Here is a 121,896-nt window from a genome sequence, read left to right on the forward strand (position 1 = left end):
TGGACCCACTCCCTTGTCCAAGTCCCCTGAACAGCGGCCAACTACCTGTGATTTAATAGTTTTCTACCTAACCCATCTCACTAGGAGACCGAGGACAAGTCTACAAACCTCTCTCATTCAAATTTGACCAATTCGTGATTGGTCAAGTAATTGTTCAAGTCCCTTCTCCAGCTTTTAACCCCACAGGGATAGTTGTGAATAGAAATTCATTCACTTGGCAAATATTAGCAAGGGCTACCATGTGAATGGCACCAAGCAATGTTCTGTATAAAGGCAGGTACGAAGAAGCAGATGACCACAGTGCCTGCTCAAGAAGATTACAATCTAGATTGAAAGATAATAGATAAAGCAGGCCGGGCGCGGTGGCTCACGCCTATAATCCCAGCACTTCGGGAGGCAGAGGCGGGCGGATCACGAGGTCAGGAGATCGAGACCACGGTGAAACCCCGTCTCTACTAAAAATACAAAAAATTAGCTGGGCGCAGTGGTGGGCGCCTGTAGTCCCAGCTACTCGGGAGGCTGAGGCAGGAGAATGGCGTGAACCCGGAAGGCGGAGCTTGCAGTGAGCCGAGATCATGCCACTGCACTCCAGCCTGGGCGACAGAGCGAGACTCCGTCAACACAACAGAGCATTGGCAAGGGAGACATGTGATGGGCACCTCTGGTCACTGTTGACAGGTATGTAATTCACACGACCTTTCAGAAAGGCAAAAGTTGGCAATATGTACCTGAATCCTTTAATGTGCTTTCTTTGACCCAGTATTTCTATTCCTAAGAATTTCTCTTAGCAAAATAATCAAAGATACTTATGATATTCATATACAAAGCTATTTGATGCAGCATTATTTAGAATAGCTAAAACCTAAAGAAAACCTCAATATTCAACAATGGGGTCATGGTTAAATAAGTTATGTTTAGATTGTTTAGATGTACATGGGATGCTATATGGCCCATCAAAACCATCACTTTGAAAAATATTAAATGAGATGGGGAAATGTCTATGTAAAGTAAAGCAGACTGCAAAATTGGTATATAATCGGATTCCTTTCTTTTCTAAATATGCGTGTCTGCTTGAGTGCATGCCTGCAAAGACACACACACACAGAGAGAGAGAGAGAGAGAGCAAGAGTGAGAGCAAGAGCGAGTGAGCGAGAGAGAGAGAGAGAAACTAAAGGGAATACACCCAGCTGTGTTTAGTTTCCAGAGTAGGAGTTACTGGCTGGGGAAATTGTTGCTCCAGAAAGATGTTTATGAGACTATTGTAATTTTCTTTATATACAGTGCTATATTATCTTAATTTTCTATGCAATTCTTTCCTAGCCCACCTACATGCACTTGCACTTTCACAATCCGTAAAATTTTAAATAACATATTTTGAAAGAGCCTGTGTATTTATTGAGGGTCTACCATGAGTCAGGACCTGTATGAGATACTTTTTAAGCATTTATCTTACTTGGACCTCACAATAACCCTTTGAAGGTATTATAACATCCATTTTACAGATGACAAAACTGAGACTTAAGTAACTCCCTCAAAGTCCCACAGCACTTATTGTTTCAAGATTTAAACCCAGATATCAAGATAGTCTCCTTCCTTCCTTCCCTCCTTCCTTCCTTCCCTCCTTCCCTTTCTTTCCTTTTTTTCTTTTTCTTTTTTCTTTTTTAGAGTAAAGTGAAAAGCAAGGAAAGGAATAAAGAGTGGCTACTCCATAGGCAGAGCAGCTTGCATTCTGCAGTTGTCTCAAGGGGCTATTTGAGTAAATTAACTATCAACTGTGTTATTCTTTCAAAAAAGTAAGAGATTTCGTGGGTTAGATGAGGCTAGTCAGATAAGATTTTGTGTAAGAGATAAGATGTTATCTGGTCTTTGAAGATTGGAAGAAATTTGGATTTGGATACCAGCTAACATTGAGTTCTTACTACATTGCAGGCTCTGTTCTAGTGCTTCACAAGTATTAACTCGTTTGTTCCTCCCAACAACTATGAAGTAGGTACTATTACTGTTCCCACTTTACAGGTGATTTGACCAAGGTGGAGGCAGGATTTGAACACAGGTGGTCTAAGATTTTAGCCACTCTTCTCTGCTGCATCCCTGGACGTAGTAATGATGGAGCAAAGGAATGTCCAGGACACAGAAAACTCAGGAGGCCACGTAGAATCCAGCATGTCTAAAGTGGTGTATGCTCACTGCAGAAAGTGTGTGTAGGTGGGATAGGACAGGCAGGAGGTGTTAAAGGAATGATAAATGGAAAGAATAAAGGATGTGTTGTGGGTGAGGTTGCTCAATAAAAATCTCTACAGGTCCTAGGTTTGGGTTATTACTACTCCTTCGGGAAAAAGAGATGGCCCTCGTCTAAAAGGAGACAATCAGACAGTATGTTCTTGTGAATGTTCAACCCACTTTTCTCCATTGCTCACATTCCAGTCACATTCTGGCTACAAAAGATAAAACAGGGTGGGGATTCACTTTTATCTTTCTGAGAAGCTCTAAGTACAGAGGAAAAAAATTTGACCTCTGGCAAGTCATGCCAAAATTGAGAGGGAAAAAAATCAAGATGACAGGGCCACAGCGTCTAGGTGAGAAAAGCCTCTGATAGAAAATTAGCTCATCTAGTTTCCCACTGAGATTCCAACTCATCTGAAAAACGGTATGTTCACTCTAATGGTAGCTACTGTATATTTTTTTAAATGCATGAAAGTGGGAATTAGCCAGGCGTGGTGGCGCATGCCTGTAATCCCAGCTACTTGGGAGGCTGAGACAGGAGAATCGCTTGAACCCAGGAGGGGCAGGTTGCAGTGAGCCGAGATCATGCCACTGCACTCCAGCGTGGGCAAGAGAGCAAGACTCCATCTCAAAGAAAAATTAAAAATAAATGCATGAAAGTGGGCAAAGTCTGGAAGGGGTTATATAAAATGAAAATAAATTTCATAACATGGAAATAGTCATGTTATCAATGTTTTCTTTAGCATCGTTACATTGTCCTTTCAATAAGAGGGGAAATAATTTCAGTTAGCTCTCTGGACACAGAACTTGACCTGCTCAGTGTAAAAATCATATTTGCCCTGTTACCCAAAGCAGCTAATCAATGAGCAGCCCCTGCATTGCCGGCTCTTCCTGCAAAAGCTCAAGCTACTCCCTTCAATCTCTTCTGGGCATTTCCATTAAGGCCCTGATGAGCATTAGGAGCACTTAGCCTCAAGCCTGTTTTTCTAGAAGGAGGAGAGGGTGATTCAGCTTTGTTCTCTGCAGGGAGGACTCTGCTCTGTCCTGCCCCACTCTGGGACGGGTCGCCCCAGTGAGTCAGTCCACAGAGCCAGGTGTCTTGGTCATATTACAAATTTACAAATTAAAATTTCCCTTCAATGATGTGATTTAAAGCACCATAGAAAGTAGCAAATTACATAGAAAATGTGGTCACTGGCATACAAAGTTTACAGTCTCGTGGAATAAGACTTCATTTCAAAGCAACAATACTTGACAATATATACGAGTTAAAAGAATATGAGTGAGTGGTAAATGCTGGTGTTATTAGCTCTGCAGGTAGAGGGTTGTGTGAAAGAAGGATTCACGCGAGAAAGAACAGAGAGAAAAATCCACTATGGGCAGGGCAGTGTTGGGAGGACAAGGCGTCTGGCCTGGGGAGTTCATCTGGCCTGGGGAGTTACTTTAGCTGAGGAATTCGAGGCTGCAGTGAACTATGATGGCACCACTGCACTCCAGCCTAAGTGACAGAACAAGACCTTGTCTCAAAAACCACAAAAAACAAATTTAATAAAGTTATAATGTTTAACGTAATTCATAGCTTTTAAAATATTTTTAAGAACTTTTCTATGTTGAGTAAACAAGCATTGTTTTAATAATTATATATTAATGTGATTTTTAAAGGTTTTAAGTGCATATGGTAGTAATCCATGGTAAGAGAAGCTAAAGTTTGGATGAGAGTACTAAAACAGGAATGGAAGAATGAGATAGATGAAAACATCATCTCCAGGGTCCCTTAAGCCCAGGCTTATCTACGGAACACACATTCTGCTGAGCTCTTAACATGCTTTATCTCATTTAATCCTCACAGTGACTCTTTGAGTTGAATATTTTTATTGGCCCCACATTACAGATTAAGAAACTGAGCTGTAGAGAAGTAATTTGTCCAAGGCCACACAACTTTTTAAGTGGTAGAGTGTGGTTCATACCCAGGTCTGAAATTAAAGTCTACGCCTTTAGCCAAACAACTATTTAGTCCATGGGGAAGAAGTCAGAAAATCAGAATTGAGAATCAAGTCTAGGTATTCTCTTCACCAGAGACTAATTGTTCCTGCCTGAGGGGCAATAGCATAATTGTTTAAGAGCATAGACTCAGGTCAGGAGCCAGATTTCTGGGTTCAAATTCTGACTTTGATATTTACAAGCTGTGTGACCTCGAGCAAATTACTCAGCCTCTCTGTTCCTCAAATTTATCCTCTGTAAAATGGAGATAATAATAGAACTAGGATTAAGTTACTATCCTAGAGCACCTAGAATAATGCTTGGCATAAGTTGGCACCATATTAATATTGACTAGATTAGTCAATATTATATAATATATATAAGATGTCCATGTTGGTGCATCTCAGTAGCAGAGAGACAAAAGCAAGTGTGTTTATTCTAGCAGGCATACTCAGGAAGAAAAGTCAGACCTTTGGTACTGAGTTAGTCAAACATTAATTGAGGGCAGCTTCTTTCGCTAGATCTCTACCAAATGGCACTGTATGTTTGCTCCAGTAAAACCTCTTTGCATTCTAGCTTATCAAGTCATAAAACAAGGACCTAACTAAATTCCAGTCATTTTCAGGGCACTCCCTATAGGGAACTTAAGCTTTTAAAATATTGCAGGTAAGTGAGCATTACACTTTGGGCTCAAAGCAAGCATTCATCTTGGGGTCACGCCTAGGTTCTCCTGTGTGACTTTGGGCAAGTTACCTCACTTTTCTGGACCTCCACTACATCACGTTCAAATTGGGGGAAACAATATCCACCCTCAGAGAGTTGTGTAAGGATTAAATAACAATATATAACCTACTTGTCCTTTCCTGCTTTTCTTCTATTAAAAAGAACTAGAAACCTTTATTTTCCTCTAAGGTTAATCCCTCCTGCCGTACTCTGGTCTCATCTCCTCCCGGCCTTCTGCAAGATTTCACTCCACCAATCTGGTTGCTTCCTTATCTTCTTTCCATTGCTCCCTCTACCAAGTCATTCTACTCCTTCCCATTAACGTTTTATATATGTTTAAGTCTCCTCCATTAGAAGAAGAAAAAGAAAGCAGTCCCTCAAATCCCATATCCTGCAAATCTCTTGAAAGAATTGAGCTTACTTGCTACCTCCATTTTCTCACCTTTCTCAATTATTTCTGATCTGTATTATCCCTACACTGCTTCTTTAAAAATGCTTTCACCCAAACTACCCAAAATGTCCTGCTAATAGACCATTTTTAGCCCTTAGTTTATTTGACCATTCTGCAGGATTTGCTCTTTTTGGCCATTCTCTCTTTTAAAACACTCTTCCCTTGGGCTCCATAAGGTCGCATTTTCCTCCTGCCTCTCGGGCTTACTCTTATTCTCCCTTGTTAGCATCCCTTCCTCCTTTTTTTTTTTTTTGAGACGGAGTCTCGCTCTGTCGCCCAGGCTGGAGTGCAGTGGCGAGATCTCGGCTCACTGCAAGCTCCGCCTCCCGGGTTCACGCCATTCTCCTGCCTCAGCCTCCCGAGTAGCTGGGACTACAGGCGCCCGCCACCACGCCCGCCTAATTTTTTTTGTATTTTTAGTAGAGACGGGGTTTCACCATGTTAGCCAGGATGTTCTCGATCTCCTGACCTCATGATCCGCCCGCCTCGGCCTCCCAAAGTGCTGAAATTACAGGCGTGAGCCACCGCGCCTGGCCTGTAAGACAGTCTTCTTAGCATGGCTCACAAGTCCCGTCATCATCAGGCCCCTGCTTCCTTTTCAAACACTAGCCCTTGCATTTCTCAGTTTGCACTTAATCTTCAAGGTACATAGAACTTCTTTCTGTCCCTTTCATGCTCTCCCTCCTCCAGGCCTTTGCACATACTGTCTTTCTCCTCCTAAAACACAATCCCCTAGTCTTCATCTAACTAACTCTCCTTCAACCTTTTTATATCTACTTAAATGTCACTTTCTCCAGGAAGCCATCCTGAATTCCCAAGTTCACGTTTTATGTTCCTTCTATCTGCTCTCAAGGCATCCTGTTCTTCTCCAAAAGTTTCCTTAATTCTCTGCCTCCACCAGTAGTACTCTGTTAAGTTTCAGGAGGGCAGAGACCATCTCTTTCTTGTTCATTATTGCACCAGAACAATTTAGCACAGTTCCAGGCACAAAGTAAAACTTTATAAATAGGCACAGTACATATTAGGTGCCAAAAATATTGTGGAAATTAAAAGAAAAGAACTGAAACAGTGCTAAAAACAAGTTATAGCATAACTTAGCCAAACTGGAAGGAGGAGCATGAGATGCTATGGCTCAACTTTCTCCTAGTTTCCACCTCAGTTACTCTGTGAAATATAGACCTCCAACTCAAGAAATCATGGAGGGCCAGGTGTACCACATTTTCTTTATCCAGTCTATCACTGATAATCTTGTAATCCCAGCACTTTGGGACCCCGAGGTGGGAGGATTGCTTGAGGCCAGGAGTTCGAGACCAGCCTAGGCAACATAGCAAGACCTCATCTCTCCAAAAAACTTAAAAATTAGCCAGGTATGGTGGCTTGTGCCTGTAGTTTCAGCTACTTGGGAGGCTGAGGCAGAAGGATAGCTTGAGCCCAGGGGGTCAAGCCTGCAGTGAGCCGAGATCGCACCACTGCACTCCAGCCTGGGTAACAGAGCGAGACCCTGTCTCAAAAAGAAAAAAAAGAAATCATGGAGATAGCATTCAACAAAAATGACAGAAGCTATGTAAGTCTATGGATAATGTTGCTGCCAAAATAATTTATAATTCATGAACTGATTTAGAGTTAGCCTTAATGACTTAGCTGTAAGTCCTCAAAGTCTAATAACAAATTTATGTAATTTGGCAACAGAACAGACAGGCCGTATCACAGGAGGTTAACTGCTGAGTCAAACAGCACATTAAAGTACAGTGAGTCTGGCCGCTCTCCTTCAAGTGGTGACTCAGAGACTTCCAGTCAGCAAGGGGAGGGAGTAAGAAGCGGGGACAAGAAAGTGTGAAGGAACTCACATCTGCTACTTAATTGCCTTTCATTTATGTGCCACTGCTGAGAACTGGTGACATCTTCCTCTGTGACTACTTCTTTAAATCCACACCCCCACACACAACAGTAATTAACTATTTTCTCCTTGGGGCCACCACTTTTCTTTGTGCATGCATAATTATCACATTATACTACAATTACTTGCTCATACGTCTGTCCCTATTATACTGTAAGTACAGGGACCAAGTCTTTCCACTGCTGTGCTTTCAGAGCCTGCTATAACATCCAAGATGTACTAGGGGCTCTGCAAATGTGTGATGAAGAAATTAACACTCATATATGCATGCGAAGGAATCGCCAAGTCATGCAGAGCAAAACGTGAATGGTGACATTCTTTTGTTGCTTATGGAAGCCAGCAAATGAAGATAATATTTCCAAGCCAATAAATATGGCTCTGGGGCATCTAATCTTAATGCAACTGTGACTACACAATTCATGAACAATTTCATTCTAATTTCAGATTAAGGTGAGGAGTCAAAGCAGTATTTTCTCATTTCTACTTATTCTTTTATACCTATTCATAAGTTTAAACCCAACGTGAGACACCCAGATAGAACAGCAAGCAGGAGTAAGTTCCTGACCAATGAAAAATCAACACAATGATGAGTTTATGCCAAGTTTATACAACTTTTTATGGCTGAGGATAGATTGAAATTTTGATTAATTTTTTTATCTCCTTTTTATAATGGTAAAATAGGTAAACTGGTTTTGTAAAAGAGCTTTTTAGGGAAAAAATGTTGAATATTCATACTTTTTCTCAATCAAAATGTCAATGCTTACACCAAAAATAGAGGGTTTTTTTGTTGTTGCTGCTCGTTTGTTTGTTTTTAAGACGGAGTCTCGCTCTGCATGCAGTGGCACAATCTCAGCTCACTGCAACCTCCTCCTCCCAGGTTCAAGCGATTCTTCTGCCTCAGCCTCCTGAGTAGCTGGGATTACAGGCGTGTGCCACCACGCCGAGCTAATTTTTGTATTTTTAGTGGACACAGGGTTTCACCATGTAGGTCAGGCTGGTCTTTAATTCCTGACCTCGTGATCCGCCCACCTAGGCCTCCCAAAGTGCTGGGATTACAGGCGTGAGCCACCATGCCCGGACCAAAAAAATGGAGGTTTCTAAGGAGCAAAAGACAATTCATATAACCTTTCCTAACCTGCCTGTTAAACTTTAAGTCATACATCTAGGGTCAATGCTCAAGTTTAACTATATATTCACAGTTCCATTCTTCGTGGCTCAATGCTGTTTATTTTATTAACCAGAAAGACACTAGGAATTAACATTTACTAAAATGTAACATAAGGTACTATGTTAGATCCTTTTTCTATGTCATCTTATTTACTCTCCCTAACAACTTCGTCAGGAGGTGCTATAGACCCTGGATGGGTTTTGGGCTGCCCAGCATCTGAATTCCCTTCATATGTTTGACGAATTCCCTATCTTTTGAGTCTTGTTGGGGGCAGAGTCTTCTTTCCCCTATAATGGCTGAAAACCCAGGTAGTCAGTTCCAAGACTCCCTTACTACTAGGAAGTTATCTCCAGGCCTAGGCCCCACCTATCAGGTAAATTGATCCAGACTTCAGTCAGGAGCTAGTGACCCAGAGAAGCAAGTACTGGGAAGAATCTCAACTAATGAAATTATTACTGTGGTCACCTGGATAAATAATCCATCAGAGGGAAGTGTTGAGGGACAAAGTAGTCATAGACCAACATGAACAACTTGAGGAATTCAAGGACTATGGAATGGAGTTGTTTCCACTAAAGTCACCGGAAAGAAAAAAGACAATAATAAGCTCAAATTCTTATGAGTTCCCCGATGACATGGACTGAAACCCAAAACTTTATATAATTTAAAAATAAAACATATATATTTTACAATTAAAAATTTTTTAAATAAAATTCTTATCTCTTTTGGAGACAGTCCAAAAAACACCACAAAGTTTGACTCTGTGGATCACCAAATTATTTGTTCAATCCACAGCTTGGTAAGATCTTTTGTGTGACATTTAGGACACTGAACAGGAAGAATTTAACCTTAAGTACCAGAATTTGAAAATATGGTAGAATTCTCTCTCCCCTCCTCTCCCCCACTCTCTCCCTCCTTGTCTGGTGAGTGTTTCATCCTCCCCTGAGGATCCTGCAACCTGGAGGAGGGATCAGGCCAAGGAAGCCAGTTCATCTCCTTCTCCGCCCACACTCACACCCCGACCCCCCCCACCTGCCCCGCCCATCTCTGTACTTTTAACTAGAGTCAGATCTTGGCATGCCCCAAAGAGCCATTACAAAGTCAAGCTCCGGAAAAGAAGCCTGGAGATTATTAAGACTCTGCTTATATATATTGGAAAAAACTTGGAAGACTCTTCTATGCAAGTGGGAGATGCTGCAGCAGAAATGAACTCCCTGATTTCAACAAGAATACTAGAATCACAGGGCTGTAAATGCCAACTAGCAGGACTCTAGTGTCAGATTCCAATTCAACAAAATAGGCAATTTGGCTGGCCAGGTTATCAGAATAGTTTGTCCAAGGGGATCTTTGGTGGTGCCTTATTAATCATAAGGTCCCAAAGACTAATATACTTCAACTATATCTGTATATCTGAAAATATTTCAGGTCTGAACAGAGACCTGACTTAAGTCTGCATGGTAGAACGTCATTGCCTCTAAGCCAACTCCCACACCTGAGTCAATGCACAGACACCTAGCCCCTCAATGAAGAGGAATTCAAGTACATTTGAGCAAGAACCCTACAATCACAGATCAAGCACTAGCATGCATCTTCTTCCAAGCTCTCCCCTGAGGAACCTCAGTCATTCACTAGGAAAACCGTTGGGAAGTATCGGTCTTTAGCTCTGAGCTAACCCTAACTCCTAGAGACCTAAAATGTCATTAAAGTCCACCAGCCAGAGTGAAATATTGTGGAAGTAAGTCACTAATGATTTTTTCTTTTATAAATATTCGTAACATATTTATTGAAAGTCCAGCCATCCTAGAGGCTGCTAAAGATATTTTTATCATTTTTAGTTTTTATTATAAAAAAGTTCTAAAATATACAAAATTAGGTGTATTTAATATAAAAATAGCAATGTACCCATCATTAGCTTTAACAATGATTAACTCAAGGCTAATCTTATTTCCTCTTTACTGCCTAACTTCCTCTCTCAGATTATATTGAAACAAATTTAAACAGCAATGATTTTGTCTATAAATATTTCAGTGAGTACGTCCAAAAGACAAATAACTCTACTTTTTAACCACAATACAATTACACAAAAAATCAACAGGTTAACCAAGTTTTAAAAAATAAGCTACTATAGCTATCTTAGATACTTGAGCATACAAGAAAAATGCTCAACACTTGGTAATTGTGTCAATCAGGATAAGTCAGGAGACAGAAACCACACAGTAATTTGAACAGAGAAAGTTTAATATAAGCAATGACTAATTAGTAACAGGAAATTAATAACTAAGGGGTAAAAAGAACTCTAAAGAACATAGATATAGCAGATACAGGAGGAAGTTAACTACATCTAGGCTTGAGGCAGAGTGCCTCTGGAGATAGAAAAAATATGAACCAAAGTGTTTTTACTATTCTTGCACTCAAAAATCAACATAGAATACTTCTGCAACCTCTGGTTACCAGAATGTGTGGGGATTTCTTCCCACCAGCAACCAATTAATTCTGCAGCAAATTCTCCAGCAAACACCAGCTGGGTGTCTTCTAACTCAGTTCAGTTCTGATACTACATTCCCGGAGATAGCATCAGATTCCACAAGTTGAGGGCTCAGTCCCGCAAAACTGCCTTCCACTTCAGATGTCAGTTCAAAGCATAGGTTGTGACCTGTGCCTCTGACCAACTGGCTATAAATTAGAGTTCCCATGACCTCCTCCTGGGTTTGATTAATTTGCCGGAGTGGCTCGCAGAACTGAGGGAAGCCCTTTACTTATGTTTGCCTGTTTATTATAAAGGATACAGATGAACAGCCAGATAGAAGGGATGCATAGGCAAAGTATGGGGGAAGGCAGTGGAGCTTCCATGCCCTCTATGGGCGCAGTATCTGGAAGCTCATCCAAACTCAGGCCTTTTGGGGTTTCACGAAGGGTTCATTAAATAGGCATGATTGATTACATCATTGGCCACTGGAGATCAACCTGACCTTCAGCCCCTCTTCCCTCTTGAGAAGTTGTCAAGGGTAGGGTGGGAGGTTTAAAGATTCCAACCCTCTAATCGCATGGTTGGTTTTTCTGGGTGACCTGCCCTCATCCTGAAGATAGCTAGAGGCCCCCAGCCACCAGTCATCTCATTAGCATACAAAAAAACATTCATTACTCTGGAGATTCCAAGAGTTTTAGAATCTTTTTGCCAGGAAACTGGGACAAAGACTAACTAAATGTTTGTCAATATCACAGTAACCAAGGAATTCAGAAGAGTCCCCCACCCCTGCTGCTGCCAGTAAGGCTGGTTAGGACTTCACTGGAAAGGATACAGCCATGGCCCATTGGAGGACATAGAATTTACTGAGGTACCACAGGCTGGGGCTGGTAACCAGGAAACCTCCTCCTAGGGTGCTGAAGGAACTTGGTGGGAAGCAGCTCACTGGACTATTTGCAAGACTTGCTGGATGTTTCTCGGAAACCTCCAACAGGGATGCCCGTGGAACTCACTGGGAAGCCAACTTCGAGGATACCAATGGAATCTGCTGGGCATCCACTCCCAGGGGTGCTACTGAAATCTGCTGGGGGGGTGCCCCGCATGGTGCTAACTGCTGCATACTGCAGGTGCAAGCAGGAAGGCACAGTAGGCGCAGGAAGAGAAGCCCCTTTCACCTTCGGTGTTCCTCCAGCTCCCTCTATTGACAAAGCTAAACATTGCTGTGGGTGGCAAAAAATATTTACAAGGTCCAGCTCCAATATCACAAAGCAAAGCAATAAAGGGAAGGGTACATTTGGAGCTAAGAGGGAACTCATTGATAATGGGCACAGTGATATTCTTTGGATGTAGGAGGCAATACATACCTCAATTAGATGTGCTGCTCTTTTCCATTTACAGAATAGCCCTAAAGACTGACAACTCTGATTGAAGCCCACAGAAGCAAAGGCTCTCCAGCTGGTCCAGGCTATAGTGCAAACAACTCTGCCACATGGCCCCCATGACCCAGTGCATCTAATGGTGCTCACACTGACTGTGGAAGATCAAGATGCGGTGTAAAGCCTAGGGCAAGCTCCAATAGGAGAATCATAGAGGCATCCCCTAGGTTTTTTGGAGCAAACCTATGTTCTTTTTAGGCAGTTTTTATTATCCTTTTGAAAAAAAATTATTGATAGCCTGACAATGTGTGGTAAGGCATGGTCAGACTTTCTGCACCGATTCTTTGATTCAGCCCCATTATGCAGTAATGCATACGATGTGAAAGTAGCCAAATCATACAGTCGCTGTACAACAAGAAATGTCTACTATGCTAGTACATTGGATCCTTGAGTGCTATATGGCACCACTCTGCAACCTAAAATGCTCCAAAAGGCAGAAAGCTTGTAGTTCTGGGCTCCTTTATCTCACTGAATGTCTTACTCTGCATTGGCTTCTGAGACCATTGAACTTCAGGCACAAAGGAAAAAGGGAGGAACCAAGGAGCCTGGGAAAGAAAGTATCTAGTATTTCATACCACCATACTCGAACTGGTGACTATCATGTGCTTTGCTTGTCTTCTGGTTCTGTAGTAAACTAAAATGAAAGTAACCTTGATCAAGTCCTAATCATCATTCCTACTAATCCTTGAAGCTGGCCTAGACTCTGTGGTTTGGTCAGACTCACCATGGAATATCAGAGCACCATGTGATCTGAACTGCCAATCATAAACTTAGGTGTTATTTTATCCCCTTAGCCAAAAAATCAGAAGTGTTCAGCAATGCCCTATCATAAAATGGAAGTGGAAGAAATGAGGCCAGGCCCTACAAAGCACAAATAAATTGTACTTTCAAGGGGCTCACACTTAGAGCACCTACTCCTGCCACAGTGTCACCTGTCCTTCAATCCTCCCCTGCAACCTCATGGAAAGTTATTTCCTCTTTTTGAGAAGGAAAATAATAAAAATTTAGTTTACTAATCACTGAATTTTTTCTTGACTTTGGAGGGAAAAATTAGAGCCTAGTTTGTAGATTATTCCACATGATATGCTGACATCGACCAGAAGTGGAGGCAGCATCTCTTCGGCCCCACTATGGTGGCACTGAAGGATGATGGGAAAGAGAAAGCCTTCCCGGAGCATGACTTTGAGCTGTACATATCATCTACTTTTTCTGAAAAAAGAGATGGCCTCATGTAAATGCCTGTGCTAATTCATGGTCAGTAACTAATGGTTTTATCTGATGATCAGGAATTTTGACCCTCCCTGATGACAAGGAGGCTAAGAACGTGCTTAGAGTATGTGACTGTGTATATCCCATAGGAATGCTGACCAGAAGGTCTCCTCCATAGAGAAAGGTTTTATTAAACAGATGGACAAGATGTGACCTGCTCTGTGAATATTGTTCCACCTCCTTATCCATCTCAGTGAGACTGAGATTTGCTGTTTTATAGGTATTGATATCCAAAGGATCCTACCAAAAGAAGCAGTTTTTCAATTTAATTGGAAACTGAGACTGTCATTTTCAGATTTCTAGTGCCACTGGGAAAACAGGCTTTGTGCTTGTTACTGTGTTATTTGAGATGATTAATCATAAATATCCTGAGGAAATTGGGATGCTGCCACATAATGAGCTGGGAAGAGTACAGCTGGATCCAGGAGATCCTTAGGGCAATTCCTAGTACCACCATGTCCAATGGCCAAAATTAAAAGGTATAGATATATAGATAGAGTATGTGTGTGTGTGTATGTGTGTGTGTGTGTATCTACAGAGAGAGAGAGAGAGACAGCATGGCAAATTCAGTTGTATGATCCAGAAAAGGCCACTGATCAAGCTGCAGAAAACTGTATCTTAAACTGTTTGTTAGGGAGATATACCATAACAAATAGACAAACAGCCTCTAAAGATCTTCATCTGGTCAACTAAAGAACCCATATGTAAGGATAGTAGTGTTATATCACAATGTTTATGTGGAACTGACTGCATATTTGGTAGCATTAAAAATTATATAAAGATAAAAATTTAAAAATGAAAGATATATTGGTAGAATTGCCAAGGACCGAGATCCCCCAGGAGTGAAGGTTTGGGTAATACCACTGTGTGAAGAACGTCAGCCAAGGTAAAGGTTCAAGGTAAGGGGATATGGGATGGGGAATGAAGGAGGGAAATCTAAACTACTTACTTTGGCCTTGTGATCTGATGCAGAAGCATGGAATATAGCATCTATCAATATTTTCTTTCTTGCTATATCATGTATGTATTTACAAATTTTAACTAATTGTCTCTTTCCCCCTCTATTTTATATAAGATATGCCAGTGATGGTTAACTCTACAATTCAGTCTATATATTATACAACACTGAGATGGGATCATGTCTGTATTAGTCTGTTTTCTCACAGTTCCACATGGCTGGGGAGACCTCACAATCATGGCAGAAGGCAAAAGGCACTTCTTATATGGCGGCAGACAAGAGAGAATGAGAGCCAAGCAAAAGGGGGAACCCCTTATAAAATCACCAGATTTCATGAGACTTATTCACTACTACTAGAACAGTACGGGGAAACCACCCCCATGATTCAATTATCTCCCACAGGGTCCTTCCCGCAATACGTGGGAATTATGGGAGCTACAATTCAAGATGAAATTTGGGTGGGGACACAGCCAAACCATATAAATGTCAGAACTGAAGGAGGAATGGAGACCACCTAGAGACCCTAAATTTGGAGATGAACCCAATAACTGATGAAACTGGTGTGTGCTCCTTGAGGAAGGGGTGAGAGCATTTTCAGTTACACAAAGCATAGTTACATCAGGTTGGATGAGAGAAACTTTTTTTAAAAGTGTAAACATAGGGAAAAGGAAATAGGGCAATGTTGGACAACCAAAGGAATGGACCAGAGCAGAAATTTTTTTCTTCTCTTTTCTTTTTTTGGTGATGGGGGAAGCCACCTGGTGTCTGACTCTCCTTATGTTTAGAAATTCTCCATTCCTAGGAGTTTTGGTGGATGGGAAGAGCCACCTCACACTATAGAAGCTGAAATACTAGATACTGGCTTTCCTAGACTCCATCACTAATAGGAAATAGCAGATGACCTAAGTCCTCCAAACAGACACACCCTGCCCCAAACACTGAATTGGAAGTGAGCACCACTAAGAGACTTCAGAGAATCCACTGCATTGGCAGGCAGGGCAGAAGGGCAGCAATCATGAGTTCCTGAGCAGTTCTGCTCCTGAGCAGAGGGGCCAGGAGTGCCAATGAGAATTAGTGTCCAGCTATGGGCATTGCCATCTCCACCAGACCAGCTCTGTAACACCAGCTGCAGTCCTGGTGGCTCCCTGGCTTACTCTGTTCCTGTATATTTCCTTCCTAGAGACTCTGTGAGCTATCCAATACCCTATCAGTAAACTCCATTCTGCTTAAATGTGCTTAAATAAATAGGCAACTAAATGTGTAGTTGGGCCAGAAGCAGCAGCTCACGCCTGTAATCCCAACATTTTGGGAGGCCAAGGCAAGAGGATCACATGAAGCCAGGAGTTTGAGACCAGTCTGGGCAACATAGCAAGACCCCAGCTCTACAAAAAATAAAAAATTTCACCCGGGCATGGGGGTACACGCCTGTAGTACCCATGGGGGTACACACCCAACCTGAGTGACAGAGCAAGACCCTGTTGCAAAAAAAGAATATATACATGTGTGTGTGTGTATATATATATATAATTAGTTGCATATATACATAATTAGTTATATATATATATATAACTAGTTATATATATATATATAAAAAACTGGTTTCTGTTGTTATAAATTAAGAACTCTGGCTGATATAGGTGGATAGTATCTCATTTCCCGGCTGTGGAAATTGAGGCTTTAGAAAGGTTAAGTGACCTACAAATAAGACATAGCTAAGGCGTGGCAGGGTTGGGTTTGAATCCAGGCCTGTTTGTCTCTCGTCTGTGCTCTTTCCTTAGCATTCTGCAATATCCAGAACTAAAATGTTTTCCTCTATGAAGAAAAATTGCTCAAGTCAACGATGCTGTCAAATTAACATAGAAAAATGTCATACACAACATTTTAATGGAAGATTGGGAAAAATCATTTTTTTCGAACAACATTTCCCAAATTCTGCTTATCAAAGTCAACCACCAGAGTGGAAAGCATTAGAATTCAATACTTCTATCCTCTTCAAAACAAAATCTGTTTCCTTTCTCTGCCAGAGCATGCTAGAAAAAACTGTTGTTCCTAAGAACTGCTAAGAAAATGTTGAAGGACAGTATCTTTTTTCCTCCTGCTATGAAGTGGAAACAATCCTTTAAATAATTAATTGACTAAAGGGGCATAACTCTAGGAAGAATCAGGTTCCTGTCTTATTATTAAACAATTGAGGGAGGTGCACAAATTCCAAATGAACAAGGCCAGCTGTTTCACAGAACACCGAGTTGGCTAGATAGCTGTTTTGATTAGAACACCACCCTGCCTGGTCCTTGGAGATGTTCGGACTGCTTGGCCTTACACACAGTAGGCACCCAATAAATACTTATTGAATGAATGCATTTTCACCATTCCTGTATTAAGAGTTCCAAGCTATCTATCCTGGAGTTCAGATCAAAAGTAGATGGAGGATCTGAAAAATAGAAATTACTTCAATCTTTTTAGAAGGCAAATTCATTTTTCTCAATGCCCCAAATTCCATTCCCTTATGTTGTCGCTGCTGAAGATGAGCTGGAGGCAAATTAAGCATGACCAACAGGGCCAGACTTTCTTTCGAAAGGACCCCTAGAAAAGCAGAGAATTCTGTGGGACTGGGATTAAAAAAAAAAAAAATCTGGCCGAGAAGAGAGCGTGTGTCAGTCACCGATGCCTGCGCTGAACGAATATACACTAATAGAATTAGGCATGCTATTTTCTTATCCCTGAACTAAAAAGAAGAGCAAGACCTAGAATTCTCAGTGCCTAGGATTCTACTCTACTTACCCCAGGGAAACCATTTATATTAGATACATATTTTCATCTCTCCCAGGATCAATATTCAGTGACTCAGAAGACAAATCTATGACTTACCTAGCACAAGCACCAACTCCTATTCCTTGTCTTTAAAAAAATCTTTCCCTGGAGGCATAAAGTAGGCAGAATAATACACCCCTCTCCCAAAGGTGTCCTCATTCTGAGAGAATCTGTGAATGTATTACCTTACACGTCAAAAGCAACTTTGCAGGCCAGGCGCAGTGGCTCACGCCTGTAATCCTAGCACTTTGGGAGGCCAAGGTGGGCGGATCACCTGAGGTCAGGAGTTCAAGACCAGCCTGGCCAACGTGGTGAAACTCTGTCTCCATTAAAAATATAAAAATTAGCCGGGCGTGGCAGCACCCTCCTGTAATCCCAGCTACTTGGGAGGCTGAGGCAGGGGAATTGCTTGAATCCAGGAGGCGGAGGTTGCAGTGTGCCGAGATCGCGCCACTGCACTCCAGCCTGGGCAACAGAGAGAGACTCTGTCTCAAAAAAAAAAAGTCTTGATTAAGGTGAAGGATCTTGAGATAGGAGATTATCCTAGATTATCTGGGTAAACCCAATCTTGTCATTGTTAGTCTTTAAAAGCAGAGAAACTTTCCTGCCTGGGTTAGAGATGAGAGGGGAGACAAAGGAGAGATTTGAAGTGTGAGAGGGATTCAACCTACTGTTGTCAACTTTGAACGTGGAAAAAGAAGTCGTGAGTTAAGGAATGTTGACGGCCCTTAGAACAGCTCTTAGCTGACAGCCAGCAAGGAATCAGAGATCACAGCTGCACAGCAGCAAAGAACTCAATTCTGCCAAAAACAGAAATGAGCAAGGAAACAGATCCTCCCCTAGAGCCTCCAGAGAGGAATGCAACTCTGTGGACACCTGGATTTTAACCCATTGAGACTACGTCAGACTCCTGGCCTATAGAACTATAAGAAAATAAATGCGTTGTTTAAACTGCTAAACTTGTGTTAATTTGTTATTGCAACAATAGAAAACTAATTCAAGATATAAGCCTCCACCTGAGAGTTAATTATTCACTCCCCATTCAAGTTCACTTTAGAAACAAATATACAGGCAAGCCAAGGGAAGGGAGCCTGTTTCTATTGTTGCTGTTTGATTTCTCATTTGTTTTCCTCACCACCTATTAAAGTCCCTGATTCCCTCTGGAGTAACTGCTAGTACCATCTTTCCTGTGTGAAATTACTAAAGAACGAGTGGGCCACTGGGGTGCTGTAGGTCAGTATCTGGGCTCATAAAGAGGGCAGTTTCTCAGAGAATGTAGGAACTAGTTGGCGTCCTTGAGGCATCTAGTTGAATCTCCTTATTTCATAGCAGAGGAAACAGTTGCCCAGAGAGTTCAGATGACTTCCCCAAGAACACACAGCAGGCTGTGTCAGAGCTGGGACTCTAAACCCAGTCTTTTGGCTTCCACTTCAGGGCTTGGTTTCCAACACACTGGTGGGTCCCAGCCCTGGATGTGCACAGAATCACCTAAGGAACTTTTAAAAAAAAAAGCACCCAGAGATTCTGGCCTCTCCCCTAGAGATTCTGAATCACTTGGTCTGGGGTGGAGCCCAAATCTGTATTATTTTTTAAAAGCTCTCCTATTCTAATGTGCTATACACAGTGTCTCTAAATTTTGGCTTGCTCTCAGCACACACTGAATTCTACTTAAAGGTCCAGATTAATGATAATAAATGCCCAATATAACAAAGAAACTTGTACCAGTTTTATTCCTGGTTACTATAGGTCTTTATTAGATGTGAAGTAAAAGCAAAATATCCCATTGAGTTTCCACAGGTGCTTTCCTAAAAGAAGTTCTTTTCCGCGTGCTTGTTTACCTTGTGAGAGAGAACATTTTGCCACTTATAATTTCTGGCATCCAACTCCATTTCCTGCCCCTAGCCCTATGCTGTTAATGTTTCCTTTTCCTCTCAGTCTTGTCTACCTAAATAACAGACAGAAAGAGGCTATCTAAAAGAAAAATGACACTAATTCAGAAATGGGCATTGCCATGAGAATATACATCCCACAGTAAACTATGTGTGTATTCAGGGAGGTAAAAGAAAACAAAGATTAAAAAAAAATAGGATTACATAATTGTTTGAATCAAGAATCAATTAACCTTGGCTACAAGGATCAATAACAAGGGTGGCACCAGTGACCTCCACAGAAGTATTTGTGCAAGGTTGTGGTTTTTGCAGTATTTGGTGATAGTTTTTGTTATCAGGTACTGGTGCATGAGAACCCTCTCTTTATAGCCTTCCCTGGCTCAATTCATCAGAGTTTTTAACAAAAGCCACTTCATTTTGATTCTGACAACTTTCACATTTCCCCTTTTTAATCAAGATCCTTCTCCAAAAGCATTGCTGATCAGTTATCCTGTAGTTAGGTTTTGATTGTCCCCTCAGTGTGTCTCAAGTTATTGGTCTGGTCCTATGTGGGAGGGAGTGATTGGCAACTGGGAATCAGTGTCAAAACCCTTTTAGACATATTTGAGCAATAAAGGAGGCTTGGAGGGAGTAGCTCTCAGGCTAAGTCTACCTGGAGTCCATTGCTAAGTTTAATTTTGTCTGTTCCATAGGTGTTGGTTATAACCTTAAAATGCTAGGCCAGGCTGGGCACAGTGGCTCACACCTGTAATCCCAGCACTTTGGGAGGCTAAGGTGGGTGGATCACCTGAGGTCAGAAGTTTGAGACCATCCTGGCCAACATGGTGAAAGCCCATCTCTATTAAAAATACAAAAATTATGGCCGGGCGCGGTGGCTCACGCCTGTAATCCCAGCACTTTGGGAGGCCGAGGCGGGCGGATCACAAGGTCAGGAGATTGAGACCATCCTGGCTAACAGGGTGAAACCCCGTCTCTACTAAAAATACAAAAAATTAGCCGGGCGTGGTAGCCGGAGCCTGTAGTCCCGGCTACTAGGAAGGCTGAGGCAGGAGAATGGCGTGAACCCGGGAGGCGGAGCTTGCAGTGAGCCGAGATGGCGCCACTGCACTCCAGCCTGGGCGAAAATGTGAGACTCCGTCTCAAAATAAATAAATAAAATAAAATAAAATAAAATAAAATAAATACAAAAATTACTATTTTTTTAATTGGTGGGTGCCTGTAATCCCAGCTATTAGGGAGGCTGAAGCAGGAGAATTGCTTGAACCCAGGAGGCGGAGGTTGCGGTGAGCCAAGATTTGAATAATAGGTTTGAGCCATGAACCTAGACTTACAGGCAACCAATTGAATGAATCAAATGGCCATGGAGAGTTAGGTAAGCCCTGTTGTAACCAGGTGGTCTATTTTCTTATTTTGTGTATATGGTTCTAAACTTTCTCAGAGGAATTTATCCAGATATAGCATGTAGTATTAGTAATAGTACAAGACATTTCATTATTTAACCAATAGAAAATGTAAAACAATCTTATTATCTAGTATCCCATGACTGGGTTGAGCTAAAGCAGAGAGTGAGCAACAGTTGTATTAGAGATGTTGCCAAAGTTACCTACTAGGCAGACTAAAGAACCCCTTTGGTCGGGTTTTGTCAAGTTACCAGCAGAAGCCACTGCTTGTGAAATTTCAATTACGCCATCATACTGTCAAGTGAGAAAGAGGGATTAAGAGGGCATTAAGAGGGATAAGAGTATCATTATGATATGGATTCTGGTTCCAATGTCTTGGAGAAAGCTGTCTACAGTGGGAACCTGTCAACTTCTTATCCTGCTTTGCAGTTTGAATGTCTCTGGTTATGGCATCAGACAGTTTGGGGGATTTTCTGTGTGGTTCATACATCAGGCATGAGACTTGTCCCTTAAAATGTATCTAGTTTCAGCTTATAGAGCTTCAGGAGAATAACAGTTCCATTTTTAGTAATTCAGTGGAAGAAAGTTGGATGGAAGAACCTAGAAGAATTTAGGATCCAGTCCAGCCTACAGGTAAATAATGAAAACTAAAATACAATATATAGGGCTACAATATAATAACAAGTATATTAAAACATTTTTTAGAAAACATAAACTTTTCTCTCCATAGTTATCCTGCTTGCTACAAAGGTAATCAGAGTAAGACAAATTTGTTTATAAAAAAAGTTTAGTTTTATCAAATTTTTGTTTGATCATTTACATAAGTGTAGCATGAATAATGATTGGTCACATAGAAATCTCAGATTTAAAACCTCTCAAGGTTAGAAAGCCAAACCAAGGCAGACTTTAGATTTTGCCTACTGTCTTAAGGTTCCTGGACCTGCCAGGAAGTGACAATTTTTATTCACTCAGTGTAAGTCTGGGAACTCTTGAAGTCAGGCATTTTATGTGTATTCTCAAATATGATATTCCAGTGAAAGCCTTGGTAATATAACCAATGTTTCCAATTGTATCCTGTTATAAAAAGAGAGCAAACTGTTATTGAACTTATGCAAAGAACCATATTGCCTTAAAAAAATAAGAATGTTCATGAATAATTTCTGAATTGTGGAAGGATCAAGTAGAAAGAAAAATAAATGCTTTTACTTTTGTTTATAAAAGTATACCTTGGCTGGGCATGGTGGCACACACCTGTAATCCCAGCACTTTGGGAGGCCGAGGCAGGTAGATCACCTGAGGTCAGGCGTTCGAGACCAGCCTGGCCAACACGGTGAAACCCCGTCTCTACTAAAAATACAAAAAATTAGCCGGGTGTAGTGGTGGGCGCCTCTAATCCCAGCTACTCGGGAGGCTGAGGCAGGAGAATTGCTTGAGCCTGGGAGGCAGAGGTTGCAGTGAGCCAAGATCGTGCCACTGCACTCCAGCCTGGGCAACAAAAGCAAAATTCCATCTCAAAAAAAAAAAAAAAGTATACCTTAAAATTACTGCAAACTATAGATAGTTTAGGAGAAAAAGTTTTCTTAAATGTGGAAAACAAAACGTTTAAGTATTTCTTTCAATAATACATTTTTTAAAAATTTAAGTAAAGAACCAACAATGTTTCAAATAAAATATATAAAAACGTCTTTACCAGTTATTTAATCTCATGTACTTAATTTTCATTTTGTTTGATCTTGTTTAGCAGTTTCAAATTCATCAGTTTTTTCATTTGAGTTTTGGACATTTTTACTTAGTCCACTGGTAAGATCTTAAAGTTATCCGAAACCTGTATTAAAGAATAATTGTTAGAGTTTTTTCCATTAATCTGATCATAGATGTCTTTAGAAAAAAATTAAAGCAATGATTACAGATGACAAAATCCTTAGATTAGCCATGATTAAAAATTTGATGAGAGTCCATAATTGACATGGAAACTTAGTTATTTTTGTGACATACATACATAATAACCAGAATTATGACTGAGGACATATTAAATGTTTAAGAATTTTATACAATTTTTGAACATTCATATCAATAACATACCCATAAGTGTAACTGAAAGAAGAATCTAGCATCACTTATTATTTGACAATGTTTTCCATATAGTTCAACATCTCAAATAAGCCTGATTTCGTTTAATACTTCTCTTTTATAAACCTTTGAGATGTTCCAGGGCCCTCTGAAACATCCCAACATTAGTTTGAGATCAAGAAAGACTTAATTTAGAACTTGATCCTGGAGAAGCCTGCCAAAGATGCCAAAAGGTTTAAAATACCTTATCAAAACAGGATCACAGATTACTGTAAAATATTAGTCATTTATTTAACCAGAGTGATAATCAAAGGACTTCAAAAGCAATACATAAATTTACATGGATGCCGAAAAAACTCTTTCTAACCACAGTTCTCCTAAGTAATAAAAAGTAATAATAAAAGCAACATGAAACAGAGGGAATTATCTTGATAAAACACAAAATCTTTGTTTCTTGGGCCAGTTACCAAAAAGGTAAAGAAAAACCTCCTACAATGTGATTGCTTCTCCTTCTGGGAAGCTCATTTAGATAACCTGGAAGTCAAGCCTGATGAAAAGGTGTTTTAATTTAATCAGACATAGGAAGAGTGTGTGTCCAAGGTTATGAGTGTGCACCATATTACAGATGAATGCAAACAAGAATACTAGTACATTGAGTGTGGGAATACATGATTCTTAGTAAAAGCATGGAAAATTACCTGGTCACAAGGAATAATTCAGACACAAGAGAAAAGCCAGGAGTACAGAATCAAGTTCTATTAAAGAAAATATTGCTGTAAAGTTCAGAAGATGGCTGAAAATTTTTTTAAAAAAACAGATTTCAGAATTAAATTAAAACCTCTTGCAAATATTACTAAGAGCAGATTAATACTTCAAGAAAACCTTGATGTTTTAACATAGGGGACCAAATTTTAGTTTTGTATCAGTGTATTTATATATATTTTTAAAATCAGGCTGGGTGCAGTGGTTCACACCTGTAATCTCAGCACTTTAGGAGGCCGAAGTGGGTGGATCACCTAGGGTCAGGAGTTCGAGACCAGCCTGGCCAACACAGTGAAACCCCATCTTTACTAAAAATACAAAAATTAACTGGGCGTGGTGGCGTATGCCTGTAGTTCTAGCTATTTGGGAGGCTGAGGCATGAGAATAGCTTGAACCTGGGAGGAAGATGTTATAGTGAGCCAAGATTATGCCACTGCACTCCAGCCTGGGCGACAGAGCAAGATTCTGTCTCAAAAAAAAAAAAAAAAAAAATCAAAGCTCAATCTTTAGAAAGACTTTTAAATAATTACCTTTTAATTATAGCCATCTTTATCACATACAAAATTTCTTTCATAAATTCATCCTTTACTTCCACGACTTACTCAGACTTTCCACAACATACTAAGACCATTAGTTTTGTCCTATACTTCCTCTTTTTTAAATAACCAATCATTTTACTTTAGGACAAAATTTTACCACACTTGATTCTTTCTCATACAAAATTATTCTCTTTTATTTTTAACCTTCTTTACCAAAAATACATCTTCATAATTATAACTTTTTTTCACATCTCTGTCTCTCATACTTACTGGCTTCTTTTTATCTTGTTTTTGTTTCTTTTCTAAACTTACTTTTTGAAACAATCTTAAATAAGGTCTGAATTTAGACAAAATTACTTTTTAATAAACAACACATTTTTATACTTCTAAGTATTTTTTAATAAAAAAATTGTTAACAAATATATATATATGTGTGTATTTGAATTGGTTTTTTATTTTTGTTTTTGTTTTTGTTTTTTGAGACAGGGTTTTACTCTGTCACCCAAGCTGCAGTGCAGTGGTATAATCACAGTTCACTGCAACCTCGACCTCCTGGGCTCAGACAGTCCTCCTGCCTCAGCCTCCCAAGTAACTGAAACCACCAGCATGTGGCACCACGCCTGGCTAATTTTTTAATTATTTATACAGACAGGATCTCCCTATGTTGCCCAGCCTGGTCTTGAACTCCTAGGTGCAAGTAATCCTCTTTCATCAGGCTCCCAAAGTGCAGGTACAGACATGGGCCACAGCATCTGGCCAGAATTATCAACTCTTAATAACATTAATGTCTAGCAAAAACCTAGGAAGCAAGACATTTTGAACTGTCACATACATTTTATAGACGAGAACCATTTAATAATTTTTAGAAACATGTTTTTCTATATATTAATAAGCCCAAATATATTTAGTCTAGTCTTTTTATTAAATTTAAAAAGCCAGCCGGGCACGGTGGCTCATGCCTGTATTTCCAGCACTTTGGGAGGCCAAGGTGGGCGGATCACTTGAGCTCAGGAGTTTGAGACCAGCCTGGGTGACATGGTGAAACCCCATCTCCACTAAAAATACAAAAAATTAGCTGGGTATGGTGACAAGTACCTGCAGTCCCAGCTACTTGGGAGGCTGAGGTGGGAGGACTGTTTGAGCCCAGAAGGTAGAGGGTGCAGTGAGCTGAGATTGCGCCACTGCACTCCAGCCTGGGTGACAGAGCCAGACCTTGTCTCAAAAGAAAAGAAGCCAAGAACAAACTTATATTTATGTTCAACAATTTGTGTTTTAGTATTTTATCTTATCTGGAAATGACCCAGACATTTAATGAGTATGTATTAATTTAATGTAACATAACTTTCAGATTTTAAATTACATGAAAAATTTATTTAAAAATGTTTATCCCATTATGTTTACCTAATTTATTTATTGTTAGCAATTATACCTAGATTACTTATGAAAACTGAGCTGTTAGACAAAGCTAGTCATCATTTCAAGCTTTTGTTGTTGTCATTAACTATTTTTACAGTATGTGAATTTCAGGTATTCACCTAAGTAAGAATCTTACAGATAAACATATGGGTATTTTGCCGAGAACAAGATAACAAAAATTTTGCTGATAATAGCTGTTTTATTAAATTAACATTATTAAATTTGTCTTACTTATTAAACAGTTACACAAAGATCATTTTATTTTTAGACTAGATATACAGTTTTATAAACTTTGTGTCAAATCCTGACCCCTTAAAACATTTAGCAGAGACAAATACAAAACTGTCTAATCAGTAAACTCAGTCAAAAATATATGGTGACAATTCTGAAGACATTTCTATTTTTATTTTATCAACAGAATTAAAACTAGCATATTTATCAAAGATTTATTTAAGTCACATGAACCAAAATGCATTTGGGTTAGTTACTATATATTTTAACAATTTATATGAGCATTCACTTATCTGAGCCAATCTGAATAGAATTTCTTAAGGGAATTCTACTGACTACATCAGGTTTTACCATATAGATACAACACAGAAAATAATAAATGTACATATGTGTAGGCACACCGAAACACAAAGATTTTATGGCTTTTATTTTAGGATTTTATTCATGAGACAGTAAAACATAGTAATACAAACTCACCCATTGTGGAGGAAAAGTTAAATATTAAATTTGAACTCAATTAAACATGAACACAAACAACAGTCACCAAGTCCTGGAACAGGTTGTTTGAGCCCCTTGAGGCATTCATCCAGCGCTGTTTCAGAAAAATCTCTATTTCAATCTATTCCTGTACATTAGTTATTGAAAAACAACAGACAATCACAAAAACAGGTTGACCTTTTTGTGTTCCTTGAGCCCAGTTGCGAAGGGCCCTCCTGACTGGACCTCATGCCAGACAACTCATTACAAAAAGAGATAGGGTCCCAGACCGCACCGAAGCTTCATGAGGTCGCTCCTCATCTGTGCACGGATGAGTGGTGGACTCTGGAGCCCAGGCTGTTACCTCCCAGTCTGGTGGTGAGTGTCCAACTCTGGAGCCCAGGCTGTTGTTTCCCAGTCTGGTGGTGAATCCTCCACAGTCTGGTGAGTGTAAAGAGAGATACATATCTTTTTTCTTCTCCCCTTCCCATTGCAATTTGCTTATTATATCATTTGCTTATTATATCTGCGCTGCCATTTACGTGGGATAAAGGTTGTTTACCCTTAAAGATACTGTGTGTGTGATCTTTCTTCTCCCTTCATGCGTTTCCCACACAGAACACCCATTTATAAAAGACAGTTGTATTCAAATTTTATTTCTGACAAAATGCGACCTGTTCACATGGCTAAATTTTATTTTCTCTGATAGGTAATCTAACGAAGGCTGTGGACCAAAATATTGGGAAAAGTAGTTTGGATTTTTTAAATCTCTTTTACCCCCTTTTTTGTCTCAAATGAGTTTAGGGGGTTAAATTTTTAAATGTTTACATTTTAGCTAGAACTGGCTAAAGAGTATAAGAAACCAAAATGTCCAAGCAGCCTTGAATTAGCAACAATCTATCTTTTGTTTGACAGTCTGGTTTGTTTGACTAGTCAATGCAGTTGTGAAAGCATTTTAGAAAAAGTTATTTGTAGGTTTTTTCCTAGCTATTTCTGGCCCTTGCATGGCAGATTAATTTTTTTTTATGCCAGACAGAGTTACCTTATATTATTGCTCAAGATTTTTACCTGTTCGACCTATGAGCCTAACTTTTATAAATTTAGTTTATTTCTTTCAGAATAGCAATCCTTCAATTAACTGTTTCATCACTCTAAGCTATTATTAGCCAAATTTACATTTTCAAAAGGTTTGACTCTTAGGTGTCTAGGTTATTTATTTCCACAGAGCTATTGTAATTTGTAAAGTCATTAATTTAAAAGTCTTTTAAGATTTCTTTTTTTATGTTGGCTGGAATGTCAAAAGCAGAGAATTTGTCTTAATACCGGCAGAAAAGTCAGCAGATTCAAAGTAGGCAGAAAAAAATAGAGAATTTAAAGGCCCTACATGTTAGCTCTATAGTTGCTGGCAGTTTAAAAACTAAGCTTACAGAGTTCAAATAATGTCCCTTGAGCTCTGAATTTTTCTTGATGTAATTTTCCATCAGTTTAAAAAATGTGCTCAGCCGGGCGTGGTGGCTCACGCCTGTAATCCCAGCACTTTGGGAGGCCGAGGCAGGCAGATCACGAGGTCAGGAGTTTGAGACCAGCCTGGACAATATCATGAAGCCCCCGTCTCTACTAAAAATACAAAAATTAGCCCAGTGTGGTGGTGCACGCCTGTAGTCCCCACTACTCAGGAGGCTGAGTCAGAAGAATCGCTTGAACCCAGGAGGCAGAGGTTGCAGTAAGCTGAGATCAGGCCACTGCACTCCAGCCTGGGCTACAGAGCAAGACACCATCTCAAAAAAAAAAAAAATATGCTCGAAAATGAGCCATAAGTTTTGAATGTATAGCCAGCTGGAGTACTAAAGGGTTTGATATGCTTTTGAATTTTGAAGATCCTGTTCCATTTCTTATTAATCTCTCCAGAGCAAAGAAAATCTTATAAATCCTGTCAGAAAATACCAGGAGTTTGGACTGGTGCTTTGATGGTGGTGACCACCATAGTGGCTTTTCATTCCATCTTGTTTCCACCATTTAGAATATTTATTTTTTGCTCTTGAAAGATTTTCAGAAATAGGAGGTACGGGCTTTGGAGGGTGGAGTGGGAATTTAAAAGCCAAATCATTTACAGATACATGTAACAAAACCAGATGAAACCAAAATAAAAGTTCTCACAAACACTTTAAGCCAGGCATGCAAACCAAACAAAATATTGAACCAAAATTGAAATAAAAGAACAAAAAATGAATTCACAAGAAAAGACACATCTTACAGATAGAATGTAATTCTGGTGAAACCATAATACATTCCAAAGGACATGGCTTGACAACAAAGTCTTCTATAGTCCTAAGACGGATGCAAGGTCCTTTACTTAAAGCAGCCTTATAACCAAACAGATCCTGAATAAAGTCAAAAGAACCCACCCAGCCAGGCGGGCTGGCTCGTGCCTGTAATCTCAGCACTTTGGGAGGCTGAGGCAGGTGGATCACGAGGTCAGGAGATCAAGATCATCCTGGCCAACATAGTGAAACCCCATCTCTACTAAAAATACAAAAATTAGCTGGGCGTGGTGGCACGTGCCTGTAATCCCAGCTACTCGGGAGGCTGAGGCAGGAGAATCGCTTGAACCAGGGGGTCGGAGGTCACAGTGAGGGCAACTGCACTCCAGCCTGGCGACAGAGCAAGACTCCATCTCAAAAACAAAAAACAAACAAACAAAAAGAACCCATCAAAGGGTGGGAGTCTGAGAATCCAAAAGAAAATTCAGCAGGGCAGAACAGGTGACTCACACAAGCAAAGAGCACCAACACCTCAGTTGGAACTGCACTCAATCCCAGTGTCTGTGGATCCATCTGAGGTGAGCTCGCTTTGGTCTTGCTTCTGGCACCATTTATGTCAACCTAAATAACAGACAGAAAGAGGCTCTCTAAAAGAAGACAAGGCCCACCTAGAAGCAGCTTCTCTGCTCCTTCTCGAGTCTCTATGTGGTTCCACTTGCCTGCCTCCACTTCTGCCTACACCATGTCTACCAGGGTGACCTGGAAGTCCTACGGGGTGTCCCCCTTGGCCCCAGGGCCCTCAGCAGCTGCTCCTACAAGAATGGGCTGGTGCCTGCATCAGCTCCTGGAGCTCCTCCCAAATGGGCAGTAGCAGCAGCTTCTGGAGTGGCTGGGTATCAGCATGGGTCTGGGTGGAGGCTATGCCAGGGCCAGTAGTATGGGAGGAATCACAGCCGCCATGGTGAACCAGAGCCTGCTAAGCCCCTTAAGCTGGAGGTGGACCCCAACATCCAAGCCGTGAGCACCCAGGAGAAGGAGCAGATCAAGACCCTCAACAAGGTTGCCTCCTTCATCAACAACGTGGGGGTTCCTGGAGCAACAGAACAAGATGCTGAAGACCAAATGGAGCCTCCAGCAGCAGGAGAGGAGGCTGGGAGCAACATAGACAGCGTGTTCCATAGCTACATCAACAACCTTGGGTGGCAGCTGGACACTCTGGGCCAGGAAAAGCAGAGGCTGCTGGAGGACTTCAAGAAGAAGTAGGAGGGTGAGACTGACAAGCCAACAGAGGTGGAGAATCAATCTGTCCTCATCAAGAAGGACGCGCATGAAGCTTAAGTGAACAAGGTAGAGCTGGAGTCTCGCTTGGGAGAGCTGACTGATGAGATCAGCCTCCTCAGGCAGCTGTATGAAGAGGAGACCTCCAGACTCGGACACGTCTGTGGTCCTGTCTATGGCCAAAAGCCACACACTGGATGTGGGCAGTGACATGGCCAAGTCCCCAAGTGGGAGGAGATAGCCAAAGCAGCTGGGCGAGGCTGAGAGGGCACCAGATCTAAGTGTGAGGGGTTGCAGACACTGGCTGGGAAACACAGGGATGCCCTGTGGCGCACAAAGACGCAGATCTCCGAGATGAACCCGAACGTCATATGGCTCCAGCTGATACTAAGGGCCTCAAAGGCCAGAGGGGTTCCCTGGGGTTCACCATCGGAGAGCCAAGCCGCTGGCTATAAAGGAGCCAACGCCATGCTGGCAGAGCTGGAGGCCACCCTGCAGTGGGACAAGCAGGGCATAACATAGCAGGTACGCGAGTGCCAGGAGCTGATGAACGCCAGGCTCCCCTGGACACTGAGTTCACCACCTACGGGAAGCTGCCGGAGGACAAGGACAGCAGCCTGGAGTCTGGGATGCAGAACATGAGTATCCATACAAAGACCACCAGTGGCTGCTCAGATGGGCTGAGCTCGGCCTACTGGGCCTCACAAGCTCTGGCCTCAACCACAGCCTGGGTTCCAGCTTTGACTCTGGCAAGAGCTCCGACTCCTTCAGCCGTACCAGCGCTTCCAAGGCCACGGTTTTGAAAAAGATCCAAACCAGCAATAACAAGCTGGTGTCCAGCCCTCTGCTGTCCTGCCCCAGTGAAGGGCCATGGCAGCCCCTCCCAGCCTCCTGCTCCTGTGGCTGCCCCAGAGCCTGCAGGGGAGGCCGCTGTGTAGGGAAGCAAGGGGAACAAGAGACCCACCTGAGGCTCAGCCCTAGCCTCCCCTGGGGTACCTCCTCTTGCCCATACCCCCAACTAAAAAACAATTCAATTGGTTTTTTTCCAAAATAAAGCAACAGCTAGCTGTGAAAAAAAGAAGAAGAAGAAGAAGAAGAAAGAAGAAAAAGGAAGAAGAAAAAAAGAGGAGGAGGAGGAAGGGAGGAGGAGGAGGAGAAAAAGAAACAAAGAAGGAAAGAGAAAAGAAAATGAGGTCAGGCACAGTGAGTGGCTCACACCTATAACCTCTAATCCCAACACTTCAGTAGGCCAAGGCAGTAGGACTGCTTGTGGCCAACAGTTGGAGGCCAGCCTGAGCAACATAATTTTTCTACAAAAAAAATTTTTAAAAATTAGTCGGGTATGGTGGCACACCCTGCAGTCATAGCTATTCAGAAGGGCAAGCGGGAGGATCGCTTGAGCCCAGCAGTTCAAGGTTGCAGTGAGCTATGATCGTGCCATTGCACTCCAGTCTAGGTGACAGAGCAAGACCCTGTTTCAAAATAAATAAATTATATCATATTTATTTGGGAATAGGCATTGCAATGGGAATACACATGCCATAGTAAACGTGCATATTCAGGGAGGTAAAGGAAGATAAAGATTTTTAAAGGATAAAAGGGGGGATTACACAATTGTTTTGAATCAATTATCCTTGGCTACAAGGATCAACAACACTAGTGGCACCAGTCCCAGGTTGGACAGGCAGTTGCTGGCAGATGTCCTCACAAAAGTATTTTTTTGTGTAAGTTTGTGATGGCCTTTGTAAAAGATTGTGGTTTTTGCAGATTCTTTTCTAATAGTTCTCATTATCAGTCATTTGTGCATAAGAACCTTCCCCAACTCCATTTGTGAGAATTTTTAACACAAGTGATTCAATTTTGATTTTTTTTTTTTTTTTTTTTTTTGAGACACAGTCTCACTCTGTGACCCAGGCTGGAGTGCAGTGGTGCAATCTCGGCTCACTGCAACCTCTGCCTCCCAGGTTCAAGCAATTCTCCTGCCTCAGCCTCCCGAGTTGCTGGGACTACAGGCAGGCGCCATCACGCCCGACTAATTTTTTGTATTTTTAGTAGAGACAGGGTTTCACCATGTTAGCCAGGATGGTCTCGATCTCTTGACCTCGTGATCTGCCTGCCTCGGCCTCCCAAAGTGCTGGGATTACAGGCGTGAGCCACCACGCCACGCCTCAGTTTTGATTCTTATAACTTTTACAATACCTTAAGGGACTAAAGTCCCTCCCCAAGCCTCACTCCCAAGGACTGACAGACCCTATACCTAGCCTCCCACTACCGCCCCTGCTGGCCTGAATCACCTTTGGCCTCCATGGACACCCTCCGTACTGTGCTCACCTGCAGCAATCTCTGCCTTTCCCATTGCAGCCCCCTCCCCCTCCCGACTTGCTCCCCTGAAGGTCTGCTTCTAAAACTGGCCCCAGAGTGATGTGGGGCTGTTGGTGTCCTTGAAGGCAGCAATTGCACATAGAAAAAATTATATGCAAAATTTTGATTTTTAAAATTAATGTTTGCCTTATTAAAATTAAATTTCAGAAACTCAGGTTTGGCCGGGAGCTGTGGCTCACACCTGTAATCCCAGCACTCTGGGAGGCCGAGGCGGGTGGATCACGAGGTCAGGAGATCGAGACCATCCTGGCTAACACGCTGAAACCCCATCTCTACTAAAAAAATATATATATATATATATATACATATATATATACAAAAAATTAGCCGGGTGTGGTGGTGGGCACCTCTAGTCCCAGCTACTCGGGAGGCTGAGGCAGGAGAATGGCGTGAACCCGGGAGGCGGAGCTTGCGGTGAGCCGAGATCACGCCACTGCACTCCAGCCTGGGCAACAGGGTGAGACTCCGTCTCAAAAAAACAAAAAAGAAACCCAGGTTTTTCATCTTTTTGTACTTTAAGTATAAATCTTCATATCCTAGTTTTTAATCAAGCAAAACTCAACAATCACTTTTAAAGGGTGCCTTTCATAATAATCAAATGCCCTTAAATATTATAAAACTGACGTTGAAGATTGAGTATACATATTTTTCTGATTAATCAGAGCTTTCATTTGGCTCTTGAGTCACTATAATGTCACCATGCCAATTCATCAGATCCTTCACACCTTATAAAATTATGTTGTTAATTTCTGCGCTTGATTGTATGACTTGGGTTGACTGAAATCTCTATTCTTTTCACTTTTTCCTTCCTTGGCAGGCCCATAACTTGCAAGTTTTTGAATAGCCTCCTTTGGATTCCACATAGTTCTTCTGGTTTTGTTTGGCTCCACAAGTACTACCCTCTGTACTAATGACCCTCCATGATATGCTAATAGCACCCCACTTAAATGACTTGTCTTGTCCCCAGTTTCTGGCCCTCCCTTGGCCGGTCCTCACATCCTTACATGGACCAAGTTCCAGGGATGAGGCCCAATCTCTGTGCTGTTGATCTTTTCTCCTTTCCTGAATGCCCTCACCCTCTTCTCTACCCATACTTCAAAACTCATGTCAAATCCCACTTTCCTTGACCACCACAGCCCATGGTAATTTCTCCCTCCTCTACACACGTATCACCCATTTCTGGTACTATTCATTTAATATTACCATGTGCATCATATTATTGCAAGTTATTTTTTCCTACGTTTTTTTCTCTTCCTTCTCACCTAAGATTATAAGCTCTCAGGAGGAAAGAGCTGTGTTTTACTATGTGTAAACTCCTGATTATATCCTAGCATTGTGCCTTTCTCACGGCAACAGCTCAGTAAGACCTAGTTAAGTGATTGAGTGGTTGACATTTATTAGCATGTCGTTTCCTAGAGGGTATGTCCACACTCTGCTCCTGCCCAATATGCTATGAGTAGTCAATGAGAATTGAGCAATGTTAATCATAACTAACCACTTGAGGTGTATGACACACCTCAGGAGGCAACATGTAACCACTTCTCAGCATGCTTGAGGCAGGTTTACTGACTTCAACCAGCACGAAATTTCAGAGGAGTCATGTAAGGTATAGATCCTCCATCCTGAAATTACGTTGCCTATAGTTGTTCAAACACTTCCTGCTGAAAAGTTTAGGATAATGCTGAATAATATGTTTCAGATGCCTTACTTATGGACAATCAATATGTGCAAAGACACAGGGGATGGAAGAAAGTCACAAAAATCCTTTCACTAGCTTTAGTTGTGTCAATGCTTCACAGGAAAACAGAACTTATTTTATCAGAACTGAGTTGGAAGTTTTTTATATAAGCGGAAGAGCAAAAGGGAATCTACTGTATCGCTCCCTCTACCCAGAGGAAGGAAATAGAAAATGTCCACACAACAAATGGACCAAGTGTATAACCAAACCCTCAGCCCCAAGGTGTCTCTGATGTACTGCAGGAACCAAGGCAGTCTCCCAATTCAACTATTATTGGCCTGTCCCTTTTAATTGAAAGCAGTTGCCCTTTCCCCACCCATCCCTGAGTATGACTCATTAACTGCCCCTCGGCCAAGTGTTTTACAAAATACTCTGCATCACCATGGCAACAGCCCTGCATCTGCCCTCACGTAGGGTGTGGCTAGAGTAAGTACTACCGCTTTTTTGTTTGTTTGTTTCTGTTTGTTATAAATTGGAAACTTTAATCAGAGGAAGAGGCTGTTTGGCACCCGAGAGCTGTCACATAGCAGTGCAAGAAGTAAAGAGAAAAAGGGGAGAGCCAAAATAACATAATTACTTCTTCACAGCTAGTATATGTCTCTACCAGATTACACTGAACTACCTGAGGATGACTGGAAACAGAAATAGTGGTAATTATTAAGGTCTTACTATGAGGCACTCTTAGTCTTCAATTATCATTATTCCTATTTTAAAGATGAAGAAACTGAGATACCCAGAGCTTAATGTTATGTGTCTGGTGAGTAACAGGGCCAGGATTCAAGCCATGCAGTCTTCTTCCAGGGACCCACACCCTTAACCATTATGTCTGATGACCTCAGGTTATAGGAAAGGAAGAGCCTCACAAGTTATTGATGGATTTTTTTCATTTGTTTGTTTCTGCTGACTATAGTTAAATTATATCAAGGCTTTAAAGACTAAAACAGGATGGATTTCTAATTTGACAGTTAACTGCTAAGGGAGCAAAAACTGAATTGTGTAGTGGAGACCTGGCTACCAAGATGGACATGTTCCAGTAACAGGCATAGAGAAAGTTCTCTGTTTGGTGCCCATCAACTTAAGTCCTTCCTTACACCTGGCAGTGTCACCATCTTTCACAGTCACAGATTCTGCCACTTTGGCCAGGCGTCTCATCAGTCCCACCCCTCATCACAAAGGAGTCTACTGGGGACAGGTCAGCACAAACCCACCAACGTGACCAGAAGCATAACTCACAGAACCTATCCTGCTGGCAGAGGGGAGCAAGGGCACCAAGGACAGCCTTATCCCCTGGAGAAATGTCCTCATTTGCCAGGATTCCTCATTGGCTGCTTGAATTGGTTGGACTCGGGAAGTCTATTAGCTCTGAGTCCAGAGCTGTTGTTTTGAGACTCAAGATGAAAAAGGAGGCAATTTCTACATTTATCTAATACACAGCTAAGAGTGGAGGTTGGGTGAACCTGATTTCAAAAGCAAACTGAGTATTAAATTTCACCACTTTTTAAAGCGCTGAAGTGATGTAAGGATGCTGTCATTGTTGGCTAACAATTTTCTTAGGTCTAATTTGGGTCATTAAAGGTGACATGAAGCTCCTCTGGGCTCACAGCATTGTGCTGTAAGCACTGTAGCTATGCTGTGTCACAACGCAAAAGCATCGTGCCACAGTAAGCAAGTGTGATAGGTTTTGTCACCACATTAGGTCTGCCTTGGAGAGGTCAGCAAAACGTGCTTGCCAGAAATTCATCCTATCAACAGAGTACAACCTTCAGGCTGCCTGGGTCTATGCCCCACCTCTGCCATTTACTAGCTGTGTGACTGGGCAGTTACTTTCCCTCTCTGTCCTTTGGTTTCCTTACTTGTAAAAGGGACAGAAAAATATTTCCTACTTTTAGGGCTGCTGTGAGGATCAAAGAAGTTAATTCATGCCAACTGCTTGTAAGAGTTCCTGGCATGTCTTGCCACACACTTCAATCTTGGATTAAAGAACTTGCCATTCAGTTGAACTTACTGTATTTCTGCCTGAGCGCCCCTCAGCCTGCCCTCTGAAATAGGGTATGTAGGGAATATCAGTTTGCTTGCTTACTGGGACACTGCTATATACAAAGCCATGTTTATCGAATTCTTCTCTATTTTGCTCATGTACAGTTTTTCTAAGTATTTACAACCAAAGGGGCCTCACCAGAATTTTGGAGGCTTAACAGGGCTAAGTCAAGCATGATTACTTTTAAAAATAATTCTGGGCCAGGCACAGTGGTTCATGCCTGTAATCTCAGCACTTTGGGAGGCTGAGGTGGGAGGATCACATAAGACCAGGAGTTCAAGACCAGCCTGGCCAACATAGCAAAATCCCACCTCTATAAAAATTTAGAAAATAAAAATAAAAAAGTAATTCTGATCACAGTTCCAACCAAGCACCTGTATCATGTTCAAAACAGGGAGTCAGATGGACATCAGCAAAACAAACCATAAAGCCACATTATTTGCAATAAATTCACTAATGCAGGGATGAATGATTCTGTGGAATGAGACCTAATTCCTGTTGATTTAATTCACAACTTCCTTCAGAGAGAGGGGTATAGGCAGCCATCGACCTCCTCATTGTCCCTTGGAAATTTCTAAAAAGGAAGGACCTAGGGTAATAGTCTGAAGAGATGTGGCACTTGGGCACTTGTCTTGCCCCTCATTTGCAATGGCAAAAAAACCACTATTTTACTTGGATTGAATATTTATTGGGGAGTGGGGTGTCTTTGTGGGAGTAAGGGGCTGAAGTCCCCCAGATTACTACTTGGTTCTTGCCACTTTGCTCATTCCCTGCTAAATGACAGAGTGTTTAGTTAAATCAAATATTTACCTTAATTATGTTTTAAGATTATTTTGAGAATTTCAAACATTCCTATTCTTCCCTTCCCCAAATAAGATCAACGAGGCATCCTTGGAGTATTTTAAAATTAGACTTTTCTAGATGTATTAGAAAAAGGAAAAGACAAACCATAGAAATGTTGTTTGACCAGAGCCATTTTCCTGATTCAAGGACTTCCTTTTGAGTATGTAACTGAATGCCCTGATATGACAGGCATGAAAACACATTCTTGTTCACTAGCTTGAAACATTTCTGATGAATGGGCCTAAATGTTTCCGGTGAATGGCTAAGATTACTGATACTCTACTTCAGTTACAGGAGTTCTTAGATGATGTGGTTAGTAATGCTCAGTATTGGGTTCTTGCTTTTCTATCTCCTCCACATGAGAAGGACTTGACCCCTGCTGGCTCTTATCATTGCTTTGTGCAGTTATTGGGTAAGATGTTCTGCGTGCCAGGCAACAGCCAGTTCAAATGCCTTTGAGCTGCTGATCACAAGTACTTAAAGAGAGAATGCGCTTGGAGGTAATCCCTACCCAGTTCCTATCTATTGTGGCCATATAGGAAAGAGGGCAGAGGATTTTTAGACCTTCCCACAGTTTCAAGAGAAGCCAAAAATTCAGGTTGTTATATGAAATCTCCTGAATTTAAGGTAGGCAAATTACTAAAATGTTTTTAAAGAACTACATGGGCTGGGCGTGGTGGCTTGCGCCTGTAATCCCAGCACTTTGGGAGGCCGAGGTGGGAGAATCACGAAGTTGGAGTTTGAGACCAGCCTGGCCAACACAGTGAAACCCCATCTCTATTAAAAATACAAAAATTAGCCGGGTGTGGTGGCATGCACCTGAAGTCCCAGCTACTCAGGAGGCTAAGGCGGGAAAATCACTTGAAACCAGGAGGCAGAGTTTGCAGTGATCCGAGACTGCGCCATTGCACTCCAGCCTGGGCGACAGAGTGAGACTCTGTCTCAAAATAAATAAATAAGAACTGCATGGACAACCAAGCATGTAGAGACCCCTGATTCATAAACTCTAGCCACTGATGGCACCCCCTGCACATTTGCTTCAGACTTTTAAGTTGGGTGACCTTGGAGTACGCGTGATCTTTACTGCTTGTTCCATCCAATCACTTGCCTTGGGTACCCAATGTTCTTGTTGTTGTACACCCATCCTCTCATTTCATTCTCCACACCTACAACACTATGAGTTAGGAACTAGTGTTATCTGCCTTTACAGATAAGAAAACTGAGTCTTGAGGAGCTTAACTAATTTACCTAAAGTCACACAGAAAACACACAGCAGGGTTTTGTCCTGGGGCAGCCCTCTGTTCTGAGCAGGGAGTTCCCTATTTCCTCCAGCCCTAATGTCCTAGGATTCCACTGAGCCCGCCTCTCAGAGTAGGGAACTAAAACATCCAAATTCAGTGTGGTCAGGTGTCTTCCACTCAAAATATGAAATGTATTTAATTATTCTCCTTTAATAAGGGACAGCAGTGTTGGAATTTTGCCCATAAATATCTAAAAATAGTAATTTTAAGAGCTATTAGAAGTGTTTTCATGCCATGGGTTCGAATTCCTAACTTGCAGAACTTGGCAAAAGAGTGCTATGAGTGGATGCCAAACACAAAGGAGGAGTGTGGGCAAAGGTATGACATAAGGACTATGGGATTTTTGTTGCCCTGTTACAGTAGTGAGAACTAGAGGCTGCAAAAAGAGGTGGAAAAATCTCTGTGGGCATTCACCAGAGCCAGTTTTTAAGGATTACTTAGAACAGTGTATAGTTACCAAGCAACTGTAACCAAGTTACTATATTAGTGGTGAAAATACAATACATACACTTACACAATCTTTCCAATGAATGGCTCCTGACTCATTTTCACCAGTCCTTACTGTCATCATTCACAGACCTGGAGCAGCTATGATATTGTCATTTCTTCCAGTGAGCCAGACAGGGGAAGAAATACTAAGAGAGAGAGAGAGAGAGAGAGACAGTGTGTGTGTGTGCGTGTGTGTGTGTGTGTGTGTTTAAGTGAGAAACAGGCAGGGCAGCTAGAAAGGGAGTCAAATGACCTTGAAAAAGACTGTGTGTGTATGTGTGTGTGTGTGTGTGTGAGAGAGAGAGAGAGAGAGAGACAGGCAGGGCAGCTAGAAAGGGAGTCAAATGACCTTGACCGATTTCCCCAGCAACAGGCTTAGTCAGATTCACTTAGGATACACTAATAAATTTTATTTAAATCACTGTATTTTTGGGGAACTGATTCAGGACTTCCCAGCTTCTACCATAACAGAGTGGGGTGCAATGGTTACTTACACAGGCTCTGGCACCAAACTGCCTAGGTTTGAATTCTGATTTCTTTACTTACTAGCTATGATTTCATGGATGAGTTACTTAACCTCAGTGAGTTTTAATTCCCCCATCTGTAAATTGGGAATAATAATAGACTGTAGACTATAGGGTTTTTGTGAGGATTAAATGAGTTAAAACAGACAAAATGTTTAGAAGAGCATATGACACATAACTAGGGGTCAACAAATATCAACTTTATTATTGTCATCTCTCCTAATGAAAATCCCAGGTAACTCAAAAATGCTGACCCACTGACCAATGATTCTCAACCAGGATGATTTCACTTCTAGAATGAGTCTTAATTTTTTTTGGTTGTCACAATGACTGGCAGGCACTGCCAGCATTTTCTGGGTAGTGTTAGGGTTACATATTAGATGTTCTGCAATCCATGGGTCAGGGCAATGGTAAACTGCCCCCATGTCCTACACAACTTTATAAATCCTCTCAGTCTTTATCTAAGTAAAAACACTGTTTATGATTATCTGAACCTGGAGCCTAATTTCATTTTACATATAAACACAAAGCATTTTTGTACAGCATAAATATTACCAAATTTTCCAGGAATGCAACTGTCATGTAAATCAAGTAAAACTAAACTTCATGTTGTTTGGAATGTTCCCAAGAGTTGTTCACATTTTGTAAAATTAGATGACTAACAACAAATCTGATTTGCCAGCATAATTAATCTGTATCATCCAGTATCTGTAGCTATTGCAATCACAGTGATTCTGTGTGTACTTGAAGAGTCTTATTCCATCATTATGTCTTCTAGGTAGCTATGTTTGAGAAATTACATATTGGAATTAACAGCATTTTTTTTAGGTTATAATAGCCATATTCTTTATTACTTTATTGAGATATAATTTACATGCCATAAAGTTTACCCTTAAAATATACAAGTCAGTGGTTTTAATAATATTCACAAAGTGGTACAATCATCATCACTTTCTTGAAATTAACAGCATTTTATCATAAATTACTTCCCTTTTATTTCTCGTTTACATGACCATTTGGTTTTTTAAGTTAGGCATGTATATGCTACATTATCTATGAACTTCATTTCAGGAGAGCAAAGGGAGCATTACAAAATGTTTGCTACAAAAAGAGGATGTTGGACCATTATGATGGAAGGACATACTTACAGAGCCCACGTTGTGAAGGGAATTCAAGGCTGGGAGCAGCAGCTCAGCCTGTAATCCCAGTACTTTGGGAGGCTGAGATGGGAGAACTGCTTGAGCTCAGAAGTTCAAAACCAGCCTGAGCAAAATAGTGAGTCTTCATCTCTACTAAAAATCAAAAAAATTAGCCAGGCATGGTGGCACAGGCCTGTAGTCCCAACTACTCAAGAGGCTGAGGCAAGAGGATCGCTTGAGCCTGAGGAAGTCGAGGTTGCAGTAAGCTATTACTGTGCCACTGCACTTCAGCCTGGGTGATACAGCAAGACGCCATCTCAAATAAATAAATAAATAAATAGGACATTCATTAATTGCCAGATTGTACAAACAGTTAAATTCTTTTTTTTGAGACAGAGTCTTGCTCTGTGGCCCAGGCTGAAGTGCAGTGGCACAGTCACAGCTCACTGCAGCCTCAACCCTCCAGGCTCAAGTGATCTTCCTACCTCAGGCCCCTGAGTAGCTGAGACCACAGGCACATGCCACTACACCCAGCTAATTTTTGTATTTTTTGTTGAGTCATGTTTCACCATGTTGCTCAGGTTGGTCTCAAACTCCTGGGCTCAAGTGATCCACCAACCTTGACCTCCCAAAGTGTTGAGATTGCAGCCGTAAGCAACTGGGCCTAGCCAGCTAAATTCTTTAACGAGTAAAATGATGTTAAAAATGGCAACTATGTTAGTACTCGATGAGGAAGGCAGAATAATGCCCCCTGCCCTGCAAAGATGTCCATGTCCTAATCCCCAGAACCTATGAGTATATGAGGGTACATGGCAAAAGAGAGCTAAGGTTACAGATAGAATTAAAGTTGCTAATCAAATGACCTTGCCATAGGAATTATCTAGGTGTGCCCAATGTAGTCACAAGAGTCCTTAGAAGTAGAAAGGAGAGGCAGAAGAGTGAGAGCCAGAGGAAGATGTGATTATGAAAGTAAGGCACAGAGAGATGCAATGTTGCTGGTTTTGAAGATGGAAGAAGGAGACACTAGCCAAGAAATGTGGGTGGTCTCTAAAAGCTAGAAAAGGTGAGGAAACAAGTTTTTCCATGGAGCCTCCAGAAAGGAACATAGCCCTGCTGACACCTTGATTTTAGTCCAGTGAAACCCAGTTTGGACTTCTAATCTAAAGAACTGTAACATAATAATATATTTGTGCTATTTTTCTTTTTTATTTTTAAATTATTTTTTTTTTTGAGACAGGGTCTTGCTGTGTTGCTCAAACTGGAGTGCAGTGGTGCAATCAAGGCTCACTACAGCCTTAACCTCCCAGGCTCAATTGATCCTCCCACCTCAGCCACCAAAGTAGCTGAAACTACAGGCACATACCACCATATCCTGCTAATTTTTTTTTTCTTTTTTGTAGAGACTGGGTCTCGCCATGTTGCCCAGGCTGATTCTGAAATCTTGGGCTCAAGCAATCCTCCCTCCTCAGCCTCCCAAAGTGCTGGGATTACAGGTGTGAGCCACCACACCAGGCCCATGTTGTTTAAACTACTAAATTTATGGTAATTTGTTACAGCAGCAATAAAGAACCAATATACCTGAAATAAACATATATGAAAAAATCAGAATTCGGAAAACACACACACACTGCCTGAAGCTGAATTTAAATAGATAAACAGATGAAGAGTGTGGAGCTGTGGTGACTCAAAATGAACAAGCCATGAGCTTCAAGTCCATGACGAGCAAAAAGGACAAAAAAAAAAAAAATTTTAATGGACAAGGCTCAGGAGACCCCAGTCCTAGGCCCGTCTCCACAACAAACTTGCTATATGAAGTTATGAGTCAATTATCTCTCTGGGCCTCACATTTTCTCATTCAGGTAAAAAATATTTACAGAACACCTAGTACTAACTGGGCTTGGGGCTTGGCTTTCTACAGCCAAAGAACAAGACATTGTCCTTGGTCTCAAGGAGTTTCTGTCACTCTGGAAGAAAAAGTCTCTGAGGTCTCACTCAGCTTTAACAGTCTGTGATTCCATTAATCTAAATAAAATTTAATGCTTCATACCTTTTATGTATGTGTGTGAGGTTGCCTGAGTTCATAATTTTTTTAGATTGCTGGGAACAGTTTTGTGAAATCAGACCACTGGAAAATTTTCTCTAAAACAGCAAAAGAAATCACAATCGCAATTTCTCTTAATTTAATTTCCATGTTAAACTTTCCTTTTCTCTAAATTATAAGTATTGCTGTTACTTTTTTTTTTTTTTTTTGAGACAGAGTTTCGCTCTTGTTGCCCAGGCTAGAGTGCAATGGCACGATCTCGATCACCACAACCTCCGCCTCCCAGGTTTAAGCGATTCTCCTGCCTCAGCCTCCCTAGTAGCTGGGATTACAGGCATGTGCCACCACGCCTGGCTAATTTTGTATTTTTAGTAGAGATGAGGTTTCTCCATGTTGGTCAGGCTGGTCTCGAACTCCCGACCTCAGGTGATCCGCCCGCCTCGGCCTCCCAAAGTGCTGGGATTACAGGCATAAGCCACTGCCCCTGGCCGTATTGCTGTTACTTTCAATTACATTTTATTTTAATTCATTTCTCCCCCAAGCCCCCCAAAATTAGTGAGTACCTATTAGCACTCTCTTCTCTTGGTAGTAATTACATTTTTATAATATTAGTGCTGCTAATATTATCAGTTACCTTCAGTTTACATGTATAGAGACAATTTTAAAAGAGTATATTTTAAATTTAAAATTTACATTTTAGGAATATATTTAGACACTTAAAAATAAAGGAAATAATCTTAAGAGGGAAAAAAGACAGGGGGGAGGGTGGATTATAAGAAATAAAGAAGCTTAGTTAAGGTAAGAAGCAAATTATAATTATAGTGGACAGCGTTAGGAAGAAAAGAAAGGGAAACGTGATAGGGAAACAGCAGGGAGGAAATTGAGACATCTCCTCTCTCCATCTGGAAGTTTCCCTTTGTCTTACTCCTACCCTTCATCCCCCAACAGAGGGCTATCCCTATCACCGTGCCCTTTGGCCCTATTGAACTGTGCTAAAGATAAATGAGTCGCAAGCTTCAGGGGGTGTCTGATGCTCCCTGCAGGACCTCAAGGCTACTTGCTTTCTTTTACTTAACGAAGCTTATCAGACCATGTTTGACCTTCATATAGAAACCTGGGTCTAACAATGAGAGAGGAAGTACAGGTTTCAACAGTTGTATTGTTGCACGATTTTTAAGCAATTAGAGAGACTGATGGGGTTTAGAAGGATATTTATTAACTATTTAGGTGTATTGGCCCAGTTGGATTAATATTTAAAGGCCTGAGTTTTGAATAAAGAGTTATTTTTTAAGTATTTTTTGGGGTAGGGGGAGATTTGTGCAGGGGGAAGCATATTATAGAAGCGAGAAACAAAGGCAGTTATTTAGTTAATTGAGACATATTATATTATTTTTTATTTTTTAAGGAGAAACATGTTTTATGACTTGAGTTTGTTTAGTGACTTTGTAGTTGTATAGCTAGGGAAACAGGGTTTTTACAATGTTTGGGAAAGGAGGAGAGATAAGGCTTATTGGCCACAGAAAAACAGGCAGTTAATTTTTAAAGGACTCCAGCTCTTTCTCTTTCTCAGGGGGAATTGGGTTTTTTAATATACAACTGAGTTTTTGCCTATACACTCCTTAATTTCTTTTAATTCCTGTTCCAGTATGTTTCTGGGAATGATAATGAGATTAGCTTTGGCACTCTCCATATTTATTGAGAGATTTCACCAACATGTATAAAAGACTGGTAGTGTAGTTTGCTGTGATTTAGTTAAAAAGCATGAAACTTGTCAGAGAGATTTTGGTTTTAATTCCTGCTCCATAACTTACTAGTTGTGTGATCTTGGGAAAGCTCATAAATCTCTTGGAGCTGTTTCCTCACGTTTAAAAATGGAGGTATCTAAATAGATGTGTGAGAATTAAGACATTATGGGTATAAAATGTCTCTTTCTTTTACCTTTAAACTCTGTTGAACTTGAAAAAAGTGCCTCATTTAATATCTAGTACCTGGGAGCTCCTCAGTAAATGGTTGCTTTTATTACCTCATTCCAAAGAGAAAAATATATTGTGGCCAGGCACGGTGGCTCACGCCTGTAATCCCAACACTTTGGGAGGCTGAGGCAGGCAGATTGCTTGAGCTCAGGAGTTCCAGACCAGCCTGGGCAACATGTCAAAACCCCGTCTCTACAAAAAATACAAAAATTAGCTGGGCATGTTGGTGTGCGCCTAGCTACTTGGGGAACTAAGGCGAAAAGATTGCTTGAGCCTGGGAGGTCGAGGCTGCAGTGAGTTATGTTCATGCCACTGCACTCCAGCCTGGGTGCGAGACCGTCTCAAGGAAAAAAAAAATTGTTAAGTGCTCTACAACGCTTGTGATACCAGAAACCAAGGGAATATAAGTAATAGTCTTGTGATAATCTCCCGTTCTTTATTCTCCCCCCCCTTTTTTCCCCAGCCCTCTCCATGATGAAGATGGCTGCAGTTTCCGTGGTTTCTGCTGTGGAATGAAAAATCCTACAGGCAGAGCCCATGCTTCCTGCAGCTGCCAGCTCTGCCCTGCCTCCTTCCCCTCCCAGCTCCCCTGTGAGAAGCACTATCCTCAGTATGACTCAACCTCATTTTCCAGGAGGGTCTTAGAACTCATTGTACTTTTTTCTTGCAACCGTAAATTTTCTGCAGTTTGTTCACCTAAAGACTTTTCACATGACAGGTTTCTATGTCTTAGAACCTACTTTCTCTGATCCTAATCCCACTCAGGGGAGGACACAAATATTGCACTTCAGTCACTTTTAATGTGTCTGCTGTACGATACCACCTGGCAGAGTACCCAAAAAGCAACAACTCAAAATCTAGCCCACCAGATATTCCATGAGATTTGATGGTGATGAGCACTGCGGTCCAGGGTTCAAGGAAAGCTAGGATGGGTATTCCTCATGGTAATTTCTGAGCAACTTTGAGTCACTCAACGTATTTCATTGTCTTCTAGGCGTATTTAGTCTTTCTATTGAATGTAAGAACTGGACAGAGAGGTGGGGAGCATCTTATTGCTCACTTCGCAAAAGAGGAAACAGCTCCGAGGTCTCATTTTACGTATCTATTGACTATTTTATACTCAGTTTGGAAACAAAATGATAAATAATAGAGCAATCTATCACTTTGTAAAATCTAGAAGACTAAGCTTTGAAGTTCTTCCAAGTCCCTAATTAGATAATAGTCATCACTTAAAGAATAAACTGTTAGGTATTGAGATAGATATAACCTGTTCATTTATTGACGAATATCAGCCTAAAAGTTTACCAGGAAATAATTTAAAATGTATAAAATCTTCCTAATTACTCAAAGGAAATTTATAATAGTCAAAAATTTTACCTACTAACCAAAAATCCAGAAGATTCAGGGCAAAAATAAATGGAAGAACTAGATAATTATCTAAATACACTTGTGAAGGTCAGAATAATGGGCCCCCAAAAAGGTCCAAGTAAGTCTCTGGAGTCTGTGAATACGTTACCACACATGGCAAAAGGGATTTGCAGATGTGATTATGTAAGGATATTGAGATGGGAAGATTATCCTGGATTACATGGGCAGGCCCAATGTAATAACAAGGGTGTAGGGTGCAAGGAAGAAAGGTGCAGAGGAGTTACAGAAAATGGGATGACAGAAGCAGAGGTAGTTTTACAATTGCTGACTGAGGGACCAAGCCAAAGAATGTGGGCTCCCTCTAGAGGCTGGAAAAAGGAAGAAAACAGATTCTTCCCTAGAGCCTCTAGGAGTACAGCTCTGCTGACCCCTAGATTTCAGCCCCCTGAGACCCACTTCAAATTTCTGACCTCCAGAACTGTAAAATAATAAAGTTGTGTTGCTTTAAGCCATTAAGTTTGTAATAATTGTTATAGCAACAAGAGGAAACTTATACACACTCTTTTGGCTCTTTCGGGTTAATGTGCAGTTTTGGTGACAACATACTGATCAAAATTGTCAACAAATTTTGTGATCTCCCCCTTGTGTATAGTCAGTGGTATTATAAGGTAATTTCAAAAGAAATGGAAGAAAAAAGTTTTTTAAATAAATGGAAAACAGTTACTATTAATATAGTCTGATTGGAAAGGTTAAAACCACTTGGAAAGGTTAAAACTTTATGGAACATATAGCTGCAAACAGTTCCACACAAAAACAAAAACAAAAACAAAAAAGGCTACAAGAAATCTGGTGCTATTCCCAATGCCTTTCTACACTAGCTGATGAAATGTCACAGTTGTCAGTGGACTATTACCCATGTTTAAAGCCCATCTCTCCTCTTGCAGAGAACCCAGACTTAGAATCTCAAGCAAAACAATGGCTTGCATTTGAGAAAGAATGTCTAATAAGAAAACATTTATATTGTTGGTGCTGCCTCTCAATATCTATCAAAAAACTTTATGCAAGATTATCTGAAGTATATATAAGTCACAGTACATGTTTCTCTGAGGCCAGATTACCAGAAAGCTGTTTTGCCCCCTCTGCTGGGTCTCCTCCATTCCCTTTGAATTTCTTTCACTGAAATTTGATGCCATCAGCTTAATTAAGAGACATTACATGGTTTAGCCCTGTGAGACTTTTGTTGTCTTTACAGTTAGGATTCTTTGAGGTTGTTATTTGTTGCATTACATAGAATCCCCTCCATGAAAACCCTTGCATAAATCCATGTGTTAAGGTGTCTGTACCAGAAACAGGTAAGCTGCTTCTAAGCACAGGGTCATTCTTCTTTTTAACGCTCACAGAAATATAATACACATGGCACTATACAGCGGTCAAAAGCTATGGAACTATACAACAAAAAGAATGAGCCCTAATGTAAGTTAAGGACTTTGGTTAAAATATCACTGCTGGCTCATCAATTGTAATAAATGCACTACACTAACCCATGACATTGATAATAGAAGAAGCTGTTTGGGTTTGAAGAGGGTAGGGGTAAATAGTAATTCTCTGTACTTACTACTCAGTTTCTCTGTGAAACTAAAACTGCTCTAAAAAATAAAGTCTATTAATTTAAACATATATATGTGTGTGTATATATACACATATATGTATATATATACACACACATATATATGTGTATATATATACACAAAAGCATATATACATATATATGTGTGTGTATATATATATATATATATATATATATATATATATATATATATACACAAAAAGCAAAGTACACTGTAGCAAAGTAGATTCTGGGAAGATGACAGCAGCAGGGGCAACAGCATAGGTGTTCAATCTTTCCTAATCCTAACACAAAAACAAATGAGCAATTTGCTATTGTCTGAATGTTTGTGACTCCCCTGCCCCCAAAATCCACATATAGAAAACTAACTCCCAAGGTGATGATATTAACAGGTAGGGCCTTTGGGAAAGGATTCTATCATGAGGGTTCTGCCCTTGTGGGTAGGATTAGTGCCCTTGTAAAAGAAGCTCAAGAGAGCCTGTTCACCCCTTCTGCCATGTGAGGACACATGGAAGGCACTACCTATGAAGAACAGGCCCTCTCTAGACACTGAGTCTGCCAGTGCCTTGACCTTGAACCTCTCAGCCTCCACAACTGTGAGAAATAAATTTCTGTTGTTGGTAAATTACTCTCTCTAAGGTATTTTGTCTTAGCAGCCTGAACAGGCTAAGTCTCAACTAGATAGCAAAACCAAACCCTACAGACATTTACAAAAAAACAAAATGACAAAGTATTCCCACGAGCCTCAAAATACAAACAAGTGGGGACAAACCAGCAGTCACAAAACTTGCATGGTTTCTGCATCAGTGCGTGAGGAAGAAGAATGAAGAAATGGAGACAGTGTCTGATGGACCTGAGAACTCTCCAACAGTAATAGGTATGGAAGACACAGCTGAAAAGGGAAAGATCTGATCTCTCCAATAGGAGGTAAGTACAAGAGGCCCACAGTAAGGACTTAAGAGGGCTGGAGCAGTCTGGCCCCTATGAACTCAAAATTCATTTGCCAAGGCTCCCTTCCAAGACAGGGACCCATGCTAGGGAGAAACTACAGGGAATGCAGTTTTTAAAAATGAGGAGTACAGGGACAAGAGAGATGATCCAAAGAGAAGGTCTTTATCCAAGTTAAAGAGAACAGCCTGGAATCTCAGAAAGCAAGCTTCCACGCCAGACGCGGTGGCTCACACATGTAATCCCACCACTTTGGGAGGCTGAGGGTGGGTGGATCACTTGAGGTTAGGCGTTCAAGACTATCCTGACCAACATGGTGAAGCCCCTTCTCTACTAAAAATGCAAAAATTAGGTGGGCGTGATGGCACACACCTGTAATCCCAGCTACTCAGGAGGCTGCGGCAGGAGAATCTCTTGAACCCAGGAGGTGGAGGTTGCAGTGAGCCGAGATCATGCCACTGCACTCCAGCCTGGGTGACAGAGTGAGACTCCATCTCAAAAAAGAATAAAATAAATCAAATAAATAAATTCTCTTGTGAAAGTTATGCCAAATAGTAGAATGGCTCTAGATTACTAACTGGCTAAACAGAAAAGTATCTGTGCGGTTGCTGGCACTTCTTGTTGCCCTTGGAGAAATACATAGAGTATTATAAAGACTCAGTTATAGGGGATGAATAAACAGGCTGCTTGGTTAAAGTGAGTAGACTATTAATCTAACTCATTCTTTGATCTATTTGATTTTAGTTGGTTTGGTTCATGGGGACCCTGGCTAAGGAGCATACGCCAAACTCTTGGCATTATCCTTTTGATAGTCATAATAGTAGTCTCCCCGGTCTGCTGTATTCCCTCAAAACTTTTAGATATTTGCATGCAGCCATCTCTAGAGTGTTAAATGGTCTCTCTTCCACTAGAATGAGAAGAGCTGAGAGAAATGTGTGACCATGAGGGCACTGTAACCTATGAATGACATGCTGAGAATGAAAACCCAAAATGATGGTAACTGAGAGTAGTGTTAAGGCTCTAAGTTTTGGTTATACTCTCACCTAAGTGAGAACCTGACCAAAAGCGGGGAGTTTTTAAACAAAATTATGAGTGGCCATTGTTTTGGACTGAGCTCATGCTCTAGGCCCCAACAAACCAGATCAAACCAAAATGGAATCATTCATGCTAAATGTGACACATCAAACTAAGACTTTAAGAAACAGATAGATCCTAAAACAGACCAAGTTTTATTTTTCTCCTGTAAACAGAAGATTCCAGCATGAGGAGGTATCCTCTACTCTAACCCTTACCAAAAAAATAATCTGAAGTTCTTGTTCCCACCTTACAAAACCCACTGGTCTGCTATTTATCAGTGGGTTTGAAGACCAAATAAGTACATTTATGATGGTGACAATGACTAAAGTTTTGGTCAATTTCTCAAAATTGAGAAGATGACCCAAATAAGGAAACTGTTAAATCAAGTTTAGCCTAAAGCTGCCTCCTTCCATATTTTAAGGTCTCCCTAAAAGTTTCTCTGTACACAGTATACTATAACCTAAATGGAGGTTAAACAGATTGTAACCTACTTTCCTGACAATCACCGAGTTTTGGCCAAAGGGGGCCAACTGTTCAAACTGTGTTTAAATTAGGCAACACTGAGCTGTAACCAATCCAGCTATTTCTGTATCTCACTTTTGTTTTGTGTATATCATGTTCCTTTTTCTGTCTATAAATCTTTCACCATGTGTCTCTGCTAGAGTCTCTGAGCCTACTGTCAACAAAAAAAAACTCTGTAAAATATTTGAAGAGTTTTATTCTGAGCAAAATGTGACCGACCATGGCCTGTGACACAACCCTTAAAAGACCCTAAGAACATGTGCCCCAGGTGGTCAGGGCGCAGCTTGATTTTATACATTTTAGGGAGATTTTAAACTACTGGAGAGAATTTTCAGATTAAATACCAAATTAATGTTACCAAAGACGATCAAGGCCATGTGAATTAAAAGGCATCTGAGCTAGCTTCTAGCAGTCTGATAAGTGCTTACTTTTTTAAAGTCAACTAAAACTCTTTCACATAGTTTGGTAGTGAAATATCACTTCCACATGACCCATATAACATACAGATATAACAGACATACAGAATAAAAAAGGCAAGTCCAAAAGATTTTTCATTTGCTTGTTTTCCAAAAAAAATTATGTCCCTTACTTTAGATTACTAATTAAAAAAAGAAAAGTTACGGGGCCAACAAAAGGTGAAGAAGAGACCATGTGCAGTGGCTCACACCTGTAATCCTAGCACTTTGGGAGGCCGACGCCGGCCGATCACTTGATCTCAGGAGTTCTAGACCAGCCTGGCCAACATAGTAAAACCCTGTCTCTACTAAAAAAAAACACACACACACACACACACAAAAATAGTGGGGCATGGTGGCACATGCATGTAATCCCAACTACTTGGGAGGCTGAGACACAAGAATTGCTTGAACCCAGGAGGCAGAGGTTTCAGTGAACCAAGATCATGCCACTGACTGGGCAACAGAGTGAGAGTCCATCTCAAAAAAAAGGTAAAGAAGAGAGTTACCTCCCAGGCCTTTTCAAAAGACAGAAAGAGCTAAACTTCTGATATAATAATCTGAAGAATTTCAAAGAGACAGATTACAGAATTTAAAAATTAAAAACTTCTTGCATTAAGAGTAAATCAATATTTTTAATAAAATCTTGTTCTAACCAATTCTTCAGTTTTGTATTCGTGTATTTTAATATCAAAATCTCATCTCTAGAAAGTCTATTATATTTAATTATCACCAACTGAATTATATAACCTTTTTTAAAAATAAATTCCTTTTTTTACTATCCTTATTTACAACTTACATAGGCCATTCATAACATGCTTCAACTTTATGGCTTGTCCTAAACACCTCTCTTTCTGGAGCAACCAGTTATCTTGTTTTAGTGCAAAAAAATTCACCACATAAGATACTTTCTCATATAAAATCACTTTTCATTTAACCTTTCTTAGCCAAAATACCTCCTTATATCTATAAATTTACATTTCTCTTACTTCCTGGTTCCTTTTACTTTGTTTTATATATAACCTTTAAATAATCTTTGAATTGGCTGGGCGCGGTGGCTCACGCCCATAATCCCAGCACTTTGGGAGGCCAAGGCAGGTGGATCACAAGGTCAGGAGATCGAGACCATCCCGTGAATGGTGAAACCCTGTCTCTACTAAAAATACAAAAAATTAGCCAGGTGTGGTGGCAGGCGCCTGTAGTCCCAGCTACTTGGGAGGCTGAGGCGGGAGAATGGCGTGAACCCAGGAGGCGGAGCTTGCAGTGAGCCGAGATTGCGCCACTGCACTCCAGCCTGGGTGACAGAGCGAGACTCTGCCTCAAAAAAAAAAAAAACCTTTGAATTAGACAAAAAATATTTACCTTTAATAAGAACACTTTTTAAAATGTTTTCCTATAATGTTTAAATTGGAAATTATACATTTAATTAATATTTAATATAATCTTAGATTCTAAATTATGACAAATTTGTTTACAAGCATTTATTCCATTACACTTACCTGATTAAATTATTTGATAGTTTACCTATATTATTTATGAAAACTGTGACAGTCAGTATTTAAAGTTATTTCCCTGTTAATCATTTTTATAACCTATTAATTTCAGCCATTTACCTAACTAAGGAACTTATGGTTAAAAGTATGAGTATTTAACCAATAACTCAGGATTTAGCTCTTTTCATTAAACCAACATTAAATGTCTTATGTATCAAAAATTAAACAAGCAAAGATCATTCTGTTTTGGGCTAGGTTTATAGTTTTATAATCCTTATGGCAAATTTTGACACCTTATAGTATTCTGCAGTGATAAGTATAAACCTCTCGATCAATAAATGCAAAAAAACCTAACAATTCTTAAGATGTTTCTAATAATTATTTTACCAATAATTTTAAAGCCAGCTTAAGATTTTACTTAAGTCATGTGAACTTGAAAGAGCATTTGACTTAATGTCTCTATTTTTTAAGCACTTTTTTCTTTAAGCCAATTAATTAGAGCTCTTTTATATATTTGTAGTAGTGAAACATTATATACACAACACATGAATACATAGACATATTAGGCACACAGATAGAAGTAAATGTTACAGATTCATAAGACTTCTTTTTTTCCTGTTATTTTAAACTTCTAATATCTGAATAACCTGTTTCATTACCATAGGCAGTTGTCAGCTAGATAGCCTTAAATTTGCATATTAAAGGAAACAACTTTTAGGTGAAAAAAATCAGCAAAATTTACATCTCAGAATAGAGAGAAAAAGTCTGTTGTGCTAGAGGAAAATTAAAACAGACGCCAGGCCAGGCGTGGTGGTTCATGCGAGTAATCCCAGCACTTTGGGAGGCCGAGGCAGGTGGATCACTTGAGGTCAGGAGTTCAAGACCAGCCTGGCCAACATGGTGAAACCTCATCTCTACTAAAAAAATTAACCAGGTGTGGTAGTGCATACATGTGGTAGCGTATACCTGTGGTCCCAGCTACTCAGGAGGCTGAGGCACAAGAATCACTTGAACTCAGGAGGCGGAAGTTGCAGTGAACAGAGATTGTGCCACTGCACTCCAGCCTGGGCAACAGAATGAGACCCTGTCTCAAAAAAAAAAAATGCCAAGTCAAACATAAAATTATAGAAATCTATCATAGAGTTGTATAATGAGACCAATTTCATTTAGATAGGTAGTTCTAATTTTAGTCTCTATCTTTTAACAGGATCTCTGAGCTCTGGGCAGAGCCCACTCTGAATCCTGGGTCTCCAAAAAAAAGAATTTTCATGAGGCTAGACCCAGTGATGCTTTTACAGTGCACCTTTTTTTTTTTTTTTTGACAAAGGCATTTCTCTAAGTGTCTAAACTACACTCTTTCCTATCTTAAACATCCAAGAGTAGCTTCTGCTGTAATAACTATCTTCACTCAGAAAAAAAAAAAATCAGGTAGCACAATACAAAATCAAGAAGTTTAAGATCTGAGAGGAACTTGGCTATTTATACCCATGAGGTTTCATAAGGGAAAACAGAGGTTTCTCCCCAAAAAGGAGTCTGATGCCTTCTCTACTTTAATCCTTTTCACAAGGCAGTTTATAATTAAACCTAGAGCTCTGACAGGTACTCTTGAATACCAGTCTCTGATAACTTTAGAAATTGCACCATTGTAATAGAGAGGGAAAAAAAACAAACTTCTAAGACTCTCTTGGAGAGGTGGATGATGTTAAACATTGCTAATCCTTTTGTTTTTCAGTTAATACAAGTTTTTTCTTTTGAACTGTTTACAACTTTACCAATTGAGTATACTCCTGTGAACAAAATTTGGAGCATATTGCTTTCTCCCTACCTGATTTCTCCAGAATTTAGAAAGATTTTGTGAGTATTCTCAACTTACGGCAGTATATTTATTTGCATAAGTGCAAAAAGATTCTGTTTTCTTTTGTAACAGAACACAGTTAGAGATTCTGGTTATTTTACCAAGGCTTCGACTAGAATGGCATGCTTTCAAATATAAACAGATTGCTTTAAGGAATCAAATTTTACTTACAGAGCCAATAAAACCCCCTTGGGATAGCTGGCCTCATACTTTGTCTACACAGTCCTTGTACAGAGTTCCTGACCTGTGTTAAGTAAACAATGTCACTTTCTGACAGGCCCAGGAGCCCTACATTATCTTGGGACCTCAAGAGGAAGAACATGGCCGGGCGCGGTTGCTCACGCCTGTAATCCCAGCACTTTGGAAGGCTGAGGCAGGTGGATCACAAGGTCAGGAAATCGAGACCAACCTGGCTAACATGGTGAAACCCTGTCTCTACTAATAAACAAAATACGAAAAATTAGCTGGGCATGGTGGCGGGCACCTGTAGTCCCAGCTACTCGGGAGGCTGAGGCAGGAGAATGGCGTGAACCCGGGAGGCAGAGCTTGCAGTGAGCCGAGATCGCGGCACTGCACTCCAGCCTGGGCGACACAGCGAGACTCCGTCTCAAAAATAAAAATAAAAAGAGAAAGAACATTCATCCAACTAATACAGATATTTTCAGGCATAGATAAATCCAAGGCTGGACTCAAGGCTTTAAAAAGTATAATCTGAGATTCCTTATAGAACAAAGTTTCAGCAAAGCCGATTTTAAAAAGAGCCTATTTGGCAAATAATTATTCTTGCTACACTGTAATATTCCTACAACAAAATGGACCCCTAAGTGGAATCAATAAAGACTGTAAATGGTCTCGTAGACCTGTTGTATAATAACTAACAGTCTGCTCTGCTTTGCTGATTTTACAAGGTGCTTTGTGATCATCCAGCCCAGGGAGTCCTAGTCTCTTGCTATTTCCTCTAAGGAAGAAAGCACACAGTTTTATATAGTGCCATAGTCCCTGATCAATAAAGTTCCAGATTTGGGGTCAAACCCCCCTTAAGTGCTTGTTAGTCTCCTACTTTGGTTTGTCTTCAGCACCCAACTAATGCACATGTTTCTCAAGAATCCACTGAGACTAGAAACTCCCCAGACACTGGAAAGTACCTTAAGAATGTGTATCCCAAGACCTGCAATGACCAAACACATGGCCTACAAGTACTGTTACTTTCAAGCCCTGGAACTTGTCTATACCAAAAATCTTGATACAAACAACTTTTTAAACCACTGCCTGCCAAGTCTCTTTTCAAGTTTCAGAATAAATTAAGAGATCAGCTTTCAGTTTTCAAATCCTAAGCTCCACCCCTCCTACCCTTCCTAGGCAGAAATCATTGTTTTTAGATCCTTGCTTCCTAGCTTAATTTCTTCTCTGCCTCAGTTTCAATATCTGTAAAATGGAAATAACAGTACCCACCTTACACAGCGGTTAGAAGTATTAAATGTAAAATGTTAAAAATAGACCAAGTCCATCATACTGCTCAACACCCTTGTCCCACATTCTTCTGAATTGGGGGTTGTAGGGGATGGAGGTGTATAACTTTTTAAAGCTTTTTAAAATAAGTTGCTGTGAATACTTCAGGTATAAAAAAGCAGATTGGGTGATAATCAACCAGCATTCCTACCATTCTTATCTGCTTATCAAGACAAAACCTGCCAATGTCCCTGGCTACCTGCATTCCAAGTGTTTTGGAATTTGGTGGTAAGACCTGACCTGAGGCTTCTTATAATCTTTACTCAGTGGAAATATGCATACAGTTTACTACAGCATATTGTGTTTACTTAGAGGAGCTGCCCTGGATCTTTGGGGGATGGGTCTTTTCTAAACTGTTAAAAGCAATTAATGCCATTATTCTGAATAAATATTTCTAATATGCAAAAAAGTTACTCTTGCTCTACTTTATACAAATAATTGGGCCAAGCATAATAAGTCTTAAAACTAAGACTTATTTTGCAAGTAAATTTGTCCTATATTTTGTCTTTAAAAAATGGGGTGCTGGAGAGAGAAAAATTGTGTTTCAAAAGAACTGTAGTATACTTGTTAAGATTCTAGTCTTGGGCCTGGCGCAGTGGCTCACGCCTGTAATCCCAGCACTTTGGGAGGCCGAGTCAGGTGGATCACGAGGTCAGGAGATCAAGACCATCCTGGCCAACACGGTAAAACCCCGTCTCTACTAAAAATACAAAAATTAGCCAAGCGTGCTGGTGGGCGCCTGTAGTCCCACCTATTCAGGAGACTGAGGCAGGAGAATCACTTGAACCTGGCAGGTGGAGGTTGCAGTGAGCCGAGATTGCACCACTGCACTCCAGCCTGGCGACAGAGCAAGACTCTGTCTCAAAAAAACAACAACAAAAAAAAGATTCTAGTCTTGTCTGTTGTTCTTGAGTTTTTATTATTTTCCACAATTTGTATTAAATTCTGAATTCTTTGTGGGCTATGAGCCCCCAAACTAATGCTTTCAAATTTTTCTTCCACTTTTCTGACTTCCACTCAATGAAATTTTTACTACCTTTTTCCAGAGGCCCTGCAAACTAAAGCTTATTCCTTGTCCTACGGTTGACAAAAATGTGTCAGATTGCCATGCTTCCTCGTCTATAACTAAAGGTATTTTGAGTCTAACATCTGGATAAGTTATGCCCAACATTAACATTTTTCTTCTGTTCCATAGAAATGCCTCTTATTTAAAATCTGTGTGCCTTCATCACATATAGAGGCCTAGCCCATCTGCAATGCCACTCTCCTGATATGAGAAATAGCTATTTAACTGAACTGATCTAGTCTCAGGACTAGGAAACTGACTAAAAATATATGGAATGGTATATTTAAATATGCTCTTTCCCATCTATCCCAATCGGTCTAACAACCTCTGACCTAAATCTCTCTCTGCTAGTGACCCCTGTCTGACTGTTTCTTGGAGCTATTTACCTGGATCCCTCAGAGATTAAGATCAATTATACAAAGACTTCTGAAGCCAAGAGTTTCACTCTTTATCCTAGGACTCATTATTTACCTTCTAATTCACTGTTCACTTAAATGTTGTGTTAAAATTATAAATGAGAATACTAATGCCTTTATCATGCAAGCCTTGAAACCCCATTGCACTTGAGCATGTGCAAACAGCTGCAAAGCAGTTCCACTCCTCTTACCTTGGGGTCAACACCTACTCCCATTATGCCCCATGTTGGCAGGAAGAAGCTAGAGCGGTCATTAATCACCCTTTCCCATCTTCATAGCCCACATCTTAAGAAGAAGGTGTTTTATAACCTTATTTACTCCTGAAATTTACTCCTGCCTTTAGAAACCCAAAGGGAGGGACTGAAACTGACTTTGCAAAAATTATAACTCAGAATATTATGATGGTGAAAGAGATCTGACCTAACCAATTCCATCTTGCCTCTACCCTCCAAGCTGTCCTTGTTCATTCCTGGGCACAGGCTGAACTAACTTTGGGAGGAACTTATTAGAGTTTAACACTTTGAAACAAAGATTATAACAGCCCTTTCCCATAAAAAAATCCCCTTCCTGCCTGGGGACTAGGCTGCCTTTGTAAGACTACCAAATCAGCCACACGATTAGAAATTATGGTTTAGGAGTCATGCAACTGGAGGCTGCCAAGATTCCGAATATCCCCAAACTGCTCCTCAGGATAACATCACTATTATAAAACCTAAGACCAATGCTTGAGATATTTTGCAGACCCTGCACTCAATGGATCAGCTGGCACCACCTAGATCAATAAACTGTCTTATTTGGTCTTGTGGCCCCCACCCAGAAACTGACTCAGCACAAGAGGACAGCTTCAATTCCCTGTTTCATCTCCCACCCAAACAATCAGCATTCCTGCTTCCCAACCCTCTACCCACCAAATTATCCCTAAAAAATGCAATCCCCAAATTTTGGGGGAGACTGATTTGAGTAATAATAAAACTCCAGTCTACCATACGGAGGCTCTACACAAATTAAAGCCTTTCTCTATTGGAATTCCTGTCTTGATAAACTGTCTCTGTCTAGGCCGCAGGCAAGGAGAACCCACTGGGTGGTTACAGGAGCACTGAAGACTGAACTCTGACCACCCATTCTGTTACTGGATAGTCCTGCACAGTTCCAGGCCCTTGGTGTCCTGAACAAAGAAGTGGAAGTGACACGCACAAACAGCAAAGCAGCAAAAGTTTATCAAGCACAATAATACACTCTCGGAGAGGGAAGAGCAGGCTGACCTCTGAAAAATGAGATCAGTTTGGTGTATTTGGGGTCTTTTTTTTTTTTTTTTGAGACAGAATCTTGCTCTGTCGCCCAGGCTCGAGTGCAGTGGCACAATCTCGTCTCACTGCAACCTCTACCTCCCAGGTTCAAGAGATCCTCCTGCCTCAGCCTCGCAAGTAGCTGGGACTACAGGTGTGCGCCACCATGCCCAGCTAATTTTTTTTTTTTTTGTATTTTCAGTAGAGACAGGGTTTCACGACATTGGCCAGGCTGGTCTTCAACTCCTGACCTTAAGTGATCCACCCACCTCGGCCTCCCAAAGTGCTGGGATTACAGGTGTGAGCCACTGAGCCCAGCCTGTTTTTTTCTTTTCTTCCCCAAACTACCTAATCTCTAGCCAGCATGTGCCTTTTGATTGACAGGTGGGTTGCTCAGTTTCTTGGCCTCTGTGCATTTGCGTGACGCTTCCATTCCATAATTTTAAGTACATGCATGATATACAGCCCATATGCATGAGCCTTAAGTAGCTAATCACCATGGGTAATTGTGGGGTCATTTTAAGGATATATTTTCTCTCTAGTGGGCATGCCCATCTCTTAGGAGCTGCCCCTTACTGGTTTGGTCCAGATCTAGCCAACCATGGGGCTCCTTACTCACTTCTGTATCTTACTTCTGGTTTTGCTCAACTTCTGCTTCTTATCTTGCTTCTGCTTTTGCTCACCTGCCTCTTTATCTTTCTTCTGCTCCTACTCATTCCACCCTTTATCCAACCTCCAGTTCCCTCTGCTATGCTCCTGCCTCAATTCTTTGTTCTAAATTTCTTCCTGAGGAACCTGGATGGAGTCACAACCACAAAGCAAATCTAACATTTTCTGCTGACCCCAAATTTTAAACAAAGCTTGTCTTTCTTAACCAATTGCAAATCAGAAAATATTTGAGTCTACCTATGACCCTGTAAGCCATCCCCTTCAAGTTATCCTGCCACTTTAGGCCAAAACCAATGTGTAGCCTTCATGTATTGATTTATGATCTTGCCTGTGGGAGGCCGAGGCTGGCGGATCACGAGGTCAGGAGATCGAGATTATCCTGGCTAACACGGTGAAACCCCATCTCTACTAAAAATACAAAAATTAGCCGGGCTTGATGCGGGCGCCTGTAGTCCCATCTACTTGGGAGGCTGAGGCAGGAGAATGGCGTGAACGCAGGAGGCGGAGCTTGAAGTGAGCTGAGATCGCGCCACTGCACTACAGCCTGGGGGACAGAGCGAGACTCCGTCTCAAAAAAAATAAATAAATAAAAATAAAAACCATTACTTGCAAGCCATCAGGGGGTCAGGATTTAAGCACCAGCTGTCTGGTGCCTTGCAAACAAATGCCTTCCTTTCCATAGCTGCAAAACCTCGGTGTGGATATCTGCTCTTACTGCACTGGGCTAGTGGACCCCAGCTCGGTTCTATAACATGGGGAGCTTCTAAGTTGGTGAACTTGATGTACTGGAAGGGTGGCATGCCCAGAGAGGGCATGGAAGTTATGTCACCCTCTCCGTACCCCACACCCCCATCCCTGCCATATCTTTCGCCATGCATCTCTTCTTCCATTTGGCTGTTCTGGAGTTGTATTCTTTATAATAAAACTGTTACCATAAGTATAGTGTTTCCTGAGCTCTGTGAATCATTTTAGGTGTCATCCAAAAGACCATGAGAATGGCTAAATAGTAGAAAGGAGAATTTTATTGGTGATATCAGTTTGCAAGCCAGGAGAGAGGCTCCAGTGTGGACCAAAGGTGCTCTCTCTTCCAAGGTGTTAAAAGAAAACACTCTTTTCCAAGGTGTTAAAAGAAAAACCTTAGACAAATTAAATTTATCAGAGTTTAATGGAGCAAAGAACGATTCATTAATCAGGCAGCCCCTGAGCTGGAATAGACTCAGAGAGACTCCAGTGCAGCCAAGTGGTGGAAGATTTATGAACAGAAAAAGGAAAGTGACATACAGAAAACGGAAGTGAGGTACAGAAACAGGTGGGTTGGTTACAACTTGGCGATTGCCTTATTTGAAAACAATTTGAACAGCTGTCCCATTTGATTGACCAAAACTCAGTGGCTGGCACAAGAGTAGATTGCAGTCTGTTTACACTTCCATTTAGCTTACTGTTCACTACATACAGAGAAACCTTTAGGCAGAACTTAAAATATGTAGCTTTAGGCTAAACTTCATTTAACAAAGGGAAAGAATATGTTGGATTTTATGCCTCACAGGACCAGTATAATAGATAGATATTCAGCAAGTTTGAGAGAAAGGCTATACATATTTATGAGGGGAGCCCCATATATGTTTAATGGGTAAACATAGTTACATAAATCCTATGTTCACTTTGGGGCAGAATTTTAGAATGAAAATGAAGTAGAAGTTGGCCTTTATGTCAAAAGGTGAGCTGTAGGACACAAAGATGGTTTGTGTGCAGCCTCTATAAGCTGGCTAAAACTGGCTTGAGGTCTGTAGTTGCTTATTAGGAAAGAATGTTTGTAAGACTGGTCCTGTGTCCAATCAGAGTTGCAGTGGTCTTGGTTGTAAATCAGAGGTGATTGCTCCTTTTTTTTTTTCTGAGACAAAGTTTTGCTCTTGTTGACCAGGCTGGAGTACAATGGCGCGATCTCGGCTCACTGCAACCTCCGCCTCCCAGGTTCAAGAGATTCTCCTGCCTCAGCCTCCCAAGTAGCTGGAATTACAGGCAACCACCACCACATCTGACTAATTTTTTGTATTTTTAGTAGAGATGGGGTTTCACCGTATTGGCCAGACTGGTCTTGAACTCCTGACCTCAGGTGATCCACCCATCTCGGCCTCCCAGAGTGCTGGGATTACAGGCATGAGTCACCGCACCCGGCCTGATTGCTCCTATTTTTAGGGAGTTTAGTCATAGGAATTTCAAAATGTGCCATGCCAGCCAGGCCCTGAACCCTTGACCCATAGGTAATTTTGTTTCCTTAACCTTTGGGTCCATATTAGTTGATAAAGGGGCATCTATTTTTTTCTTTCTGGTCACATAGGGAATTACTAAAGAGGAAAGAGGTCATGGGAACCCCAGAATTAATAGTTGGTTAGGCAAAAGTGTAGGTAGTCTGGGAATCCCATTCGTGGTGTCTGAAGTGAGGGCAGTCTTGTGGGATTAAGCACAAGGTTAACATGGGGTCTGTGCTAACCCGGTGTAGTTAGTGTCAGATTTTAATTCAAATGTAGAACACCCCATTGGTGTCAGAGAACTGAAGAATTGGTTGTTATTTGGAAAACCCAGTCCCTCAGCCAGGAAGGGTCAGAGTCAAATTTAAACCCAAGCTTTCTATCAGAATCTAGGCAAAGAGTAGCTAATGTTGCCAGAAGACCACACAATGTGAAAAGAGAGTCCAAAGGGCAAATATTCCCAAATTTAATAAGAAAGTAGGTGATTCCATGAAGAAACAAATTTCCAGAGATATAGGAATTAAACTTAGATGAGTTCGTATGGAAACCAAGGGAAAAGGAAGTTTAAAGAAAGGTGATTTATACTCTTAATTGCTGTGAAGACATTAAGTAAGACAAGGCTTGACAAATATTCACTAAACTTGGCAGTTGTGAATGACAATTCAATAATACCTGGGGCCAGAACAAAAAGAGTTTTTTAAATGTAGGTTGGTTTGGGTTTTTCTTTTTTTTTTTTTTTTTTTGGAACGTTGTCTTTGGTGGAAAGAGGGGTAGCAATGGATGAAGGGTATAGGTGTGAGAGTTTCTGTTGCATGATTGTTTTATGTGAAAGAGGTTTGAGTATGTTGAAACAGGCAGAGGCTAGATATAGAAAGTGCTTAATGGGGGTGTCAAAGGATACAATTCCAAAATATTTAGTTTGAAGACCTCAATTGGCTTTATTTGCAATTCTAGAATAAAACAAAACCTCATTCTATAAAACAGAATAGTGTTCCAATGAGCTGAGCAGAGGAGATTGGTTTTACAGACAGAGAAGGGCTGAAGAAATCAGAAACAAAGAACAAAGAGCGGATAACTCATTTCACAGTTACTTTCCTTGTACAGTGAGAAGAGGAAACAGAACAATGGAGAAAATTGTTAACATCAGGTTACATTTTTTGGTAATGATTAGGGCAGACGAAACTTTATTATCATGCCTGTTTGGGAAATTAAGCTGTCCTCTCTCTCCTGATTTCTAGGAAGGTCAAATAACAACTTAGTTTTGGTTTGGTTACATTAAACTTTAGTATGACTGGCTCCATTTTGATTTTTATTCTGATCTGCTGGGGCCTAGTGCAGGAGCTTAGTCCAAAACAATGGCCTCCTATAATTTTTATTTAACAATTTTCCCCTTTTGGTCAAGGCTCAAGTGAGAACCTGACCAAAACTAAGGGCATTGGCACTAGTCTCAGTTACCATCATTTTAGGTTTCCAGTCTCAACACATCATTCATAGGTCAGTGTCCTCATCAACATGCATTTCTTTGAGTTTTTTGTTATTCCAGCCAAAGACAGACTATTTGACGTTCAACAGATGGCTGTATGCAAACATTTAAAACTTTTTTTTTTTTGAGATGGAGTCTCGCTCTGTCACCCTGGTGGAGTGCAGTGGTGTAATCTCAGTTCACTGCAACCTCTGCCTCCCAGGTTCAAGCGATTCTCCTGCCTCAGCCTCACGAGTAGCTGAGACTACAGACACGCACCACCATGTCTAGCTAATTTTTGTATTTTTAGTAGAGACAGGGTTTCCCCATGTTGGCCAGGCTGGTCTCAAAATCCTGACCTCAGGTGGTCCGCCCACCTCAGCCTCTCAAAGTGCTGGGATTACAGGTGTGAGCCACCACACCCAGCCACAAACATTTAAAACTTTTTGAGCGCATACAGTGCAACAGACAGACTACTATTATTACTCTCAGGAGGATAATATCAAGAGTCTGGAGTATGCTTCTTAGCTAGGGTCCTCATGAAACAAACCAACTAAAATAGAATAGATTGAAGAATGAGCCAGATGAGGAGTATATCGATCTTAACCAAGTAGCCGGTCTATCTTTTCAGCCCAGTCTCTATGATACCTGATGTATTTATCCCTGTGCAACAAGAAGTGTTAGCAACTGCAATGATTCCTTCTTGTTCAGCTAATAGAAAATCTCATGACTGAGTTAAAGTATGGAATGACAATTTGCAAGTCACCCACAGAAGCTACTGATTGTGAAATTCTAACGATAGCATTATTCTGCCAGACAAAAAAGATAGGCATAAACAAGGAAAAATTAAGGGAAATAATAGTCTCATTATGGCAGGGTCTTGTTCTGACAGTTTTATCTGTTTATTTGTTTGTTTGTTTTTTGGAGACAGGGTGTAGCTCTGTCACCCAGGCTGGAGTGCAGTGGCAGTGGCATGATCTCAGCTCACTGCAACCTCCACCTCCTGGGCTCAAGTCATCCTCCCACATCAGCCTTTTGAGTAGCTGGGACTACAGGCATGCACCACCGTGCCTGGCTAATTTTTGTATTTTTTTTAGAGACGAGATTTCGCCACGTTGCCCAGGCTAGTCTCAAACTCCTGGGCCCAGCAATTCACCTGCCTCAGCCTCCCAAAGCACTAGGATTACAGGCATGAGCCATTGCACTCAGCTGTTCCGACAGTCTTGAGAAAAACTCCCCATGATAAAGTTAACAACTCATGTGGGTTTGTAGTTTGAATGTCTCTGGTTATGGCATCGGGCAGTTTGGTGAACTTGGTGTGGTCCACACATCGGGCATGAGGCTTGTCCCTTAAAATTTACATTGAGTTGTCAAGCTTCAGCTCTGGGGCTTTAGGAACAGAGCAATTTTTGTTCTTAGTTGGAAAATTATAGCCAGATACTGAAGGAAACTAGAATACAGGATCCAGTCCGGTATACAGGTAGACAATAAAAATTTGAAAACAATGAATAGGAGTACAACCTAATAACAGGTGTACTATAGTTTTTCCTCAGAAACATAATTATTCTCTTTACAGTCACCCCCATTTCTATCAAAGATAAACACTATAAGACTAATATGTTTGCAACATAAATTTAGTCTCATCAAACTTGATCGTTAGACTTTCTTCTCAGTATTTAAAAAACAGAAAGCACCATGTTTCTTTAAAAACAATCCTTTCTTCACCTCTGGCTGCTGTCCTCTCTTCTCACTATAAGAGGTCTGAAGAGTAGTCAGTCTACTCCTGTTTGTATGTTTACCTCCCACTCATTCCTCCAGCCTCACCTCCCCACCTCAGCTGCTCTTACTGAGCAGCTGTCTCTAATATGTTCTGTGTTCTAAAAAAAGGACACTTTCAGACCTTTATCTTAAGTTCCAAACTATTCTATTATCTCTGCGGTACCTTCAACTCAACGTATCCAGAAAAGAACTCACTTTTCTTCCCTGTGCCCCTAAATATACTCCTCCTTTTCCCTTTCTAAAGGGTACCTCCACTATTTGTAGTCCAAGAAACCTGGATAACATCTTAGTCCTCCTTCTTTCCCCTGCCCTTGGCCTCATCCATTACCAAATCCCCTCACTCTATCAATCCCCACAAAGCACTCAAGTGTTTCCTTGATTCCAATGCAATTTCCCCGGAGCCTCTATCATGATCCTTTTAAAATATCAATCAGATAATGCCAGTCCTCTAGTAACAGTCTCCCTGTAGCTCTCCATTTCCTCCAGAGTGATCTCTAAGCACATATAGGAGAATAGAGTCCTTTGGGATCTTGAAGCCCCAGCCTGCTTCTCCAGCCTTTTCAGCCTCATCTTTCACCACAACCCCCTCTTACTGGATGCCCAAACTCCACGGAAACTCTCAGTAGTGTCCTGAACTTGCCAGGTGACTTCATGCTGTCCTTTGACACAGAACCTGCAATGTCCTCTTTTGCCTCATTTGCTGGGCCAACTCCAACTTGTCCCTCAAGACTTAGCTTCTACTGTACCTGCTCAGGGATTTAGTAACTTGCACAAGGACAGTTTCACTATTCATCTATTGTAGGTTTTCTTTTTGAGACTCTTAAGATATTTGAATTAGTGTCAACCCTAAATGGTTTCATACAATACTAAAGGAAGTCTGGCCTGCAGTGATCCCACAACTACAGAAGTGGATTTGTTCCTTTAGTCACATGTTGGTGACTCAAAATCTATATTAAGCATTTGTAAGTATTTATAAATGATACTTTTTTATTATTCACAGTATACCAAGGCAAAAATAAGCTTTCTTAAGTTAGAATTCTGTAAAGATTGCTGCTTATCCAGTTCATCCCACCTCACTCATTACCAGAATTTTCATGTAACAGCTTGGTTGGTCTGTCAATCCAGGTGTCTTTACATAACAAATCCTACAGGTGCCCTTAACTCTGAATTCAACAAAGGCAATGTTGAAAAAGACCAACCCAGCACTCTGTATTTTTTAATTTTTTTTTTAATGTTCACCCTGTCTTATGGTGCTGCAGCACTCTGTAATGACAATGATATAACAGAACTTTCTTGGGAATATATCATAACATCCATGAAAGCCTACATTTGATGATGGCATGGGAATATATAATTTTCTCCAGGTGTTTCAGCTGTAAAATAGGGATAATAATGGTAATCTCACATGATTATCCTGATGATTAAATGAAGAGAACTTTGAACTAGAGATAAAAAGTTAAGATTCATCAGCAAATAAAAGGTATTTAAACCATGGGAATTGATGAGATAACTAAAGAGAAAAAGTTGAGAGAGAAAAGAAGATCCCAGCCCTCCTTCCAAATGTTTCCCACTCATTAGTTCATTCAACAATTATTTTTGAGTGTCTAAGATCTGCACGTCACTGAATGCATGGGTACACCAAAGAGACATGGAAAAAGCCTATAGTCTCCTCAGAGAGACAGGTAGCACACAAATATATATTTAACTACAAACTATAATAATTGCTTTAAAGGAAAAGTTTCAGCACTCTGAGAGAATTTAATGAAGACCTAATTCAGATTAAATAAAATCATGTATATAAAGCACTTAGCATACTGTCTGAAACCTGGTAAGCACTTTGTTCAGGGAAGGCCTCCCTAAGAAAGTGGCAATTATGCTGACACCAAAAATTTAGTAGGAGTTAGCTACGAAAGAGTAGGGGGAAAGAGCATTACAAGCAGAACATCAACACACAAGAAGGCCCTGGGGCAGAAAAGAGCCTGCAGCATTCCAGGAGCTGAAAGGAGACCTGTGCAGCTAAAGCATATGACAGGTAGTAAATGACAATACCATCTACCTGACACCCCACAAGTAGAAATCTCCCTCTCCTCCATGTGATTAAAATGACTTCAAGAACCATACAACATTACATGGACATATTGTATGATGGTTAAAAAAAAGAACCACACAATAACTCTGTACATTATATTAAAATATTAATGATGCAGATAAATTCTATCTACCTAAAAATGAGCCTGCAATTCCTCTTTTCAACCTCCTCTTTCACAGTCACCCTTCTTCCACTACTGAAAGGGAAGATGGACCCTTCACCCAGCCGGAGACTCATTTTGGTGCCTTGCCCCATGGATAACAATTCAAGAATACATCCTTTCCAAGAGTGAGACCTATGACAACAAATCCAAGAAAAATTCAGCAAGAAATATTAAAGCAGCTAGCATCACGCTGTCATTCAGTTTTCTTATAAATGCAAGGTTTGAAATTTAACTTAAAATTTAGATGTGAAATGTTATCAGAGGTGCATTCATAAGTGCAATAATAAGAATACAAATATCTCATTATTTTAAATGGGCAAAATATTTGAATAGACGTTTCAATGAAGAAGATACACAGATGAAAAATAAGCCCATAGATGTCCTACATTATTCATCATTAGGAAAATGTCAATTAAAACCACAATAAAATACTTACACACATCTAGTTACAATGGCTAAAACATAAAAGATTGACCATACCGAAGGTTGGCAAGGATATGGAGGAACTGAAATCCTTATGCACTGCTGGTAAAATGATACAACTACTTTGGAAAAGTTTGGCAGTTTCTTAAACAGTTAAACATACATCTACCACATGATCCAACCATTCTACTCTTAGATATTTACCCAAGAGAAATGAAGGCATACATCCATACAAAGACTTGTACTCACAGCAGCTATATTTGTAATTCACAAAAACTGGAAATAAGCCAAATGGTCATCCATGGGTGAATAGAAAAATTGTGGTACATCCATACAATGGAATACTACTCAGCAATTTTAAAAAATAAATTCTTGACATAAGCAAAACATGGATGAATCTCAAAATAGTTATAGGGTATTTAAAAAATCCAGACCACAAAAAGTACATACTATATAATTCCATTTATATAAAACTCTAGAAAATGCAAATTAATCTACAGTGACAGAAAGTACTGTACGATAGAAGGCAGGATTTACAAAAGGGCATGAGCAAATTTGTGGGTAATATTTTGTGGCTCATTATCTTGATTATGGTGATGTTTGCATGAGTGTAAACTTGTATGAAAACATCCAATTGTATACTTTAAATATGTTCAGTTTATGTCAACTATCTCTTTTTTTTTTTTTTTTTTTGAGACGGAGTCTCATTCTGTCACCCAGGCTGGAGTGCAGTGGTGCAATCCTGGCTCACTGCAACCTCCGCCTCCCGGGTTCAAGCAATTCTCCTGCCTCAGCCTCCTGAGTAGCTGGGATTACAGGTGCACGCCACCATGCCCAGCTAATTTTTGTGTTTTTAGTAAAGATGGGGTTTCACCATGTTGGTCAGGCTGGTCTTGAACTCCCGACCTTGTGATCTGCCTGCCACAGCCTCCTAAAGTGTTGGGATTACAGGCATGAGCCACTGCCTCTGGCTTTTTTTTTTTTTTTTTTTTTTTGAGATGGAGTTTCGTTCTTGTTGCCCAGGCTGGAGTACAATGGCGCGATCTCGGCTCACTGCAACCTCCATCTGACAGGTTCAAGCGATTCTCCTGCCTCAGCCTCTCAAGTAGCTGGGATTACAGGCATGCGCCACCACACCTGGCTAACTTTGTTTTTTTTTTTTTTTTTTTTTTGAGACTCAGTCTTACTCTGTCGCCCAGGCTGGAGTGCAGTGGCGCGATCTTGGCTCACTGCAAGCTCCGCCTCCCACGTTCACGCCATTCTCCTGCCTCACACTCCCGAGTAGCTGGGACTACAGGCGCCCGCCACCACGCCCGGTTAATTTTTTGTATTTTTAGTAGAGACAGGGTTTCACCTTGTTAGCCAGGACGGTCTCAATCTTCTGACCTCGTGATCTGCCCGCTGCAGCCTCACAAAGTGCTGGGATTATAGGAGTGAGCCACTGCGCCCGGCCTTAATTTTTGTATTTTTAGCAGAGACGGGGTTTCACCATGTTGGCCCGGCTGGTCTCAAACTCCTGACCTCAGGTGATCCAACCACCTCAGCCTCCCAAAGTGCTGGAATTACAGGTATGAGCCACTGTGCCCATCCTATGGCAACTACACCTCAATAAAGCTGTCTACAAAATTAAAGAATGGTGAGAAGACTATTAAGTTTCATACCATTGGCTTATTCGAAGCCTAGTTCTATCAAGATTGAACATTTGTTCCTTGCCTAAACCATACAAGCTTCAAACTCCTCCACTTCCATAGCCTATCAATCCTATTTCTAGACTGTAACCTGCCCTTCCTCTTCCAAATCTGACCAGACATTTTATATGTGCTGTCAACACGAATATCCCAGAGTAAGCCATGCAAGAGTGTGGATGACTTAACTAAATGCACTGCCGCTACTTGAAAAATTTAGAGTTAAAATTTAATGAAGTTTAAACTCAGTGTAACTGACCTCTAATTGCCCTAAGTCTAAGGTCTTTTAAGAAGCTGATAGGTGCCGAGTGCAGTGGCTCATGCTGGTAATTCCAGCACTTTGGGAGGCAGGCAGATCACTTGAGGTCAGGAGTTCAAGACCAGCCTGGCCAACAGGGTGAAACCCCGTCTCTACCAAAAATATAAAAATTAGCCAGATGTGGTGGCATGCGCCTGTAATCCCACCTACTCGGGAGGTTGAGGCAGGGAGAATCGCTTGAACCCTGGAGGCAGAGGTTGCAGTGAGCCAAGATCATGCCATTGCACTTCCAGCCTGGGAAACAGAGTAAGACTCCATCTCAAAAAAACAAAAGGAAGCTGTTAGGTGAGCTATTGGTACATTAATCATATAGACAATCTTAGCAGGGTTGAAGTCTATAGGTTTTGATTGATTTGACTACACTGTAAATTGTAAATAGATGCAATTTTAAGTTACCTGAATAAACTTTTCTATTCATTAACAGTAGTCATCTCAATTTTAGAGGTTTACGTTATGCTCTTGCCTCCATCTGCACGCACAACATGGGAAGACAACAGACACCAAAGATACTTTGGATTCTTGCTGCTAAGTAAGTATTCAAGCACTACGTGCGCATTGTTACAATTAATAAGGCAATCTGACCCCATCCCTGCCACCAGGAAACTGCAATACTATTAATATATTAAAAAGGAAGACAACTGAGATAAAGGGAATGTGGGAGGTTGGGGGGGGTGCTTAGGAGATATCAGAATACAACCTCTTAGAATTAGAGAATCTCAACAACCATCCTTTATGCCTGATCTTCGGTTCAGTAGCTCTAGGATTCCAAGGGGCCTCTCCTAACTGCATTGCCTTCTCTCCCCAATTCCCTTTCTCTCAGAATGTTACACCTTCCCCCAGTTAATAGTGTAGGCTTAAAATGTATCTAGGTGTTCTTACCTACTGACAAACTGCTGGAGTTGTTCATGGGAAAGGAATCAAGGCAAAATATCTAATGCATTCAGGTCATTGGAGTTTTCTTTTTAATTTATTGCTTTTTTGAGATGGGGCATCAGTATGTTGCCCAGGCTGAAGTGCAATAGCAGTATCTCTGCAAGACTCTGTCTCAAAAAAAAACCATTAGAGTCTTCACCTTAGGATGGACTAGGGCTATGGCATACTGGTAAGCATTTAAAAATAAAGGGGTATGATGGCCCGGATTTGCATTATCTGAGTAATGGGAATACTCCAACCCAGTCCGATTTCAAGGTCCCAGTGAGGTTACTGAATTCGAAGCTCAGAAGGTATGTGCCTAGTATTCCCACCATACGAATACAAGCGAGGTAAGTAACCTCAAAAGCATTGATAACAGTAAAATAGTTACAATACCTGTTACCCCTTTAGTATCCATTACCTTCGTTTGTAATATAATTTAACTGTCAGTTTACATAACAAAAGAGTCTTTTAAGGCGTAAGCGCGCTCCTGGGGAGGGTATGGGGCTGTTGGCAGGGAAAGCAGCTTTTCGATCGTATAAATGCTCTTTGTGCCCAGACTGCCCTCTATAAATCAGCACTATCAACCCTGTCCAGAGACTTGCCCATGACCTCCAAGAAAACACTTTATTCATACTACTCCTAGCGTGCGCTCCTCCTACCCGCCCCAGGGACTTCAGTCTTCCGGGGGAGGGATAACTACTTGGGGACACGGAGCACTGCGTTCGCCCTGGGTCACGTGGGAAGGATGACCGCAAAGCCTCCAGTCGGCACGCGGGTTCCGGGGCTGAGGGGCTGAGGAGCCCAAGGCGATAACCGGGATCCGCTCCGACCGCGCTCCTCTTGCCTTTGAGAAGCCCCGGAAGTGGCCCGGCTCTTGGCCGCAGCGGGAGGTCTTCGGAAAGAAAAGGCCGGAACCAGAAGATAGACTCAACAGCGATGCCCTACCCGGACCCCGCCGGCCTCACACCCCGGCCAGCCAGCCGCCAGTAGTGCGCACCGCCTCCTCGCCAAGCCCCGCCCTGCGCCCACCCCAGGGGTTAACTCGCACGCGCGCTCTTGTGGCGGAGGTAGAGTGCGCCGTCCAGGGCTAGAGCAAGCGCGGCCCCGCGGCCCGGAGCCATGCTGAGGAGCTGCGCCGCGCGCCTCCGCACGCTGGGGGTTGTGTGCCGGCCGCCGGTAGGCCGGCGCCTGCCGGGAAGCGAGCCGCGACCCGAGCTGGTGAGTCTGGGCACCCTCGGGCATGGGGCGGGAGCAGGACTCAGTCAGAAACACGCCTGCGGTAACAGAGCCTTCGATTGTTATCCATACCCCAACCAGCCAATCTCAGAATAAAAGCTCACCTGGGCACCACAGGGCAGCATAAGCAACAGGGGCCTAGGAATACTCAGTCCTGAGATTCAAACCGTTAGAAAAGGGATGGAAAGGTGACCCCGTTTTTTTGTTTTTTAAGAGACAGGGTCGGCAGGGCGCTACCTGAACTGCATAATTTAGTCCATCTATTTATATTTTGACAACATCTGTGTTTTACCAATAATATTTGAGGCTGTTTTTATTTTTCAAAGATTAAAGTGACGTGAACTAAAAGATACCACAGCTTTTATCTTCCCTTTAAAAAAATATTTGATCCAAACGCTTATCTTCCTTTAGGTCAATTAATTAGAGCTCTTTTTATAGACATCACACACAACACATATATAACTACACAGACAGGCAGAAGAAAACCCAGTTGCCATAAGATCTTTCATCACAGGGAGAGGGATCTATCTGCTTTTAATTCCTGGGGTTCCATGAGGAAAACAGAGATCGCCCCTCTTATGCAGGCATTAAAAGTGGCAAGGCAAAATGGAGAAAAATAACTCAGTCGACCGAAAAGAAACACTTTTTCCAGCAAAATAAGGTCCAAGAAAAGGAAAACATAAAGGCCTTATAAATATAATTACAACTTAGATATCCACTTTTAATTAAGCTGAGCACTCCTTAAGAAAATTCTTTTAACACCCTTATTATCTAACTTTAGCTCCACCAAGCAGCCAATATTTCTGGCTTTCAAACTTTACTTAAAGGCTCAGAGAAAGGAAAATCCAAGGTGGTTGGTGGAGGGCAGGGGAATCGACAAATAGCGAAAGGGCATACAGATACCAAACCAGAAAGGACTCATTCCCTAAGCCAGGATGAATCTGGGCCACGCCAGGCTAAACGAAGCTATGCAATGGGGTTACAGGCCATGCCCCCAAGGACGTAAAACAAGATGGAGGCCTGCAGCGAAGTTTGCTGTGGAGCATACAGAAAGACATGCAAAACACACAGATTGGCTACAGCTTAAGACTTACCTCACAAATCCTTTCTCACAAAACTTTACAGAAAATATAAACAGTAATCCTCATCATTCCCAAAAGAGCAAAACGTCTTCCAAAAGGAAAAGAAAAACCTCCTTTAAAAGTATACTGCTGATGGGTTGGAGAGGAGATAAGGATGCCTGGGGGAAGAACCTCTTATTCCTATGCAAATGGTTCCTCCACCAGAGAGAGGAGCTTAATTGCTGTGGGACAGAGCTAGACTCCCTGGAATGGGGAGGGGGAGACTGCAGGCACCTGGTAGGGAATGCCAGCTAGCCATGCTGGCGCCTTGGGGCCTGGGCAGTGGCTGTGGCTCATTCCTGCCCTGTGTGGCTATTGGACACCACACACACATGCTGCAGACACCACCATGCACCCCAGCCAGTAAAGAAGTGGGGCCAGGGAGCTACCCCACCCAACTGTCTTGTGAGTGCACTGGTGACCATTGGGGTGGGTGTGGACCACCTCCAGTATTGTAAAAAGAAGAATAGGTGCCGTTGCTGTCCCCCCAAAAAGAAGAGGAATGCCATAAGCCCAAAAGGCTCAGAAACGAAAGTGAGAGGTTTTGAGTCCCCATTTCACTCATACTTCTGTTGCAGGAATGAAGGAGGACGGGAGAGGCCATGGGGTGAGACAGGAGAACTTTATTGAGTGCACTCAGACCCAGCGGACTAACATCCAAAAACTGGGCCCAGAACAAAGACAGCACTTGACTTTAATACACACTTCTAAAAGGGGGTGGGCTAGCTTGAAACAAGCTTACAGTGGCATGAAGCGTAGTGGCGTGAAAGCAAGGATACAGAGGCAGAACAAAGGCAATTAATTCATCAAATTGTGACAGGTGCATAATTCAGGATTACATACTGTGTTGGAATTGATGGGTTCTTGGTCTTACTGACTTCAAGAAAGAAGTCGCGGACTCTCGTGGTGAGTGTTATAGTTCTTAAAGGCGGCATGTCCGGCGTTTGTTCCTTCTGATGTTCGGATGTGTTCAGAGTTTCTTCCTTCTGGTGGGTTCATGGTCTTGCTGGCTCAAGAGTGAAATTGCGGACCTTCGTGGTGAGTGTTACAGCTCTTAAGGCGGTGCGTCTGGAGTTGTTCGTTCCTCCCGGTGGGTTCGTGGTCTCGTTGGCTTCAGGAGTGAAGCTGCAGACCTTCGCAGTGAGTGTTACAGCTCATAAAGGCAGTGTGGACCCAAAGAGTGAGCAGCAGCAAGATTTATTGCAAAGAGCAAAAGAACAAAGCTTCCACAGTGTGGAAGGGGACCCAAGCGGGTTGCCACTGCTGGCTTGGGCAGCCTGCTGTTATTCTCTTATCTGGCCCCACCCACATCCTGCTGATTGGTAGAGCTGAGTGGTCTGTTTTGACGGGGCCCTGATTGGTGCGTTTACAATCCCTGAGCTAGAGACAAAGGTTCTCCACGTCCCCACCAGATTAGCTAGATACAGAGTGTCAACACAAAGGTTCTCCAAGTCCCCACCAGAGTAGCTAGATACAGAGTGTCGATTCGTGCATTCACAACCCCTGAGCTAGACATAGGGTGCTGATTGGTGTGTTTACAAACCTTGAGCTAGATACAGAGTGCCGATTGGTGTGTTTACAGTCCTTTAGCTAGACATAAAGGTTCTCCAAATTCCCACTAGACTCAGGAGGCCAGCTGGCTTCACCCAGTGGATCTCGCACTGGGGCTGCAGGTGGAGCTGCCTGCCAGTCCCGCGCCATGCACCCACACTCCTCAGCCCTTGGGTGGTCAATGGGACTGGGGCCGTGGAGCAGGGGGCGGTGCTCATTGGGGAGGCTTGGGCCACACAGGAGCCCACGGAGGGGGTGGGAGGCTCAGGCATGGCGGGCTGCAGGTCCTGAGGCCTGCCCTGCAGGAAGGCAGCTAAGGCCCGGCAAGAAATCGAGCACAGCACCGGTGGGCCGGCACTGCTGGGGGACCCAGTACACCCTCTGCAGCCGCTGGCCCAGGTGCTAAGCCCCTCATTGCCCGGGGCCGGCAGGGCCGGCTGGCTGCTCCAAGTGCGGGGCCTGCCAAGCCCACGCCTACCGGGAACTCCAGCTGACCCACAAGTGCCACGTGCAGCCCCGGTTCCCGCTCACGCCTCTCCCTCCACACCTTCCTGCAAGCTGAGGGAGCCGGCTCTGGCCTTGGCCAGCCCAGAAAGGGGCTCCCACAGTGCAGCAGTGGGCTGAAGGGCTCCTGAAGTGCCGCCAAAGTGGGAGCCCAGGCAGAGGAGGCGCCGAGAGCAAGCGAGGGTTGTGAGGACTGCCAGCACACTGTCACCTCTCAGTCCCCCCTCTAAACAGGACACCCCAGCTGCTGCTGGGAATTTGGCCGATGACTGCTCTAGCTACTTCCTGCTGGATAGGGGTGATGAAGGGGCCCTGCAATTGTAGTGTTCTCCAGAGGGGAGATCTCTAGGCCAGGGAAAGTGCCAGCGGGTCGGTTCAGGGGTCCTCGGTAGAAGTTGTTAGTTGAACTTATTTGGGGTTCCATTTGTAAGATCATCTGTAGCTTGATGGCCTCAATTCTAGAGGAAAGAAATTTGACAAGAAGGTTAAAAATACAGGGCCCAAAGGCGAGCAAGATGGCTGCCACGGGACCTAGAAAGGGGAGAAGCCATGTTGCCCAACTCCAGAGGTTGGTATAAGAATTTGGAAGGCGTTGTCTGATTTCAGAAGCCTTTTCCTGTAAATGCCAGGCGGCATCTCATACTATCCCCAACTGGTTAGTGTAAAAACAACACTCTTCCCCTAAGAAGGTGCAGAGTCCTCCTTTCTCAACAGTGAGGAGGTCTAGGCCTCGGCGGTTTTGGAGAGTCACTGCTGCCAAAGAGTCTATTTGGGATTGTAAAGTAAGAATAGATTTTGTTATTTCTTGCAAACAGTCTGAGAAATCTTTTGAGAGTGTGTGGTAGTAGGATAATGAAGTTGATAAACCAGCTATTCCGGTTCCTGTAGCAGTAGCCATTCCTAATCCTGTAAGTAGGTGTATTAGTTGTATGGCTCTGCGCTGATGGACTTGAGCTTTGAGGGGTACTGATAAGGTCTGTTTTCCTGGGGCAATGTTAATGTTGGGACTTAGAAAGACTAAGATGCAGGTGCCTGTCCAGTTAGTGGGGAGGCAGATATAGGTCGACATTCCACATAAGAAGAATATGCCTTGGCTGGGTAGACAGAACTGGTTATGTATGTTAAAAAGGTGTGTGAGTTAAGTTGAGAGTCTTGTAGAGGTAGTTAGGAGCTAGTGAAAGGGGAGGGGTGATTGTATGAGGTATCCAAGGAAGCAGGAGGGATACATAGGCAAAGAGCAAATAGGAAGGTAAAGAGAGTGCTCTGGAAAATGAGATCATTCTATCTAGTCTGAGTTAGAGGTAGGAGTAAATTACTGTCAAAAGGAAGGAGGATAGAAAGGAGGTAGATGTGATTAGGATTTTCGTTCTGGCAGGAGCTAGAGTATCTAGTCCTGTCACAAAGAGTATGGTTAGTGTGCTGTTTTCACTTATCTTTTTTAAGGAGGAAGAGGTCTTTCCTCAGGATCAGTGGTAGGAGCCTTTTTAGTCTGGGATGTTTCCTTCCAAAATAGGAAGTGCAAGTCCTCCAACAGTTCGCAGGTGTATCGAGGCTGGTCTGGCTGTTCTTGGGACTCCTGAGCTGATGATCCCACAGGTTCCTCAGGGGATGTCCAAAGTTTAACTCGGATGTGGTGAATCCAAGATTCCACTCTTGCCACCTTAACTGCAGTAGGAGTAGAGAGGATTACCAAGTATGGTCCTTCCCACAAAGGGTCCATAGATTGGGAGGTAGAGGGGAGAGATTTGACCAACACTAGATCTCCTGGTTGAAACAACTCTGTTCCCTTTTCTCTGTGACATCCTTCAGGTAGGTTTTTAAGGTTTTGTTGATATCCTGCCAAAGAAGTTATATCTTTGACCAAGTTGGCCGTTTCCTGATCAAGTAGGAGGTCATTTGTGAGAAAAGGTCACCCATACAGCATTTCATATGAACTGAGCCCTATTTTGTGGGGAGAATTTCGGATTCTCAACAGGGCCATGGGCACAAGAGTAGGCCATGGGAGGTGAGTTTCTTCTGTTACTTTCCTTAAGTGCCTCTTGAGTGTTTCATTTGCCTTCTCAGCCTTCCCTGAGGATTGTGGCCTCCAGGAGCAGTGAAGGTGATATTGTATCCATAGCACCCTGAAGATTCCCTGAGTTATCGTGGCTTTAAAATCTGGACCATTGTTACTCTGTAAACTTTGGGGGAACCCAAATCTAGGAATTATTTCATGAATTAGGACTTTAATCACTTCCTGAGCCTTCTCTGTCTTGCAGGGGAAAGCTTCTATCCAATTTGTAAAGGTATCAACACAGACCAACAAGTATTGAAATCCCTTTGACTTAAGCTTATGGGTGAAGTCTAACTGCCCATCCTCTCCAGGATAGTGACCTATTCTTTGTTCCCCCAAAGGGGCCTTACGATGAACTAAGGAATTATTCTTTTGGCACACCTCACAGGCTTTGACTACCTGTCGGATGGTCCGGAGGAGATTTGGCCTGTAAATAGGGATTTGGCCATTTGATTAGTGTTTTCAATACCCATATGAAAAGTTTGGTGGAGGGTTTTAAGTATTTTCCACTGGCTGGCTTCAGGTATAAGTACCTTTCCTTCTTCTGTCACCAGCCACCCCAAAGGGAGAAAACTATGCCCCCGTGAAAGTCCCCATTCTGTTTCACTCGGGGAATACTGGGGCTTCATCTCCTGGAGGGGGTTGTTCCATACCAAGGGTCCTTCCATAGGTATTTCTAATGGGGAGTTCCACCTGGCAGCAACCTTGGCCTCAGCATCTGCCTGATGGTTTCCTTCTGCCTTCTCTCCTTCACCTTTCTGATGGCTTTGGCAGTGTAAGACTGCCACCTCCTTGGGTTTTTGCACTGCGTGCAATAACTCTATAATTTCCTTGTGATATTTAATGGGGGTTCCGCCAGAGGTTAGGAACTCCCTCTCTTTCCATATTGCAGCATGGGCATGTAGGATTAGATAAGCATACTTGCTATCTGTATATACATTTATTCTTTTTCCCTTTCCCAGTTCTAAGGCTCGGGTAAGTGCCACTAGTTCCGCTAACTGGGCACTGGTCCCTGGGGGAAGAGGCTTGCTTTCAAGTATGGTTACATCACTAACGATGGCGTAACCTGCCCTTCATATCCCATTCTCCACAAATGAACTTCCATCGGTATATAGGTTAAGGTCAGGATTAGTTAAGGGGACTTCTAAGAGATCATCTCAGGTGGCATAAGTCTGGACTATAATTTGTTGGCAGTCATGCTCAATTGGTTCCCCATCCCCTGGGAGAAAAGCGGCAGGGTTGAGGGCCACACATGTGCGTATTTGAAGCACCAGTCCCTCAAGGAGTAGCGCCTGGTATCTAAGTAGGCAGTTGTCTGATAGCCATAAACTTCCTTTGGCACCTAGTATGCCATTTACATCATGAGTAGTCCAGACAGTGAGATCCTTTCCTTGTATTATTTTGATAGCCTCTGACACTAAGATGGCCACTGCTGCAACTACCCTTAAACAGTGAGGCCAGCCTTTTGCTACTACATCAATTTCCTTACTTGGGTATGCCACTGGTTGTGGGGTTGTCTCACGAGTCTGAGTAAGGACTCCAAGAGCTATCCTGGCTGTCTCTGTGACGTATAAAGAGAAGTTCTGTCCTGTGGGAAGGCTTAAGGCTGGAGCTTGTACTAGGGCCTGCTTTAAGGTTTTGAAGGCCATTTCTGCCTCTGGTTCCCATTCGACTAGATGAGTATTTGCCCTCTGGGTTTCCTTGATTAGAGTATAGAGGGGCCTGGCTATCTTGCTGTATCTGGGGATCCATAGTCGGCAAAAGCCAATAATTCCAAGGAACCCCCTCAACTGTTTTAATGTCTTAGGGCGAGGATAAGCCAGTATAGGCTGTATTCATTCCTTGCTGAGGGCCCTGGTCCCTTTGGCTAAGATTAGGGTTAGATATTTAACCTGCTGTAGGCAAAGCTGGGCCTTCGACCTAGACACCTTGTACCCTTGATTAGCTAGAAAGTTCAAGAGGTCTAGAGTAGCCTGCTGGCACGAGGCTTCCAAACTGGTAGCCAAAAGTAAATAATCCACATATTGAAGGACCAGAGTGCCTGGACTTGAGAAGTGGCCTAGATCTTGGGCCAGTGCCTGACCAAACAGATGAGGGCTATCCCTAAACCCTTGGGGCAAGACCATCCACGTAAGTTGGGACGTGTGGTCTGTGGGATCCTCAAAAGCAAAGAGGAGATGGGAATCAGAGTGCAGGGGAATACAGAAGAAGGCATCCTTGAGGTCCAGAACCATGAACCATTCTGCTTCCTCTGGTATTTGAGAGAGCAGGGTATAGGGGTTGGGTACAACTGGATATAGTGGAATTACTGCCTCACTGATGAGTCTAAGATCTTGCACTAGTCTCCACTGACCGTTCGGTTTTTGTACTCCGAGAATTGCGGTGTTGCAGGGACTGCTGCATTTCTTTACTAAGCCTTGAGCTTTGAAATGTTTAACAGTATTCTGTAATCCTTTATGAGCTTCAGGCCTTAAGGGATATTGCCTTTGATAAAGAAAAGTAGTGGGATCTTTTAACCTGATTTGGACTGGGCGGGCATTTTTTGCCCTTCCAAATTGTCCTTCCAGTGCCCAGACTTCAGGGTTGATTCCCTCCTCAAGTAGGGGACAACAAATGGGTAACTTGTTCCCCATATTCATGTAGATAATAGCTCCAGCCTTGGCTAATATATCCCTCCCTAATAAGGGTGTGGGACTTTCAGGCATAACAAGAAAGGCATGTGAAAAGAGCAAAGTCTCCCAATTACAACTGAGGAGGTGGGAGAAATACCTGGTTACAGGCTGTCCCAGGATTCCTCGGATGGTAACGGACCTTGAGGACAGTCATCCAGGACAGGAGATTAACACTGAGAAGGCTGTGCCAGTGTCCAGGAGGAAGTCAATTTCCTGGCCGTCAATAGTTAAACATACCTGGGGCTCAGTGAGGGTGATGATATGAGCTGGCGCTTGCCCCGGGCACCCTCAGTCCTGTTGTTGGATCATCTGGTTGCGGGCTTCTGACCCAGGGAACCTTCATCCTCTGGGGCAGTGCACCTTCCAGTGATTGCCTCGGCATAGTGGACATGGACGAGGGGGCAGCTTGTTTCTCACTGGACAATCTTTTTTAAAGTGTCCTAGTAAACCACACTGATAACAAGTCCTACCGGGTGATTGGCCTTCTCCATTTTCTGTCCTCTCTGAACCACCAAGGTTTGTTTGTCTGAGGGCCATGACTAAGGCTGCGGCCTTTCTCTGATCTCACTTTTCCTTTTGGGCCTGTTCCTCTTGGTCCCTATTATAGAACGCCGTGGTTGCCAGGTTTAGTAATGCCTCTAGATTTTGTTCAGGGCCTAGGGCTTGCTTTTGGAGCTTTCTCCTGATATCTGCGGCTGATTGGGTAATAAACTTATCTTTTAGAATCAATTGACCCTCGAGTGATTCAGGTGACAGGGGAGTATATTTTCTTAAGGCCTCTCGTAGCTGCTTGAGGAAGACAGAAGGATTTTCTTCTTTTCCCTGAGTTATGGTGGACATCATTGAATAATTCATGGGCTTTTTTCTAATTCTCCTTAGTCCTTCTAGAACACAGGTCAACAGATGTTTACGATTCCAGTCCCCATGATCTGAGTCAAAGTCCCAGTAGGGATCCATACTGGGGATGGCTTGCTGACCAGTAGGGAATTTGTCCCTTTCTTCAGCTGTCATTCTATCATTTACTTGACTAAGATATCAGATATCTCCAAACTCTCAGGCTGCAGCTAAAGCCGCATTCTTTTCATTAAAGGCCAGGGTTTGATCTAACAGTAGCATGACATCTCTCCAAGCAAGGTCAAAGGTTTGCCCTAGACCCTGTAGGACATCTATGTACCTATCAGGATCATCTGAAAACTTCCCCAGGTCTGCCTTGATCTGCTTTAAATTAGAGAGGGAGAAGGGGACATGTACCCAGCTTGGGCCAAATTCCCCTCCCCCTACAGCTTGAAGGGGACATAACCGATAGCCTGGGGGTTTTTGTGGTCCTTTGAAGATTTCTTTGCTTATTTCCTTCTGGGCAGGGGAGATTAGAGGACGATTATCATTAATAGGAAGGGGAGCTATAGGGAGGCTAGGATATGGGGGTAAGCTGAGAGGTCCTCCTGTGGGATGTAAATTGCAAGCTTTGCATAGTTGTGTATTGTCCCTCAATGAAAAGAAAGCTTGGACATAAGGTATTTCACTCCATTTGCCTTCCCTCTTACAGAAAAGGTCAAGCTGCAGGATAGTATTGTAATTTTTACTTCCCTCAGGTGGCCATTTTTCCTCATCAGAAAGAGAATATTGGGGCCAAGCCATACTGAAGAAAAAAATGAGCCGCCTCTTTTTCAGGTTTTGTGGGTCAAATTGGTCCCAATGGCTCAGGATGCATTTCAAGGGTGAGCCTGTTGATGCCTGAGTGTTTCCCATCTGAAAGACAAAACCGCCCGTGGTTTTGGTTTGTTTTGTTTCTCCCCTTGCCCAAGAACCCACAATGGTCCCTGGACCCTGCTGATCGGAATAGTTGCACTCACCGACGCAGCAGCAGAAACACTAGTTTTCCTCCCAGACCACATGGAGGACCGAGGAAGGTCGGATTTAGTGGTCCTTACAGACGCATTCTCGAAAACCTGCACCCTTGCCTGTCCTCCTAGACCACAAGGAGGACCGACTGAGAAAAATCGGATTTGGTGGCCCTTACCAATGCATTCTAGAGTTAGAATGCTTAGGACATCTTTTAGAGTCCTAAGCATTCTCCTGTTAGTATTGGGACTTTACCCCATCCTATAAAGATGTTATGCCCCAGAAATGAAGTGGAGGGCCATACCCTGAGGGAGGGAAGGGATCTCCAGAGTTGGAGGAGTGACACCTTTTGTCCTCACTTATATGAATAGGAAGGATACAATTTCTGAAGCTCCCCATATCCTAGCTTCAGGAATAGCTTTTGTTAGGCCTGTTAGTCTGAGGAGGGACCCTAAAATTCCAGGTAGTCCCCACTATGACGGGGCTTTGGGCAAAAAATTATGTCTTTCTGATTGGTGAGCCTGGGTGCCTATAGAAATCATTCTTATAGGAGAAACTAGAAAAGCACCAAAGACAGGTAGCAATTTTTAGAAGTGGGTCTAACCTCAGAGAAGAGAGGCGAGAGGAAGTTTGTCTGGCAGGCATTAGGACCCAGGTGGCAAGGGTCAGGATAGATAGGATAGATGGGCGTGTCTCGCTTGGGCGACATGCCTTTGAGAGTTCTGCTGATGGCCACAGGATCAACCAAGGTGTTGTCGGGACCCCGGAGCTGCATGGCTTTCCTCTCTGTCGACCCTTGGCTCAGCCCAGAAGTACAGGAAAAGTGGAAGCTGGTTCTAGGCAAACCAATGGTCCCAACTCCAAAGAGTCGGGGGTTGTTAGAGAGCCCTTTCCCAGAAAGCCTGACACCTGTGTCTTTAGTCTGGCGGCCGCACTAGTCACTTTTAACTGGTCGACAGGTGCCCGGTATTTAGCCCCCGAATTCTAAGGAAAGATAGGACAGAATAGCAAGTGAAAGGGGTCCGATGGTACTCACTGCTTGGTGATAGGCTATTGTCTCACTGCTCAGCGATAGGCAAAAGTCCCTTTGTGGTCGTCAAAATATGTCTGGAATTGGTGGGTTCTTGGTCTCACTGACTTCAAGAATGAAGCCATGGACCCTCGCGGTGAGTGTTACAGTTCTTAAAGGTGGCATGTCTGGAGTTTGTTCCTTCTGATGTTCGGATATGTTCAGAGTTTCTTCCTTCTGGTGGGTTCGTGGTCTTGCTGGCTCAAGAGTGAAACTGCAGACCTTCGCGGTGAGTGTTACAGCTCTTAAGGTGGCGTGTCTGGAGTTGTTCATTCCTCCTGGTGGGTTCGTGGTCTCGTTGGCTTCAGGAGTGAAGCTGCAGACCTTCGCGGTGAGTGTTACAGCTCATAAAGGCAGTGTGGACCCAAAGAGTGAGCAGCAGCAAGATTTATTGCAAAGAGCAAAAGAACAAAGCTTCCACAGTGTGGAAGGGGGCCCAAGCGGGTTGCCACTGCTGGCTTGGGCAGCCTGCTGTTATTCTCTTATCTGGGCCCACCCACATCCTGCTGATTGGTAGAGCCGAGTGGTCTGTTTTGACAGGGCCCTGATTGGTGCGTTTACAATCCCTGAGCTAGACACAAAGGTTCTCCAAGTCCCCACCAGATTAGCTAGATACAGAGTGTCAACACAAAGGTTCTCCAAGTCCCCACCAGAGTAGCTAGATACAGAGTGTCGATTCGTGCATTCACAACCCCTGAGCTAGACATAGGGTGCTGATTGGTGTGTTTACAAACCTTGAGCTAGATACAGAGTGCCGATTGGTGTGTTTACAGTCCTTTAGCTAGACATAAAGGTTCTCCAAGTTCCCACTAGACTCAGGAGGCCAGCTGGCTTCACCCAGTGGATCTCGCACTGGGGCTGCAGGTGGAACTGCCTGCCAGTCCCACGCTGTGTGCCCACACTCCTCAGCCCTTGGGTGGTCGATGGGACTGGGCGCCGTGGAGCAGGGGGCAGCACTTATCAGGGAGGCTTGGGCCGTGCAGGAGCCCACGGAGGGGGTGGGAGGCTCAGGCATGGCGGGCTGCAGGTCCCGAGCCCTGCCCCGCCAGAAGGCAGGTAAGGCCCAGTGAGAAATCGAGCGCAGCGCCGGTGGGCCGGCACTGCTGGGGGACCCAGTACACCCTCTGCAGCCACTGGCCCGGGTGCTAAGCCCCTCATTGCCTGGGGCCGGCAGGGCTGGCTGGCTGCTCCGAGTGCAGGGCCCGCCAAGCCCACACCCACCCAGAACTCCAGCTGGTCCGCAAGCACCCTGCGCAGCCCTGGTTCCCGCTCGCGCCTCTCCCTCCACACCTTCCTGCAAGCTGAGGGAGCCGGCTTTGGCCTTGGCCAGCCCAGAAAGGGGCTCCCACAGTGCAGCAGTGGGCTGAAGGGCTCCTGAAGTGCCGCCAAAGTGGGAGCCCAGGCAGAGGAGGCGCCGAGAGCGAGCAAGGGCTGTGAGGACTTCCAGCACACTGTCACCTCTCACTATGACCCTTGCTTATGCAGCCCAGGTGGCTGTTATCTAGGCTTGCTCAAAAGAGCCTTGCAAGTGCTTATCTCATAATCTTCGCTGTGGTGCCCAGACGGCCGCAGCCTAGGCCTACTCAGGCATGTCTTATAACCTTCACTGTGCTGTTTAGATAAAACAGAATACTTGAAGTTACTAGTTACAGAAAACAGGAATCTATAAACTCATAAAACTTGCAGAGCAAGGTACAATCACATGGAAGGGGGATGGGATTCGAGGGGGAACTTTACTTTTTCTTATCCTTTTGTTGAGGGAGTGCTGGAAGAGTCTCCAGAGCACATCCTTTGAGCCCTGGTTTCTTTGAGAATGTTATCAAGACTACACCCGGGTCCGGGCTTTGCCTGTTACTGCCTTTGGGATGAGTCAGCCTCATATAGAAAGCTTGTTTTTCACTTTTTAAATTTTATTTTGCTTTCTTCAATTTCCTGCCTCACTTCCTCAGGCCCCATATTTGAGCGCCAAACACAGTTAGGGCAAGAGTGAGACTCCGTCTCAAAAAAAAGGACTTTCTTCTCAATTCATCTAAGTTCTTGTCACACAATCAGGAAAGATCAGTCTCGTGGACACATAGAAGGGTGAGAATAGTGGAATTTATTGGGCAAAAAAGGAAAAAGAGAAAAACCTCAGCAGAGGAAGAGGGAGCTGCTCCTACCCTGCCACACAGGAACTCAAGAGGCCAGGCTCCTTGCATCTACCAATGGCATGAACTTCTGTGGCTCCACCCTGTTCTCCCAGTCAAAGGCTGGTGGGAGGTTCTCTGGGGAGCTCTTTTTACTTCGCTGTCTTACCACTTTATAAATGTGTAACCAAAGCTCAAGCAAGACCTTTCCTCTGTTCAGGACAACAAAATATAATCGTTGTCCCTAACATTTCTACTTCATTTATAATCTATGCTTTGTCTTTACTTCAGGTATCTCTTAGTTTTCACCTCCTTGAACTGAAACCTTTATTATTTGTATTTCTACATTATTATAGTGTCCATCTGGAGTAACAAACTCAACCCCTGCCAAACTAAAATTAATAGTTACACTCCTGTTTTCTCTCTCCTGATCCACATGTGCACACTAAGAAAAACCTTTCTTTTCATTCTATTCACCCTAGTTTTCAAAGCCACAGCTCTAGATAATCATTCAAGACTCTTCTGCTTTCTCTTTCCCAGTCAGTAACTCCCCACATCCCTCAGTCCCAATGTCCTAAATATCTTAAAACTTTACTTTTCATTACTCAGTACCTAGTTCAGATTCTGACCATATCTGACCTGGGCCTTTGCAACAGTCTTTTAACTGGTTTCCCTACCATTGCATTTCACCATTTTAATTCATTCGTTACACCAGATGGAGCTTTCTAAAACCTATGTTCATATTACTCCCTTGCTTAAAACTCCTTAAGTCTCCTCATAAGGGAAAAAGGTGCTGTATCATTCAAGTACTTTCATGATTCTTTAAAGACGCCACTTCTTTAGTTAACTTAATCCTACGTAATAACATTGGTGAAATCACGTGTGAGTTTTCTACTTATGTCCTTTTATAATATATGAATATATTTTGTTATATTTTAAAATACATATATTTTTGTCCTTGTGACACCTAAAATCATTTTTCATGCTGGTCTTTGGAAATACTGACCTAGAAGTTGAAATCTAAGCCTTATGGTGTGATCCCTCTAGTTCTTCACATCTTGCTGCTCTTCCTCTCTTTCCACCTTACATATATGAAGGCTGAAATCCTAGCAGTTCCCCAATGTGATACGGTTATTTCACTCTCCTATGCCTTCGCTTGGAGCAGGGCCCCCTCCTCATTCTCTCCTTAATGAACTTTTTATCCGTAGGAAATCACTCCATCATTTTGAAGTTTTCCCTGAAAGTCATCCCTTCTATGCCTGTATCTACTTCTCTTGTAGTATTTTTCACATCCAAGGCTGCTAACACTTGAAGGCAGGGTCTAAGTCTTCTCTCTGTTTTACCTGTCCCTCACATAGAACCAGGGCGTGTAGTAGGACTCAAAAAAAGTTTCTTGGATTTAACTGAATCCCAGACTTTAAAAGTTAAAATCAGGAGAATCCACAGTTAAGGGAGTCATTCTAATTCCTAAAAGTATTTAATTAGCTCTGTATCACTGGTCCATAAAAGGACAGTGGAACTGATGAATCCTAGTGTTACTTGTTTAAGATGAGACCAGTGGCTAATGAGATGAGTTCAAATTCATAACTCCAAAGCTTATACATACCATTCTGCCTCTCAGTTGACATGTTTTGGTCAATACATAGTAATCTGTGATGAATTGTCTTGTTGGGTTACTTCTAGATTCATGTTCTTTAAAAGTTACATAATCAGGACTGGATTCTAAGGAAATAATCCAAAATAGAGGAAAAGCTATATTCATAATGTTCCAGTGGACATTTTCATTTAGAGCAGCAAAAGATTGGAAATAATTTAAATGTCTACCTTAATGGCTAATTATATAGTATATAAGTTTAATGGACTATTTTTCTGCTATTGAAAATGGTGGTAACTGATATTACGGAGAAAGTGAACACTAAATAATTTCAAGTGGTAAACGTAGAAAGCAAAATTGTGGGATTTTTAAAGTTTTGTTTGTTTTTGTTTTTACTGAGATTACAAGTATATTAGGAAAAATTATATTTAAAAAATTTGGAGGAAAGAAAATTTGCCATTAATTATATTAAGAGGGAGAGATGGGTGGGTTTAAAACTTTTTCTTTTCTTTCTTTCCCAAATTTTCTGAGCTGGGTTCTGGAAGGATGAACCAATTAAAAATATATATATATATGGAAAAAGATTACAAATTCTGGGCTAAGGGCAAAGTGGTTTCAACCCTGATCATGTATCCCCAACCCTCTGATACTCCAAAGTCAGGACTTCCTTTTTTTCAGCCAGGACGTTTTTATTCTGTAGAGTTTTTTGTTCGTTTGTTTTTGAGACAGAATCTCACTCTGTTGCCCAGACTGGAGTGCAGTGGTGCAGTCTTGGCTCACTGCAACCTCCACCTCCCCAGTTCAAGCAATTCTCGTTCCTCAGCCTCCCAAGTAGCTGAGACCACAGGCACACACCATCACACCTGGCTAATTTTTGTATTTTTTTGTAGAGATGGGGTTTCACCATGTTGGCCAGGCTGGTCTCAAACTCCTGACCTCAAGTGATCCACCCGCCTTGGCACCCCCAAGGTTCTGGGACTACAGGTGTGCCACCACACCTCATCTTCCATAGAGTTTAGTTTTGATCTGTTTTGTTTAATTTTTATTTTTTAATTTTATTTTTCCATAAGTTATTCAGGTACAGGTGGTATTTGGTTACATGAGTAAGTTCTTTACACTAGTGATTTGTGAGATATTGGTGCACCCATCACCTGAGCATTATACACTGCACCATATTTATAGTCTTTTATCCCTCATCCCCCTCCCATTCTTCCCCCCAAGTCCCCAAAGTCCATTGTATCATTCTTATGCCTTTGCGTCCTCATAGCTTAGCTCTCCCATATAATTGAGAACATACAATGTTTGGTTTTCCATTCCTGAGTTACTTCACTTAGAATAATAGTCTCCAGTCTCATCCAGGTCACTGGGAATTTGGGTTGGTTCCACGATTTTGCGTTGGGCATTTGGGTTGGTTCCATGATTTGCAATTGGGAATGATGCTGCTATAAACATGCATGTGCAAGTATCTTTTTCGAATAATGACTTCTTTTCCACACTGTTTTCCATAGCAGCTATACTAGTTTACATTCCCACCAGCAGTGTAGAAATGTTCCTTGATCACTGCATCCATGGCAACATCTACTGTTTTTTGAGTTTTTTTATTATGGCAATTCTTGCAGGAGTAAGGTGGTATCGCATTGTGGTTTTGTCTGTTTGTGCTCTTTCAGACTTTTTGAGGTAGGCATTTAGGGCTATGAACTTTCCTCCTAGCACTGCCATAGCTGTATCCCAGAGGTTTTGATAGGCTGTGTCATTATTGTCATTCAGTTTGAAGAATTTTTTAAATTTCCATCTTGATGTCATTTTTGACCCAATGCTCATTCAGGAGCACGGTTTTTTTGGTTTTTTTGTTTGTTTGTTTCTGAGACAGAGTTTCGCTCTTGTTGCCCAGGCTGGAGTGCAGTGGCACAATCTCAGCTCACTGCAACCTCTGCCTCCTGGGTTCAAGCAGTTCTCCTGCCTCGGTCTCCTGAGTAGCTGGGATTACAGGCGCATGCCACCACTCCTGGCTGATTTTTGTATTTTTAGTAGAGACTGGGTTTTGCCGTGTTAGTCAGGCTGATCTCGAACTCCTGACTTCAGGTGATCCTCCCACCTCAGCCTCCCAAAGTGCTGGGATTACAGGCATGAGCCACAGCACCTGGCCTATTTGCATGGTTTTGAAGGTTCCTTTTTGGAGTTGATTTCCAGTTTTATTCCACTATGGTCTGAGAGAGTGCTTGATATAATTTCAATTTTCTTAAATTTATGGAGGCTTGTTTATGGCCTATCATGATCTATCTTGGAGAAAGTTCCATGCACTGTTGAATAGAATGTGTATTCTGTGGTTGTTGGATGAAATGTTCTGTATGTATCTGTTAAGTCGATTTGTTCCAAGGTATAGTTTAAATCCATTGTTTCTTTGTTGACTTTCTGTCTTGATGACTTGTCTAGTGCTATCTGCCAAGACCAGCTCAGTTATGGAGACCCTAACCCAGCAGTGCTAGAGGAATTAAAGACACACACAGAAATATAGGGTGTAGAGTGGGAAATCAGGGGTCTCACAGCCTTCAGAGCTGAGAGCCCCTAACAGAGATTTACCCACATATTTATTGACAGCAAGCCAGTGATAAACATTGTTTCTATAGATTATAGATTTACTAAAAGTATTCCTTAGGGGAAACAAAGGGATGGGCTCTGGCTAGTTATCTGCAGCAGGAACATGTCCTTAAGGCACAGATTGCTCATGCTATTGTTTGTGGCTTAGGAACACCTTTAAGCAGTTTTCTGCCCTGATTGGGCCAGGTGTTCCTTGCCCTTATTCCGGTCAACCCACAACCTTCAGCATGGGCATCAGGGCCATCACGAATATGTCACAGTGCTGCAGAGATTTTGTTTATGGCCAGTTTTGGGGCCGGTTTATGGCCAGATTTGGGGGCCTATCCCCAGCAGCTGTCAGTGGTGTATTGAAGTCCCCCACTATTATTTTGTTGCTGTCTATCTCATTTCTTAGGTCTGTTAGTAATTGTTTTATAAATTTGGGAGCTCCAGTGTTAGGTGCATATATGTTTAGGATTGTGATATTTTCCTTTTGGACAAGGCCTTTTACCATTGTATAATGTCCCTCTTTGTCTTTTTTGACTGCTGTTGCTTTAAAGTTTGTTTTGTCTGATGTAAGAATAGCTACCTATCTCTGCTTGCTTTTGGTGTCCATTTGCATGAAATGCCTTTTTCCACCCTTTAAGTTTATTTGAGTCCTTATGTGCTAGGTGAGTCTCTTGAAGACAGCATATAGTTGGTTTGTGAGTTCTTATCCATTCTGCAGTTCTGTGTCTTTTAAGTGGAGCACTTAGGCCATTTACATTCAATGTTATTATTGAAATGTGAGGTGCCATTGTGTTCATTGTGCTCTTTGTTGCCTGTGTACTGTGGGGGTTTTTTTTATTTTTTGTTTTTGCTTTTTAACTTGTATTTTTGTTTTATAGGTCCTGTGTGATTTATGCTTTAAAGAGGTTCTGTTTTGATGGGTTTCTGGGATTTGTTTCAAGATTTAGAGCTCCTTTTAGCAGTTCTTGTAATGGTGGCTTGGTAATGGCGAATTCTCTCAGTATTTGTTTGCCTGAAAAGGACTGTATCTTTTGTTCATATATGATACTTAGTTTCACTGGATACAGAATTCTTGGCTGATAATTGTTTTGTTTGAGGAGGCTGAAGATAGGGCCCCAATCCCTTCTGGCTTGTAGGGTTTCTGCTGAGAAATCTGCTGTTAAGCTGATAGATTTTCCTTTGTAGGTTGCCTGGTGCTTCTTTCTCACAGCTCTTAAGATTCTTTCCTTTGTCTTAGCTTTGGATAACCTGATGACAATGTGTCTGGGTGCAGATCTTTTTGTGATGAATTTCCCAGGTGCTCTTTGTGCTTCTTGTATTTGCATGTCTAGATCTCTAGCAAGACCAGGGAAGTTTTCCTCAATTATTCCCCCAAATATGTTTTCCAAGCTTTTAGAATTGTCCTCTTCCTCAGGAAGACAAATTATTCTTAGGTTTGGTAGTTTAACAAAATCCCAGACTTCTTGGAGGCTTTGTTCATATTTTCTTGTTCTTTTTCTTTCTCTGTTGGATTAGGTTAATTTGCATTTCTAAAAGTGTGTCCAAAATTTCCTGAATTTTTTATTGTTTTTTCTTTAAGCTGTCTATTTCCTTGAATATTTCTCCCTCTTTTTTTTTTTTTTTTTTTTTTTGACAAAGTCTCACTCTGTCGCCCAGGCTGGATTGCAGTGGCACAATCTTGGCTCACTGCAACCTCCACCTCCCAGGTTCAAGCAATTCTCCTGCCTCGGCCTCCCAAGTAGCTGGAACTACAGGCGTGTGCCACCACGCCCAGCTAATTTTTGTATTTTTAGTAGAGATGGGGTTTCACCATGTTGGCCAGGATGATCTCAATCTCTTGACCTTGTGATCTGCCCACCTTGGCCCCGCAAAGTGCTGGGATTACAGGCGTGAGCCACCACACCTGGCCCTCCCTTCACTTCTTGTATCATTTTTTGGATTTCCTTGCATTGGGCTTTGCCTTTCTCTGGTATCTCCCTGATTGCCTTAATAGCTAACTCCTGAATTCTTTTTCAGATAAATCAGGGATTTCTTCTTGGTTTGAATCCATTGCTGGTGAACTAGTGTGATTTTTGGGGGATGTCGACAAGCCTTGTTTTGTCATATTACCTGGGTAGGTTTTCTGGTTCCTTCTCATTTGGGTAGGTAGACTCTGTCAAAGGGAAGGTCTAGGGCTGAAGGCTGTTGTTCAGATTTTTGTGTTCCACAGGGTGTTCCACTGATGTAGTACTCTCCCCCTTTTCCTGTGGATGTGGCTTCCTGTGAGCCGAACTACAGTGATTGTTATCTCTCTTCTGGGTCTAGCCACCCAGTGAGTCTGCCCAGCTCTGGGTTGGTACTAGGACTTGTCTGCACAGAGTCCTGTGATGTGAGCTGTCTATGGGTCTCCCAGCCATGAATACCAGTGCCTTTTCTGGTGGAGGTGGCAGAGGGTGCAGTGGACTCTGTGAGGGTTCTTAGCTTTGGTTTAATGCTCTACTTTTGTGCTGGTTGGCCTCCTGCCAAGAGGTGGCACTTTCCAGAAAGCATCAGCTTTAGTAGTATGGTGAGGGACTGGTGGTGGGCGGGGCCCTAGAACTCCCAAGATTATATGCCCTTTGTCTTCTGCTACCAGGGTGGATAGGGAAGGACCATCACCTGGGGCTGGGGCTAGGCACATCTGAGCTCAGACTCTCCTTGGGGGGATCTTGCTGCAGCTTCTGTGGGGGACGGGGTTGAGATTCCCGGGTCACTGGAGTTGTGTACCTAGAAGAATTATGGCTGCCTCTGCTGAGTCATACAGGTTGTCAGGGAAGTTGGGGAAAGCCGGCAGTCACAGGCCTCACCCAGCTCCCATGCAAACCGAAGGGCCGGTCTCACTCCCACCATGCCCTTCCAACATCCCCGAGTCTGTTTCCAGGTGGAGGGCAAGACAGGCTTGAAAACTTGTCTGAGGCTTTCCACCTCCCAGCCGCAAAAGAAAAGGGCTTTAGTTCTTCCCCGACCTGTGAAGTCTGCAAGCCGGGTTCACGCCCTCCCTGAGTTCTGGCCAGGAAGCTTCTCCCCAGTTCAAACTGTTACAAAGTTCAGCCGCAGAATTTCTTCTCCCTGTGGAATTTTACCCCCTGCTCCTTTGGCCACCCTCCTGAGGGATCCCTGTGGTGCCAGGCAAGTATAGGCTGCTTGGGGACCCAGTGAGCTCCCAGGGCCTTTCTGCTGCTTCCCCTACCCCTGTATTTCACTCAGCTTAGCTCTCTAACTTGACTCAGCTCCAGGTAAAGTCAGAAATTTCTCCTGCAGACAGACCAGCTTTTCCAGTAGGGGTGTGTGTTCAGGAGAGGAGGGTCTTTCTTTCCCAATTCCACAGTTGGGGCACTCACAGTATTTGGGATGTCTCCCGGCCCTGCAGGAGTAGTCCGCTTCCTTCAGAGGGTCTGTGGGTCCTCTTGGGATTGCTGGTTCTTGCAGTCAATCTTGAACTAAAATTCACAATGCAAGCCTCCACATGCTCAGCTAATACGATTTTGAAAAAAGTTGGAGGAATCACTCTGCCCAATCCAACATGTATTATGTTCCTACAATAATTAAGAATGATCACAAGGTCCCACAATAGGCTGTCTGCAAGCTGAAGAGCAAGGAGAGCCAGTCAGAGTCCCAAAACTGAAGAACCTGGAGTCCGATGTTCGAGGGCAGGAAGCATCCAGCATGGAAGAAAGATATAGGTTGGGAGGCCAGGCTGTCTCTTCTTCCATAGAGTTTTTGAGACAGGTTCTCTGTATTCTTCCCACCAAGCCAGCATTGGAGCCAGCCCCTGTCAGCAGAAAGCTGGTTCTCCCATCATACTGTGACCTCCCCGTTTTGGTTTTATGGTGCGGTGTGTGTATTGTAGGTACATTAAATCTGAATGAATTGATAAGGGTGGCTAAAAGTAGAATGCCATGGAGTTAATAGCTTCTGTGATCCTACGTGTTCCAAGATAACTGCAGCAGTCCAAAAAGCCAGTTTTCCTTTCTGGTGTCTGTGGGCATACACTTTGTTCTGCTCCTTAGTAAGTCACACTTTGTCTTCCAGGTCCTCTAGGATCCCTGCAATGTTCCATTTGTTGCCTGGGCATTGGAGTAATAGCAGTGCTTGGTGCTACAGAAATAGATGGATGGAAGTTGTGGTTACTGTGACACCAAAAACTTGTCCCCTGAGCTCCCTACTCCTCTTTCTCCTATATTTTTTGGTAATTGGCTCTGTCATTCACCTCACTGCAGGATTCAGAATCCTGGTACTGGGTCTTGTATTTCTCTTTTTCCCTTACCCTCCTTATCCAAGTTGTCACCAAGTTCTGCTTCATGCTCTCATGATTTCTCACCTGAGTTACCCTAGTAGCTTCCAAATAGGGCCCTCTGATTTCAACCTTGGACATTCCCACTATCTTTTATATTATGGAACGATCTAATCATGTTACCCCCCATTTAAAATCCCTCAGAGAGCACTGCAGATACAATTCAAGCCAGTTAGCTTAGTGTTAAGGTTTTACATGCATTTCTGCAGCCATCTGCCCCTACTCTTGCACCCTAATAATGCCAAACTTCTTTTAGGCCTTAATTTCATCATCTGCAAAATGAGGATAATAAATAGTACCTACTTCATATGATTGTAATAAGGCCCCTCAAAACTCTTTCATGCCTCTTTTGCCCACTGCATTAGGCTGTTCTCACATTGCTATAAAGAAATACCTGAGACTGCGTAATTTATAAAGAAAAGAAGTTTAATTGACTCACATTTCTACAGGCTATACAGGAAGCATGATGGTGGCATCTGCTTGGCTGCTGGGGAGGGCTCAGAAAACTTACAGTCAGCCGGGCACAGTGGCTCACTCCTGTAATCCCAGCACTTGGGGAGGCCGAGGTGGGCAGATCACCTGAGGTCAGAAGTTCGAGACCAGCCTGACCAACATGATGAAACCTCATCCCTACTAAAAATACAAAAATTAGCCGGGTGTGGTGGGGGGGCACCTGTAACTCCAGCTACTCAGAAGGCTGAGAGAGGAGAATTACTTGAACCCAGGAGGTGGAGGTTGCAGTGAGCCAAGATCGCGCCACTGCACTCCAACCTGGACAACAGAGTGGGACTCTGTCTCAAAAAAAAAAAAAAAAAAAAAGGAAGCAAGAAAACTTACAGTCATGGCAGAAGGCAAAGCAGGAGCAGGCACTTCACATGGACACAGCAAGAGCAAGAGTGCAAGGCACAAGGTACTATACACTTTTAAACAACCAGATCTCATGAGAACTCACTATCATGAGGACAGTACCGAGGAGGATGGTGCTAAACCGTTCATGAGAAATTCACCCCCATGATCCATTCACCTCCAACCAGGGCCCACCTCCAACTTTGGGGATTAGATTTCAATATGAGATTTGAGCGGGAACACACATCCAAACTATATTCCAGTGGTTTTTTTTGCCTGTAATACTTTTTCCAGCTGGCTAATTTCTGCTTATCTAATCAATATTCAAGTCAAAGGACCCCTTCCTGAACCCCTAATCCTAGATGAGTACTTCTCCCTTATCCCCTAACTTCCTGTGCATAGCCAATGGAAGCGCTTTCAACATGGAAGATAATGCCTGTTCTTAACCTCCATCTCCAGTGTGCTGGGCTTACCTGTGCTTGATTAAAGTCTGGAAAAAAAGAATGGAATCAGCAGACCTGAGCATAATCCTGGCTCTGTCAATAGCTCGCTGGGTGATGTTGAGCAAATCATTTTCCCTCTCTCAATCTCTCATTTTCCCAAGGAGGTTGGACCAGGTGATCCCTGAAATTCCCTTCCATTTTGAAGTGACAAGCTTATGGGGAGAAGAAGAGCAGCAAGATAATCTTAGAAATTGGGAGAATATGTTATGAAATAGAATGCCCCTCCCATTACTTATTTTTCTTTTTCTTCTGTCTTTTAGAGGTCATTTTCTTCTGAGGAAGTCATTCTTAAGGACTGTTCTGTCCCCAACCCCAGCTGGAACAAGGACCTAAGACTGCTCTTTGACCAGTTTATGAAGAAATGTGAAGATGGCTCCTGGAAACGTTTGCCTTCATATAAACGTACACCTACTGAAAGGATTCAAGACTTCAAAACCCGTTTTCTTGGTAGAAACAGCCACTTTCCCATTAATATATCTGAGCATCAAATATAAAGCTAAGAACAGATTGAAGTACTAGTTACTACCTGAAAAAAAGAAAGAATATAATGCAGGATTATGGTTCTATAGTCACCAATTTTATAGACCAGAAATCACAATAAACTTTGCAGATTGGAGAGCATAAAGCCTATTGTCAAGAATAAGACTGCTCCCACCCTGGCATTCTTGTCACCATTAGCAAGAGTGAAGAAAGGGCCCCAGAGAGCTTCCACCCTCCTACAACCTCATCACCTCTCCATCTTGAGGCTGTCATCTAATCTCATTTCACCCTTTATCCCATATCTGGTTATATCACCCTAAGAAGCTTAGAACACTCAGGTTACACCCACATCTCCCAGTATCTAAATCCCCAGGGCAACCCACCCAACACCCAAAACACACACATGGCAATTCCTATCCTTCTGTGTTTTTTTACTAATATACTTTTTTAGCATTATAATTTTATAGAAAAATTAGCCTAAAGTACAGAGAGTTCCCATATACCCTTTATCCCCTCCCCACCCCTAATTTCTCCTATTATTAACATCTCACATTACTGTGGTTTATTTGTTACAATTGATGAGCCAATATTGATATATTATTCTTAATTAAGGTCCATAGTTTGTTTTAGGGTTCACTCTTCGTATTATGTTTTCCGTGGGTTTTAACAACTGTATAATGACAGATATCCATCATTATAGTATACTGAATCATTCACAGATATTTCTGAGTTACTCATTATCTTTTAATCATCCAAACACATCTTTAGGTGGTGGTTGGTTTTTTTTAACTGACTTTTAAGAAGGCCCTTGGGCCAGGCACTGTGGCTCATGCCTATAATCCCGGCACTTTGGGAGACTGAGGCGGGCGGATCACTTGAGGTCAGGGGTTTAAGACCAGCCTGGCCAACATGGTGAAACCTCGTCTCTACTAAAAATACAAAAAAAAATTAGTTGGGCCTCGTGGCAGGGACCTGTAATTCCAGCTACTTGGGAGGCTGAGGCAGAAGAATTATATGAATCCAGGAGGCAGAGGTTGCAGTGAGCTGAGATCGCGCCACTGCACTCCATCCTGGGCAACAGAGTGAGACTGTCTCCCCCCCTACAAAAAAAAAAGAGAAAAAGAAGGCTCTCAATATTGCCCAACAACCATACTTCATGTTTCCCTAGTTTATTCACTCTCCTCCCTTACTGGATGAGTATTTTCTGCCTTTTTCTTTCTTCTTATGTCTCTAATACTTTCCCTTCTCACCCTCAGTTGGTCTCGCTTCCTATCTCACTAAGAGAAAATAAAAGCAGTCAGAAGAGAACTCCCAGTCTCCCATTGCCTCACATATCCTCCTCCCTGCATCTGTGCCTGATGTTCTGCTTCTTCCTGCTGTGAGTGAACCATCCACACTCTTAGGGAGACCAAGCCTTCCATTTGTGCGCTGCATTCCATTTTCTTTGGCCTACTGAAGGACATCCATCTCTGCTAGATGTTTTGTATCAGCATATAAACATGCCACAACTGCATTTCTCTCTTCCCAGTCTCTCTTTCTCTCTTTTGTTTTGGGTTTTTTTGTTTTGTTTTGTTTTGTTTTTTTCGGTTTTGAGAATGAGTCTCACTCTGTCACTCAGGCTGGAATGCAGTGGCGTGACCTCGGCTCACTGCAACCTCCTCCTCCCGGGTTCAAGTGATTCTCCCACCTCAACCTCTCAAGTAGCTGGGATTACAGGTGCATGCCACCACACCCGGCTTATTTTTATATTTTTAATAGTGACACGGTTTCACAATGTTGGCCTGGCTGGTCTCGAACTCCTAAATTCAAGTGATCTGCCCCAGCTTGGCCTCCCAAAGTGCAGGGATTACAGGCGTGAGCCACTGTGCCCAGCCTGTCTTGAACCCACTCCCTCAAAACAGCTCTTGCCAAAGGTACCAGTGACCTTCATGTTGCTGAGTCCGCTAACCTCTCAGCTTTTGGCACAGCTGTTGACTCCTTTCTATTTGAACATAACTTCCAGGACACCACATTCTCCACTTCACTGTTGCCTCCTTTTCAGTTTCTTGGGCTGGTTCTTCCCCATCCTCAAACCCTTCATGTTGGGGTGCCCTCAAGTCTCAGTCCTTAGTACTCCTCTGTTCTCCACACTCCATTGGTAATCTCATGCAGTCTCTCGGCTTTAGAGACCATCCAGAAGTTGACAACTTCTTAATTAAATGGTTGAAATTTAGTGCCTGGGTTCAAATTCTGGTTCCACAATTTAAAGCTGTGCAACTTTGAGCAAGGCACTTTACCTTTCTGTGCCTCAGTTTCCTCATGGTAGATATTTTAGTATTTGCTGAAGGAATGAATAAAACAAAAATAAAACTAATCAAGAAAAATTATAGAGTTTTTAAGTTTCTTTGCAGAATCTCTGATATATCTCGAGGGAAGAATTATTCTGTTTTATAAATGAAGAGGAAAAATGTGTAGTTTGTATTACTTATTCTCTTCCAACTGTTAGCACATCACACAACTGACTGTCCTTATCCCAGCACAATCTGGCTTCTACCATCACAGCTCTACTGAAATGTCTTCATTGAAGCCACTAGTGACGGAAGTGCCAAATTCAGTGTGCATTCTTCAGCACTTACTCTACTAGACCTCCCTGTCTCATTCTCATTGAAACATTTTCTTTTGGCTTTCATAAACCTTTCAGACCAATCTTCCCTCCTCCTTCTACTTGCTCCTTAAATGTCAATGTTTTCCAGGGTTCCATTCCTACATTTTGCTCATTTCTTCATCCAACCCTCATTCGCTCTTGACTAAAATTTGACCCTCTCAGAATCAAGAGGAGTTTGAGGTCCTCTTTGCTACCCACACTTGTTTTCAAACCATTACTTCCCCTCATCTTAAAAAGCCCTCTGGGCTGGGCACAGTGGCTCAACACTTTGGGAGGCCAAAGTGGCAGATCACTTGAGGCCAGGAGTTTGAGACAAGCCTGGGTGACAGAGCAAGATTCTGTCTCAAAAAAAAAAAACAAAAACAAAAAACCTCTGTTTCTTTGAGTTTATACTATCTAACTTTGTCACTCTCCTCTTCTCCTCCTTGTTGCTGTCATCTGTCAATCTCTCCCTCAGTGTTGAGTATTTCAGCAGCTGGTCCGCTATCTACCCAACTCCATTCAGCATCCTCAGCAACTCGAGCATCCACACAGTGGCTCCTCAGTTTATGTGCTTCCTCATCACCTATGAACTTTTCTTATCCCCCAGCCCCAGCCACACACTCCCATGAACATCTCGAGCCTTATCTTCAGACAGTACACAGCCTCCAAATGCATACATTTAAACATCCTGTTTTCTGATGACAGCATTTTTCCTTTCCGCAGCTTACTTGTTCAAAGGCCCCTCAGAAACAATTGCTATTTCATTAAGACCTTCTGAGTTCATTGAATCCTTTACTTTCTCATGATCCCATAGCCCTCATCTGTCTGAACTTTTGTAGCCCACCTAACCTAGGAAAACCCCAGCCCTGGATGAATCCAACCATCTGCCATCTTTACTTTGAACTGACTTTCACATAGTTAAGCATTGCTAGAGAAAATCACCCCATCTAGCAGATAAGTTTGGTGATTGTGATTTTTGTAGTCTCATCTCTTGTCTCCATTCTTATCCTCCTCAAAGCCCTTCTTCCACTGAACTGTCAGAATGATTCAAAGTGCAAATCTCATCATGTTATTCCAATGCTATTTTCAGTGCTATCCCATTTCTTAAAATACTGTTGCCTTTCAGACTTAAAAATGAATATGAAGCACCTAGGACTCTTGTTAAAATGCAAGTTCTGCTTCAGAAGGTCAGAAGTAGAACCTGAGATTCTGCATTTCCAACAAACTTCTTTCACCATCACGAAGGACAAATGCATCCTCTTGAGAGTAGTAGCTTTTGGTCTTTATTTTGAAATGACCTACATTTTAACTCAACCCAGACCTTATTTTTCTCATTTTTATGAAATAAGCTCAAGGTTTGCCAATCTAGACCAGAAATCTCGAACTCCTAAGTAAAACAATTATAAGCGCTTAACACCTATCTTATCCTGAAGTCCTGGAATGTCAGAGTTGGAAGAGATCTTAGAGCTCATTTTGTTTTATCTCCTCATTGTATGGATAAAGTGTAGTGCAAAAGAGTGAGTTCTAGGCCAGAGGTAGGCCAATAATTTAATTTTCCCAACTCACAGGCCAAGGTTCTTTCCACTGCACCATAATACTGATCCCCAATTTTAAGTTTCCTTGTCTGTCCTAAACCATCAATTCACTCAACAACTGCTTAAGTGTATATAGTATGTGCACATCTGTGCCATTTGTTGGGTATGCAAAGTCTAAAAGACAGGGTGCCTGCCCTGAGATGCTCATGACCTAATTCAAATGCATCCTTCCTGTCCCTCTCCCCACTTCTCCTGGATCTTCTCATCTGTATCCTTTTCCACGTTTGTAAATATAAATTCAATAGAAATAAACAGTTTTATATATGGCAAATCATGATGAGCTATGAAAGAAAGGTGAGTAGGGGGATTAAATTTTAAAATAGATACAAAAGGATAAATGCACTATTTCTTGAGAGCAATGGCTTTCGATCTTTATTTTGAAGTGACCTATATTTTGATTCAATCCAGTTTCCCCAACTTGCTCACAATTGTGTAAGTGAAAAAAAACTGTGTCTAAACAAGTGCACTATTACTTACCCAGAGTATATGGTTCTGTTAACTAAGTGTTCTGTTTCTTTTTAAAGCCTGGTTAATGGCCGGGCGCTGTGGCTCACGCCTATAATCCCAGCACTTTGGGAGGCCGAGACGGGCGGATCCCTGAGTTCGGGAGTTCAAGAACAGCCTGACCAACACGGAGAAACCCCGTCTCTACTAAAAATACAGAATTAGTCAGGCGTGGTGGTGGGCGCCTGTAATCCCAGCTACTCAGGAGGCTGAGGCAGGAGAATCGCTTGAACCCGGGAGGCGGAGGTTGCGGTGAGCTGAGATCACGCCATTGCACTACAGCCTGGGCAATAAGAGCGAAACTCTGTCAAAAAAAAAAAAAAAAAAAGAAGCCTGGTTACAACCCACAATCTGATTTCATGAACCCTAATGGTTCTCACTGTCAGTTTTGGGGGCTTAGAGTCACAATCACATGAGTGTTGGGCTGAACTGACCCTGTTGCTGATTCAGACTCAACTCATGTCTGCCAGGGAAACCTCCTTTCTGTTACATTTTTTATTTTCTGTAAATTGCATTTAAACCACAGTTCTTCCAAGAAGGATTTCCGTCTTTACCGTACCATTTTATTCAGTATATTGTTAGTGTTTATATACTATATTCCTGATTGCCATGTGTGGGTACTTCGTTTTGATTTCATGTCTGTTTACTCTGTCCCCAGTTGGACTGTTAATTCCACAAGGGCAAAGATCCTATCTTCTGTTTCATTGAGACCCTCCCATTCCTTTCAATTTTGCACCCTGTGGACATTTGAATCAATCATCTATTGACATGTGATTCTAGCAGGGTACAGGTGCTTGGCTCTGCCATAGCATTTCTCTCACCCTTGTTTCTCATTTGCCATCCACCTCATTTTCTATAGACCCAAAGCTTATGAAAGAAGAACAAATGTCACAGGCCCAGCTCTTCACCAGAAGCTTTGATGATGGCCTGGGCTTTGAATACGTGATGTTCTACAATGACATTGAGAAAAGGATGGTTTGCTTATTTCAAGGAGGCCCTTACCTGGAAGGACCACCTGGGTAAGAATGATAGCCTGAAAGTGTGGATCTAAAAGATTTTTATCTTACACTGCCCCCATGTGTCCTGTACATGGACTACAATAAAGATTTTCAAATGGTCACATAGATGTATATTTATTGACATGGAAAGATGTTTATAATACATTATTAAAGGACATCTTATCTATATTATTAATATTGATTAAATATTTATATATGAGCATTATAATATTATAGGGCATAGGGCAATAGAGTATAATTTGAGAGCATATCATTAATGTGTTAACAGTGACTTGTCACTGACTAGGTGGGTAGTATTATGGGTCCTAAATTTTTTTTTCTTTTTTTTCATATTTGCATTACCTACATTTCTAAACAGTGAATATGTATAGTTTGTTTTGTTTTGTGAGACAAGGCCTTGCTCTTTTGCCCAGGCTGAAGTGCAGTGGCATGATCATAGCTCACTGCAGCCTCGAACTCCTGGGCTCAAGCAATCCTCTCACCTCAGTCTCCTGAGTAGCCAGAACTACAGGCACATGACACCACACTTGACTAATAATAAAAACATAATATAAATTTTCTAAATTACATTTTAGCTTTTTGCTTGCTTGCGATCTGGTTACTATTAAGTTCTGGTTTTATTACAAATACTTAAGACTATATTATTATGCTGTGAACAAAAAGTTGGGGACATAGTATTTGGCATTCAGTACACTGAACATGGGCTAAGTGGACCTTTCATAAGTAAATTGTGTGAAGATGCTTGGATAATTTTTCTCTTTCAAGAGGCTCTCTATCTTCAGAACTTCTGAAAACATTTCTCCTCCACTCCTGTTGTAACTAGATTCATTCATGGAGGTGCCATTGCAACCATGATTGATGCTACTGTTGGTATGTGTGCAATGATGGCTGGGGGAATCGTCATGACTGCCAATCTCAACATCAATTATAAAAGGTAAATTCACAGTAATTCTCTATTTATCCTTAGGTGTTGTTAAGTCAGGTTCCCAGTTGCAGATCTTGACACCATAATTTGTGTTCAAGTGATTATTAAAGAAGTGCTCCCAGAGGAAACTAGCAAGGGAGTGGGAGAAGCAGGACGGGGAAGATGAAGAAGTCCACCAAGGCTGAACTCTCAAAAGTCCAGCAAAGCATAGCTTTAGCCGGATCATACAAGGGAGCTCTAGAATGAAATTTATGCCTCAGAATTGTCTCCATCTCAGATGAGGGAGCTAGAGTCTTTATACTCTTGCATGTATTGGTCATAGGATCAGGGCCATCCCAGGGACCATAAATTTCCAAGTACTTCTAAGGGTCTCTGTGTTTGAGCAAAGCAGACTCTGGGGAAAATAACCAAAACAAGTGAAGAAAGGATCCAAGGGGCTCTGGGTGGAGCACCAACATCTACTACATAACAAAATTAATTTTTTAAAAATTTAGCTGGGCCCAGCAGTGCACGTCTGTAGTCCTAGCTTCTTGAGAGGATTGCTTGAGCCCAGGAGTTCAAGGCTACAGTGAGCTAGGATCATGCCACTGCACTCCAGGGTGGGCAACAAGACCCCAACTGTAAAAAAAACAAAACAAAAACACACACACACACACACACACACACAAAACACCAAGTCTTTTCAGTCCACAGGCACAGATGTCTTTCCATTTATTTGTGTCTTTGATTTTTTTCATCAATGTTTTGTAGTTTTCAGTGTATAAGACTTTTGATCTTTGGTTAAGTTTATTCCTATGTATTTTATTCTTTTTGATTTTTTTATTTTTAATTTTTTTATTATTATTATTATTTTTTTTTGAGACAAAGTCTCACTTTATTGCCCAGGCTGGAGTGTGGCGGCATGATCTCAGCTCATTGCAACATCCACTTCCCAGGTTCAAGCTATTCTCATGCCTCAGCCTGCCAAGTAGCTGGTATTACAGGCATGCACCACCACAGCTGGCTAATTTTTTGTATTTTCAGTAGAGACAGTGTTTCACTTTGTTGGCCAGGCTGATCTCAAACTCCTGGCCTCAAGTGATCCGCCTGCCTTGGCCTCCCAAAGTGCTGGGAGTACAGACGTGAGTCACTGCACCTGGCCTTAATTGTTTTCTTAATTTCCTTTTTGGATTAGTCATTGTTTGTGTATAGAAATGCAACTGCTTTTTCTGTGTTGATTTTACATCTTGCAGCTTTGCTGAATTTGTTTATTCATTCTAACAGATTTTTGTGGAATCTTTAGGATTTTCTGTATACAAAGTCATGTCATTTGTAAACAGATCTTTGTACTTCTTCCTTTCCAATTTGAATACCTTTGATTTCTTTTTCTTGCCTAATTGTTCTGGCTAGGACTTCTAGTACCATGTAGAATAGAAGTGGCAAAAGTGGGCATCCTTGTCTTGTTTCTGATCTTAAATGAAAAGGTTTTAGTCTTTTACCATTTAGCATGATGTTAGTTGTAGGGTTTTCATAAATAGCCTTTATTATGTTGAGAGAGTTTCTTTCTATTCCTAGTTGTGCCTTAGATTTTTAACCTTTAAACCCAGATTGTCATTGTACCTCCTTTTAATGATTTTAATAGCAATTACATTGATTCTAGAGATTAATTTGGGGAAAGTTGACATATTTACAGATGGTCAATATTTCATATTAGTTATAACTATAAATTAGATTCTAGAAATCTGGGTTTTCTTAACATGATAAAGAATATATTAAAAATTAAGTTTTTTATATTTTTCCATGTCCCATGTTTTTAAAAATATTTTTCCATGTTCAAATAAAGTTGGATAATGAAGTACAACATCGTTCCTAAAAAATAAATGTAAACGGTTACTTTGAAAACAAGCTGAAACAAAGTATTTAGATTGCTGTTTATCTCAAAAAGTGTTTGTGTCTTAAGCACATACTCAAATGCAAAATGGGAAACAGAACCTGCCAAACTCTATGCTTAGTGTTTGTCCCACCCAATAAACCATCCACAAAAATCAGTTGCATTGCTGTTCATTTGTTCCCCACAATTGGAAAACATACTGAAAAGAAGTTTTACCTGAAGTCATATGGATAGAGAGCAATTTAGTCAGAATTAGAACTCACATCTTATGACACCAAATCTGATGCTCTTCACTACAACACACAGCCTCCATTGTCTTCTGTTAGTTGATGACTAAAGACCAGAATAAAGTATTGGATTTTATAAGTAGTTTAGAATTTAATATTTATCACTCTCTGTTTTTTTGTATACAGTTATTTAGGTTCATAATAATAGTAATAATAACATTAAATTTAATATGATTACTTGATGGTCCTTCAAGATGCTACAGGTAAAAACCTGGGATTATATTTTAATTGAAAATAATTTGCAGTGTCAATTAATCATCAGATGCCTTAATCTACCTTACTTCCTTTAAGAAGCAAGATTATTCCTTAATGATTTCAAATAATTTCCAGCCCTCTGATCCAAATATCCCACTTGATTTATCTCCTTGTGCCTAGCACATTAAGATAAAAAATAGACAAAGCAGGTCAAACTAGTGATGACTAGCCAGCTGAAAGGGTAAGTACCTCAGCATGCCAATGACCCATTCATGACACATGAGTTGAGAAGCTCCTGATTCGATTTCTTCATGCAACATGCAAACAAGAAATGCTAAAGGACATTCCTCCTTCAAAACAAGTAGATCCTGTACCAAATACACAAGGAAAGAAACTACCAAGGGTGACTATCAACAGAAACAATAAATAAGATTTAGACCTCAGGGATCTAAGATATGATGATAATCAAATACACAATATAAATGAATAAAGTATGAGATGTTTAAAGAAATAAAAGATGAGGCTGGGCACGGTGGCTCACGCCTGTAATCCCAGCACTTTGGGAGGCCAAGGCGGGTGGATCACCTGAGGTCAAGAGTTCAAGACCACCCTGGTCAACATGGCAAAACCCTGACTTTACTAAAAATACAGAAATTACCCAGGTGTGGTGGCACGTGCCTGTAATCCCAGCTATTTGGGGGGCTGAGGCAGAAGAATCGCTTGAACCTGGGAGATGGAGGCTGCAGTGAGCCAAGATTGTGCCACTGCACTCCAGCCTGGGCAACAGAGCGATACTCCATGAGAAAAATAAATAAATAAATAAATAAAAGATGAAATCACAAAAAGAGAAAACAACGATAACTATAAAAATTATTAGGCAGGTTTGCCATGGAACCTAATAAAACTTTGAGAAATGAGATTGTAGGCCGGGCGTGGTGGCTCACGCCTGTAATCCCAACATTTTGGGAGGCTGAGATGGGCAGATTACGAGGTCAGGAGTTTGAGACTAGCCTGACCAACATGGTGAAACCCCGTCTCTACTGAAAATACAAAAATTAGCTGGGCGTGGTGGTGCGCACCTGTAATCTCAGCTACTTGGGAGGCTGAGGCAGGAGAATCACTTGAACCCAGGAGGCAGAGGTTGCAGTGAGCTGAGATTGCACCATTGTACCCCAGCCTGGGCGACAGAGTGAGACTCCATCTCAAAAAAAAAAAAAAAAAAAGGAAATGAAAGTGTAATTGTTTAAAAACAAAAAAATACCTCAGTGAATAGGTTAAAGGACTATTTAAACACAGCTGAAAGTGAACAGAAATATAGAACTGAAGAAATTACCCTGATAAAAAGGTATGCTGGTAAAGGTCAGAACATTTCCTCTGAATTTGCTAGAAACTCAAAAGCTGTGGAATGTCATTTCTTTCTCTCCATTTTCCTATTATAACTACCCCGCCTTGTGGGCAGTCTATATAGAAAGGTTTCTTTGATACCTGACTGATGTAAGAACAAGAGGGGTAAATGTGAATTCTTGTGGATAGATAACACAGGAGTTACTTCTAAATATCACTCCACTGCAAGAATTTAAAAGAAAGCTTTAAAAATACACTCAATAGTTTTCTTGAAAAGGGAAAATGACAATCCCTAGGCTTCTGGGTTTTGTTTGGTTTTTAGAGTTTCGATTGCTTTTCATTCTGTATTTTTTTAAATCAGAAGCTCAGATCACTTTAATAATCTTGTGGCACTGTGTTTCTAATTTGTAGCCAACACATTCTGGAAGCTTCTTCCTTCCTTCATTTATTTATTTATTTATTTATTTATTATTTTGAGACAGAGTCTCACTCTGCCACCCAGGCTGGAGTGCAGTGGCTCAATCTCAGCTCACTGCAACCTCTACCTCCTGGGTTCAAGCAATTCTCCTGCCTTAGCCTCCCAAGTAGCTGGGATTACAGACATAGGCCACCATACCCGGCTAATTTTTGTATTTTTAGTAGAGACGAGGTTTCACCATGTTGGCCAAGCTGGTCTCAAACTCCTGGCCTCAGATGATCCACCCACCTCAGCCTCCCAAAGTGCTGAGATTACAGGTGTGAGCCATCGTGCCCAGTGCTTGTTCCTTTAAAATGCACAGTTAAGGCCAGGCTACTTGGGAGGCTGAGGCAGGAGAATCGCTTGAACCTGGGAGGTTGCAATGAGCCGAGATCATGCCACTGCACTCCAGCCTGGGCAACAGAGCGAGACTCCATCTCAAAAAAAAAAAATGCACAATTAAATCCTTTATTTTCACTAAAAATTTAGTTAGACATTTTATAACTCTGATATAGTTTGGCTTTGTGTCCCCACCCAAATCTCATCTAGAATTGTAATCCCCATGTGTCAAGGGAGGGACCTGGTGAGAGGTGACTGGATCATGGGGGCAGTTTCCTCCATGCTGTTCTAGTGATAGTGAGTTCTTATGAAATCTGATGGTTTAAAAGTGTTTGGCAGGCTGGGCACCGTGGCTCACGCCTGTAATCCCAGCATTTTGGGAGGCCAAGGTGAGTGGATCACCTGAGATCAGGAGTTCAAGGCCAGCCTGACCAACATGGTGAAACCCCATTTCTACTGAAAATGCAAAAAAAAATTAGCTGGGCATGGTGGTGTATGCCTATAATCCCAGCTACTCAGGAGGCTGAGGCAGGAGAATTGCTTGAACCTGAGAGTTGCAGTGAGCCGAGATTGTGCCAGTGCACTCCAGCCTGGGCAACAGAGCAAGACTCCATCTCAAAAATAAATAAATAAATAAATAAATAAATAAATAAATAAATAAATAAATAAATAAAAGCATTTGACAGATCCCGCCTTGCACTCTCTCTCTCTCTCCTGCCACCATGTAAGACGTGCCTTGCTTCCCCTTCCCCTTTCCCTTCACCTTTGCCGTGATTGTAAGTCTCTTGAAGCCTCCCCAGCCATGCAGAACTGTGAGTCAATTAAACCTCTTTTCTTTATAAATTACCCAGTCTCAGGTAGTTCTTTATAGTAGCATGAAAATAAACTAATACAAACTCTCATGATTTTTATAATCTCACAGCCCAGTAAACCTTCAAATCATTTCTCCCTACAAGTTATTTTCCCCTTCCATTGAAATTTAATCAAGAGTTCATTTGTCAGATCCATATGCTCGGTGATGGTGGTGGTGGTTGTATTACTAAAAACACTAAATTAGTCACCAGCTCCACTGTTCTAGTGTGGTATTGAGATATATCCCATAAATACATGAACATGCCCACCTCAACTAAGTCATTTGGCAGATAAAACAAGCTCAAATGCAAAATGGGAAGCAGAACTTTGAATCAGACTGTTGGGGATTTGAATCCCATGTGTGCCACCAAATAGCCATACAGCTTTAGCAAATTACCTAACCTCTCTGGGCCTCAGTTTCCTCATCCATTAACCAAAGACAATAATACTTTTCTTAAAGAGATATTTTGAGGATCACAGTTAATGTATTCAGAGCTAGCAGCTTAATATGTTAAATGAAGCTTTTTTTTTTTTTTTTTTTTGATATGGAGTCTCTCTGTCACCCAGGCTGGAGTCAGTGGTGCAATCTTGGCTCATTCCAACCTCCGCCTCCTGGGTTCAAGCGATTCTCCTGCCTCAGCCTCCTGAGTCGCTGACATTACAGGCACATGCCACCATGCCCGGCTAATTTCTGTATTTTTAGTAGACATCGGTTTTTGCCATGTTGGTCATGCTGGTCTTGAACTCCTGGCCTCATGATCCATCCGCCTCGGCCTCCCAAAGTGCTGGGATTACAGGCGTGAGCCACCATGCCCGGCCTAAATGAAGCTTTTTAATTATTATTTTCAGATCTATGTTTAGCAGAGAGAGAGAAAAAAAAAATTACCCTGAATCCAGCACAGAGAAAAAAGGAAATGGGAAATATAGAGAGCATAAGCTATAGTGGACAAATAAAAAGACCTAACATGCTCTAATTAGAGTCCTAGAAAAATAGAATAAAGAGAATCGAAGAGATCCAGTATTTAAGGAAATAATGGGTCAGCATATTCAAGAGCTAAAGAAAATCATGAATTGACAATATAGAAAGCAATCTATATCAAGCTAGGTTTTAAAAGTATGTCTAGAGACATTATAGAGAAATTGGAGAATACTAAAGACAAAGAGATCTTAAAAGCAGAGCTAAGATAGAGCAGCCATTACAGAGCAGTCTTGCTTTTTAGAAGCAAGAGGGCACCATTACACTGGCAGTAAACCTCTCAATAGCAACAGTAGAAGCCAGAAGACAATAAAACATCTGCCAAAAGAAAATGTCAATCTAAAATCATGCTCTCAGCAAAACTAAAGTTCAAAAATGAGCGCAAAATGAAGGTGCTGTCATTCAAACAAATGGAGAGAATTTATGGAACAGCAGGACAACACCCAGGGAGCTCCTAAATGGTGGACTTTAGAAAGAAGGAAAGCAATCCCAACAGGCAGGAGGATGAAAGGAGGAATCATGAGCAAATTAATTGGTAAACATGTAGATAACTAAAATCTAAATAGAGTCTATAAGTAATATTGATGTCTAAATTCTGAGGATTGGTGTGTTGCAGTGGCTCATGCCTGTGGTCCTAACTACTTGGGAGGTTGAGGCAGGAAGATCGCTAGAGCCCAAGAGTTCAAGGTTGCAGTAAGCTATGATTGCGCCACTGCACTCCAGCCTGGGGGACAGACTGAGAACCCATCTCTAAAAATAATAAAAATAAAAATTTACAATAAATAAATTATAGTGATTAACAAAAGGACAGCTAAAATACTGGATAACAATAGCATGTAGTTTGGGAGGAGATGAACAGAGTTAATGTTGATACATCCTCATATTTTTCAGTGGAGAGAATGATTAAAATAAGAGAAAATGAGTGTGTAACTAATATCTAAAACAATACAAGATCAAACAAGTAGTAAAACTCAATTTTTAAAAAGGCAAGGAAAAAAAGAGGGTTAGAAAAAGCGAGTCAAATAATAAGCCAAAATAAGATGTTAGAAATACGTCTAAATAAATCAGTAATGACTCTCTATAAATAGACCAAACCATCAGTTCAAAGACAGATTATAATATTGAATTTTTAAATGTAAAAAACTAGAAACTGTATGAGACATATTTTTGAAATGACACCAAAAAGTTTAAAAGGAAGAGAAAATATGCTACACAAAAGTTAACCAGAAGAAAACTGGGATCAGAAAAAATAATGAACTGTCAAAAAAGTAATATTGCGGATAGAGAAGGCTACTTCATAGTAATAAAAGATTCAGTTCAATAGTAGGTAATAATAACTAAATCAATATGCGTCTAATAAAGAGTATAAATTAAACTGATATAATCATAGGGAGAAGTTGACTAATCCACCTTTATATAGTGGGAGATTCCAACACATTGTTCTCAATTTTTTTTTTTTTCAAGACAGAGTCTCGCTCTGTCACCCAGGCTGGAGTGCAGTGGCGCGAGCTCAGCTTACGGCAACCTCCGCCTGCTGGATTCAAGCAATTCTCCTGCCTCAGCCTCCCAAGTAGCTGGGACTACAGGCACCCACCACCATGCCTGGCTAATTTGTTTCTATTTTTAGTAGAGACAGGGTTTCACCATGCTGACCAGGCTGCTCTCGAATTCCTGACCTCGTGATCCGCCCACCTCGGCCTCCCAAAGTGCTAGGATTACCGGTGTGACACAGCACCCAGCCTGTTCTCAATTATTGATAGGTCAAGCAGATAAAAAAAAAAAAAAATCAGAGCCAAGTGAGGTGGTGCACATCTATAGTCCCAGCTATTTGGGAGGCTGAGGCAGGAGGATTGCTTTAGTCCAGGGGTTCAAGGCTGCAATGCGCTATGGTAACTCCTGTGAATAGCCACTGAACTGCAGCCTGAGCAACATACTGAGACCCTGTCTCCAAAAAAAGAAAAAAACAATTAGAAAATGGAGGATTTAGGCCAGGCACGGTGGCTCAAGCGTGTAATCTCAGCACCTTGGGAGGCCAAGGTGGGTGGATCATGAGGTCAGGAGATTGAGACCATCCTGGCTAACACGGTGAAACCCCATCTCTACTAAAAATACAAAAACTAAGCTGGGCATGGTGGCATGTGCCTGTAATCCCAGCTACTTGGGAGGCCGAGGCAGGAGAATCGCTTGAACCCAGGAGGCGGAGGTTGCAGTGAACCAAGATCGCGCCACTGCACTCCAGCCTGGGCGACAGAACAAGACTCCATCTCAAAAAAAAAAAGAAAAAGAAAAGAAAGAAAGAAAATGGAGAATTTAAACATCACAAGATAACAAGTATGGTTTATTAGACAAACATAGAACTCTGCATCCAATAATTAGAAAACAGCACACTTTCTTTTTCCCAGCACACATTTGCAAAAATTGATCATGTATTGGCTTATAAATTAAGTCTTAATAGATTTTACAGAACCAGAACCTTACAAGCCAATGTTCTGGCCACCTTGAATTTGAGGTTTAAAAAAAAAAGAACTTTTTAAAAAAAATCTACAGTAAATTAGAGTAACATTAGCTAGTGTAACTCCTACATTTCACTACTTTAAACCTATAGGCTTTTTTGGTTTACCTAATAGTCCCATGTGGTTATCCTGGTCAGTGAGGGTAACCCCATGAAGTGATTGAGAGACCCAGGCTCGTTTCAGATTGAGACTCCTCCTTCCGCTTAGTGCCTCAGTGTCTTCTTTATTCAACTATTCAGGCTTTCTAATCATTTTCTTCTTAGTTTTAATAAATTTTTGAAACTTTTTTCTGTTTCATCTGCGTTTTCAAATGTATTGGCATAAAGTTATAATATTCACAATATTCTCAATTTTTAAAAAATTTCAGCTAAATCTATATCCTTTTTGGCCCCAATAGTATTTATGTATGCTCTCTCTCATTGTCTTGATCTATCTTGCCAGAGATTATTAGTCTTTTCAAAGAGTTATCTTTTGGCTTTGTTATGCCTTTCCAGTGTGTGTGTGTGTGTATGTGTGTGTGTGCGCGCGCGTGCACGTGTGTGTATAGACATATACAAATATAATAAAACAAATTTTTTTCTTTTTAAATGCTGCTTTTATCTTTGTTATCACTTTTCTGTCTCTAATACAAATCTAATTAAGTGTTCTAGCTAAACGAAGGAAAACAAGCTAAAGCCAGTTTCCTGTGCCAACCAAACTGATCTGTGCCTAATATTAGTTACATTTAGAAAATTATACTCTATAGTTGTTGCATTATTTTGTATTTTCTGAAACATTTTCTGTTAGTCTCTTTACTAATCTAGGACTTTCTGTTACAAGGGCAACTCTTAACTCTCACTAGCTTAAGCAAAAAAGGGAATATATTGGCTTGTATGGTTGAGAAGTCAGGTGTGGCTGAGTGCAGATATTCAGTGATGTCATTAGGAATCTCAGCCACATTTTCTTCTAGATCTGCTTCATCCTTACGTAGCCTTTCCCAGTGTAGTGGCACAATGGCCACCAGCCAGGCCAGCCAGGCTTATGTCTTGTAAGCCTAGCACCTCAGAGAAAAAGAACCCAGCCCCAAGGGCTACAGCACAAGTTCCAGGATTGACTATTTCAGCCTGTGCCCACCCCCACAACTGGTCACTATGTGTGTGTGGAGTGGAGGGATCATTATTCAATGCCAGTCAACCTACATGGGCTAAGAATGAGGGAGAGGTGGTTCCCTGACAAAAGGGGTACATGAGTATATCAAAGAGAGATATGAAGAGAATGAAGGGAGGGTAGGGGATGGATAAATGAAGAGAGTCATGTTAGTAGAAAAGGGAGTTGCTGGGCAGGCGAGAACACCTAATGTCCCCTGGGTCTTAGTAAATGTTGAATTGACTCAACAAAAGAGCAAAGGAAAAGCTAATGGGAGTGGAAGTATTAAAAGTTCATTGAAAGGAAAACTGGGCAGAGAGATCATCACAGTGATAACTTCCTTTCTACCTGGGGTAGTTCCATCATCTGCTTGGTAGTACCATAGGAGCACGAAACACATTTCCGTGCTCTACCTTCTGTTTCAACCAACTGAAATTTCACTTTTAAAGAGATATCCTTTTCATTGTGATATGTATCGCCAGGATTCCCAGAAACGTCTGTAGCCACTAGTCACATGTAGCTATTTAAAGTTAAGTATAAATTAATTCAAATTAAATAAATTTAAGGACTCAACTTCTCAGTTATGCTAGCCACATTTCAAGTGCTCATTAGGCACATGTGGCTACCAGGTTGGACAGCTCAGATATGGAACATTTGTATCATCACAGAAAGTTCTATTGGACAGTACTGACTTAGAGCAGTAAGCTGTTACCAGCAATTTGTTGTTATTAGGTGTCTTTCTAGAGACCATTACTCAGAATTGAATGAGAAATGTTGATTATGACAGAAGAAATGAGAGAAGCTGCCTGGGACCATCTGTTGGCCCTATTTTCACTTCTTTAAAGCATTTGAGCTCCCTTAGGACTTTGCAGTGGATCTCCAGATGGGATAGTCTCTGCCATCACAGAGCTGGAATTCCTGATGATCCCTTTGAAACAAGCCCAGAGAGACATCCAGGGACTGTAGCCCAGGAGCCACCTGAGAGCAGTGGTGCTTGGGAGAGGGGGAGCTTGAGAGGCTGTTGGTGTCAGAGTCCTTGAGGAATGTATTGTCTAAGGCAGTCAGTGCTCATTGTTGTCAGGTGTCATAAATTTCTATCCCTTGTCATGTACTTGATCATCTTTTAATGTTATATAAGTCAGATAAAAACTGATTTTTTTCCTTTTTCATTTTATTCTGCAGACCTATCCCTCTTTGTTCTGTTGTTATGATAAATAGCCAACTTGATAAAGTTGAAGGAAGGAAATTTTTTGTTTCCTGTAATGTTCAGAGTGTTGATGAGAAGACCCTATACTCAGAGGCGACAAGTAAGAAGCTGGTCTTATCTCTTTCTTGGGGTTTAGTTGGGTTGGGTTGGGAGTTTTGGTTGGTTGGTTGGTTGGTTGATTTGGGTTTTGTGGGGGTCAGGGGGGTGTTTTGGTTTGGTTTGGTTTTTTGCCCTGGTATTATAACCCATACATGCCAAAAAATTCTTAATTCCCTGTCATGCAAAGAACAAGTTAAAGATATTCTTATACATCGCTGGTAAAGGGCAAGTTGCCAACATCTATCAAAATTACAGCCCAATGCATAAGCTCATGCCTGTAGTCCCCGCACTTTGGTAGGCTGAGGTGGGAGGATCACTTGAGCCCAGGAGTCCGAGACCAGCCTTGGCAACATGGCAAGACCCCATCTCTACAAAAAATACAAAAAATTAGCGGGGCATGGTAGTGTGCGCCTGTAGTCCCAGCTACTTGGGAGGCTGAGATGGGAGGCTCCCTTGAACCCAGGAGACAGAGGTTGCAGTGAGCTGAGATTGCACCTCTGCACTCCAGCCTGGGTGACAGAGCCAGACCCTGTCTCAAAAAAAATAAAATAAATTTACAAAGTGATATGCCCTTTGACCCACCTCCAGGACTTTATCTCACAGGTATAATAACCGCAAAATTATAATGCGTCAGATTGCTATCGGGTTCCAGTGATTGTGTCACTCATGCAACATTATTTGCAATAGCAAGAAAAATGGCAAAACATAGCAAACATAGCTATCCATCAATAGGAGACTGGTTAAAGAACTACAGCTCACCTATGAACTATATTGTATGTGTGTGCCGTTAAAAAATGGTGAAATATTGTGATACCATAAATAAGAAAAATATGTCTATATTTATGTGTGTGTAGACTGTCTCAGGAAAGTCACACACATGACCTGTTACTTCCCTGGAGTACTGAGGTTCATCCATGCTGTTGGCTGTGTTTGTACCACTGTGTAATACTCCATATGTGACTATCCCACAATGAATGTCTCTCTTCCAGTGACAGCCCTCTGACTATTACAAATGGGGCTGCTATAAACATTCTTGTTCATGTCTCCTGGTGGTGTGCATGGGCAAGAGCTTGGCATAAACTTAGGAATAGACTTTCTGGGTGGTAGAGTATTGTGAGTATTCAGCTTTACAGAGGAATGCAAAATTGTTTTCTAAGCCTGTACCAAATTAAACTCCCACCAGCAATATATGAGATTCTTTAGATTCCCATCTTCTCTAGCAATTAGTGAAGTCAGACTTCATGATTTTTGCCAGTCAAATGATTATAAAATGACTTCTCGGTGTGATCTTGATTTGCATTTCTCTGATTACCTGTGTGGTTGAGTGTCTCTTCATATGTTTATTGACCATATTTTTTCCCATTCTGTGAAATTTTTGTTTGTTCAGCTTTTTTTCCATTTGTTCTCATTTTCTTACTGATTTATAGACGTTCTTTATATATTTTCTATTAGAACAATTTTTTGTTAGATATATAAGTTGCACATACCTCCTTACAGTGTGTAAGTTGTCTTTTATTTGCTTTAAGGTATCTTCTTTATGAACAGAAATTTTTAATGTCAATTTAGTTGCATTTATTACATTTTTCCCTTTATGGCTAATGTTTTTTGTATCTTGTTTAAGAAATTTATTTTTCCTCTTAAGTATGAAGCATTTGCAGGAATGATGGATATAAGGAGCAGGTGGAAGATAATAACTTAAATCCACAGTCAATTTAAGAACTCCATTCCAGGCTGTGGTTTGTACTTCCTGTCTCACTAAACCTTTCAATATCATAAAGGTGCCAGATGGCTCACTTGTAATTTTAGTTCTTTTCATTTCCCTGGCTATCTCTAATGGAAGTAGTGAGGAACCATGAAATGGCCAAGTGGTGAGGACCCGGTTACCCAGGGAGAGGTAATACAGTATTGTGATAGTCAAAAGCTGTTTCTTAATTTGGCTAGGATGAGAGTGGACAGATAGACTGAAGCTACAAATGTGAATCAAATCCTTCTTTTGTATATGTCTTTCTATTTAGAGATTTAGAGTAGTCCATCAGATTGAAGTCAGTTGACATATAATCATCTGCTGTTATTTTGTTTGTTTAGGCTTATTTATAAAGCTGAATCCTGATAAAAGTCTGACATAAAGAGCTGCTGGTGAACTCCATCTCATTCTCGCCCCTCCAGAAGAAGCAGTTGTCCCCCAAATACTCTGCTCCCTCACTGCTGAATCCCTGTAGGGAGAAGCCTGCCAACAGTGACCTTCCGAAACAGCCTTCTGAATACAAAGAGGATTCAGTTTCCATCTTCTCAACTTTTTAACACAGAAACACTTCCTGCGAGCATATTGACAACTCTCAGGCCAGGTGCTGTGGCTCACGCCTATAATCCCAGCACTTTAGGAGGCCGAGACAGGTGGATTGCCTGAGCTCAGGAGTTCAAGATCAGTCTGGGCAACACGATGACACCCCGTCTCTACTAAAATACAAAAAATTAGCCAGGCGTGGTGGCGTGTGCCTGTAGTCCCAGCTACTCAGGAGGCTGAGGCAGGAGAATTGCTTGAACCCAGGAGGAGGAGGTTGCAGTGAGCCAAGATCATGCCACATCACTCCAGCCTGGGCAACAGAACAAGAACCCATCTCAAACAAACAAACAAAAAAAAACTCTGTCTCCTTAGGATATGTTACCTGCTCCACTGCAGACTAGAGAAATAAATGTGTATTGAACCTTTTACTGCAAACTTGAAAATGCTAGAAAACCAGGCATGAAGAATAAATACATGGCGGGAAACACACAGGCATGTGCATATGCATATACATTGTAAGTTAGTAAGTTAGAAAGCTAGCTTTGTTGTATCTGAACACATGAATCTTTTTTGGTCAGTGTAGGAAGCACAGCCAGATCCTATAGGAATGAATACCTCAAATCTGTTGTCTTGAGATTCTAGAGATTAAACCACTGTGCCATTTTTAACCCAGGCTGTACTGTTGTTTCTTACCAACAGCATAGGTTTTCATCACTGGAAGGAGCCTGTGTTCATTTCCTAGGGCTGCTGTAGCAAAGTAGTACAAACTGGATTGTTTAAACCAACAAAAACTCATTGTCTCTCAGTTCTGGAGGCCAGAAGTTCAAAATCAAGGTGTTGACCAAGGCCATTCTCCTGAAAGTGCTAGGGAAGGAGCTGTCCATGCCTCCCTCCTGGCTTCTGGGAGCCTCAGGTGTTCCTTGGCTTCTAGATGCATCATTCCAGTCCTCCATCTTCACATGGCATTCCCTCTGTGTGTCTCCACAGTGTCTTCCCTCTGTGTAGATCTATCTCTGTGTCCAAGTCTCCTCTTTTTATAAGGAAACCAGTCATAATGGACCCACCTGAATGACCTCATTTTAACTTGATTACCTCTGTAAAAAATGTATTTCCAAATAAAGTGACGTTATGAGGTGTTGGAGATTAGGACCACAACATACCTTTTTTGGGAGGACACAATTCAACCTGTAAAAGAGCCTCAACAAAAATAAAAAATGAATGGAGAGACTTGAAGGGGGCCAGCCCCTCCACACCTGTGGGTGTTTCTCATCAGGTGGGATGAGAGACTGAGAAAAGAAATAAGGCACAGAGACAAAGTAAAAAGAAAGAACCCTGGGCCCAGGGGACCGGCGCTCAGCATACAGAGGACCCACACCGGCCCCAGTCTCAGCTCTCTCAGTATTTATTGATTACTGTTTTCACTATCTCGGCAAGGGGAATGCAGCAGGAGAACAGGGTGATAGTGGGGAGAAGGTCAGCAGGAAAATATGTGAGCAAAGGAATGTGTGTTACAAATAAGTTCAAGGGAAGGTACTGTGCCCAGGTGTGTACGTAGGCCAGATTTATGCTTCTCTCCACTCAAACATCTCAGTGTAGCAAAGAGTAACAGCAGCATTGCCGCCAGCGTATCTCGGCTCCAGCCACAGGGTGGTTTTCTCCTATCTCAGAATGGAACGAACATAGGATCGGGTTTTACACCAAGACATTCTGTTCCCAGGGGCATGCAGGAGACAGAGGCCTTCCTCATCTCAACCACAAGAGGCCTTCCTCTTTTACTAATCCCCCTCAGCACAGACCCTTTGCGGGTGTCGGGCTGGGGGATGGTCAGGTCTTTCCCTTCCCGCGAGGCCATATCTCAGGCTGTCTCAGTGCGGGGAAACCTTGGACAATACCCAGGCTTTCTTGGGCAGAGGTCCCTGTGGCTTTCCACAGTGCATTTTGCCCCTGGTTAATCGAGAATGGAGAATGGCGATGACTTTTACCAAGCATACTGCCTGTAAACATACTGTTAATGAGGCACGTCCTGCACAGTCCTAGATCCCTTAAACCTTGATTCCATACAGCACGTTTCTGTAAGCACAGGGTTGGGGCTAAAGTTACAGATTAACAGCATCTCAAGGCAAAGCAATTTTCTTAGTACAGATCAAAATGGAATTTCTTATGTCTTCCTTTCTACATAGACACAGTAACAGTCTGATCTCTCTTTTCCCTACAGAGACTAATGTTCTGGAAAATATATTCTGCTTCCTAGTGCAGGCAATAGATTATTTGGGCTTCGATTTCTTTCCTTTCTTTCCCCGTATTAAAAATTTAACCTGAACCATATGAAATCACTATTTCGAAGAACAGAATGGTCAAATATTGACAATTTCCTATGGTTCAACCTAATAACTTAGGGACAGCCTTGTGGTACCCTACCCAGTCATCCTTCCACAGCCAAAAGATCAGCTGGAGCCCTCCATTGCCAGAGCTGACTGACCTGGGATGGCCAAGCCAGAGGAAGACCCACGTCCTGGAAGCTCTGTCTCTAGTGCCCAACTCCAGTTCTCAAGTTGCAAGGGCCCAGCAGACGTGGGGGCACTGCAGGGGTGAAGCTGGCAGTTCCTTCTCCCAGAAACTCTGAGAGAGCCTGGGAAAGTGCCCCAGGAGATGGCTGGGCTCACAGCTCTACAAGTTACAGGTCTGGCAATGGCCACCCTCTATTCCCAGTCTTCCAACAAATCCTGAAACTTAAGAGAGTGGACTCTTACAATAATTATATTTCACATGTTAAAAAATATGACTCCAAAGGAATAAGCCAGCACTGCTCATTTAGCTAGTTTCACTTAACTAGTTGGGAGGAAGTTTAGACAATGAAGGTACTGTACTCTCATCGTTAGATTTCTCTGGCAGGCTTGCAGAACTGCTATGGCACACCAGACCTCCAGCCAAGTGAAAGAACCTAACTGAAAGAGTGCCAAATGACCAGGTTTTCTTCATGTTAAGTATGCCTGCCTCCCTTCGTATCCACTTTTTTCCCTTTACAGTTTCATTTCTTACACTGGTTTGCTCACATCCAGGTTAGATGCTGCACAAGATCAACTAAGGAAAAGGCTCAGTCACTGTTAACATAGGGTTCCCCATAGCCAGTGAGGGAAAAATGGCTTCCCTGCTTTGCAGCAGACTATTCCTAGCCTTCACCATGCCCTGGCACTCTTGCTTTCCTCAGGTTGTATTTTGACAAGTATGTAAGATAGCAAAAGGTGGCAGAACAGGTAGAAAGAAGGAGAGAGATGCTATCAGAATTGCCAGCTCCACTCCATCACTGGCTTGCTGTGTGACCTAATGGAACTATTCCTCATTTCCTGTTTCCTTCTTTTTCCTTTCTTTTTTTTTTTTTTTTTTTTTTTCAAGACAGGGTCTGGCTCTGTCGCCTGGGCTGGAATGCAGAGACACGATCTCAGCTCAGTGCAACCTCCACCTCCCAGGTTCAAGCGATTCTCCTGCCTCAGCCTCCCAAGTAGCTGGGACTATAGGCATACACCACCAAACCCAGCTAATTTTTGTATTGTTTGTAGAGACAGGGTTTTGCCATGTTGCCCAGTCTGGTCTCAAACTCCTGGGCTCAAGTGATCTACCCACCTCAGCCTGCCAAAGTACTGGGATTACAGGCATGAGCCACCTTGCTCAACCTGTTTCCTTCTTTATACCAAGTGCTAACATTTTGAATGAATATTAGGAATTGATGCTGGTTAGTGCTAAAATATCTTTAAACTATCAGTGTAAACATAATTAGGCCGTGAATTTTTGCTCTTACTCCCAGGTTTCTAAATGTCTAAGAAACAATAAAATGAGAGTCATGTACAGAAATATATTGTTGGAAGAATTTTTTAAAAAAGCAAAATAAGATTAAGTTTTTTCTCTAATGGGAAGATGGAATGAAATATATAAGTTAAGAAAAACCTTTTCTTCTGTATTAAGGAAGCTCATATCCTACATGTTCCTATGTTCCCTACCCCATTACCTTCTCAGGACCCTTAACCTCTTCTGGGGACTTATGAAGCCAAATTATTGTCTTACCTAATGGATGACCATCATGGAACCCTAGTCAAACATATTTTTCAGGACCAAGTATACAACATCCTCTGTGATGGAGAAAATGAGGCAATCTTTCAAATTTAAGTCACTAAAAATAAGTCATGAATTTTATGTCTCAGAAAAGTTTGAAATTTCACTTGATAGTATTCTTGGTCTGGCACTACTCTGACCAGTTTAGAATTATAGAATTGGTTTATTCCTTCTCAATTATAGATTTAAAATTAAGTGGACTGCAGACAAAGATACCATAAGAGGAAAAAAAAGTCAAAACTACAGATCAATATCCCTTACGAGTATAGATGCAAAAATACTCAACAAGATAACAAGCAAATCCAATAGCACATTAAACAGATTATATGCTATGACCAAGTGAGATTTATCCCAGAAATGCAGAGGTGGTTCAACATAAGAAAATAAATCAATGTAATACACCACATTAATACTTCAAGAGAGTAAAACCACATGATCATCTCAATTGGTGCAAGGAATGGCATTTGACAAAATCCAACACCCTTTCATGACAAAAAGCACTCAGAAAACTAGGAATAGAAAAAGACTACCTGAACATAAACTAGAAAAATGAACAGCTCTCCCTCTCCCTCTCCCTCTCCCTCTCCCTCTCCCTCTCCCTCTCCCTCTCCCTCTCCCTCTCCCTCTCCCTCTCCCTCTCCCTCTCCCTCTCCCTCTCCCTCTCCCTCTCCCTCTCCCTCTCCCTCTCCCTCTCCCTCTCCCTCTCCCTCTCCCTCTCCCTCTCCCTCTCCCTCTCCCTCTCCCTCTCCCTCTCCCTCTCCCTCTCCCTCTCCCTCTCCCCACGGTCTCCCTCTCCCTCTCTTTCCACGGTCTCCCTCTGATGCCGAGCCGAAGCTGGACGGTACTGCTGCCATCTCAGCTCGCTGCAACCTCCCTGCCTGATTCTCCTGCCTCAGCCTGCCGAGTGCCTGCGATTGCAGGCGCGCGCCGCCCCGCCTGACTGGTTTTCGTATTTTTTTGGTGGAGACGGGGTTTCGCTGTGTCGGCCGGGCTGGTCTCCAGCTCCTAGCCGCGAGTGATCGGCCAGCCTCGGCCTCCCGAGGTGCCGGGATTGCAGACGGAGTCTCTTTCACTCAGTGCTCAATGGTGCCCAGGCTGGAGTGCAGTGGCGTGATCTCGGCTCGCTACAACCACCTCCCAGCCGCCTGCCTTGGCCTCCCAAAATGCCGAGATCGCAGTCTCTGCCCGGCCGCCACCCCGTCTGGGAAGTGAGGAGCGTCTCTGCCTGGCCACCCATCGTCTGGGATGTGAGGAGCCCCTCTGCCTGGCTGCCCAGTCTGGAAAGTGAGGAGCGTCTCTGCCCGGCCGCCATCCCACCTGGGAAGTGAGGAGCGCCTCTTCCTGGCCGCCATCACATCCTGGAAGTGAGGAGCGTCTCTGCCCGGCCGCCCATCGTCTGAGATGTGGGGAGCACCTCTGCCCTGCCGCCCCGTCCGGGATGTGAGGAGCGTCTCTGCCCGGCCGCCCCGTCTGAGAAGTGAGGAGACCCTCTGCCTGGCAACCGCCCCGTCTGAGAAGTGAGGAGCCCCTCCGCCCAGCAGCCGCCCCATCTGGGAAGTGAGGAGTGTCTCCGCCCGGCAGCCGCCCCGTCCGGGAGGGAGGTGGGGGGGTCAGCCCCCCGCCCGGCCAGCCGCCCCGTCCGGGAGGGAGGTGGGGGGATCAGCCCCCCGCCAGGCCAGCCGCCCTGTCCGGGAGGTGAGGGGTGCCTCTGCCCGGCCGCCCCTACAGGGAAGTGAGGAGCCCCTCTGCCCGGCCAGCCGCTCCGTCCGGGAGGGAGGTGGGGGGGTCAGCCCCCCGCCTGGCCAGCCGCCCCATCCGGGAGGGAGGTGGGGGGGTTAGCCCCCCGCCCGGCCAGCCGCCCCGTCCGGGAGGTGAGGGGCGCCTCTGCCCGGCCGCCCCTACTGGGAAGTGAGGAGCCCCTCTGCCCGGCCAGCCGCCCCGTCCGGGAGGGAGGTGGGGAGATCAGCCCCCCGCCTGGCCAGCCGCCCCATCCGGGAGGGAGGTGGGGGGATCAGCCCCCCGCCTGGCCAGCCGCCCCGTCCGGGAGGTGAGGGGCGCCTCTGCCCGGCCGCCCCTACTGGGAAGTGAGGAGCCCCTCTGCCCGGCCAGCCGCCCCGTCCCAGAGGGAGGTGTGGGGATCAGCCCCCCGCCCGGCCAGCTGCCCTGTCCGGGAGGTGAGGGGCGCCTCTGCCAGGCCGCCCCTACTGGGAAGTGAGGAGCCCCTCTGCCCGGCCAGCCGCCCCGTCCGGGAGGGAGGTGGGGGGATCAGCCCCCCGTCCGGCCAGCCGCCCTGTCCGGGAGGTGAGGGGCGCCTCTGCCCGGCCGCCTCTACTGGGAAGTGAGGAGCCCCCCCGCCCGGCCAGCCGCCCCGTCCGGGAGGGAGATGAGGGGTCAGCCCCCCACCCGGCCAGCCGCCCCGTCCGGGAGGGAGGTGGGGGGTCAGCCCCCCGCCCGGGCAGCCGCCCCGTCCGGGAGGGAGGTGGGGGGGTCGGCCCCCCGCCTGGCCAGCCGCCCCATCCGGGAGGTGAGGGGCGCCTCTGCCCGGCCGCCCCTACTGGGAAGTGAGGAGCCCCTCTGCCCGGCCAGCAGCCCCGTCGAGGAGGGAGGTGGGGGGGTCAGCCCCCTGCCCGGCCAGCCGCCCCGTCCGGGAGGTGAGGGGCGCCTCTGCCCGGCCGCCCCTACTGGGAAGTGAGGAGCCCCTCTGCCCGGCCACCACCCCGTCTGGGAGGTGTACCCAACAGCTCATTGAGAACGGGCCATGATGACAATGGCGGTTTTGTGGAATGGAAAGGGGGGAAAGGTGGGGAAAGGATTGAGAAATCGGATGGTTGCCGTGTCTGTGTAGAGAGAGGTAGACATGGGAGACTTTTCGTTTTGTTCTGTACTAAGAAAAATTCTTCTGCCTTGGGATCCTGTTGATCTGTGACCTTACCCCCAACCCTGTGCTCTCTGAAACATGTGCTGTATCCACTCAGGGTTGAATGGATTAAGGGCGGTGCAAGATGTGCTTTGTTAAACAGATGCTTGAAGGCAGCATGCTCGTTAAGAGTCATCACCACTCCCTAATCTCAAGTACCCAGGGACACAAACACTGCGGAAGGCCGCAGGGCCCTCTGCCTAGGAAAACCAGAGACCTTTGTTCACTTGTTTATCTGCTGACCTTCCCTCCACTATTGTCCTATGACCCTGCCAAATCCCCCTCTGTGAGAAACACCCAAGAATGATCAATAAATAAATAAATAAATAAATAAATAAATAAATAAATAAATAAAAAATAAAAATAAAATAAAATAAAATAAAAAAAAAAGAAAAATGAACAGCTGGTATCACACTCAGTGATAAAAGACAGAAAGCTTTCCCCTAACATTAGGAACAAGGTAAGGATTTCCACCTTCACTACTGCTATTCAATATAGTACTGGAAGTCTTACCCAGAGGAACTAAGCAAGAAAAACAAAAACAGCTTGCAAATTAGAAAGGAAGATGTAAAATTATCTCTATTTGCAGATGACATGTCTACATATAGAAAATCCCA

At 42.5% G+C, this 121,896-nt stretch overlaps 1 protein-coding gene across 1 annotated transcript; it reads left to right on the forward strand.

Moving 5' to 3' along the window:
- Window positions 1-70,214: 70,214 nt before the first annotated feature.
- THEM4 (thioesterase superfamily member 4) lies at window positions 70,215-115,396 on the forward strand. Its single transcript, XM_004026667.4, has 6 exons — window positions 70,215-70,761; window positions 93,819-94,005; window positions 99,623-99,782; window positions 100,606-100,716; window positions 111,848-111,972; window positions 114,057-115,396. Exons 1-6 carry the CDS (start codon window positions 70,663-70,665, stop codon window positions 114,095-114,097), a joined length of 723 nt encoding a protein of 240 aa, XP_004026716.1. The 5' UTR covers window positions 70,215-70,662; the 3' UTR covers window positions 114,098-115,396.
- Window positions 115,397-121,896: the final 6,500 nt, after the last annotated feature.

The sequence above is a fragment of the Gorilla gorilla genome, chromosome 1, assembly GCF_029281585.2.
Source record: "Gorilla gorilla gorilla isolate KB3781 chromosome 1, NHGRI_mGorGor1-v2.1_pri, whole genome shotgun sequence".
NCBI lineage: Eukaryota > Metazoa > Chordata > Mammalia > Primates > Hominidae > Gorilla > Gorilla gorilla.

Bases quoted from the DNA above. Each gene is read 5' to 3' on its own strand.
- THEM4 (XM_004026667.4), top strand. From the start codon at position 70,663: ATGCTGAGGAGCTGCGCCGCGCGCCTCCGCACGCTGGGGGTTGTGTGC. The intron at 70,762-93,818 runs GTGAGTCTGGGC...TCTGTCTTTTAG, and splicing joins GCGAGCCGCGACCCGAGCTG to AGGTCATTTTCTTCTGAGGA. The intron at 99,783-100,605 runs GTAAGAATGATA...TGTTGTAACTAG, and splicing joins TACCTGGAAGGACCACCTGG to ATTCATTCATGGAGGTGCCA.